Source organism: Bidens hawaiensis, unplaced genomic scaffold (assembly GCF_021521415.1).
Source record: "Bidens hawaiensis isolate Kalapana, Puna unplaced genomic scaffold, B.hawaiensis_p1.1 tig00009162_1, whole genome shotgun sequence".
NCBI classification, from domain to species: domain Eukaryota; kingdom Viridiplantae; phylum Streptophyta; class Magnoliopsida; order Asterales; family Asteraceae; genus Bidens; species Bidens hawaiensis.
The window spans coordinates 102152-246330 of NW_027491676.1; the positions used below are offsets into that span (position 1 = coordinate 102152).

The 144179-nt window shown below is 36.2% G+C and overlaps 3 protein-coding genes, 1 non-coding gene and 1 pseudogene across 6 annotated transcripts; 2 read left to right on the forward strand and 3 right to left on the reverse strand.

Moving 5' to 3' along the window:
* Positions 1-30733: 30733 nt before the first annotated feature.
* Positions 30734-102046, forward strand: LOC143531460 (tRNA ligase 1-like). Of its 3 annotated transcripts, none has more exons than XR_013135025.1 (5): positions 30734-30799; positions 30882-30935; positions 31068-31144; positions 31244-31315; positions 31416-31596. XR_013135025.1 is itself a non-coding variant. In XM_077026753.1 (4 exons), the coding sequence occupies exons 1-4, from the start codon at positions 30863-30865 to the stop codon at positions 31497-31499; spliced, it is 306 nt and encodes a 101-aa protein (XP_076882868.1). In that variant the 5' UTR covers positions 30740-30862; the 3' UTR covers positions 31500-31597. The 3 variants fall into 3 exon arrangements, 1 of the variants encoding a protein (XP_076882868.1); XR_013135024.1 differs by adding an exon at positions 101839-102046 and having other exon boundaries at positions 30740-30935; positions 31416-31562; XM_077026753.1 differs by having other exon boundaries at positions 30740-30935; positions 31416-31597.
* Positions 102047-105700: 3654 nt separating this feature from the next.
* Positions 105701-106108, forward strand: LOC143531457 (histone H2B.6-like). The gene has a single exon (XM_077026749.1). It carries the CDS (start codon positions 105701-105703, stop codon positions 106106-106108), a length of 408 nt encoding a protein of 135 aa, XP_076882864.1.
* Positions 106109-110434: 4326 nt separating this feature from the next.
* LOC143531458 (uncharacterized) lies at positions 110435-111707 on the reverse strand. Its single transcript, XM_077026751.1, has 3 exons — positions 111156-111707; positions 110537-110792; positions 110435-110439 (listed from the first exon to the last, which is right to left on the reverse strand). The coding sequence occupies exons 1-3, from the start codon at positions 111705-111707 to the stop codon at positions 110435-110437; spliced, it is 813 nt and encodes a 270-aa protein (XP_076882866.1).
* Positions 111708-124543: 12836 nt separating this feature from the next.
* On the reverse strand, positions 124544-124671 carry LOC143531463 (U5 spliceosomal RNA; annotated as a pseudogene).
* An 11262-nt stretch (positions 124672-135933) lies between these two features.
* On the reverse strand, positions 135934-136052 carry LOC143531462 (U5 spliceosomal RNA). The gene has a single exon (XR_013135027.1). It is a non-coding gene; the product is annotated as a U5 spliceosomal RNA (small nuclear RNA).
* Between the last annotated feature and the right edge of the window lie 8127 nt (positions 136053-144179).

The following is a 144179-nucleotide window of genomic DNA, read 5'->3' on the forward strand; positions in this document are numbered from 1 at the left end:
CGGTTTAACAGCAGTTGAATCATGATAAACAACAACCTGCTTACCCGAGTCATCACCACCACTAGTACCTACACCTGCACCTGTAGATGAATCGTGAGCTTGTTTCGTCTCACCACCATCACCAGACTCATCAGGGTCTTCATCGTCATTCTTGAGTCTTTTCAGTGCATCATCCTTACACGTTAATTGTAGAATAAGTTCCTCCTACTCTTTTAATTTCACCCCCTGAGACATAACAATCTCACGTAGTGCTTTAGTTTCTTTCTGGCAGAAAGAGACATATCCCATTAGTCTCTTTTGATTTTCCATGAGACGTTCCTGATTCAGGCGGTCAGCAGACATCTGATTTTCATACAATGAAGGAGATTCAACATGTCTGTCTGATCGTTCGGTGGCATAGCATAGAAAGATGGATGAACAGGCTGGATTAGTCCCTGAGGCCTTGTAATTCCCATAAATGAGACATCACTAGGTGGAGGAGGCCTCATGGACGGTGTTGGAAGAGCAGTGGAAGGTGTAGCAAAGGCATTGGTATTTTAGCTAATGCCATATGTGGAATCATACCAAGCCGCTGATGAGGAACCATCGTTGTTGTCAATGTAAGCGCCAGAGTGCTAGTAGTAGGTGGCACTACCGGGCGTTGAGACATGGTTTGACGAGGCGGTGGAACACCAATAATTACACCAGCTCTAGCTGATACTCGTCTCTTTGCTGGATCTTCAGCAGCTGGTGCTTTACCCTTTCGTTTCCATTCACGTTGAGTTGCAATTATGGCAGCTAACGCGACATTAACTGCAGCTTGTTGCTCTTGAAGAGCTGCATCACCATCACCACCACTAACCCCTTATCCACCATCATTACCATCATCATCGTTACCACCTTCTCCTCCCTCATGCTCAGAATCCGAGTCATCGTGGATCCAGCATTCATTGGGAGGACATACATAATTAGGGTTAATAATATGACCAATCATCCGTTTGTCCCGTGCCCTCTCCTTACGATAGATCGTCATTCTATGCACCGTGTCATCCTTCATGTGTTCTAAGTCAAGAACATCTTCCACTAACGTTCGATCAATCACCAAGTTTGGTATAAGGTCTTGAATTATCAACTGTAGAAATTAGGGATACATCAAGAACTTCTTTTCTGAGCCGTTTGCTGAACATGTTCTTTCAAATAACCGAAAACCATTTCTGAGTAGTTGAATGGTTTATTGAGAATAAGGGCCACAAATGCCTAATAATGCTCAGAAAAACAGTAGGTCGGGCAGTTATAGCATAATGTATCACCGAACGTCGTAAAAATGCCAAAATATCCCCAAACATAGCTACGTCAGCAACATCTGAATCAACATAAGCACATATGTTGTGCTTCTTGTCATATGATAGCAACTGGACTATTTCTTGTTCTTGAGGTTGTTCTTGATCTTGGGATTGTTTTTGTTCTTGAGGAGCAACGGGTGGATCTTGATCCATTTGATCGGCCATTAGACCGGATAAATATAAACAAATATAAGTAATGTGAAGGTTTAATATAGAATAAGCACATATATATCTATCAAGAGATGGTGTATTTAATTATAGATGTCGTGTGTAATCGATATATCGACGCGTTTAGAGTTTTAGAATATTTTATTAATTATAAATATTTAATGTAATTAATTAAATAATTAATATTAAATTGTCATTCGTTAACAAAACATTCTAATTCGTTAAAAGCATAACGAATTGATTGATTCGCTATCAAGTAAATAATTTAACGAAAGAGACTTAGCGAATTAACTTGTAGTTCGAGTCAAATTGACGAATCTTAGGTTGATTCGTTAAAATACCTTATTCGCTAATCTAGTTCGTGTAAGTTACTTAACGAATTAGACACGAGGAGTTTCAATTCGCTAAGTATAACGAATGGCCATAAAATTGGCTTAATCTTTGACTCTTCTAGTCAAAGTCAAAATTAAATATGAACACTGAAAGTCAACATGCTGAATCCAGGTTCGATTATCCCATTATAATTGATGAATAACCGAATCGACATTCGTAACGATCTCGGAAACACAATACGAATCAAATGGTGTTGATTTGGAGTTCAATCAATATGAAATAAGTTAGGTTAATAGGGGTTTTAACAAAGCATACACACCCTAAACCATAAACAATCAATTAACCCTGCAAACAATAATCAAACACTGATTAAAGTCCACCAAGGATCTCGGAATCACATTCCGATCATAATGAAACCAAAATAAACTACATTAACACAGTATGACTGCGATGATATAGATTTTATCAAGCCGTAAAACCCTTATAACAAAAACCATAATTAGCCTAGCAAAGCTGTAGCATTTTTGATGAAAATCACAAAGAAGTGACCATCTATACTTTAGCAACCCACTGATATACTTAAAAGATCAAATTTCGAAGGTCGAAAAATTATGAAAAATTTGAGCAGAGTAACGTTAAGAGTAAGGAAGGAGATGAATAGTATAGGATAGCTCGTTTCACTCCTGTCCTTTATACACAGTCCTTACACGTTTCCCAAAGCACAAATCAGATCTAATTCGTTTGAATTTTGAACCAACGAATCAGCTAACTCATTATTTAACTTAGCGAATGAGGCTTGATTCGTGTCTTGATTCGTTAAATATGCATAACGTTAGAAGTGCGTCGTTACAGAGTGCGGAAGTGAATTAGGTGAACGAACTAGAGTATGGGTTCGTTAAACACACCTAATTCGTTATCCATAATTAACGAATTAGACATTACTTTATTGTTATATTTTAGAAAAATGAATTTTAAATTAAATTAAATAAATCAAATATATAAATAAAAGAAATATAAATAAATTAAATTTATTATATAAATAACTTACTAGAATTACCGAGGACCGTTATCTCGATAATCGAATAACTTAAACTTTTTACGTTCATTTAAAAACATAATTTAAAATACTCCTTAAATAATATGTAAAAATAAATATAAAATATTTTTGGTATTTTGTAAAAAAATAAAGAATATTTACTGAAATATCCGAAATAGAAAATAAACAATCTTTTTATGTTTTTCTATGATTTTTCAAAAGCAGTAAATATTTTTGTGTTTTTGTTGAGTTTGAGCAGAGAATCATATTGACCAAAATGCCCTTCCATCACAGTTTTATATTTCAGCAATATTGTGACTGGCGTTAAGTCGGTCATTGATATTGTTGTCCACTTAAATCTTATAACAAGCCTTTAAGCATTTTTGTGATATGATTTTAAGGTTCAATTAGCGCACAGAATATCAGAAACTATTAGCCCCTAATCTCGGTTCTAGCTTAATTTGATTTTTGTCAAATCACCCCAACTTGACTTAAACCATTATAATGTTGATCAAAATTTTGAATACCAATTGAGAATTTTATAAATTTTGAGCAATGCATCAAGTTTCCTTTACTGTGAGTGAGTATGCACGAGTCCATCTGTCGGCTTACATACATTGTATCCCCTGGGATCCGTTTCTTATTGGTATTGAGACGCACGCAAGGGAGGAACAATTGTTTGACTAACATCAGATTTGATCAAGTCAGTAATTTGGATTGTACAATGTACAGCAGTGATCAAGTTTAATGACTTTCGGTTTGCTCTAAAAGCGAGTGAAACATTCATGCATATGATTACCTAGATGATTAAGCCGCATAAAGACTCACAGTGTCTAGAATCCTAACGCTTGTTATTTGCTTTATTATATTTTTGGGTGATCAACAATTGTAAGGCTTGAGTATGACCGGTTATTACATTTCTGCCATCCTCACCGAGATTTTTTCTAGAGACTAACACCTCTTTCAATTTGGTTTTTCTTAAGGTTTATATCACTTACTTTACTCTAACAGCTTGTTTAAGATCTATCAGTGCACCAATGATTAAGCACTCAGTCTTTTAAGCTTATTCCTTTCTGGATTTGGGGTCAAATCATCAATGTACTATCATATTCTCTTTTTGCTTCAAAAACTCAAAATTTTGAGGAGCATAAGCAAAATTTAATCGCCCCAATTAATTTAAGTTCATAAATTAATGGCTATCATGTCGTTCTACAAGTAGATAACAGGACCAAGACATGCAAGCATGCTTCACGAACTTAAATAACTGACATAATTTTCAGCTAAAAAAGAAGTAGAAAGCTTAACGAACACCCCAAATACTTTTCATTATCAGGTAAATGGCTCTCCTGAAGATTTACAAGAAATTATCAGGACCAAACATATACAAGTATATGTCTTTCAAATAGAAGTAAATGACATAATTTTCAACAAACGTAAGCAAAAATCTTTTTGGTTTTCCCCTTTACAAACTAAAACCCAATCTTTTTGTCTTTTCAGATTCTTCTTTATAAACAGGAAATTCACATTCTTTTTGACTTTTTCAAAATTTTCTGTACAAACTGAAAACACAATCTTTTTGTCTTTTCAAATTTTTAAGATGTTTTTGGTTTTTTTTTTCAAATTAAATTCAAGAATTTAAGAAAGATCACAGTATTTTTGACTTTTTTCAAAATTTTCTAATGTTTTTGGGTTTTATCTATACAAACGAAACGCACAATATTTTTGTATTTTCTAAGTTTCACCCCCTAAAACCTAAAAATAAAATAAAATGATAAACCAAAATTAACAGAAAAGACACATAATTACCCTTGTTTCAGGATATCAGCAAGCGTCTTCAATCCATTTAAACCAAACAAAAATTGAAAACGCGTTTTATCAAAGGCTTTGGTAAGTAGATCATCTTTTTGAAAATCAGTATGTACTTTCTCAAGGTCAATTAATTTCTTTTCATAACAATCCTGTATGAAAGGATATCGAATTTCGATATGTTTCGTTTTAGAATGTTGTACGGGATTTTTGATGATACTAATAGCAGCAGAGTTATCAATCAGTATGGGAGTAGTAAGAAACTTCAAACCGTAGTCGCGAAAATGTTGTTGTATCCACAAAACCTGGGAACCGCAACTCGAGGATGCAACATACTCAGTCTCGGCGGTTGAAGTGAAGACCATTGTCTGCTTCTTACATTTCCAGGAAACAAGCCGGCTTCCTAAGAATTGACATCCCGATGTGGTAGACTTGAAATTAATCTTACATACTCCATAGTCTGAGTCGGAATAAGCGGTAAGATTAAAAGTATCGTCTTTGGGGTACCATAACCCGATGTCAGGATTTCCCCTAAGATATTGCAGAATACGCTTGACCGCTGCCAGGTGAGTCACTCGAGGACTAGCTTAGTACCTAGCACATAAACAAACAGCAAACATTATGTCGGGTCGAGAAGCAGTTAGATACATTAAAGTACCAATTATCGCACGATAGAGGGTAGGATCAACGGTGTCCTCCAATTCATCCGGTGATAAATTGTGACCCACTGGAAGAGGAGTAGAAGGGATTTTTCTGGCAGTAATCTTGAATCGGCTCAAGACATCGTTCACATACTTCGTCTGATGAATGAAAATTCCTTTGTCAGACTGATGAACTTGCAACCCTAAAAAGAAATTCATCTCTCCCATCAAACCCATCTCGAAGTTGGTTTGCATTGATTTCTTGAAGTCCTTACACAACGTGTCGTTTGTTGACCCAAAGATTATGTCATCAACATAAATCTGAACGAGGAGAAGGTCATCACCAATATTCTTATAAAACAAAGTGCAGTCAACAGTTCCATGTTTGAAACCATTATCCGTCAGATGATCGGTGAGCATGCCATACCAAGCTCTCGGGCTTGATGTAGACCATATAATGCCTTGTTTAATTGGTAAACACGGTCAACATAATCAGGATCTTCAAAACCTGGAGGCTGTAAAACGAACACTTTCTCATGAAGTTCACCATTGAGAAAAGCACTCTTGACATCTATTTGATATAATTTAATGTTCTTGTAAGCAGCATATGCCAGAAAGATTCGAATCGACTCTAATCTTGGAACTGGAGCATATACTTCAGTGTAATCAACACCCTCTTGCCGATGAAAACCTTGCACCACTAACCGTGCCTTGTTTCTCACAATTAACCCACGGTCATCTTTCTTACATTTATATACCCACTTAGTCAGAATCGCCTTCTTGACTCGAGTAGGTTTGTCGATAAGATCCCAAACACCCAAACATGCAAATTGCTGTAATTCTTCTTGCATGACTTCTACCCAAGAAGGATCATGAAGTGCCACACGAGTGTAAGTCAACATAAGCACATAATACATTATTATCACCAGATGAAGCAACTTGATGACGTGTTTGAACTCCCACATCAAGTTCTCCAATAATGTTTTCTTGTGGATGGTAATTATGAATCTTAAGGGTAGGATTCTCAGAAACAACAACATTTTCAAATAAATTAGTGTAATGTTCACTCAATTCATGAGATGAAACATCACTATCAAGTTCAATAACTTGATCCATAACTGTATTGTCATCAGATGAAGTAGAAGCATTATCAAAATGAATAGGAGACTAATTATCAGGTTCTTCTGTTGGAGCATCGATTGGCACTTCAACATCATTAGAACTTGCAAACCTTAGAATTTCCAAGTTTTCTTCAAAATAAGCACGAAGTAAATCTTCATCTTGATGATCGGTTGTTGGAGTAAATTAATTAAGTAAGTCATCATAGTCAAACATCCAATCGGGACCTTTTCCTTGAGGAAGAGTAGTGTACTTTTGACAGTCCACATGGTACCATTCCTCAACACAACTAGACGTAAAATTAAATACATGTTTCTTAGGAGAAGCATAACCCATGAAATACCCTTCAATGGCTTTATCATCAAATTTTCCTACATCCCTTTTCAACATCGTACAAGGATACCCAAATGGCTCCAAGTACTTTAAATTAGGTTTACGATTATTCAACAACTCATAACTTGTCTTCTTGAGTCTCTTAACCGTTAGAACTCGATTGAGTGTATAACAAGCAGTATTCACCGCCTCATTCCAAAACTGGGTAGGAAGCTTTGAATCAGCGAGCATCGTTCTAGCAACTTCAATCAATGTTCTATTCTTTCTTTCAGCTACACCGTTCTATTGTGGTACATACGGAGCACTGTATTCTCGATGAATTCCTTTTTGTAAACAAAAGAAATCCAATACAATATTTTTAAATTCAGTACCATTGTCACTTCGAATTCTCCTCACTTTCTATTTATATAGTCATTCGATCTTAGTGATTAAATTTTGAACGAGAACCGGTGTTTGATCTTTTGAACTGATAAACAAAACCCATGATTATCGTGAATAATCATCAGTAACTACCAGGCAATAACAATCCCCCGAAATACTTGCATGATTCACTGGACTGAACAAATCCATATGAAGTTGCTCAAGTGGAGTATTAATGGAATTTAATAACTTAGATGGGTGCAACTTTTTCTTCTGTTTGCCCTTCTTGCAAGCAACACAGTGATCAGATAATTTAAAATTCTTTAACAACACACCCTCAACTAGATCATTTGCTATCAGGTAGTTCATCTTTCGAACATGTATGTGACCCATTCGACGATGCCATAGAATAGAGTCTTTCTCGGTAGCTTTCGAGACAAAACATGTTTCGATCGATGTTGATACTTTAGAACTCATATTCAAGACATAAATATCATTTGATCAAGGTGATCGCATGACAACCATGTCCTTGGGAATCACATAACCTGGTTTTAAAATCAGACACTCTTTATCTGTAAATACTGTAGTGTATTGCTTATCACAAATTTGCGACACACTCAATAAATTATGATCCACTTTATCACAATAATTAACCTTCTCAAATGTAATATGCCCATTCGAAACATCACCTTCTTGTGTAATACCCCCAGAATTCCTAGAAAATGCCACATAACCCCCTTGAATATTTCTTACATTTGTTAAGAGGTCGAGATTTCCAGTAATATGACGTGAACATCCACTATCCATAATCCAGTTTTTACCAGAAATGGTCTTGCATGTACCCTACACACAAACGAAAATTAGTTCAAAAAGGCAGCCCAGGCCTCAGTATTGCGAACCTTTTGGTTTTCTTGAGAAAAGTTAAACTTTGTTGCATTCAATTATTGTTCAGCAACTTGAGAATAAGTTACAGGTTTCATAGACTTTCGTCTTAGATACGTAGCTTGAACTACATTTGAATTAACACGTTTGCATAACGGTTCTGATGGAATAAACTTAAGTTTAACAGAACCATGAGTTTCATTCACATGAATAACTTTTCGAGGATGCACATTAGAGAACCTAATATGAGTATCATCAGCATACGACACAGGTCGTTTTAGAATCTCCTTTACCAATGGAACCGGTTTGGAATGGTCCTTGATAAAAGGATGAAGATTTTTATAATTCTTCTGGCCATAATTTCTCACTACATGACATTGTTGACCAGAAAGGAAACAACTTCGCATGTCAACATGATGATGTTGAGAATTTGTCGGAACATGTGACACAGTTGATGGATGATGATTCACATTTTTGGTCATGCTCTTAGCAAAATCATCAGATAATTCCGATTTCTTTTTCAAGTAGAAATCTAAATTAGAACAGTTTGAAAAACTTTTCAACGTATCTGTCCCAGTTGACTTCACAAATTGAACTGTCTTAGCTTGTTTTAAAACTTGCTTTGCTTTAGTCAATGGATCAGATGGAGCTGATGTTTTCGCTTGAGCATATCGACGTTCAAGATCTTGAATCTTGGAAGTTTCATTTTGAAAAACACTTTCAATAAGTTCTGGTTTAATGATACTAATTGGAATGTCTTTCTCTGTGAACATCATGTCTATCCCCTTTAACTTAAATACTCTACCAGTAGATGGCTTGGAAACTGTTGGATTTATGAAACGTAACAAATCCTCATCAGAAATTTTGGGTTTTTCTGGTTTCTTAGCCCTTACCGGTTTAACATTGACATGAGTATCTTGTTTCACCTTGGTTATGTGCGAACCACACACAACCTCCTCAAATTCATGAGGTTCACAAAGTATGTGATTTGAACTTCGAATGTTCTTGTTCTTGTGTATGATTTCAGGTTCGAACACATCCTCAATGATAACTTTGTCGACATTTTCAACATAAACTTTGTTGCTTTGAACATGAGATTTTTGAGGAGCAAATTGGGTTTTAACAGTTTCAGATTTAATGAGTTTAGGATTTTCTGAAATCACAGGTTCTTTCACAATTACCTCTTCTTCCATTTTAGTAAAAGGATTAATTTTATAATCATTGTGACACGGTGGAGGAATTTCAACAAAACCTATACCTTTCTTTGAATCCTTTTGTTTTCCAGAAACTTCAATAATTTCATTCAACAGAAAAGAAGAGTTTCGAAATTTACCCAATTTGTTCTTCAACTCAAGAACCTCATTCTCAAGTTCGGTTATTTTTGAACAATGTTTCAAGATTTCTTGAAACTTTTGGTCTTTAATTGTCATTTTCACAGATAACTCAGTTTTGAGATAATGGCTACTTGTCGATAATGTTTCAATCTTCTCACGAGATCTCATTTGAGATTCGAGAGATTGTCGATAAGTATCTTTTAGTGAAGCAATTTCTCTGACTAAATTATCATTATGATTCTTTAAAGATTCTAACTTAGGTTTGTTAGATTCACATTCAACACACGTCACTTTAACTGATGATGTAGCAGAAATAGAATGACTAACCTCATTGATCTTAGCCATGCATGCAAAGACAGTTGTAGGCTTGTCACAAGAGTCATCAGAATCAGATCCAGAATCATTATCAGAAGACAACTCACTTCCACTAGCATCTTGAAAATCATGAGTCAGCCCAAGCAAAGCCAAATTAGCTTGATTATCATTACACAGTAGTCGTTGTGACCAATCATTTCCATCTGCTAACATTGCTTGTGACCCAGAACTTGATGGTTTCTTCTCAGCATCATTACCTCGTGGTGTTGAAGAATTTTTACTTTGACCACGAGGACCAGTATACTCCTTTTTCGGTTTGTCACATTCTTTTGCAAAATGTCCGAATTCTTGACAATTGTAACATTTCACCTTTAACTTGTCAAATCCCAATTTCTTGTTCAAGGCAGGAAGGTCTTTTCCAGTCCTTTGCACAAATCTTTTCACCTTATGAACAATCATTGCCATGTTCCACTTTAAATCCATGATTTCTAAGTCGCCTGGATCAATCTGATCATAATCTTCATCAATCAGATCACTAGTGGCAATCTTGCTACTCACCAAATTTTCTTAGAAGTCATGAAAGCTGATAGAAAGGCAAACTTTTGTTCAGCTTCTTTCATGTTGACATTCGGAGGTGATAAGTATTGATTTGTAGTGGATGAACTTCCCGAACCAGCAGAAACATTAGGTGATCCAGAGTTACCAGCAGTATAAAAACATGCTCTAGGATCACTATAGATGGTTGTTTCATTTTCTTTTGCATTCTGTGTAAGAAATGCAGTAATCAGTGAAATGGTTGAGCTTAGAGGCATGCTACCACCATAGAAAGCAGGATCTTGACTTTCCTTGGATGATTTTTGACACTTGAGGTCATATTTACGAGCTTCAATCTTTTGTAAAAACTCACTTGCAGTCAAGTCTTCATTGAAATAACTGTTTTCTTTTATTACCATTAGAAAATAGAGTACGAACTTGGTAGTGCACTCTTAATAGTATCAATCTTATAAATCTCAGAAATTTCCAACTTCATTTTATCCATCTCTGCAATCAAGTGATTAAATCTTGTCGTCATTTCTTCAACTGTCTCACCTTTGAGTAGGTTAAAGTTTCTGAATTGAAACTTAAGCATAACCTTTTTACTTTCAGCAGTGTTTCCCATACTTCTCATTCGGATATGTTGAAACAAAGAGGCACAAATTTTTATACTACCCACTTGATGAAAGATGTTCTCAGGTAAAGCCATGGTTAGAGTAGAATAAGGTTTTGTCTATATCTCTAATGCTTTCTTCTCTTCCTGTGAGTATTGAGAAATAGCTTTAGGTCTGAAGCCTATGGTCTCATCTCCAATCATTGGTACAGTATAAACTTCATCTAAGCAATATGAGCAGTCATGGTGAACTGATCCAAGATGAACACGAAACCGAGTTTCCCACTTGGTAAAGTCACTAAACTTCATCAACCTTGGACATTTCTAATGTGAACCTATCTCGGTATCAAGTTGCAACATTTGTTGCATTAACATATTCTGTGAGGCTAGTGCATACATACCAGCCATTTTGACAAGTTTCAAAAATTCAAGGGTTAATTTTGAAAAATAAGAATAACGAATGGTAAACAGTGAATGTAATGAACTGTAAACAGTTTTAGCGAACTGTGAACGGTGATCAACGAATTAACCTTAACGAAGTTGAGGTTTATCAGGTAACGAATCAGAATTGAAATTTAACGAATTAAGCTACGAATCTGATGGTTAACGAATCTGATGGTCAACGAATGAGTCCAACTAACGAATTGACTAATCGAATCACTAAGTACAAGCTTAGCAAATTAGAGAGTTTTCTGTAACGAATCACTAAGAGAAACTTAACGAGATGACGAACTAGCTACAGTTGATAGCGAATCAACCTATAGCGAATCAGGTTGTTACAACCGTTTGTAACAAACTCTGACACCGAATTCCACGTGGCAAAGGTTGTTATAACACAATTTCCAAGGTAGACGCGTATCACACAAATCAGTTGACATGAATCAAATGATGAAACGAACTGGTTGACGAATCACTTAGAATTTATAACGAATTGACTAGATCAGTTAACGAATCAACGTGAATAAGATGATGAATCAACGTGAATATGATAACGAATCATAATCATATTCAAATCTTCAAATCTTCAAAGAAGATTTCCAGATTTTCTGGAAATGATGAACACCAAACCCATAAATTAGATTTGTAATACACATTCAATTCTTAACTAAATCATACAAATCAATTACCACAATACTCGTCAATCAAACGCGATTACACTCGTATCAATCCCGTAATCCAATTCACCAACAACCATAACCAATTTAACCACAAATCAGTCCCCTGTTCTTGGTCAATTCCAAATACAAACAAAAACACAATCCAAACAAAATCAAAACCTCAATTCCAATTAGCAATACCTCAACAACCTCAAATCCAGTCCAATTCTTCCAAACTTAACCCAATTCAATCTCAATTCGATCAAAATCAAACCGAATCATAAAATTAACATAAAATAACAATTAACCGTCTATAATAACGAATTAACTATCAAATTCAAGAGCAAAAGAGCACCGAAAGCTCTGATACCACTTGTTTCAACTTCACTGTTAACTATTACTAACACAGATCTCATATCTGAGTTGTATATAAATTAACCTATATAAGGATCTAGTTCATTATCGCCATTGATCTATAGTCAATCCTTCTGTATATCTATACGTATTAGTTGTATGTATGTGTTTGATAATATTAATATGTATATGAAGATTGAGAGAGTATTTGGGCAGAGGTTCGTTAATTAACTCAAAACTTAACATTAAAATGTGAACAGTGTTCACTATAAATAGACGATGGAGTTAGTTCGTTAACATCCCCTAACGAACTAATCTCCAATTCGTTACATACATTAAACAAACAATTAACTTAACGAACCACCCCTGATTCGTTAGACATCCTTAACGAATCAGGAGGGAAATTACTTAAGTCTTTGTTCGCTAAACATCCTTAGCGAACTAGACATTACATTAACGAACTTCAAGATAGATTAATTGTTTATTACATTAAACAAAAAAGACAAATACGTTAATAATAAATACAAAGACTCGAGACGCAAAACCGTGCACTAACAAATACGCTTGACCGCTGCCAGGTGAGTCACTCGGTGACTAGATTGGTACCTAGAACATAAACAAACAGCAAACATTATGTCAGGTCGAGAAGCAGTTAGATACATTAAAGAACCAATCATAGCCCGATAAAGGGTCGGATCAACGGTATCCTCCAATTCATCCGGTGATAAATTGTGACCCGTAGGAAGAGGAGTAGAAGGGATTTTTCCGGCAGTAATCTTGAATTGGCTATAGACGTCGTTTACAAACTTTGTCTGATGAATGAAAATTCCTTTGTCAGACTGATGAACCTGCAACCCTAAAAAGAAATTCATCTCTCCCATTGAACTCATCTCGAACTAGGTTTTGCAATGATTTCTCGAACTTCTTACACAACGTGTCGTTTGTTGACCCAAAGATTATGTCATCAACATAAATTTGAAAGAGGAGAAGATCGTCACCAATATTTTTATAAAACAAAGTGCAGTCAACAGTTCCACGTTTGAAACCATTATCCGTCAGATGGTCGGCGAGCGTGCCATACCAAGCTCTCGGGGCTTGATGTAGACCATATAATGCCTTGTTTAATCGGTAAACACCATCAGGATAATCAGGGTCTTCGAAACCTAGAGGCTGTAAAACAAACACTTCCTCATGAAGTTCACCATTGAGAAAAGCGTTTTTGACATCCATTTGATATACTTTAATGTTCTTTTAAGCAGCATATGCCAGAAAGATTCGAATCGACTCTAATCTTGCAACTGGAGCATATACTTCAACGTAATCAATACCCTCTTGCTGATGAAAACCTTGCACCACTAAACGTGCCTTGATTCTCACAATTACCCCATGATCGTCTTTCTTACACTTATATACCCACTTAGTCGGAATCTCCTTCTTGACTCTAGCAGGTTTGTCGATAAGATCCCAAACACCCAAACGTGCAAATTGCTGTAATTTTTCTTGCATGGCTTCTACCCAAGAAGGATCTTGAAGTGCCACACGTGGAGTCGTTGGCTCAACTTGGGATAGAAAACAAGTGAATTTAGCAAGATTTACAATCCCAGACGAGTGTAAATCAGCATAAGCACATAAGACATTATTTTCACCCGATGAAGCAACTTGATGACGTGTTTGAACTCCCACATCAAGTTCTCCAATAATGTTTTCTTGTGGATGGTAATTATGAATCCTGAGAGTAGGATTCTCAGAAACAGAACATTTTCAAATAAATTTGTGTAATGTTCATCCAATTCATGAGATGAAACATTACTATCAAGTTCAATAACTTGATCTACAACTGTATTATCATCAGATGAAGTAGAAGCGTTATCAAAAGGAACAGGAGACACATTTCAGGTTCTTCTGTTGGAACAGAGATTGGAACTCCAACATCATTAGAACTTGCAAACCTTGGAATTTCCAAGTGTTCTTCAAAATAAGCACGAACTAAATCTTCATCTGGATGATCGGTCGTTGGAGTAAATGAATTAAATAAGCCATCATAGTCAAACATCCAGTCGGGACCTTTTCCTTGAGAAGGAGTAGTATACTTTTGACAGTCCACATGGTACCACTCTTCAACACAACCAGACGTAAAATTAAATACTCGTTTCTTAGGAGAAGCATAACCCTAGAAATACCCTTCAATGGCTTTCTCATCAAGCTTTCCTACATCCTTTTTCAACATCGTACAAGGACACCCAAATGGTTCGAAGTACTTTAAATTAGTTTTACGATTATTCAACAGCTCATAACTTGTCTTCTTGAGTCTTTTAACACTTAGAACTCGATTGAGTGTATAACAAGCAATATTCACCGCCTCATTCCAAAACTGGATAGGAAGCTTTGAATCAGTGAGCATCGTTCTAGAAGCTTCAATCAAAGTTCTGTTCTTTCATTCAGCTACACCATTTTGTTGTGGTACGTATGGGGCACTGTATTCTCGATGAATTCCCTTTTGTAAACAAAAGAAATCCAATATAGTATTTTTAAATTCAGTACCATTGTCACTTCGAATTCTCCTCACTTTCTGTTTGTATAGTGATTCGATCTTAGTGATTAAGTTTTGAACGAGAACTAGTGTTTGATCTTTTGAACTCATAAACAAGACCCATGAGTATCGTGAATAATCATCAGTAACTACTAGGCAATACCAATCTCCAGAAATACTCGCACGATTCACTGGACCGAATAAATCCATATGAAGTCGCTCAAGTGGAGTATCAATGGAATTTAATAACTTAGATGGGTGTGATTTCTTCTTCTGTTTACTCTTCTTGCAAGCAACACAGTGATCAGATAACTTAAAATTCTTTAAAGACACACCATCTACTAGGTCATTTGCCATCAGGTAGTTCATCTTTCGAACATGTATGTGACCCATTCGACAATGCCATAGAATAGAGTCTTTCTCGGTTGCTTTTGAGACAAAACATGTTTCGATTGATGTTGATACTTTAGAACTCATATTCAAGACATACATATCATTTGATCGGGGTGATCGCATGACAACCATGTCCTCTGGAATTATATAACCCGGTTTTAAAATCAGACACTCTTTATCTGTAAATACTGTAGTGTATTTCTTATCACAGATTTCGGACACACTCAATAAATTATGGTCCACTTTATCACAATAGTTAACCTTCTCAAATGTAATATGCCCATTCGAAACATCACCTTCTTGTGTAATCATACCCCCATAATTCCCAGCAAATGCCACATAACCCCCTTGAATATTTCTTACATATTTTAAGAGGTCGAGATTTCTAGTAATATAACGAGAACATCCACTATCCATAATCCAGTTTTCACCAGAAATGGTCTTGGATGTACCCTACACACAAACGAAAATGATTAGTTCAAAAGGCAGCCCAGGCCTCAGTCTTGGGCACCTTTTGGTTTTCTTGAGAAAGTTAAACTTAGTTGAATTCCATTGTAGTTCAGCAACTTGAGAATAAGTTACAGGTGTTTAGACTTTCGTCTTAGATACGCAGTTTGAACTACATTTGAATTAACATTTTTGCATAGCGGTTCGGTTGGAATAAACTTTGGTTTAACGGAACCATGAGTTTCATTCACATGAACAACTTTTTGAGGACGTACATTAGAGAACATAATATGAGTATCATCAGCATATGACACAGGTCGTTTCAGAATCTCCTTTACCAAAGGAACCGGTTTGGAATGGTCCTTGATAAAAGGATGAAGATTCTGATAGTTCTTCTAGCCACAATTTCTCACTACATGACCTTGTTGCCCGTAAAGGAAACAACTTCGCATGTCAACATGATGATGTTGAGAATTAGTCGGAACATGTGACACAGATGATGGATGATGATTCATATTTTTGGTCATGCTCTTAGAAAAATCATCAGATAATTCAGATTTCTTTTTCAAGTAGAAATCTAAATTAGAACAGTTTGAAAAACTTTTCAACGTATCTGTCCCAGTTGACTTCACAAATTGAACTGTCTTAGCTTGTTTTAAAACTTGCTTTGCTTTATTCAATGGATCAGATGGAGCTGATGTTTTTGCTTGAGCATATCGACGTTCAAGATCTTGAATCTTGGAAGTTTCATTTTGAAATACACTTTCAGTAAGTTCTGGTTTAATGATACTTATTGGAATGTCTTTCTCAGTGAACATCGTGTCTATCCCCTTTAACTTAAATACTCTACCAGTAGATGGCTTGGAAAATGTTGGATTTATGAAACGCAACAAATCCTCATAACCTTGGTTGTGTGAGAACCATACACAGCCTCCTCAAATTCATGAGGTTCACAAAGTATGTGATTTGAACTTGGAATGTTCTTGTTCTTGTGTATAATTTCAGGTTCGAAAACATCCTCAATGATAACTTTGTCAACATTTTCAACAAAAACTTTGTTGCTTTGAACATGAGATTTTTGAGGACCAAATTGGGTTTTAACAGTCTCAGATTTAATGAGTTTAGGATTTTCTAAAATCACAAGTTCTTTCACAATTACCTCTACTTCTTTTTTTGCAAAAGGATTAATTTTATAATCATCGTGAAACGGTGGAGGAATTTCAACAAAACCTATACATTTCTTTGAATTCTTTTGTTTTCCAGAAACTTCAATAATTTCATTCAACAGAAAAGAAGAGTTTCGAAATTTACCCAATTTGTTCTTCAACTCAAGAACCTCATTCTCAAGTTCGGTTATTTTTGAATGATGTTTCAAGATTTCTTGAAACTTTTGGTCATTAATTGTCATTTTAACAGATAACTTAGCTTTGAGATCATGGCTACTTGTCGAAAATGCTTCAATCTTCTCACGAGATCTCATTTGAGATTCAAGAGATTGTCAATAAGTATCTTTTAGTGAAGCAATTTCTCTGACTAAATTATCATTATGATTCTTTAAAGATTCTAACTTATGTTTGTTAGATTCACATTCAACACGCGTTACTTTAATTGATGATGTAGCAGAAATAGATTGACTAACCTCATTGATCTTAGCCATGCATGCAAAGACAGTTGTAGGCTTGTCACAAGAGTCATCAGAATCAGATCCAGAATCATTATTAGAAGAAAACTCACTTCCAATAGCATCTTGAAAATCATGAGTCAGCCCAAGCAAAGCCAAATTAGCTTGATTATCATTACACAGTAGTCGTTGTGACCAATCATTTCCATCAGCTAACATTGCTTGTGATCCAGAACTTGACGGTTTATTCTCAGCATCATTATCTCGTGGTATTGAAGAATTTTGATTTTGACCCCGAGGACCAATATACTCCTTTTTCGGTTTGTCACATTCTTTTGCAAAATGCCCGAATTCTTGACAATTGTAACATTTCACTTTTAACTTGTCAAATCCCAATTTCTTGTTCAAGGCAGGAAGATCTTTTCCGGTCCTTTGCATAAATCTTTTCACCTTCCGAACAATCATTGCCATGTTCCACTTTAAATCCATGATTTCTAAGTCGTCTGGATCAATCTGATCATAATCTTCATCAGTCAGATCACTAGTGGCAATCTTGCTACTAACCAAGTTTTCATAAGAAGTCATGAAGGCTGATAGAAAAGCAAACTTTTGTTCATCTTCTTTCATGTTGACATTCGGAGGTGATAAGTATTGATTTGTAGTGGATGAACTTCCCGATCCAGCAGAAACATTTGGTGATCCGGAGTTACCAGCAGTATAAAAACATGCTCTAGGATCTTGACTTTCCTTTTCTCTTGCATTCTGTGTAAGAAATGCAGTAAACGGTGAAATGGTTGAACTTAGAGGCATGCTACCACCATAGAAAGAAGGATCTTGACTTTCCTTGAATGATTTTTGACACTTGAGTTCATATTCACGAGCTTCAATCTAAAAACTCACTTGTAGTCAAGTCTTCATTGAAATAACTGTTTTCTTTTAATACCATTAGGAAAGTAGAGTACAAACTTGGTAGTGCACTCTTAATAGTATCAATCTTATCAATCTTAGAAATTTCCAATTTCATTTTATCCATCTCTGCAATCAACTGATTAAATCTTGTCGTCATTTCTTCAATCGCCTCACCTTTGAGTAGGTTAAAGTTTCTGAATTGAAACTTAAGCATAACCTTTTTGCTTTCAGTAGTGTTTCCCATACCTCTCATTCGGATATGTTGAAACAAAGAGGCACAAATATTTATACTACACAATTGATGAAAGATGTTCTCAGGTAAAGCCATGGTTAGAGTAGAATAAGCTTTTGTCTCTATCTCTAATGCTTTCTTCTCTTCTTGTCAGTATTGAGAGATAGCTTTAGGTCTGAAGCCTATGGTTTCATATCCATTCATTGGAACAGTATAAACTTCATCTAAGCAATATGAGCAGTCATGGTGAACTGATCCTAGATGAGCACGAAACCGAGGTTCCCACTTGGTAAAGTCACTGAACTTCATCAAACGTGGAAATTTCGAATGCAAACCAATCTCGGTATCCAATTGTAAGATTTGTTGCATCAACATGTTTTGTGAAGCTAATGCATACATACGAGCCATTTTTGACAAGTTTTGAACTTCAAGGGTTAATTTTGAAAAATAAGATTAACGAATGGTAAACAGTAGAGGTAACAAACTGTAAACAGTTGTAGCGAACTGTGAACAGTGATCAACGACTTAAACCTTAACGAAGTTGAGGTTTATCAGGTAACGAATCAGAATTGATGTTTAACGAATTAAGCAACGAATCTGATGGTCAATAAATGAGTCAAACTAACGAATTGACTAAGCGAATCACTAAGTACAAGCTTAGCGAATTAGAAAATTTTCTGTAACGAATCACCAAGAGATACTTAACGAATTAGATAACGAACAAGCTACAGTTGATAACGAATCAACTTATAGCGAATCAGGTTTTTACAACGGTTTGTAACAAACTCTGACACCGAATGCCACGTGGCAAAGGTTTTTATAGCACAGTTTCAAAGGTAAACACGTGTCACACGAATCTATGAACACGAATCAGATAGATTAGCGAACTGGTTAAACGAATCAACTATAACTTATAGCGCATTGGTGAAATATGTTAACGAATCAAGTTGAATGGGTTAACGAATTAAGCTGAATGGGTTAACGGATCAAGCTTAAATTGACAAATCAAACTTGAATCTTCATATCTACAAATCTTCAAATGACCATTTCCAGAAATCTGGAATTTGAAGAACATGAACCTAGAAACATGAATTTGTAATACAAGCTCAATATTCAACCAAATCACTCAAATAAGCTACCATAATACTCGCACACCAATCGCGAATCCACTCCTATCAATCCTGTAACACAATTACACTTAACACATATCCAATTTGACCAAAAACAATCCTCTGTTTCTCGGCCAAACCCAGATCCAAACCAAACAATCCAAACACAGTCCAAACCTCAATTCCAATCAACCACAGCTCACAATAACCTTACCAAACCTAAATCGAATCCAGTTCAATCCATAACCAGTCCAATTTACACTCAATTGATCTAAATCAAACCGGAAATGCAATTATACCACAATAACAAATATACGTCTATAATAACGAATTAACTATCAAATTCAAGAGCAAAAGAGCACCGAAAGCTCTGATACCACTTGTTTGATCTCAGTTAACTCAGATCTGAATTGTATATAAATTAACTCCTAATACGGATCTAGTTCATGATTGCCATTGATCTATAGTTAATACTATATCTATATCTATAAGTATTGATTGTATGTATGTTAATATTATCAGTATGAAGATTGAGAGAGATTGGGCAGAGGTTCGTTAATTAAATCTCAAAACTTAACATTAATGTGTGAACAGTGTTCACTATAAATAGACGATGGAGTTAGTTCGTTAACATCCCCTAACGAACTAACATCCAATTCGTTACATACATTAAATAGACAATAACTTAACGAAACACCCCCTGATACGTTAAACATCTTTAACGAATCAGGATGGAATTAACTTAGATCTAGTTCGCTAAACATCCTTTGCGAACTAGACTATAACATTAACGAATTACACAGATATATTAATTTTTTATTACATTAAACAAAATGACAAATACGTTAACGATAAATACAAAGACTCAAGACGCAAAACCGTGTACTGATAACCAGATTATCCAACAGATTACTCAACTGAGGTTGTTACTGAAGTTGCAGTTATCATGGGTTATGAAGGATCATATCCTTCAGCTATCAGGAAACTTTTCCATCCATACTGGAGGTTCCTGATTCACACGTTCTTTACATATGTTTCTGGACGTAAAGAGGGATCAGACGAGATTAGCCACATTCAGATGTCGTATGTGGTTGCTCTGATCATGAACAAGAACTATAATTACTCTAAGTTTGTGTTCGTGAGATAATGAGAAACTTGAAGGGGAAGAAGAAGGAGATGTTTCTCATATACCTGAGGTTTCTACAGATGATCTTTGACTCACATTATCCTGATCTTGTCAATTCTGTAGAAACACTTGATCTGAAAGCCATGGGACCCTATGCCTTTGGGTTAATGAAGCAGTCCAGGAAATATCAAAGGTTGTGTACAAAGGCCTTTACCCATTGGTCAAGTTCGGAAGATTTGCTGAGACTGAGCCTATACCAGCCAGTGCTCAAGTTGCTGATGAGCATGTGATACCTGCTCAGAGGTTCACTACTGCGTTTAAAACCATTTCAGACGATGATCAACCGGAAAGTTCTCCAGTACTACACATGGAGATAGAATACCAAGAGCAAGAAACTGTATATATTGCTGATCAATTGGAAGATTTTGAGAAATTCAAAGACCAGCTCCAGTTGACTGCATTCAAACCTCCTCAATCAGTCGTTGTGACACAAGATGAAGAGACTCCTAAAGAACAAGCCGCCGATCTTATTCTTCGAAAGCGAAGAAAGAAATATCCAAGACCCGGCGCGCTGGTTACTGAAACTACAACAACCAGCCAACCACCAGTACGTGAGTCGAAAACTACTGAGACTCACGTTGATACAAGATCGCCCACTGCTGAGCCTTAGACTCAAGAACAGATTTTCGATGATATTGCTCAAGAGTTTTTCAGGTTGATGTTCCATTCATTGACGAGCCATCGGGATCTGCTAACCCGATTGGTCAGTCAAGTTCAAGTGTTGCTAAGAAGATTGCTCATATTCTTGATATGCAAGATAAATTTACGCAGGATAAGGGCAAAGGAATTACACTTGATGCTGAACCTGTGGATATACAAGCCTTGCAACGTCGAGTCTATGAACTCGAACAAGATTCAGTTGTGAAGGATGTGCGTATTCAAGAACTTGAAGCCAGCAACACAGATAAAGATTCAAAGATCAAAGAGCTTCAGTCTAATATGGGTGGTCTTACTGCTATGTACCTGGACCTCCAACAGAAACTCATTCAAAAGTTTAGAGATGAATTTAAAAGCAGTGAAGACGTTGCATCAAAGACACCCGTTGTTGATCAAGGTGGAAGTTCCAGTGGACGCACTACTACAAATATTGATGCATCTGAACCATTGGAACAGTACTTCTCAACACCTTCAAGAACCATCGAGAAATCTGAAAGACTTCAAAAGAAGATACTTATTATGAAGAATTCCAACCAGAACGTTGAATCTTCTAACCATCCGGATAAGTTTATTCTAAATTTACAACAAGGTTTTTCTGAGAAATATGGTGATAGGTCCGGGATCATGTCGTGCGGATTCGATGTTGATAAGAATATGTGGTGGGTGAAACGAAAGTCTGGGAGTACCGAGTACTACAAGAAAATGAAGGATTTTGGATCCTAGACAAACGTAGATCTCAACGACAAGATAGCTATCAATGCTCCGTTCCACAATCCAAACATGACAAAAGAGCTACAAAATTCTAGAACTTCTTAAAGAGACAATTCGATCATGGATTCCCAAATATGACTATTGCTGAGTCATTTTTGAAGAAAGCTAAGGGTGTTCAGGATCCAAAGACTGGAAAGATAATGATGAATGTGATGTGGCCCGCTACCAACAAGGCAACTCATATTCCTCTATCCAATTCGATTCCATAAGTATAATTTGATGAGATGAAATTATGGACATACAACAGTGAAACTTCTACTGTTGTTGTTCGTCTAAGAAAAGGGCAATATCATTTTTTTGAGCCGCGCGATCTACTGAAGTTTCATGAGCGCGACATCAAGACCTTGAGCAACTTTCAGATTGTTGCCGAACCACTATTTTAGGATGCTGCCAAAGAATATACAAAGTTGGTGGCATCGATAATCAGATTGATTTTAAGGTATGGAGGATATAAAAGGGCTGATGCAAATATTCTTGAGCATGATTAAGATACAAACCAAGGAGGAGATTGTTAGGCCTATTTTGGTTGGTTTGTACTTTGGTTTATGTTTGTTTTGTACATGTATGTAAACCGAGATCCTTGTGATCTCGGTGTGTTTTCGGCTTGTGTTGGGCTTGGTGTAGTCCCTATATATAGTCATATTGTATGTAGGGTTTGGTTTGCCGATCATAAGTATTGTTGAATGAGTTGTTTGTGTAACCAAGTGCTTAACCACCTGACGTTAATATACGTGTGTTTTGAAGCATCCCGTGTGTTCTTTAATTTGCTTAATTGTTTGCCTTGAATCATCTTGTGTTATAATTCGCAATAAAATCAAGATGCTGATATCACATTGGAAGATCCGTTCAAAGGACTTACACAAATGTATTAAACGTGTTAACTATATATTTACCATTAGATTTTCGTTAAAAATTCCCAAATACATATTTATTTAAATATTATTATGATAATTATTTATTTAAACGTCTGTATTAGATTATTTAATATATTACAAGTTATATTTATTTATGTACACATTTATATAATTACATTATATTTATTTAAACATTTACTTATTTAAATATTTATATAATTATATATGTATCTCATATTTTATTTATAAATTGTACATTATATCAAGTATAACTAATGGTATTTTATAAATAATAAAGTTAATAATATTATAAATAAATGGTGAATAATAATATTGTTTTTGAAATAACAATAACAGTAGAGATCAATCGTTCAATCAATAACATACTAATCACAAATATAACTCAAACCACATCGAACTCCTAAATTCATTATACGTGTTATATCATTTATAATTAACTTATAATATTATATATTATTTAACTAGGAATCATTGACGGTGAATGTCGAAGGGTTTAACATTCTCACATCCTCACTTGTATTTGGTGCATCTAACCAGGAGAGTAATCGCTCCCCTATTTTACTTGTTTTCAAACGTTTTGGGGACTTATGTGTACCTATTAATTACTTAGATATTTTATCATATACTCATTAGCAAACTATGATCTTTGTGTGTGTATCAATTTAATGACTATCTGCTATTAGTTAACATGTTTATTTGTTGATTTTATCGCATTCGGAGAGGTCCATCATAATCACGTTATAGTATGATCCTACGACCTTCGTAGTGGCCAAAGCCCGATTCGCTTGGCAATGGTTTCACCGACACTCACTATTTTCTCAATGGTTGGTTATTTATACTCACAGATATCATTTCGCTATTATATATATATATATATATATATATATATATATATATATATATAAATATAGGGAAAGTATAAGAAGAAAACCTATTCCAGTTGAGAAAACCCTGGAAACTCAAATGAGTGGTTGTGGTGTTTCCATGTGTCACTGTTCACCACATTCTTGTTCACCACATTCTTGTCAACCCTTTCCCAAGTTATGTTCTCATTCAATATAGCCGACCACATGTTCACCACATTCTTGTCAACCCTTTCCTCATAGTTCAAACTCCTAATCACCTCCACATCCGCTTTCAGTCGTAGAGAATAGTATTTTCCTACATGTTTATAATTTTTTTCAATACTTACGTTTTTACAAGTTATAAAGAACACAATAAAAAAACCCATTTTCTATAATTCGTTAACATTGGAGTTATTAAAACCGACATCACTATTTTGTAGTAACTTACCAATTTGTTTCTTCATTGTTTCTGTCTTCACCCATCAAGTACTCCCATATTCTATTTTCCAAATTCGTTGTCGTTCTTTCAATATCCAACGACCCACTCATTGTTGTAATTTTTTCAGCTTTCCCTCCAACCACCCCTGTGTTCACTGTCGACTTCTTTTTCTCGATTTCTGAAACAACTCCCCTTGTATCTAATTCCCTTTCCATTGGCTCAACTACATATAGCACACCCTGTCAACAATATATAACGTATGTTTTCCTAAAAAATAACATATGAAAATGACTTTTGTAACTTTTTTTATAACAGCTTTTTTAATACCTCTCCTTTGTTCATCTTTCACTGGTTGGTGCGATGAGCTTCCTACGTTAACATTTTTCTTTATTGCTGTGCCTACCACACACATATACAACACCAAAATTAGGTTGTTTTAATACTTTTTCAATTTCCAGTTGACAGTTAAACGAAATTTGAAACATATGGACTTTGTCTTTAATACTTTTTGTTTCTTCCTGTGATACTTTATTTGGCGACGGTGTTTGGACATCCATAATTTTCTTTGTTTTTTTTGGTGTGTCTACGACATTTGAAACAAGTAGTTACTATCACAGTTTACAATTACTCATTACTACAATATATTTTTCAATACCTGTCTAGTCATCCTCTTTTTCTCTTTAAGCCGAATAATTCTCCGAATAATCAGTTTTGTTACTCTTTTTTGGTGTTGCTGCAAGACATAATGAAGACGTCAAATATGTTTGAAATATCGTTTTAATTTACACTTTTTACAAAATCACTAACTAACAAATAATCATAATTTATTACCAATCTGTGAAACCCCTAGACTGAATGAAGGTGCATCGGCTCCAAAATATTCATTTTCTGCAACATTCAAAAACATTAAAAGAAACTTGAAATCATAATTTATTACAAATATGTATTTTTTGTGCTTTACCTAATGTCTTTGGTTTACGGGCGGCTTCCGTTTTTGATCTTCCTTCGTTAGCCCGTTGTCGTTCTTCAGTTTCAACTTCCGGCAACGTAACATCACCATCCCTAGCACTCTCATCTCTTGTTTTCCCATCCTGATTGGCTTCCAAATCTTCGACTTCCACGTTGTCCACATCATTTTTTCCACCTGTCATGATTTTTTAAAAAGTACACAACGTCAATTACTCCTTCATTTATGTATTGTGAAGCTACAATTTTTTTTCTTTAACACAAATGACAACTTACTTTCATCTTCCGATATCTCAAAGATATTCATGTCGTCTCTGTTTTCATCTTAACTCAAACCAATTTCTTTGTTTTCTTCATCAACCTCTACGTCATCTTTGGTGTTTTTGTCTTCCAATTCTGCCACATCATCAATCTTGCCTCCTATCTCATCCTCTCCCATGTCATCCTCTTCGCTTTCCTTATCATCTCCCTTTTTTTCTTCTGCAATAAAATGATTTGACAAAGACTATATATATCAGATCACATATGTTATATGCTAATCTTTTTTTTCAGTGTATTTTTTTGTTTTCACAAACCTCCACCGCTAACATTATCTTCTTCTTGGTCGTTGTCTAAGCTTACTTCTGTTGCGTCTCCTGTATTTCCCTCTTCTTGGACATCTGATTCCTCCTCATAATACTCTTTTTTAATTCAAATGTTTTAAAAACAATATTAATATTGATTTTGTAAGAAAATAAATTAATGTTGTTATATCTTACCTTCACAATTTAGGTCATCCAAAACAATATTAATTAACTTACCAGTTTCATCTTCGTCACCATTTGTTCCATACACTACCTTTAACGTTAACGCACTTCTGTAACGGCTGCGTAGTTTTTCAAATTCCTCAGACTCTAGGTTCTTTTTTTCTAGCTTTCTTATCACTTTATCCATTTGTTTCTTTGCACTCTCAAACTCTTCAAGATATTCCTCTGCTTCATTCAACTTAGCCTTTGTTACAAGGATAATAGAATACAAGTTAACATACTTTTTTATTTTTACAAATAACATATGTTTTAAATTTGTATCTTCTCACCTAAAAAACTTCATCTTCGTCACCTTTATCCTCCTTGACCCATTTCTTTATTTTCTTTTTCTACCAAACTCCGAATCCTCCTGCTAACCTTTCTTTTCTATCTCTTGATATAAGCAATTCCTTACTCCAAAACTTGATTGGGTTTGTATTCTCATCTGAACAAACTTTTTTGAAGTCCATGCTTTCAACATATAAAATTTGTAAACAAAAAACTAACAAGTTACTAACTTCTACCATTTAATGTGTTTAGACTTTCAAACATTATTAAATTAACCAACAAATTACTTTTAAAAGTGTAAGTGGCCCGCAAAAGTATTTTCTTACATTACATCTTTCACATCCAAGATTACATGTTTTCAAGCATTCGATAATGTAAGAACCCCAATCAATTTTCTTGAAATCCGTTTTACTAGTTATGTAGTTCAACACTTCCTCTCTACAGCTTCCTTGGGTTTTACAATCCCCCATGATGCACAAGAATAAAATTAAAAAGTAAAGACAGAACATGAATGTATCTTTGTCCTCAGCTCCCCTTATTTTTGCCACAATTTCTGTTGGCGCAACATGTGGTCCACGATATCTCTCTCTCCATTCTGCCACACTGTTGGTATATTCTTCATGATATTTTAGATTCTCAATTTTCTCACCCTCACATGGTATTCCAAACAATCTCCTTATTGCCTTTTTGGCTACCTTAATACTCCCTGTCTCAACCTCAATTGTCATTTTTTCTGGATCGAACCTGTCCACAACGAAATGTTCTAACTTGGCCGGTATCCCGTCAACATTAAAGTGCAGCATTCTCCCAAAACCCATTTTCTTTACTCCTTTCCTTTGATTCTTTCTTAACTCCTTTATGCACATGCATAATTGAGACAGTGATGACCTTGTTCTTATTATGTGCCACTTTTGCTTCTTCTCATCATCCGTCGTTTCTACCCTCTCTTTTTAGTTTCCCCAAAAACTTTTGCCTTTACCACTGGATCTTGTCACCTATTTTTTAATTAAGTTTAATTAATTTAAACAAACATGGCCTACACTTCACAAACTTTTTTTTGTTTGATATCCAACAACACATACCTGTTTCCTCCCCCATCTGAGTACCCCCCCCCTGTGAATTTGTTTCTTCATACCCTGTTAGTATTAACAAGTTCATTAATTTATTTTTCAAATTCTGACAAATGCTTACTAACACTTTGTTCAACTACACTTGCTACAAGTTACCTATTTTTTTTTCTTCACCACCTTGCGTTGCCTCTTTGTGTCAATCTCCTGGCTGTCTGAATATGTTGTATTAGCAACAAATTTAGTATCAAATGTATTCTAAACAAAATTTAATGAGTTTTAATTCTACTACAGCAGATCTTTATATGTCTTTTCTGCCCCCAAAACCTTTTTGTTTCGTTAATGCTATTATTTGTTAAACAAAAAATATATCATCAATTTACATTGTAATTATCAAAAATATATGTTTTAACGTATGTTTTAGTTCATAAATAACATATGTTTTAACTTTATTCTATGAAAACTATTTTATTTTCACCCTCATCAACTTTATTCTATCAAAACATTTTATACTAGACAAGATCTTTTTTTTTACCTGAAAGCCTATTTTTCTTCAACTTCCGTTTCCCACCTCTCTTAGTATTGGTTCTTGGATGATTCATCTCTTCGAATCCTTGTTCTTCACTTCCTGCTAAATCTGCTCCAAACAAATACTCCATATTTTATTTACTTCACATATCACATAAAATAAAGGTTTACTCATACCTGATTCTGAATCTTCTTCCCATTGTTTTTGTTTATGCCCCTTCCAATTTTTTGGTGTAGTATCCTCTTCGTACTCACTCCCATCAGAATCTGTTCATGCAATAATAGATTTATATTCTATATTTTTTAAATGGTCTCTAATAACAAAAAACATGAATATCAATATTAATCTTATACATGCTACTTTTTTAACTTAAAAGTACATGTTTCTTTTTCTTCAGATTTTTTTTCTTCTGACTCTTCTTCTTGTCGGTTGACTCTGTGAAGATCGGATTTCTAATTGTGTTCCTAAACCGTTTTTTTGCAGTTTCTGATTTAATACAACAAAACAAGGTTAAACTATGATTTACCTAAACTGTAAGTACCCAAAAATAAATGTAACTTATTGTAACCTTAAATTTTTCATTTACCTTTTGTTCCCAGCTCAGCCCTGCCACATTCCCTCTTCTTTGAGCTCTTCATATATATTGGGTTACTTAATGTGTTTTCAACTTCTTTTTTTGTTTTTTTAGAGATACTTCTACTCCTTCTGTCAATAACAAAGTACTTCTTCTTGGAAGTGCTTTCTTTCATTTTCTACAAGTAATCCAAAAAAGTATTCAACACATGTGTTCGCTTCAAAACATTGAAGAAAATCAAAAGTATTTTTGCATTACCTGTGTGAGGCCAGTTTATACTCGACCCAAAAAACCCTAATAATTCTTTTACATACATTTTTATGTTGTTTTATTTTTCTGTTTAATCATTTTTAAACTGGTTACACATTCACATTTTCTAACTTATTAAAATGTTCAAAACCGTCATACTTTTAAATGTAAACCGCATTCTTAAATAGCTTTTTAGCATTAAAAATGTTTTAAAGTTATAAAAAATGTGTTTTCAAGTTAAAAACATTCATATTCACATATATGTAACTTACTTCATGTGTTTTCAAGTTAAAAATGTAAGTTATTAAAAATGTTCAAACATAAAGCTCATACTTTTAAACCTTAATGAAACCCATCTACGTTTTTTTTAACTTTAATATTCTTAAAATTGTAAAAACCCTAAAACTTAGATCGCTATATAAAGATAACCCCAAAATGTTAACAAACAGATGACCGGAAAATGTTCAAAACCAGATGACTAAATAGATCAACAGAAAATGTTAAAAACGTAATCCTAAGGTTGTTATTAACATCTGTTCAACAAAACGAAAGTAAGCGTACCGATAATTTAGTTGACGCCAACGGAATAGCCTGATATCTCTTAGTCCTCAATCGATTTCTTACTGTTCATCAGCTGTGGAAGACGAACGAGATGAAGCGGTGATGATAATTTGTGTTGGAATATGTGTTTCAAAATTTGAACGATTATTATTAGTGTAGTGAGATGAAGCAGCTGGTGATTGATTAGACATAAAGCAATTGTATGTGAAATGTCTTTATTATCCTTTTGCAATTATAATATGTTTTTTTAACATAAAAAATGTGTTGATAATTCACGTTTAATCTCAGCCATACATTAGGAGAACAATGGTTTGAGAGGGTTTAGATGGTTTTCTCAACTGGAGTGGGTTTTTATTTTAACTTTTCCATATATATATATATATATATAGACAAGATGTCAAAAATAAATTTCTTATACCTATCTATATTATATTATTAAGCATAAGTGATGGACACAATAGTCATTTCACAATTAAAGGCCAAGGATAAACATGACAATTCATAATAGGGTAGGAAAAGTAATTTGTCATTCCATTGTTTCGCCCTTCAAGCGTCTCGTAAAAGTTTACGAAGCGTCATATCTTGTGTATTTACTCTTGTACCATTTGTGCCTTTCCATTATGATCCAATATGTGTTAAGAATACATATATATATATATATAATATAGATAATAATAATATAATACATACATAGGGTTACCATTATTATTATTATTATTATTATTATTATTATTATTATTATTATTATTATATATCTACATACATACGTGTTTGCATATCCCCTTCTTCCCAAGGTTGGGGTTAGGGTTTATTTATTACAGACGAATAAGAAATGGCAGCTCCTGCTCAACCCTACCTCTTCGCTGCTCTGGCCACCGCACTGCCAGCTCCCGGTCACATCGAACCACTCAACAGACTTCTCAAGACCTATCTACCAGAGGCACTCAAAGGTTAAGTAATTAACCAGTTTGTTATTCTATAATAATTGTTACATTTATTATATAATAATAATACATGCATACGGGTTATGCACTGGATAAGCAATCGCAATACATTTATACTTATATTAATTAATGTTTATTATTATAACTTCCATCAAAAGTATTGAACAGTCATCAAGGAGTAATAACCCTCTAATGACTCGTAATTGAATGTTATTCAATGCCCAAATCAATTGACATGATGAGCCACCTGCTATAAGTATGACCCATGCTTGCAGCTGTGAGTTCCATCCCTCCAACCATAGCACCACGAAATCAAATACGGAAATGCTATGCTTCAATATGTTTTGCTTGGTCAGAATCTTGTGCTTTCTCACCTACGCGAAACGTAGTCCAGAAAATCAGGCTTTGATAGGATGTGCTACCGCTGGTGATTTAGTTCAAACAAAATATTTTTTGGCCATTGATTATGGAGTTGGAGACAAGGAAAGTCTCCTTGAGACTGAGAAGACCCTACAACCTTCTAGCCCAACTCCCAGTTCCATTTAGAACCAAAGGTCTCCTCGTATTCTTTCCAGGTATGATGTGTATGACTATAAATTTGGTATGCATGTATTTGCATGTATTCTCACTAATTTGAGATGCACATATTATTTTTAGGAATACCTGGTTGTGCTAAATCTTCACCAGTGCCAATTGTGCCCGCCTCCGAAGGTTTATGTAAATCCTTTATGCATTTTATGAATTATATTTTTCCCCACAAATACCATTTATTGTTGTTAAGGGGTTAATCGATAAATTAGGATTTAAATTTACCATGCTATTTTTGTTGTGGTTAACATGCAGGAATTGAATCAAATCCGTTCTCTCTTGATGCATTATCAATTATCATGTGTCGTGTACTTAATCGAGTTGATCATCATGTACGTTTGTTTTTATTCAGTTTGTATGCGACTGTAGTTTTCTTCCCACTTACGCTTTGTATTTAAATACATGTCTCACTATTTAATGTGTATCTGAAGGGAAGTGTTGATAAGTCATCACCACATGTTGGATACGTGTTGCTAATGTTCTATCACGTGTATGACGAGGAGGTACAACATTTCTGAGCATTATGCTTTTTTTGTAAATGCTTAAATTAGATTGTTGTTTTGCCTTTTTGTAATTGTCTTTATGTGTTTTCATAAAATTTAGATTAAAGTCCAACAAAGGAACATATTCAAAAGAATGGGTTTCATGGGAAAAACAAATGCGCAATGTCTTGTCGAGAAATGCTGATTATTGGACATCTATTCAGGAAAAGCTAGAGCCATGGTTACAACATCCGACTTGACCTGTTAGATATATAACTTAGCTTAAATCAAGATGGCAATGATGTAACGACCTAATAACATGGCTCGGGTGGTGGCTATAACTCAAAAAAGTATACACTAGATATGTCAGATAGGAGCCCAGGGAAACACTTATGTGGAAACTAGAAAAAGAAGCCATTGTTTAAGAAATAATTCCTATCCATGGCATTGATATATGTCTATTTATACATCTCGAAACCCTTGTAAAGTTTTGTTCATTTAATGTTTCGAGTTTGTTTTAGTTCGTGTTTTGGTTTATCTTTTATTATTTTAGGTTTTGAGTCAAGTTTATTATATGTTTACATGTTTTTAATCGTTTAGTGTCATGCATGTAAAACTTAATTCTTTCTATCTTTTCATGCGAAGTTTATGCTCGTTTTGCTCATCATTTGTTACATGATTACTTCACTTATGAGTTTTGATTTATTTTCATGTAGATGATGGTTTTAAAGTCAAGGAAAAGAAGGTCTAGAAGGTTCTAAGCGTTACTTGAGAGTCAAGGAAGAGATCTAACATGAACAAGCAATAAATAACAACAAAATTCTGTAACCCCTACCTGGAGGGCACCATGCCGCGCGAAGGCATACACAAGAAGAGGCCGCACGGCGCCTAGGCCTTCTGGTCAGCCAAAAATTGCAAGCCCAATCCCGATTTTCGTTATTTAAACACCTTTTTGCAAACCTAGCCGAAGGGGGACTCTTTGGCAGCCAATTTTGGAGAGAAAACAAAGGTTTTGAAGGTGATTTGAAGCTAGGAACCAAGGAGGATCGAGAGTCCTTTCATCCGGGTGATCAAGGATCAATTGCAAAGGGTTTTATCGCTCTGACTTTCGTTCCTTGTTCATTATTTGTCATGTCTTTCCTCTTTGTTTTTAATACTTGTTTAGGATTGTTTTTAATAATGATTCTAGGCTAGACTCCATGTCTACCTAGGTTTGATGAACATGTGTTGACTTGATTCTTGCTTTGGACATATGTTTTGATTATGGTTTTGTTAATTTAATAGTAAAAGACTTGGTTTTGTTTTCATGATGCGTATAAGTATTTATTATCTTGGTTGATTATTAACTATTGCTTCACATAAATCTTTTATCTTTTGATTGTGTTCCTTAGATTTTGGGTTTATGTTTAAATCATTACTTGGTGTTTTGATTATTGTGATTGAATGGGCCCATTAGATCATAGAAGCTTGTTGATAGTTGGTTAAGGTTTTGAATGTTTTAATAAATTCCAATTACTGTAAGGTGAGGAGTTATTTATGTGTCTTGGTCAATTGCATGCTAGGATAGATAGTGACAATATTCATGCTTATTGTGTTGATCCATGTTCATGATGTCATGTTAGCTTGTCAAGTTATCTAGGGTTTAGTGTTTCGTGAGATTGCTTGCTTTAGATACTATTAATTAACCTAATTGATGACTGTAAGGAATAATACTGATTGCTTAATAATATAATAATTGTTCTTTGGGAGTACGTTTGATTTGGTCAAGGGTCCTTAGGGTTTGTTAGATGAATATGTTTAGAAATCAGTTTCCATAATCATGTTATTTGTCCATTGCTTTATGATTGTTGATGCATGAGATTCTTACCTAGGTAGATTCCTTCTCTTAATGGTTTCAATCTTGTGTTTAATTGCTTGTTTCTCGTTTGCTTGTTTATTTATTTTCTTAGTTTAATATTAGTTTAAAAACCCCCTTAAAACATTAATAATAAATAGTTGTGTCGTAAGTCGAGTCTAATTAGCTAATTAACGTAATTTATAGAGTCCTGTGGGTTCGATATTTCATACTTACTTAGCTTTAGTACAATTAATCGGTACACTTGCCGATGTTTTGCATAGTTGAGTCTTAAGTCTAGTTTTTATTACTTGGTTAATTTAGTTAATATTTATTGACTGTTACTAACACATCAAGTTTTTGGCGCCGTTGCCGGGGACTCTTGGCAATTGCGTTATTAGCTTTACTTGGACTGATCTGCTACATTCGTGCTATTTGTTTATTTTCGTTTGAGTCATAGGAGTCTAATTTTAGTTTTAGTTTAATTTTGTTTAATTTTAAGTTTTCGAGTCTACTCACTTGGTCTTTTGCGTTTTTCAGGTTTATGCCACATCTTCATTCGCAAGGACCACCACTAGCTGATCTTGAATTTTCTCCGTTGAAGTCTGATGCTAGTTCGTCACAAAAATCATCTCCGCACAGTTCACCAACAGAAAGCCCGAAAAGCCAATCAGAAGTTCAAATGGCCGACGATAGAACTATTGCTGCTTAAGCCTTCGATGGTTTAGCCGGAAACCAGTCATGCATCGTCGTTCCCACAATCAACAATCCCAACTCGTGGCAAATTCCGTCATACGTCATGAACAACATCGTTCAAACTAATCAGTTTCATGGGCGTGATGACGAGGATGCACCGGCTCACATTAACCGACTTTACCGCGTTTTGAAAACTTTTAATGTACAAGGTACTACTGAAGTTGCTATTTTCTTACATCTGTTTCCGTTTCACTTGCAGGTAAAATAGCTACTTGGCTTGACACTCTACCATCTGGCACGTTCACTACTTGGGAGGCGTTACATTCGGCTTTTATCAAGAAGTACTTCTCACCTGCTAAAGAGGCTATTCTTCGTGATCAAATTCATTCTTTTCACATGGAACCGGGGGGGAAATATTGTCATGCTTGGGAGCGTTTTCAGAACATGCTAGCCCGTTGTTCACAGAATGGTCTTACACCATGGGCTCTCGTGGAGAAATTTTACAATGGGCTGAACTATGAAACCCAAGTTCGGTTTGACACGGCCGCGGGAGAAAGTTTACTGGAAAAGAAGAATGTCCCCGAATGTAACGAGATGTTTGAGAGCTTTGCTAAATCTGATTATGCCAAAGAGCCACATCGCTGTAATTCCACTCCCGTTAGCAGTACATCCTCATCCGCTCGAGGTGTACACCAGGTTAATCTGGATACTAGTATGGCTGCTGCTTTGGAATCACTAGGGGTTTTCATCGGATCGGATAACGGATTATTCTGTTTATTCGGATCAGGTTATTCGGATTTTAAATTTTTGGACCTTATCCGAAATCCGATCCGATCCGATCCGAATTAGGAATATTCCTATCCGATCCGAATCTATCCGAATTCAATTCGATCGGATTCGGTTAATATCCGAATAATACGAAATTATCCGAATAATCCGAAATAAACCTAAAAAATTTTCGTATTTTTTTGCTCCTAACATTTAATTTTTTAGAATCACAATAAACATACAAACTGTCTAGTCTCTGATTTTCAGCTGGATCTTACTTAATCATGTCATAACTCACACAAATAAATGTGTCGACAAGGGAGTTATTGACGGGTTCCTATATTTAGAAACATATCTGTTTGTTAAAGGCGGAATCAATAACAAACATATGGTTGCTTAATCAGTATTCAATGGTAATCAACACCAACAAGGTTCACTCAAAAGATTTCCATTTATATAATATCAATCATACAAATTGGATAATCGATTTAGGGTTTCTTGAAGGTTTATCCATACTAAGACAGTCGTCACACACACAATATTCTTTTCTTAATAAATGTTTATGTCTGCCTTGTCCGTCTTGGGCGGCGTGCCCTAAAACATTCTATTTATAGGCCTGCCACCCTAGGACAGCTGTCATTCCTTCTAGAAACCCTAAATACAATGTACATATTCAAATTACATATTCAAAATAATCTAAGTGTAAAACAAGTCTTCCGGGTAGGCTTTGCATCAATCTTCATTCTCCGAGTAGGCTATGTACTCTGCCATCCTTCACAACTTGGTAACATAGAAGTGTGCCCGGGATCAGTTTCCTGGTAGACTTTACTTGAAGAGTATTTTACCAAGTAAAATACTCATCGGGTAGACTTCATTCTTCTTGACTTTGCCAGACTTTGCCCGACAAACCCTTACGAGCAACCTTGTTCTTCAATGGTCCATTTCAACTCTTTGCTATAAAATAACTTATTAGCAAAGTGTACTCGGGAGTACTGTTCCTTGCTTGAGTTGAACCTTGCCTGATTTTACTTAAAGATATTCATCTAAATCATCAAGCATACTCGGACCACGATTATTAATGAATACCTTGCCCGATCTTCCAAATACTTGGCTTCAAAGCTTGGTTAGCCAAAAGCTTACTCGGGAGTGAACTTTTCTTGGCTATGAAGAACATACTTGCTTGATAAAGTGAACCATGCCCGGATTTACATAAATTAGTGAACCTTGCCCGACAATGAACTAATTTGTAAACCCTACTCGGATATCCACTAAAAAAGACTTCTTGAAGATAACCTTGCCCGATAGACAAAATATCGTACCCGGCTAAGTAAAAGCTTGCTCGGAGGTCTAAGGTGTGATCGGATCCATACTTAGCGAATTCTGAGGAGGTCGAGAAGATTCCAATCTTCCGTATACTTCATTTTGGTCAAATATTTGACTCAACAATCTCCCCCTAGATTGGAACACCTCAGCTGACCCAAAACATTTCTAAGGTTACTTACACTTAGTCAAAATACACATCAAATTAAAAGTCAAATTACATATTCAAATAACAAAAACAAATTACATAATCAAAAGTTGTCCGAAGACATTACAAAGCAAACCCTATTCTATTTTTCTTGTCTCTTCCTTGCATTATGGGCAGCTTGTCTTCGATTTACTATTTCTGATGCAGCTTTCATTTTGAAGATATTAAGGATTTGGTAATGAGTATGACTTTCTGGTATAACCAAATCCCTTATATCCGTCAGATCTTCAACATGCAAATAGGTCAAGTCTTCATCTTCTTGATAATCCCCAGCACTTTCCATCCAAGTTTCTCAACAAATAATAGTCATTATTTTCTTTGTACTCTACTTCAGTTATAACTCCATTTATTTGTACTGTGTAGTTGGGGCGTATCATTCTTCTTCCTAAGCTTATGCACGTGTTAATATTTGACAATGGACTCATTCCAGTGATATTCATCATAAAGTCTCTTTCAGCAATGTCCATTCTTTTCAATTTTCTGTCCTCTTTGACCTGTGAAGTTGAATCATTCTCCAACTTCTCTTTTCTTTTAGGAACTTGAATCCCTTTTTAGCTTCGTCTCTCAAAAACTTTGACAGATCATTCATTTGCCTTCCAACCATCTTGTTTCTATTTCTGAAGTCATACAAATTAAGATTAGCCATCCTTTCAATTTGTTCTTCTGTGTATTCAAGAAAGTCACTTTTTACAACAATTTTTCTCAATTGCCTACTTTTCATAATCACCTTCAAGGACTCAGTAACAGAATCAAAGTAGATTTCTCTTGGAAGATCCACATCAGATTGTGGTCTTATTGTTCTTTGTTGTGCAGATCTACTTGATTCACCTCTTCCACCTTGTGGTTGTCTTCTTGAGACTGGAGGCCTAAAAGGAACAGACTTCTTTGGTTTTCCAGGCCTTAAGTTGAAGACTTTAATGTAGATTGCCTCTACCATTTCTGGTGGAAGGTTGGCAAGTTTAACAACATCTAGTCCTGCTAATTCTTTGAGATCAAGTAACATTTTTGGCATACCAGGTCTGTCTGACAATCCATCAGGTACAAATTTTCCATCTACTAAGCTTCTAGGGTTTTCTCATTCCCTTAGAGCTTTCTCCCACTCTGCCTTTTGAATATAGAAAAGGTTCTGTAAATCCTCCTTTTCCAAGACATTAAAGTCTGCTTCACTCATTCCCCTCTGATTGATCATTATGTTCCTTAGAATATTTATCATCTCTTCATTCTCCCAAGGAACAATGGGTTCATCTTCAGGTTCAGGCTTCACTTTTTGTGGGGTAGGAGTTTCAACTGATTTGACCTGTTCTTTTAGTTTCTCCCTCATGGTCTGAATTCTTCTTTTCTTTGTTGGGGTTCATTAGCTGGTTCAGACTATTTGGTAGAGCTCTTAGTTTGGACTCTCTTCAGTTTTTCTTTTCTTTTCAGTTTGTTTTACTGATCCAACACTGATTCTCTAGTTAGGTTCTCAACAATTTCAGGCTTCAAGCCTCTCCAGTAAGTAACCACACATACCTCCATACTTTTTCTTCAAAGCTTCAGTCTTTTCAAGTTTCTCAATTTCTCTTACACACTTTTCAATTACTTTTTCTCTTTCACTGTTATACAGATCTTGGAGTTGGTCAAAGTTAAAGTGAGACAGATCTTTCTCGGAATACTCGTGCCTTCTGAGGTATTCTCTAAACTTTTGACTCTCCCAGTTCTTCTCTTCCATCTTTTTCTTGAGGTCATCTCTATCCTTATCAAGTCTCTTTTGCAACTGATCATCATCAAGATCAGCCAAAGTGTCAAAACTTATGCCATATCTTCTCAACTTTACAACCAATGGATTTTTTTCTTTTTAGCTTCCCTCATACTCAACTCAATCTTTGCCCTCTGTTCATCACTCATTGTCACTTGTGGGGACACAAAATTTGTAGTTTTGACACTCTTTCCTTAATCATTCTCAGGGTCATCATCATAATCATGATCCTCAGACTCATCCTCTCCTTCAGTTAATTCATTCATAGCATCAATCTTTGGTTCATCAGAGGGTGGATGATCTGGTTCACTTCTGATTGGCACATAAACCTTGAACCCTTTCTCCTGGTTGCAAGGTCTGCAATGGGACTGCCCTGATTGGGCTTGAATCATCATCAGGAGTTCATACAAAATATTTATTTTTCACATCCCATTTGCTCTTCTTAGCAAATCTTTCATGCTCAGTCTGCTCAGATGCCCTCTTTCTTCTCATATAGATCTTAGCAAACCTATTGACTTTCTCAGCAAATTCTTCATGAAGTTTTGAAAGTCTTTCTCTTTTCTGGTGAAGTGTTTCTGGTTTTTGAGGTTGAGTCACATTCACCCTTTCAGACCAGCTGTCAGTTGGGTGCTTCTTCAAATCTTCTTTCACTTGCTCAGCCAATTTTTTTGGCAGCCATTGAAGCAATGGACTCACCAATTTCTTCTTCAATAATCAGACCATTATTCAGATTGGTTGGTTCAGCAGTTTCTGATTGTTGACTTTGAGATTGAAACTTGCTAACCACCATAGCTAAAGATTTTTCAGCTTCCTATTGCTCTTTCAACTTAATCAAGGCTTCAACTACTTCTTGATCAGCCACATCATCAATGATTTCTTTTGCAAGTTTGGCTTGTTTGATCAAGGCTTACTGTTCTGCCATTTCTTCAGGAGTCATGGATTGGGCTAGAATTTCCCTATCCCTTGTTTCTCTCAAAATGTTCTCTTGTTCTCTTAAGGCAGCATCAAGAGCAATGGCATCATCTGTAAACATGATGTTTTTCTCTTGATATGCCTTAGCTGGTTCTTCTTCAGTAACTTTTCCTTTGCCTTTATCCATTCTTCTAGGTACTTCTTCCTCATCTTCATCAGACTGTCTATAATCATCAATTTCTTTTTCAAGTGCTTCTACCTCAGGATCATACTCTGCCCTCTTGGAGCTTTCTGGTTGTTCAGTTTGAGTGATGGGCTCCTCAGCAGCAGTATTCCCTTCATTTAACACTGCAGTCTCAACTCAAGTTTGAATGTCAGTTAAGACATCAGTAGCTATATCAGTAGCAGCTACATTCTCCTCAACATTTATCTTTTCAACCCTATCCTCTGTCTCAACATTCTCTTCATTTATCTTTTCAACCCTATCCTCTGTCTCAACATTCTCTTCATCCCTTTCCACATTTACTATTTCATTATTGTAATCATAGTCCTGTTCTCCAACATCTAATCTATCACCTTCATACTCCTCATCTTCAATCCTCCTCTCCTCACTACTCTCCTCTTCATCATCATAATCAATCATAATCAACTTCAAACTGTCTGCAGTCTCTACAACTGTTACAGTTTCAGTTTCAACATTTCTATCATAGACAGTTGGCAAACTTTCATTCTCCCCCTGTTTTGGGGCAGCTGAGGTCTTCTCAACCTCCTGCTCCAGGGATTTGATTCTCAATTCAGCTCGTACCAACTTCTCAATCAACATAACATTCTCCTCTGTCACCTCCTCATTTCTTCTCTTCAGTTCAGCATTTTCTTTTAACAGTGTCAACAAGTCAGTGTCAGTGGGTGGTGTTGTAGGTGGTGATGTAGTGAAATGTTCATATTCAGGCTTTTCTTGGTTTGTGGTGTAGGTTTGAAATGTGGACAGTTGTGGTGATTGTGTATGAGGTAGGCTTGAAATGAATGGATCATTATGAATTGGGCTATGTGTTGGTATTGTTTGTTGTGTTGGGGATGTATGTGTTGATGTTTCAGGTTGGCTTATGGTTAGGGTTTGGGGTGGGGATTGAGTAGTTTGGTATGGTGGAGTTTGTGGTGGTGAAGGTATAATGGGTTGGTCAATGTGTGGTGGTGATTGTGGTGGTGTTGAAATAATAGGTTGTTCTTGTTGCTCTGGTTGCTCCCCATGATTGTATGCATCAACAATCATGGCTCCTACAGCCCCTCCTTCATCTCCATCAAAATCATCATCAGAACCATTATCATCACCTTCCTCTAAGCTCAACTTAGGCACAGGCATCACCTCCAGGTTAAGATCCAACAAACATGGTAAAATTTCAAATGGAATTTCAGAGTCAAATCTATTGGCAGCACCTGTATTCTTAATTCTCTTGTAAGTGTCGGGATTTTGCAGTAGGTGTGTTATGCCAACAGTCGGTAGATCTTGTAATTCACTGTTAAAAGATTATCTGTAGAAACCTTAGGTACTGCATAAATCTATCTACCTCAGCCTTCTTCAAATTTGAAATTAATCCCTCAAAGATCATCTTTGAGAAATTAAATGGTAGATCATAGATAATTCCAACAGTGGCATTAGCTAGATCACGACTCATAAAAGTCCATGATCCTTTTCGTGGAGCAAATCCTTGTATCACATGATGTATTAAAAATCTGTACAACATAGGGAACATTCCCTTTTGAAATTGTCCATCATGTATTGTCCCCTGATAGCCCATCGTTTCTTCAAATATTCTCATCAGGTGATCAGTATTGAAATTTATCGGATTATGGTCATCATCATTCAACCGTAAGCATCTTCTAATCATTCTTTTAGTTATCTGTATATCTTGTCTTGCCACAGTTGCTTCGATTCTTTTTCCATTGATATCTTCAACTAGTTCTGCAGATCTCCAGAAATCCAGTGAATGATTTCTGTAGATGATTGGACTTTCAGTGAAAGCAAAGCTGACATTTGATCTAGCCATCCAAGTAATCATTCTCTCCATTGGCTCGTTTTCAGGTGTGACTTGTAAAAGTGCACACATATTGTGCTTCTTCTCGAAGAAGTATTTAGGTTGTTCTTCTTCTGCCATATCTGAACATCACAATCAAACATATTCAAAGTGAAATTAGTCATAAAGTTTTGTACTTTAAGTAATTTCAAGGTATAAAAATGAAGAATAAAGAGAGAAATTTCATTAAGAACCTGTTCTTCGACAAATTTATAACCTAAACACATAAACAGAGTAATAGTAATCAAATACATAATCAAAACCCATTTTAGTCTAATCGTAATCGGAAAACACATTATTAATGCTTACCGAGTTAGAATTAGAGGGCTAATTCAAGTTAGGGTTTGGATAAAAGTTGAATGCGATAAGTCGGTTAGGTTTCTTTGCGAGTAAGCAATTGTAGTAGAATGAGAGAGCGGGAAAAGTAATGTTGAAAATTTTGCCTAACTCCCACTTATATACCTTTTGAAAGTGGGTTTTAAATGCTTTTTGTCATTTTGTGAATTATTAGCTGTCAAACAGTAACATTATCCACTTGATATATTAAAAACAATATTTATCTTTTAAGTTAATAAAAACCTTACTCGGAAAGTTTAATATATCCAAAGTCTACTCGATATACATCCACTTACAAAGCTTACCCGGTCAAACCTTGCTTGGTAAGTTTTCATTACTGAATTTACAAAGTTTTCCCGAATACTTCCATTTATAAATCTTGCTTGGTCAAGTTAATTAATTCAAAGTTAAGACATAATGAAGAAAGCTTACCCGAAATACTATATTTCTTGAGAACTTAATCACAAGGCAAATAATCAAGTATAAACATCAAATAAACATCCTTACTAGGAATCAATCAAGACACCCGTATAAATTTCTCAAATTTAAATTAAAACGCTTAATCTAGCATAAACCCTATCAGAATAAGAAACATATTCAATCAAGCATATTAAAAACATATTCAATTAAGTATACTTGGAAGCATAGTGTGCCCGAGCAATCTTTCATAAGAATAGTGTGCCCGATCAACCTTCTAATGCAAAGTATACCCGAATAACCTTCATATAGTACAAAGTGTGCCCGGAGAAGGATTTCTAGCAGACATTGTACTCGGAAAGTCAAGTTTTGAAATTACCAAGTGTATTGAGGGAACAAAAGTGTACCCGAAATATAAAGTGTGCCCGGAAAACAAAGTTTGCCCGAAAACACTTGTAATTTCAAAGAAATCATAAACAAAAATATCACAGAGCATGCCAGATATGAAATTAAAATACATTAACATCTAAGTGTGCTATAGTTTTAAAATTTCAGATAGCTTGCTCGAATATCCTAAGTTAGCAATAAGCTTGCTAGGATACACACATTCAATCATCAGGTATGCCCTTACCCGAGGGATTTCAACATATCAAACCATACCCGAAAATGACAAACTTAAATAAAAGTATCTAAGTGTGCCCGGAAAGGTTAGAAGACCTTTCCTTATAACATATTTACACAAATCACAAAGCTTACTCGGTGTACTAATCCTAAGTTCACAGAGTTTGCTAACAATCAGCATATAGAATGCAAAGCTTGCCCGAAAGAATAATTTCTTGTTAAAAGCTAGCTATAATACATAATCATTTCAAGACTTCAAGCTTGCTCGGGAAATGAGTACACCAATGTACTCTACCCGGAAAGTGTAAACACTTCAAAGCATGCCCGAAAATCATAAACTTAGCAAAAATAACTAAGCTTGCCCGGAAAGGTTATAAAGCATCAAACCTTACCCGAAAATAAATATTCAAACATATTCAACTGTTTTATGCCCGGAAAGGTTTTAAAACATCAAACCTTACCCGAACTAACATATTCAACCTATTAAAGGCAAAATGCAACTCTTTTTGACTTAAACCACTTGTCAGATTATATTTTTCATTAAAGTACATAGTTTAAGAGCAAATGGTACATTTAGAGATCAAATTTCAGTTATTTTTCTCATCAAAACAGTTTCTTCCATTTTCTGAATAGATCTCAAGGATGGGATCATATTGACTAAGTAGATTTCTCAATACTTCATTCTCAGCATTATTATGACAACATAGATAGGTTAACAGCAGGTCTAGACTTAGCATGTTTTTCATCTCTTTGGTGATATGATTAAAGTTCATTTAGTAGCATAATGCATTAATGGTCAACACTGTGCTATGATGCCTCATATCTCTTCTCAAATCTTATCTGGCTTTCCCCAGATCACCCCAATTTGACTCCAACCTCCTGTATTTGGTTAAAAATTGTTTTTGTATGACAAAACTTATTGTATTTTTGTATTTTTGAGATTCTAACATATATAGAGGTTGAACGTTGGACTTATAGTTAAATAACAGGCCTTTCATTAAAGATGAGACTGATTTTGTAAACATCTTTGTAGTTCTAGTTGTAACCCTCTTGTTTGATAAAATATTTAAAACACTTATCAACTTTTGGTTGATTTATTCATACTTCCCCTTGTTTTTGATATTTTCTCAAATTTTCTTAAATCATGGTCTATGTCATATTTAAAGATGCTTCATTTTTTTGGTTGACCAAATAACAATAGGCTCGTGTATGACTGGGTAATCACTTTTCTGCCTATCATTCGGAGAGATTTATCTTGAGACATGCAAAGACAACTGTGTATCTCCACATAAAGATCAACATATTCATTATGTTTATATCACCTTAGATTTTACATCATCATGGGAAAGCAACCATACATGTCAATGACTATACTAAGGTCTTTTTTAGCCTATAATATCCATATGATTGGCTAAGTAGTCAATGTACTATCATTTCCCAATATCTCTTAATTGGCAGGTAAATGGCTCTCCTGTTTGACCACAAGTGTTCAATAGGACCAAACATACATGTGAATATATGTCCTTTCAAATTCAGAGCTATTGACATAGTTTTAAGTGAAGGAATAAGAAACAAGTCATTATTGCCCCAAATGCATTCAGTTTTCAGGTCAATGGATATCCTTTCAATCAATAGAGATTTAAGGACCAAACATACACAAGTGCATGTCCTTCCAACTGGGCAAATGACATAATTTTCAGCAAAAACAACTACTTGAGACTTCTCAATAAAAATCCTTCTTTTGAGCTTCTATAAAGCTTGAACTGAATAATCTTATCATATCTCAACACCATTAATCAACTTGCTCATGATTTGACCAAAATAAAGTATTTATGCAAAATTCATTAGAAAACTTCATTTTATCACTTAATTTTGACATAAAACTCATTTGACACAAACAGTTGTAACATATTCAAATCTCAATCAAACATAACATTATCAAGATAAGTAGACAGTACTAGCATTCAAGGTCTAACCTATCTTAACAATATCATATGATCAGATAAAGCACATATTCAAGCAATTAAGCAATGATATCAGATAAGCTTACTCTAACAAGCAAATCATAACAAGAACACTTATCCTAACATCACAAATGCACATCAACTGATAAACATGCAAACATATCAATCAAATTAATCATGTCAAATTTTGCACACATACACAGTTAAAGCACATAATAGTTAACATATTCAGTAGTATACTCAAGTAACATAATTAAACAACATAATCAAGCATATTCACAAAACATTCAATATGTGTAATCTCTGACAAAATAATCAGTTAGCCCAGAGAGACACACAACTAGGCACACATCCTTAATCAGGTTTCATCAGAGTTGATCATTCTCAGGGCTTTCAGAAGAAAGTTAAATCTGGTTCTATCAAGTGGTTTGGTGAATAGGTCAGCCAAATTGTTACTTGTATCAACTCTTTGCATTTCAATCAAACCTTTTTCACTGCAGTCTCTTATGAAATGATGTCTGATTTCAATGTGCTTAGTTTTAGAATGTTGAACTGGATTCTTAACAGTAAAATATGCAGCAGTATTGTCAATAAGAATAGGGGTGTTCAAGAAATTCAAACCATAGTCCAGCATCTGACTTTGAATCCATAGAACTTGTGCACAGCAGGCAGATGTAGCAACATATTCAGCTTCTGCAGTGGAGATTGAAACAGTAGTCAGCTTTTTGCATTGCCATGACACTAGCCTTTCACCCAAAAATTGACATCCCCCTGAGGTTGACTTTCTGCTCATGTTACAGCCATCATAATCACTGTCTGTATATGCAGTTAGATCAAAAGATTTGTTCTTTGGGTACCAAATTCCTAAGTCTGGTCTTCCCTTCAAATATCTGAATATTTTTTTAACAGCATTCATGTGGGAGACTTTTGGACTTGATTGGAATCTTGCACAGACATATACAGCAAACATGATATCAGGTCTTGTAGCAGTCAGATACATCAGAGATCCAATTTTGGCTCTATATTCATGTTCATCAACAGGCTCCCCCTTTTCATCTGCAATCATCTTTTCTTTGGTGTCCATTGCAGTTGAAGCAGTCTTGTACTCATGACAGTTGAACATGTTCAAAATGTCCTGCACATATTTAGTTTGGTGAATGAAGATCCCTTCAGCTTTCTGTTGAACTTGCAATCCAAAAAAGAAGTTCATTTCTCCCATAGAACTCATGTTGTATTTGGACTTCATTACCCCTTCAAACTCCATGCACTGTTGGGTCAAGAGTTTGACCCAAATGAGGAGATTTGACCTAAATGAAGAATATTGAAGATTGGAATCTTCTCAACCTCCTCAGAAACTGCTAAGTATTGAATCCGGGTACACCTTGGACCTTCGAGTAAGCTTTTACTTAGCCGAGTACGAGATTTTTCCTTCCGGGCACGGTTTACTTCAAATAATCTTCTTAAGTGGATATCCGAGCAATGTATGCTTTTTGGTGATTTCCGAGTAAGGTTCATCTATTTGGCATATCCGAGTAAGGTTCACTTTGTCAAGCAGGGTTGTTCTTCAAGACCAAGTATTTTACTCTTCCGAGTAAGGTATGGTCAACCAAGTCCAAGAAGCCAAGCAATTGGAAGACCGGGCAAGGTATTCTTTGATAATTATGGTCCGAGTATACTTGATGAGTTGATGGAATATCTCTAAGTTATATCGAGTAAGGTTCTGCTCGAGTAAGGTATGTACTCCCGAGTACGCCTTATCAATAAGTTATTCAACTAACAAAGAGCCGAACAGGATCATAGAAGAACAAGGTTGCTCGTAAGGATCTGTCGAGCAAAGTTTGATAAGTCCAAGAAGATTGAAGTCTACTCGGTGAATATTTTACTTGGTAAAATATTCTCTAAGTAAAGTCTACCCGGAAACTGATTCCGAGTACACTTCTATGTTTACCAAGTCTGAAGGAAGGCCGAGTACGCTGCGTACTCGGAGACTGAAGTTTAATGAAAAGCCTACTCGGAAGACTTGTTTTACACTTAGTATAATTTTTGAATATGTAAATTGAATATGTACTATCGGATAGGGTTTCTAGAAGGAATGACAGCCTGTCCTAGGTTGGCAGGCCTATAAATAGAATAATTAGGGCACGCCGCCAAAGACAAGACACACACGACAGACGAGATATACGAGTGAGAGAGAGGATAAGACCGACACATTAATTAAGAGAATATTTTGTGTGTGACGGCTGTCCTAGGATTCCTCCTAAACCCTAATCGATTATCCTTTTGTATGATTAACGTTATATAAATGGAAATCTTTTGAGTGAATCCTTCGTGTGTCTTCGTATTTTGAATATTTATTGCAACCGTATGTTTGTTATTGATTCCCCCTTTAACAAACGGTCATCTTTCTAAACTTAGTAACCCGTCATTAACTCGCTTGTCGACACGATTAATTTTGTGTGAGTTATGACATGATTGATTAAGATCCGATTCGAAACGACCTGACAAGTGGTATCAGAGCCTGTTGTTGCTATTTTTAGAAAGATTGTTGCTGATTAAGTTTTGAAGAAGAATGACGTAAGCAGAGCACTGTTCGATTGATTTGTGACGTCAGAAGCTCTGTTCTTCATTTTTTCTTCCAGATCTACAAGTTTTAGGTGTTTTCTTTGCCTTATTTCACTTAAAGCTTTAATTTTTATTGTTGAATCTTGTTCTATTCATATCAGACACCTCTGATCTAAGAATTTATTCTCAGATCTGATTATTTTACTCTATTTTTGATAAAAGCTTAACTTTTGTTTTAAGAAAATGTCTGGATATGAGGAACAAGAGGTGTCTACTAATAAGATACCTAGATTGTATGGTCAGGAGAACTTTACCAAGTGGAAAGTGCTTTTTGAGGCTGCTGTTTGTTATAATGATGTGGATATGTGGAATTCTATCAAGAATGGACCACAAGCTGCTGTTGAAGAAGGTGCTAATGCAAATGCTATTGCTGCTGTTAGAGAGAGAATGAGAAAGGTTGATGACAGGGCATTGGCTATGCTCAAACTAGGTCTGTCTTGGGAAATCCTCACAAAGGTTGCACATCATCAAAGTGCTAAGGCAATGTATGATGCAATCCTTGTTGGTGCATTTTGTGACCGTCGCTATGCAATTCTGACCAGCGGAACGCCACAGGCGAAGTTAGCACAACTTCGCCTTAGGCGAAGTTAGAACAACTTCGCCAACGGCGAAGTTGTAACAACTTCTGCCTTAGGCGAAGTTATCACAACTTCGCCTTAGGCGAAGTTAGCACAACTTCGCCTACTGAAGCCCAGGCCCGTGAATGTTTTGTCTATATATAGTTGTGTCTTGTTTAGTTTTAGATATCCAGTAATTTTAGAGAGTTGTGTGTTGAGAGAGAACAAACCTAGTGAGAGTCGTGTGAGACGACCCGAGGTAGAGCTCACCTCGGGTCAGTCGTGTTTTCTGTTTTTGTTACGGTATGTAACGTGATTATTTTATATATGAATCTGCAGATTTGTTTATCCCGTTCTAGTATTTGTTTGTGTACTTGATCGTGTACGTGTTTGTGTTATTCGGATGTACACCAATAAACGAGTCTAGGAGGATTCCGCACTCCTAGACCTCGTGCGGATCTCGTATCGATCGGCGACGCCCCGGGGGGACTTACAAGTGGTATCAGAGCCTTAGGCTCTTACGCTATGGTTCGAGATCTGCGTTTTGGTGTTTCTGGCACGTTTCTGTGCGTTTCTGGCCGAACAGTTCTTCAGGCGAAGTTAATTGTTCATCAGGCGAAGTTGCTGTTCATCAGGCGAAGTTGCCGTCACTGTTCGTAGGGTTTCAGCGAAGATATAAGGAGAAGCGAAGTTATGAACAGGCGAAGTTGACTTTAGGCGAAGTTGACTTCTCGGCGAAGTTATAGCCAGGCGAAGTTATGGCCAGGCGATGTTAACTTTAGGCGAAGTTAACGAAGAAAAAAAAAAAAAAAAGAGTATTTTGGAGTTTTCGTCTGTATGGCCAGGTGTACACGATTATTGTGAGACCGAAGATGTTGTTCCATCAACGGGTGATCTTGTTATCTTTTGGTCTTACGTGTGAACAAATACGTGTCAACTCTGATTTGGAGTTGAGGTTGTGAATGGGATATTGTTTGAAACTGGATATTGACACATATTCGGGTGTTTGTGGGAAAGGAAATTGTTGTTGTTCGTGGTGACCAACCGAAGAAAGTCAAATTGAACTGAAGGTTTTTCGTCATTACTGGATTGCGGTCAGAGCATATTATTTATGTTATTTTCAAGGCGTTCGAGAATTGGATCCTGAAACGTGATGCATATTTATTAGAGTGAAGATTCTGGAACAAGTTGGATTTAACCGGGAATTAAAGTGTTTATGTTCCTGATCGTTATCCCTGGTGATTGAAGATGCTTCAGATTAATTAATGGTCGTGTGTTAGATTCTGTCAGGGTGGTTTTGTGATGAAATTGATCACTTGATGTTGAGTAGTTGAAGATTAAAACCTTATCATATGCCGACGAGTTGGTGAAGTTGTGGAGGAAGCCCAACTTCACGTGTTGGTGAAGTCAAATGGACTCACATGATTGGTTGAGATGATCTATTGGCACGGGGATGCATGCATTACAAAGACCTCAATCGTTATAGTCGGAGAAGCTTACACTGAAGGGGAGATCTGATATGGAAGACGCTGGGTGATTGGTAGATTTGTGAAGCTACAGGACAGTTTCAGACACGGCTGGTTGACTGCAAACAGAAGATCATCAGTTAAGAGGGAGTCTGTTGGTGCATATTTTGTAACAGATGATCTTTCGTGTTTGTTAGAATTGAGAGCAACGGTCAAAGGGGAGACTGTTGGTGCATTTTGTGACCGTCGCTATGCAATTCTGACCAGCGGAACGCCACAGGCGAAGTTAGCACAACTTCGCCTTAGGCGAAGTTAGAACAACTTCGCCAACGGCGAAGTTGTAACAACTTCTGCCTTAGGCGAAGTTATCACAACTTCGCCTTAGGCGAAGTTAGCACAACTTCGCCTACTGAAGCCCAGGCCCGTGAATGTTTTGTCTATATATAGTTGTGTCTTGTTTAGTTTTAGATATCCAGTAATTTTAGAGAGTTGTGTGTTGAGAGAGAACAAACCTAGTGAGAGTCGTGTGAGACAACCCGAGGTAGAGCTCACCTCGGGTCAGTCGTGTTTTCTGTTTTTGTTACGGTATGTAACGTGATTATTTTATATATGAATCTGCAGATTTGTTTATCCCGTTCTAGTATTTGTTTGTGTACTTGATCGTGTACGTGTTTGTGTTATTCGGCTGTACACCAATAAACGAGTCTAGGAGGATTCCGCACTCCTAGACCTCGTGCGGATCTCGTATCGATCGGCGACGCCCCAGGGGGACTTACAATCCTTGAGATGTATGAAGGGAATACTGAATTGAAGAACATTAAGAAGCAAAGACTGAAGCAACAGTTAGAAAGATTCAAGTATAGAGATGGTGAAAGGTTGAAGTCAATACTAGAACGTTTTCTGAGTATTGTGAATGAGTTGAGAACAACTGACTATGTAATGACTGACTTTGATTTAAATACAAAGTTGCTCAACTCAATGCCAAAAGAATGGTATACTGCTTGCAAATTCATCCTTCAAAAGCAAAATTTCAATGAATTGAAATTGGATGATGTAGTATGTTTTCTTCAAGCTGCTGAACTTGAAATGATTGAGAATGAAATGATCAAGGAAGATAAACCAAGTTTCAATGTGTCAAATGCTTTAATTGCTCCAATGGGGAATCTTACAACAAAGAATCAACAACAAATTCCCATCATTGAAGAACCAAGTGATCACAACAATGAGACTGCTAGGTCATTTATTGGAGGTGGTTCAAGCAGTCAAGGTGGTCAACAGAGGTTTAATGTTCAATTAATTGATGATGATTCAGCCTCTGTGGGAAATGGAAATGCTCAAAGTGCTGGTGCAGGGCATGCTCAAGGGAGTGAGGCACAAGCCCTGATGTCTATGTTCACTGAGTCCTACAATGCATTTGTGGCCAAAAACATGATTCACACAAGTGTAGTGCAGGATGATTTGGAACAAATAGATGCTGATGACCTTGAAGACATGGATCTCAAATGGCAAGCTGCAATGTTGGCATTAGGAAGCAAGAGACTGTACAACAGAACTGGTAGGTCACTAGTTTCTGGTCCAAATGAGAAAATAGGATTTGATAAGTCCAAGGCTATCTGCTACAACTGTCAACAGCCTGGACACTTTGCAAGAGAGTGCAATTTGCCAAGGAACTTTCAAGTCAATCAGTTCCAACAGCCTAGAAACCATCAACAATACCAGCAGAATGTGAATAGAAACAACAACCAGCAGAACTTCAACAATAACCAAGGATTCAATCCCAACAACAACAACTTCCATCCAAACAACAACTTCAATCCCAATTTTAATAACCACTATCAGCCTCAGATGAACAACCAGCAGGGAATGAATCAGAATCAAGTATATCAAATGAACAACAATCAGAATCAAGCTGTTCAAATCCCTGCAACTCACAACATTCCAGCAAACCAAAATCAACCAAGAAATCAAGGCAATGTGGCAGTAACTACTCAGCATGAGGGAAGCTTTGACTGGAGTAACCATGAGGAAGATATAGCAAATGATATCAGAAGAGCTAATGTGGCATTCATGGCCATAGACTCTGCATCTTCATCTAAGGTGCATTCTGATCCTAATGCTGATTTACCTAAACTTGTCAATGAATTAAAAGAAAAGATTGGTAAACTGGAAAGTGAGTGTTTTAAGAAGCAAAGCATTATCAATGCTTATGAGGCAAGTGAGATTGTTAGTGAGGAAAGAATGAAAAGTTTGGAAGAGGATTGTATGAATAGCTATAGAGCTCAGACAAGATTCACAACAGAAATTAGTGGGTTGAAGAAGATGGTGATTGATGAAAAGGTGCTGAATACAAAGCTGCAAACTGAAAATGAATTCCTAAAGAACTTAGTTTCAACTGGAAACATTTGTGGAATTCTAAATAAAGTAAAAGAAGATGAAAAGTACAAGGCTGTTCCACCACCATTCAACAACAACTTTATGCCTAAAGTTGACAAAGAAAAGAGAAGTGCTTATCTACAACACATCAAAGATGTGTTTCAAGACAAAGAAGATGTTGCAGATTTGTACAAAAATGTTGAGGTGAGTGAAGATGGTGAATTTGTTATGAAGAAAGAAATGAAAGAGGAAAAATCAATTGGAGTTCAAGTCTCTGAAGATGATCTTGATTCAGATGAGTTGGATCAAGATGATCTGAGTGATTTGAGTGATCAAATTACTAAGGAGGAAATTTAAGCTGCTGAAAAAGGAAGAAAATATAGAAAACCTGAATCTGTTGATCAACTTCCAAAGTATCCTCCAGTTACACATAAAATGAAAAGAATGAATGAGCAAATTAAGAGAGAACATGTTTCTTTTGACATTGGTGAAAAGAAGAATGTGAGTTACAATGCTGTCAGACCTCCAAGCAAAAAGTTTTTGGAGAAGTTAGAAAAGAACAAGAAAAAGAATGTAAATAAGGAAGAAATGGATATAGAATATATTGCTCCTATTTATCCTATCTTTTCAAGTGTTGAAGACTTTGATGTGGGAGAGGTAGAAACTGCTGAGGAGTATGAAAGAAGGAAGTCAAGATATAGAGAGAATGAAGATGATCAACCACTGGACTTGAAAAGGGTTGTCTTTGTTAAAGGTAATGTGGAAAGAAGTGACATCAGAATGGCTGAGTTTGTTCCATTCTCAATTGATTTTGACAATCTGAAAAACAAAAAGACAATTGGTGTAAAAGATCCCAAACCAAGTGAAAGATTCAGGAAACCACAAGAACATGAGATGTTCAAAAGAAAGGTGTGGTGTAGAAAGTGTGATGAATATGGACACCATACTGATTCATGTAATGAGAGAATCAAGTTTCAGCCATTTCATGTCCCAAATGGAACAAAGTTTGGTCAAGACTTTGTTTTGTACAAAGAGAAGTATGCAATGTACTTGGGAAAGGGAAATGTGAATAGAATAGAGAAAAGAGTTGAAGTGAAGGCTGAGACAAAGAAGAAGATGCATATGACTGAAGTGTGAGAAGAAGTAAATCACCTCAGAAGCAAAATCAGGTGATAAGGGAAATCCAGTCATTGAAATTTAACAAAAATACTCATTCAGTTAAATCTGATGAGTCACAAGAATAATCAGGCAGTGAGAAATCAAAAAGAAAAATTGTTTATCAAAGAAAGAAACAAGCTGTACTCATTGGTGATGAAAAGTTCTTGTTAAAACATGGATATGAACCACAAGGTTTCACATGGAAACCTAGAACTGAAGCTAAAGTTGAAGCTGTGACTGATGTAAGAGACTTCTCATAATCTAAGGACTATGTCTTACAAGAAAAGAGAACTGCCTCAGTTGAGCTTGACAATTTAGCTTCACTTGTCAAGACACCAAGAGAGTGTGGTTATGAAACTGACCATTCAGACAACTTGGAGATCACTCATGAAGATCCTGAACCTACTACACTCACTTCCCAGGCTGCCACTGAAATTGACACTGATAAGTTGCAAGTTGAAGAAGCTTGCATCTCATCACTGAACTAATCAAATTTCTCTTTGTGCAGGAACAGGCCACTCCATTGAATGATATATGGTATATGGATAGTGGTTGTTCTAGGCACATGACCTGTGACAAGAGGTCACTTGTGAATTATGTAGAGAAATATGAGGGTCCAGTTGCCTTTGGGAGTGATGAAAATGGAGGAAAGATTGTGGGTAAAGGGATATTGACAAATGGGAAGGTGTCTTTTGACAATGTCTTTCATGTTGAGGGACTACAATACAATTTGTTGAGTATATCTCAAATGTGTGATAAGGGTTACAAAGTCAGTTTTGATGATTCTCATTGTTTCATCTTAAAACCTGAGTTTGTGATCCCACCTGACATGATTATGATGATGGCACCAAGAAATGGCAACTTGTATGAGCTGAATATGAAAGATGCTATTTCAAGAGGTGGTGCATGTTTTGTGTCCAAAGCCACTGAAAAATGAATCTAAATTGTGGCATAGGAAGTTGTGTCATGTGAACTTAAAGAATATGAATAGACTGGTCAAGGGTGAACATGTGATTGGTTTACCTACAAGAGAATTTAAGTCAGATGATCATTGTGACTCATGTCTGAAGGGAAAACAACACAAGTCTACTCATAAGACAAAGCTCATCAACTCAATTGATCAACCACTTGAGTTACTTCACATGGATCTTTTTGGTCCTGTGAGTGTACCAAGTATTGGAAAGAAAAGATACTGTTTGGTGATCATTGATGACTATTCAAGATATACTTGGGTTTATTTCCTAAGTACCAAAGATGAGACTGCTGAGTTGATTAAAGGTTGTGTCACAATGATTGAAAACAAGCTGAATAAGAAAGTGAAGATGCTGAGAAGTGACAATGGTACTGAGTTCAAGAATGGAGTTATGGAAGAATTTTGTGCTATGAAAGGAAACTTCAACAATTTTTAGCTCCAAGAACTCCTGAACAAAATGGTGTTGCAGAAAGGAGAAACAGAACACTAATAGAAGCTGCAAGAACCATGTTGGCTGATGCTAACTTACCTGTCACATTCTGGGCTGAAGCAATCAACACTGCTTGTTATGTTCAGAACAGAGTGCTTGTGAACAAAAGGCATGATAAAACTCCATATGAGATTTTCAACAATAGAAAGCCTTACATCAAGTTCTTCAAGCCCTTTGGTTGCAAATGTTTCTTATTGAACACTAGAGACTATTTGAACAAGTTTCAAACTAAGTCACTAGACTGTTTCTTTGTTGGATATTCTACTCACTCAAAGGCTTACAGAGTTTATGTGAAAGATCACATGAGTGTGATAGAGTCATCTGACATCATTTTTAATGAGAATCAATTCAATATAGTCAGTGGTGCAACATGGCTGTTTGATCATGAAAAGTTAATCAAGTCATTCAAGATTTATTCTGAAGACTTTGATGAAACATTCTACAAGACCAGTGTACTTGAAGAAAATAAGAAGAAAGAATTGGACTTGGAAGAATTGTGGAAGATCAGGAAATGACAAGTCAAGATAGTACTGATGTACAAAATGATCATGTTCATAATGGGAGTGACACAGGCAACAAAACAAATGATGAAGAAGCTGCAACAACAGCAAGATTTCAAGACTTATTTCAAAGTTTGAATCTGGGAAACAATGGTGCATCCACTTCAAGACAAACCAATGATGAAGCACCAGAGTTTCATGATGCAGAAGCTGATTTGATCATTGAAGAACCTGAATCAATGAAACAAATCTTGACATAAATTTGTCTACAAATATGATAATACAAACTCCTACTGTTGAAAAGAATCATCCTGCTAGAAATATCATTGGTGACCTGCATGAAAGAGTAACAAGGAGTCATTCTGAGATAGCTAACATATGTCTGTACTCTTGCTTTCTATCCCAATTTGAACCAAAGAATATTGCTCAAGCTTTAAAAGACAATAGTTGGGTAGAGGCAATGCAAGAGGAATTGGCCTAGTTTAGAGATTTACATGTATGGGATCTTGTAGACAAGCCACATGACAGATATGCAATAGGAACCAAATGGGTGTTCAGAAACAAAAGGGATGAAAGGGGTTTGGTGATTAAGAACAAAGCTAGACTTGTAGCACTGGGATGTCTTCAAAAGGAAGGGATAGACTTTGAGGAAGTGTTTGCACCAGTTGCAAGACTGGAAGCCATAAGATTTTCTTTGCCTATGCTGCCTCAAAGAACATTAAAGTATTCCAGCTTGATGTCAAATCTGCATTCCTTAATGGAAAGATTGATGAAGAAGTGTATGTGACTCAACCACCAGGTTTTGAGGATCCCATGTATCCAAACAGGGTGTATAAGCTAAACAAATCCCTTTATGGTTTACATCAGGCTCCTAGAGCTTGGTATGATGAGTTATCAACTCATTTACTTGAAAATGGCTTCACAAAGGGAGCCATAGACAAGACACTCTTCTACAAAAGACAAGGGTCAGATTTGCTGCTTGTACAAGTCTATGTTGATGATATCATCTTTGGATCTACAAATGAAAATATGTGTTTGGAGTTTGAAGAGGTGATGAAGTCCAAGTACAGCATGAGTTCCATGGGTGAAATGAATTTCTTTCTGGGACTACAAGTTCAACAAAAGGATGAAGGAATCTTCATTCACCAAGCTAAGTATGTGCAGGACATTCTGAATAAGTTCAACTGTCATGATTACAAGGCTGCCTCAACTCCAATGGACACCAAAGAAAAGATGATAGCTGATGAAAAGGGGGAGTCAGTTGATGAACATGAATACAGAGCCAAGATTGAATCACTGATGTATCTGACTGCAACAAGACCAAATATCATGTTTGTTGTGTGTGTATGTGCTAGGTTCCAATCAAATCCAAAAGTCTCCCACATGAATGCTGTGAAAATAATATTTAGATATTTGAAGGGAAGACCAGACTTAGGGATTTGGTATCCAAAGAAGCAATCCTTTGATCTGATTGCATATACAGACAGTAATTATGATGGATGTAATATGAGTAGAAAGTCAACATCAGGAGGATGCCAGTTTTTGGGTGAAAGGCTAGTGTCATGGCAATGCAAGAAACAGACCACAGTGTCAATCTCCACTGCAGAAGCTGAATATGTTGCTGCATCTGCCTGCTGTGCACAAGTTCTCTGGATTCAGAATCAGATGCTGGACTATGGTTTGAACTTTCTAAACACCCCTATTCTGATTGATAATACTGCTGCATATTTTACTGTTTAGAATCCTGTGCAACATTCTAAGACTAAGCATATTGAAATCAGACATCACTTCATCAGAGATTGTAGTGAAAAAGGTTTGATTGAAATGCAAAGAGTTGATACAAGTGATAATCTGGCTGACCTATTCACCAAACCACTTGATAGAACCAGGTTCAACTTTCTTTTGAAAGCCCTGGGGATGATCAACTCTGATGAAATCTGATTAAGGATGTGTGCTTAGTTGTGTACCTCTATGTTCTACATGAATATTTTATAAGAGGTTACACAAGTGGAATATGTTGCTGAATATGTTGTTGAATATGTTGCTGAATATGTTGCTGATTATCTTGCTGATTATGTTGTTGAATATGTTGCTGAATATGTTGTTGAATATGTTGTTCAATATGTTTTGATTATGTCACTGTTTTGATGTTAACTGATAGGTGGTTAAGTAACTATTTGTGCAATTTGGTTGAATTTGATGATAATACTTGACTATCTTGTTAACTAATCTGATGTTATGATAAGTAATTTGATCTGTTTAGGTGAGATTAATTGCTTATATAATGTCATGAGTAATCACACGTTTATGATTACTTGAATATGATCTTAATCTGATCTTCTGAAGTTGTTAAGGTAGAATAGACATTGAATGAGCTTACAGTCTGTTTTTCTTAATGATGATAGAATGATTAAGATTTGAGTATGTGATGCAACTGATTATGTCAAAATGTGTTTTATGTCAAAATTATGTGATTCAATGAAATTTATAATGAATCTTGCATAAATACTATATTTTGGTCAAAACATGAGCAAGTTGATTAGTGGTGTGGAGATATGATAAGATTATTCAGTTCAAGCTTTTAAGAAGCTTAAAAGAAGGATTGTTAAAGGGAAAGGTCTCAAACAGTTGTTTTTGCTGAAAATTATGTCATTTGCCCAGTTGGAAGGACATGCACTTGTGTATGTTTGGTCCTTAAATCTCTATAGATTCAAAGGATAGCCGTTGACCAGAAAACTGAATGCATTTGGGGCAATCATGACTTGTTTCTTATTCCTTCACTTAAAACTATGTCAATAACTCTGACTTTAAAAGGACATATACTCACATATATGTTTGGTCCTGTTGACCACTTTTGGTCAATACAGGATAGCCATTAACCTGACAATGAAGAGGTATTGGGGTGATTGAATATTAAACTGTATTTTTGGGAAATGATAGTACATTGACTACTTAGCTGATCATATGGAATTAATAGGCTAAAAAGGCCTTAGTATAGTCATCAACATGTATGGTTACTTTCCCATGATGATGTAAAATTTAAGGTGATATAAACATAATGAATATGCTAATCTTTATGTGGAGATGCATAGTTGTTTTGCATGTCTCAAGATAGATCTCTCCGAATGATATGGCAGAAAAGTGATTACCCAGTCATACACAAGCCTGTTGTTATTTGGTCAACCAAAATGAAATGTTTTTTATATATGACAAAGAACATGCTTTAAGAAAATTTGAGAAAATATCAAAAAAAAAACAAGGGGAAGAATAAATAAATCAACCAAAAGTTGATAAATGTTTTAGATATTTTATCAAACAAGAGGGTTACAACAAGAACCACAAAGATGTTGACAAAAACTGTCTCATCTTGAATGAAAGGCCTGTTAAATAAAATATAAGTTCACTGTTCAACCTCTATATATGTTTGAAAATCAAAAATACAAAAAGATCCAATAAGTTCTGTCATACAAAAACAAATTTTGACCAAATACAGGAGATTGGAGTCAAATTGGGGTGATCTGGGGAAAGCCAAATAAGCTTTGAGAAGAGATATGAGGCATCAGGGCACTGTGTTGACCATTATTGCATTATGCTCAAATTGAATCTTAATCATATCACAAAAGAGATGTAAATCATGCTAAGTTTATACCTGCTGTTAACCTATCTAAGTTGTCATAATAATGCTGAGAGTGAAGTATTGAGAAAGCTACTTAGTCAATATGATCTCATTCCTGAGATCTTTTCAGTTTATCAAAGATATTGTTTTGAAGTGAAGTATAACTGAAATTTGATCTCTTAATGCACCATTTGCTCTTAAACTATGTTCTGAAATGATACATAACTTAGAAATGTCTTTGAAAAGTGGTTTAAGTCAAAAAGTGTTGCATTTTGCCTAAAACAGGCTGAATATGTAAGTTCGAGTAAGGTTTGATGATTTCTAATCCTCTCGAGCACAAACTGTTTGAATATGTATTTTCGGGTAAGGTTATTGAATTATAACCTTTCCGAGTACAAAACAGTTGATTATGTCTGAATATGTATGTTCGAGTAAGGTTTGATGATTTCTAACCTTCTCGAGCACAAACTGTTTGAATATGTATTTTCGGGTAAGGATATTGAAATATACCCTTTCCGAGTACAGAACAGTTGATTATGTGTGAATATGTTGTTTCGGGTAAGGTTTGACAACTTTCAACCTTTCCGAGTAAGCTTAGTCATTTTTGACTAACATTATTATTTTCGGGCATGCTTTGAAGTGTTTACAATGTTGCACTCACTTTCCAAGCAAGCTTGAAGTCTTGAGATGATTATGTGTTGAAATAGCTAACTGCTAACAGGAAATTCTTGTTTCGAGTAAGCTATGCATATTTTATGTTAGCTTCGAATAAGCTATGCATGTAATATGCTGATTGTGTTTTCAAGCAAACTTTGTGCACTTAAGTGAGTGTACCGAGTAAGCTTTGAGTGAATATGTTGTTAGGAAAGACTTGTTAATCTTTCCGGGCATGCTTAGATGTTACTGTTTAAGTTTGTCACTTTTCGGGTATGGTTTGATATGACAAGTTCCCTCGAACAAGGGCATACCTGATGATTGAATGTGTTTATCCTAGCAAGCTTAGTGCTAACTTAGGATTTTCGAGCAAGCTCTATGAAATTTTAGACTATAGCACACTTAAATGTTTATGTGTTTAATTTCATTCCGAGCATGATCTGTGATATATGTGTTTATGATTTCTTTGAAATTACAAGTGTTTTCGGGCAAACTTTGTTTTCCGAGCACACTTTATATTTCGGGTACACTTGTGTTCCTTTAATATACTTGGTAATTTTCAAAACCCAACTTTTCGAGTACACTGTCTGCTAGAATTTGGTTTCGAGCACACTTTGTATTATATGAAAGTTACTCGAGTATACTTGGCACAAGATTGTTGTCCGAGCACACTTTACATTTGAAAGAGTGCTCGAGCACAATCTTCATACAAGCATACTTGAATGAATGCATTGATTGAATATGTGAGTAAGTATGATTTAATTGTTTAGACTCATACTTGAATGAATACGTTGTTTGAATATGTTAGTGATTATGATTTTTAGGGTTCATGCTAGATAAGTTTTAATTTGAATTTGAGAAATTTTTGGGAGGATCTTAATTGATTCTTAGTAAGAATGTTTATTTGATAACTATATTTGATTATTTGTCTTGTGATTTATTTCTCAAGAAATCAAGTATTTCGGGTAAGCTTTCTTTATTATGTCTTAACTTTAAATTAATTTTCTTGATCGAGCATGGTTTAAAAAGAGAAGTATTCGGGCAAACTTTATATTCAAAATGAAAATCTTTTCGAGTAAAGTTTGACCGAGTAAGGTTTGTTAGTGGAAGAAAATCGAGTAGACTATGGATAAATTAATTTTTCGAGTAAGGTCTTATGATTTTAAATGAGATTAAATGTTTTTAATATATCTAGTGGATAACGTTACTGGTTGACAGCTAGTAATTCACAAGAAGACAAAAATCATTTAAAACCCACTTTCAAAATGTATAAAAGAGGGACTTAGGCAAATTTCTTCTACATTATTTCCCTCTATCTCCCTCCTTCCACTGCAACTCTCTCTTACTAAGAAAAATAACCGACTTATCGAATTCAAGATTAATCCAAACCCTAATTTTTATCAGCCACTAATTTCCGACTCGGTAAGCATAAAATTTTATGTTTTCCGATCACGATTAGATTGTTATTGTGACTTGATTATGTATTCGAGTACTAACACTCTGTTTATGTGTTTAGGTTATTAATTTGTCGAAGAACAGGTTCTTGAAGATTTCTTTCTTTCTTCTTCATTTTTATAACTTGAAATTGTCTAAAGTATTAAACTTTATGTCTAACTTCACTTTGAATGTGTTTGTTTATGTATTACAGATATGGCAAACAACGAGCCAAAGTATGTTTTTGAGCCAAAGCACAACATGTGCGCGTTACTGCAAGTGACACCAGAGAATGAACCGATGGCTCTAATGATATCATGGATGGCGCGGTCAAGCATCAATTTTGCACTCACTGAAAGCCCGATTATCTACAGAAATCACTCCTTGGATTTCTGGAGATCAGCAGAATTGATCGAAGACGGTAATGAAAAACGAATCGAGGCAACCGTGGCCAGACAAGAGATTCAGATTACTGAAAGGATGATCAGAAGGTGTTTAAGACTGAATGACGATGATCACAATCACATCAGCTTCGATACAAAGCATCCATTGAAGATTTTCAAAGAAACAATGGGGTATCAAGGAAATGTCCATGAGGGACAGTTTCAGAAGGGTTTATTTCCGATGCTGTACAGATTTCTGATTCACCACATTATTCATGGATTTTGCTCCGAGAAAGGGATCATGGACTCTGATGAGCCTTGATCTAGCAAATGCCACTGTTGGTACAATTTTTGATCTGCCATTTAATTTTTCCAAGATGATTTTTGATGGGCTAGTGGGGAATCTAAAGAAACCGGAAAGAAAAAGATTTTTACAGTACCCGAGATTCCTGCAGATCATATTCAATAGCACACTACAAGATTTACCAACAATTGGAACCACCCATAAACTGCAAGATCCCGATGCATACAAGAGAATAAAGAATCCTGGTGTCTCCAACAATTTTGATGCAAGTATTCCATTTGAAATTCTGCCATGGTTATTAAACCATGATTTGGCTGTTATGCCTGTGCCTGAGCTGAGCTCAGAGGAGGAAGAAGGGAGTGATGATGAGAGTGCTGGAGGAGACTCTGATGATGATGTTGATGGAAATGATGGGGGAGATTGTCTGGATATGGAGATTATGGCACCAGTACAGGGGGAGCAACATGAAGAACTTGAACAACCTATCCCTACACTACCACAATCACCACCACATACCTCACCACATCAAACACCACCTCAATCTTTCAACCTAGACCAACCAGAAACCTCCACACAACACACACAATCCCCATCCATCACTGAACAACCCACTTATGAACCATTCCCTACAACCCCACCCTCAAGCCAACAAGAAAACACACTTCAAAGAAATATTGAACTAATGTTGGAGAATGATGAGCTGAAGAGGAGAGTTGAGGAGGTTAGGGATGAAAATGTTGAGTTGAGTAGAAAGAATGAAGAGCTAACAAATGAAAATGAAATGTTGTTAAAAAGGTTAGCAGAAGCTGAACTGATGATTCAAACACTGATGCAGGAGGTTGAGAAGACCTCAGCTGCCCCAAAACAGGGGGAGAATATAAATGATGATGTTGTGGGTATGAGTGATGTTGAAAGTGCTGAAAATATTGATGGTTTGATGAGGATCATGAATGAATATGATGAAAGTGATGAATCTGTAATGAATGTGAATGATGATGTTGAGAATGTGCTGACAGAAGAGTTGACTGAGATTGTAAATGAAGAAATGAGTGTGGAGAATGTGAATGTGAATGCTGCTACTGAGGAACTAGAACACACTGAGCCAATTGATGATCAAGAAGCTAGTTCCAAGAGGGTAGAGCATGACTCTGAATTGGAAGACTTATTTAGAGATATTGATGAGTTTGAAAGTGATGAACAAGAGGATGAAGAACAGGTGATGAGAAGAAAAGAAAAGGGTAAAGAGATAGCCACAGATGAAGAACCTGTTGTATATGTTGAGAAGGATGTATCCTTTGTTGATACTGCTGCTGCTGCTGCTGCTCTTGCTGAGAGAGAAAGACTTATTAAAGAATCAATGGAAAGGGAAGCAATTGCCCATTCCTTGACTGAAGAAGAGTTGGCACAGCAGGACCTATTGATCAATGAAGCCAATGTAGCAAAAGAAATATTTCAAGATGTGGCAGATCAAGAGGTTATTGAAATTCTGGTGAATATGAACAAAACTCAAGAGTTTGATGACTCTTTGAGAAAGGTGGTTAACAAGTTTCAGGAGCAACAAGAGCAGACTGCTGAACCATCAACCAATCTTAACACTGACATAATTATACCTGAAGAGATTGGGGAGTCAATTACATCTACGGCTGCAAAGAAATGGGCAGAACAGGTTAAGGCGGATATGAAAAAGAACCCTGCTAGTAACTGGGGAGAAAGAAGATATGAAAAGACCTATCAAAGAAGAAAGAAATCTGCTGAACAGACTGATGATGAACCAATCAGGGTAATCCCCTTGAAAACACTGAAACCAGGAGAAAAATTACCAGGGGTCCCTGATGTTGATGTCCCTGAGGTTGAGGTTCATGATGTTGATATTACTGAACCAGAGCATCCTGCCTCTGATGAACCAAAGATAGATGTCATGAATGATCTATCAGATGATGGGGAGGATGACTCTGAGAAGTCTGATGGAAAGGGTGATGATCACCCTGATCAAGGAGGTGAGAAAGTTGACACAAGCTCTACTGCTGAGACCCCTCAAGCTGAAATGACTTATATTCAAAGGGGCATAATTGAAATAAATGCAGAGGAAGTCCTAAAGAAGGTAGAGAAAAGAAAGAAAAACACTGAGCACTATAAAACTTTTTTGAAAGTCAGAGGCTATCCTGAAGCTGCTTTAGAAAACTACACTGCTGAACAAATTCAAGATCTCTATAACAGTGAGAAAGAGATAGTTGCAGAAAAGTTTGTGAAACAAGATGATAAGATTGAATTGGAAGAATTAAAGAAAAAGTATGATGGAATGTGTGGTTATCTGATTGAGAAAGGGATAAAGCCTGAGGTTGTGAGAAACTTGAGCAAAGAGGCAGTATTTGACCAATATTCCAAAATGAAAAAGAAAGAGATGAAAAGGGTCCAAACTGAGAGCTCAATTATGAAAGAAACTGATGGTGAGCCACCTGTGAAAAGAAAAAGAATCAGGACTATGAGGGAGAAAGAGAAGGAACTAGAGAAAATTGATGAAACTCCTATCCCTCAGCAAGAACAGCCTGAGCCTGAGTCTGATGAAGAGAAGTTCTTGCCATGGGAGAATGAGGAAATGATAAACATCCTCAGGAACATAATGATACATCAAAGAGGCATGACTGAAGCTGATTTCAATGCCCTGGAAAAGGTTGATCTGAAAGACTTATTTTATATCCAGAAGGCAGAATGGGAAAAGGCCTTAAATGAGGGTGAAAACCCTAGGTATTATGCAGATGGCAGGCTTGTACCAGCCAGATCAGCAAATACAGTGGGAATGGCAAAGATGTTGAATGAGCTTCACAAGCATGGGGTGAATGTGAGAGAGCTTGAAAATTTACCAACTGAAATGGTGGAGGCCACATACAGAAAATTCTTTAATTTGGGTCCTGAAAAGCCAAGAAAGTCCATTCCTATTAGACCTCCATTTCATCAGAGATTCCCTAGAGGAAAAGGTCATGGTGGAAGAGGTGAGTCAAGTAGCTCTGCACAACAAAGATCATATGGACCACAGTCTGATGTGGATCCACCAGGAGAGCTTTACTATGACTCAGTTACTGATTCTTTGAAAGTCATAATGGAAAGTAGGCAGTTACAGGAGATTGTTGTAAGAAGTGACTTCAGAGAATACAAAGAAGAACAACTAAGAAGAATGGAGTCACTTCACTTATATGATTTCAGGGACAGAGACATATCAGCAGGAAGACAAATGAATGACTTATCTAAGTATCTGCAAGAACAGGCTGCTGATGGATTCAAATTTTTGAAAGAAAAGAGAAGTTGGAGACTGATCCAACTTCACAAGTCAAAGAGGTCAGAAAAACTGAAGAAAATGGACAGGGCTGAACTGAACTACCAGATGAGAGTCCGAGATCAAAATCCTCTGTCCAACATGGAGACTTGTATAAGCTTGGGAAGAAGGATGAGAAGGCCAAATTACACAGTGCAGAAAAACGGTGTCATTACAAAAGTTGAATACAAAGAAGACACTGACCACTATGTGCTGAGGAATTCAGATGGGAAGGCCTTGGCAACAATCAAGAAGGATGCAGATCTGACATGCCTACATAATGATGATCTTGCTGATATAAGAGACTTGGTGATACAAGGACACACTCACTACCAAGTGCTCAATATATTCAAAGAAAGGGCAGCATCTGTGATCCAGCTGAGAAGACAAGCAGCCTACAATGAGAGGAAAAGACAAATGAGATAGAATAGGCTTTGCTTTGTAATGTCTTCGGACAAACCTTTGATTATGTAATTTTTACTTATGTAATTCAATTATGAAATTTGATGTGTATTTTGCTAAGTGTAAGTAACCATAGAATGTTTTGGGTCAGCTGAGGTGTTCCAATCTAGGGGGAGATTGTTGGGTCAAGAGTTTGACCCAAATGAGGAGATTTGACCTAAATGAAGAATATTGAAGATTGGAATCTTCTCAACCTCCTCAGAAACTGCTAAGTATTGAATCTGGGTACACCTTGGACCTTCGAGTAAGCTTTTACTTAGCCGAGTACGAGATTTTGCCTTCCGGGCACGGTTTACTTCAAATAATCTTCTTAAGTGGATATCCGAGCAAGGTATGCTTTTTGGTGATTTCCGAGTAAGGTTCATCTATTTGGCATATCCGAGTAAGGTTCACTTTTTCAAGCAGGGTTGTTCTTCAAGACCAAGTATTTTACTCTTCCGAGTAAGGTATGGTCAACCAAGTCCAAGAAGCCAAGCAATTGGAAGACCGGGCAAGGTATTCTTTAATAATTATGGTCCGAGTATACTTGATGAGTTGATGGAATATCTCTAAGTTATATCGAGTAAGGTTCTGCTCGAGTAAGGTATGTACTCCCGAGTACGCCTTATCAATAAGTTATTCAACTAACAAAGAGCCGAACAGGATCATAGAAGAACAAGGTTGCTCGTAAGGATCTGTCGAGCAAAATTTGATAAGTCCAAGAAGATTGAAGTCTAATCGGTGAATATTTTACTTGGTAAAATATTCTCTAAGTAAAGTCTACCCGGTAACTGATTCCGAGTACACTTCTATGTTTACCAAGTCTGAAGGAAGGCCGAGTACGCTGCGTACTCGAAGACTGAAGTTTAATGAAAAGCCTACTCGGAAGACTTGTTTTACACTTAGTATAATTTTTGAATATGTAAATTGAATATGTACTACGGATAGGGTTTCTAGAAGGAATGACAACCTGTCCTAGGTTGGCAGGCCTATAAATAGAATAATTAGGGCACGCCGCCAAAGACAAGACACACACGACAGACGAGATATACGAGTGAGAGAGAGGATAAGACAGACACATTAATTAAGAGAATATTTTGTGTGTGACGGCTGTCCTAGGATTCCTCCTAAACCCTAATCGATTATCCTTTTGTATGATTAACGTTATATAAATGGAAATCTTTTGAGTGAATCCTTCGTGTGTCTTCGTATTTTGAATATTTATTGCAACCGTGTGTTTGTTATTGATTCCGCCTTTAACAAACGGTCATCTTTCTAAACTTAGTAACCCGTCATTAACTCGCTTGTCGACACGATTAATTTTGTGTGAGTTATGACATGATTGATTAAGATCCGATTAGAAACGACCTGACATGCACATTTGCTCATTTGTAGATCCAAAGATGATATCATCCACATACACTTGTAACAGAAGTAAGTCTGATCCCTTTCTTTTGTAGAAGAATTTCTTGTCAATGGCTCCTCTTTTAAAACCATTTTCAAGAAGATGGTTTGACAGCTCATCATACCATGCTCTAGGAGCCTGATGCAGTTCATATAGGGCTTTGTTTAACTTATACACCCTGTTTGGATACATTGGATCGTCAAAACCTGGAGGTTAAGCTACATACACCTCTTCATCAATCTTTTCATTTAGGAATGCAGACTTAACATCAAGCTGGAACACTTTAATGTTCGTTGAGGCAGCATATGCAAGAAAGATCCTGATAGCTTCAAGTCTTGCAACAGGTGCAAAGACTTCCTCAAAGTCTATTCCTTCTTCTTGAATGCATCCCAGTGCCACAAGTCTTGTTTTATTCTTAATCACCAAACCCCTCTCATCCCTTTTGTTTCTAAAAACCCATTTTGTTCCAATTGCATATGTGTCTATCGGCATATCAACAAGATCCCATACATGTAGGTCTCTGAACTGTGCCAGTTCCTCTTGCATTGCTTCCACCCAACTATTGTCTTTTAATGCTTGAGCAATATTCTTTGGCTCTATTTGGGATAGAAAATAAGAGTAAAGACAGATATTTGCAATTTCAGAATGACTTCTTGTTACTCTTTCATGTAAATCTCCAATGATGTTTTCTGAAGGATGATTCTTTTCCACATAAGGAGTTTGAACAATCATATCTGTAGACACATTTGTGTCCAGATTTGACTCATTGAGATCTGGTTCTTCAATGATCAAATCAGTCTCTACATCATGAAATTCTGGTGCTTCATCATTATGTTGTTCTGAAGTAGATGCACAATTGTTCTCTAAGTTCAATCTTTGAAATAGATCTTGAAATCTTGCAGTAGATGCAGCTACTTCATCACTTTCTTGGTTGGTTGTGTCTCCTTCATTCTGAACTTGATCATTCTGTACATCTTGATTGTCTTGATTGTTCTCAGAGTGATCATGCTCAGGAATGTGATGGTTTTCTTGATTATTCTCTTGATCTTGCACAACAACATCACATGAGAAATTCTTCACAAAAGTGTATTCCTTTTCTTTTCTAGCAACCTTCTTCCGTAATTCATCCAAGTCCAATGTTTTCTTCTTCTTTTCTTCAATTACACTGGTCTTGTAGAATGAGTCATCAAAGTCTTCAGGATAAATCTTGAAAGACCTTATTAACTTCTCATGATCAAACAGCCATGCTGCTCCATCAACTATATTGAATTGATTCTAATTAAATATGATGTCAGATGATTCTATAACACTCAAATGGTCTTTCACATATACTCTGTATGCTTTTGAGTGTGTAGAATATCCAACAAAGAAACAATCCAGAGATTTTGTTTGAAACTTTTTCAAATAATCCCTTGTATTCAGAAGAAAACATTTGCATCCAAAGGGCTTGAAAAACTTGATGTAAGGCTTTCTATTGTTGAATATTTCATAAGGAGTTTTGTTGTGCCTTTTGTTGAAAAGTACCATGTTCTGAACATAGCAGGCTGTATTTATGGCTTCAGCCCAAAAAGTGACTGGTAAATTAGCATCTGCTAACATGGTTCTTGCAGCTTCAATTAGTGTTCTGTTTCTTCTTTCTGCAACACCATTCTGTTCAGGAGTTCTAGGAGCTGAGAATTGTTGGATGATTCCTTTTGCTGCACAAAACTCTTGCATAACTCCATTTTTGAACTCAGTTCCATTGTCACTTTTCATCATTTTAACTTTCTTATTCAATTTGTTCTCAATCATGGTTACACAACCATGAATCAACTCTGCAGTCTCATCCTTGGTACTTAGGAAATAAACCCAAGTATATCTTGAATAATCATCAATGATCACTAGACAATATCTTTTCTTAACTATACTTGGCACACTCACAGGACCAAAGAGATCCATGTGAAGTAATTCAAGTACTTGATCAATTGAGTTGATGAGCTTTGGCTTATGAGTGGATTTGTGTTGCTTTCCTTTCTAACATGAACTATAGTGATCTTCCAATTTGAATTCTCTTGTGGGTAAGCCAATGGCATGCTCACCTTTCACAAGTCTGTTCATGTTTTTCAGGTTCACATGACACATTTTCCTATGCCACAATTTTGATTCATTTTCAGTGGCTTGGAAACAAAACATGCACCTCCTCTTGAAACAACTTCTTTCATGTTCAATTCATACAAGTTGCCATTTCTTGGTGCCATCATCATAATCATTTCAGGTGGAATCACAAACTCAGGTTTTAAAATGAAACAGTGTGAATCATCAAAACTGACTTTGTATCCCTTATCACACATTTGTGATATGCTCAGTAGATTATTGTGACATTCATGACAAAACGGGGTACACTATATTCATTACGTATCAAGTAAACGATAAATCGGTTAATTCGTAGTGTTTAAACGAGTAACCGACTGATACTAACTATGACCCGTATACATACTGAGGGGTCATATACGAGTTATATATATGTTTTAGAGGCTAACATATTGATATTTAGGCCTCGGTACGTTTAAAACTCTTTAAACGAAAAAGGTTTCGTTTATCGATACGCTATAAGCTTAAACGCAATCGTTAATATCAAAACAAGCATTGTAGCATCCGTTAAGCCGAAAAAGATTTATAAAACACTTATATGACATGTTCTAAGCCATCCGTGAAAATATTTTGGAATTTTACAACGAGTCAGTACGTTTTTCTTATTTTACAAAAATAAGCTGAAAAACACTCGTTTTTACGTTATTTCTCACACCCGAATTAATTTTCTTGCGAAAAACCGGACCCGAACTAAATTTAAAATGGGCTTTTCATGTTTGGGCTTGTATGCATAATTTAATGGGCCAAAACAGCCCATTAAGGAGCCCTTCATAGTTCCGATCGGCTAGAAAATTATACACCACACACCTTTTTATAACTTTCATCCTAAGCTATCTTATTCATTATAACATACAAATATTTCAAGTCCAGCAGCTCCAGCCCCTGTTCTCTCAACCTTCTTTCAAAAACCCTAAGGTAAGATTCAATTCTAACAAGTTTTAACAAAGTTTGATCCATATGATTAACATATAAACATGTTTTAATTAGTGTTAAACATGTTTAACCATCCAAAAACCCTAAAAATCAAGTAAAATTATGTTTTGATGTTAAACATGTTTACAAACCTGGAACATATACTTTTTTGGTCAAAAACATGGATTAGAACATGAATACAACGTTTTTACGGTTAGAAAGTTCGGTTTGAACCCAAAACCGAAACCCTAATTATCAAGGCTGTTACATGGATGATTTATGCTTGGTTTGATGTTATATGATATGTAGATATACTGAGTTTGCAACCCGAGACCCGGAAAGTCGTTTAAGCTAGCAAAATTCATCGAAAACCGACAAGGTAAACCCGTAATACTCGTTTAGGGGCTGTTTAGTATTAGGTTGTGACGTGCTTGTTGTTAGCTTGTGAAAATTTGCAGGGACATTAGGGATCATATAAATGAGTGCCTGTTCAAATTTGGTAATTTTTCGATAAACGGAGAATATTTGGTGAATTTATTCCCGTTTATGGGCGTTTATTTGGGAAAAATAGCAAAACATATTGAAAAATTATGAAACTTGGCTTTGGAGTTTGATATGGGATGGTAAGATCACTGGTAAAGTTTGGGAATCATTGGAATTGTCTAAGTATGGTTTGTGCAGCCATGGTTGAACCGAGTTTTAACAGCCGAAAAACGCACAAAAAGGCATTTTGTCAAAAGAGTTAGGTTCTGGAAATTTTGCAGGGGCTATGTAGTCACATTGAGACCATTGTTAAAAATTATTGGATTTTTCGGAGGTCGTTTGATATAAACGGGCCATTTATTACATGATTATAACCTATTAAATGAATTTTTATAAATAAATAAATAATCATAAAATTTTTGGAAATATTTTTATAAAATTCTCCATGTCTTAATGTATTTTTACAAAAATTTACATAATTTATATGTAATTACATAATTAGTTATGATTTATTAAAGATTTAAATTATAATTGTTTTAACGAAACCGGCAGTTTTGTGTTTAACGGACTGACTGGTATGTCAAAATGTCAAAAGTGGTCAACTATCATATTTTTGAATGATATTGATAAAAACGAACTTTTTACGAGAATTCCGGACAATTCGGGTGGATTGTACGCGTCTTGTATAATCAAACCCGTATGAAAACGGAAACGAACCCTGCGATCAAACCAGACACCAAAACCTTAAAATTCTTTCATAAATCAAATCATTTTATCAATCAATATATTTACTTAAGTTTGTGTGATCTTACCTAATCCCGAAACGTATAAACGATCAACTGAGCTAGGCTCGGAAAACGGTGAAACTGAGCCAAATCCAGTTTTAAACATTTCATAGTATACAACGTCACAATCTAAGACTATAGTCATGTTCTGGGCCTAACAGCTATACCCAGATTATCTATACAGCCCGACTTAGCTTGAACACTGTACTAGTATTAACGATACGATACCGTTTATAGGAATCAGGCTATAAACGAGACATCTGACTATCTGACACGTAATTTCTGTGCGAACTACGATAAGGTGAGTTTCACGACCCCCACTTTCTAAACTGTGTTACGAACTTTTGGGGTGAAAAGCATGTTTACATAAACTGTTATACTTGAAAACGTGTGATGATGTGGATTATCTAAGTACTAACACTTGACAAGTCCCCACAAACACAAGTGATTAACTTCGTGCCGGTGGCGTGTGGATAGTACTATCGGTTTGACAAACCCAACTGTGACAGAGCCGGTGGGGTAAGCCGGAACATATGTAAAAACCAGTTGCACATTGTCATTATATATTTACATACTGCTATGTGGTGTTAGACATAGTACATACATGGGGCAAATTGGCTGTTAAATGCCAACAGGAGTGCATGGGCAGGAGAGGCCATGCAGTATAGCTCGTTTCGGTTTCACTTGTGGCTTAGTATAATACATCATACACAGACATACATACATTCACACTGTAAACTTTACGAACTCGTGAACTGATTTCATTGATACTCGTGAAACTTGAAACTCACCAACTAGACGTAGTTGACCCGTTTTAACATGCTTTTCAGGTAAAGCAAAAGTGGAATGATTTGCTTACATGCTTGGTGTTAGGAAGAAAGTTGAATATCTGTGAATAGACGCAGATGTAATACTATATAAGAAGCTCGTAAACCGGTTATGTGTTTTTCACATCTAGTTGTAAACTTAGTACCAACCCATGTATTATGATGTAAATTAGTTATGAATTTCCTTATAAACAATGTTGTTGATACCAGTGTTATCTGTTACATTCCCGTATTACGCTTCCGCAACTACCTAGTCGGGGTGTGACAGAAGTTGGTATCAGAGCCATTGGTTATAAAGAATTAGGATGTCCCTTAGGATACCCTAAGATAACCGTAGGCTCGATTAACTCTGGGAATAAAATAATATTAAATAATATACACGAAAGATTCTTGTGATGAACGCGAATGGACAAGTGGGTTATTATGGTCCGGAACGTAATAACAGACTTGTTTGTACGAGGAAATTCGAGAAGAAGTCGATAAACAATTGAATAGGTAAAAACAGCAACATACATGTATAAAATATAATAATAAATAAATACTTGTGTATATAAATGATTATTTGTGCTTATGTATATAATACCTACATGTATTTTACTAAGATTAATATAGAAGGATATTATTCTTATCACTAACCATTGTGCTGGAAAATGTCAAGATCTACTGATCGTGTACCTAATACTCTACCAACAAGGCCTGAAGAGGAAGAGGAGGATCCGGAGGAAGAACCGGAGGAGATACAAGAAGGTGCAGATGTGGTAATTCCTTATGAGGTACCCCCAAACCAACCCGACTTATCGGGTTATCGTTGTGACACCTACCCCCCTAGGGAATCCCCTAGGAATGTAGTAGAACAGGGAGCTACTAGTGCTTATCGTTCACCTGTTAGAGCACCCAGATCCCCTACTCCACCTGTACAGCATACAGCAGTACCCCCACCCACTATTAGAAACCGTCAGACTCCTCGCATTTCAGTGCGTCTACCTGAGCACATTTCTCTTCCACCTCGATCTACGTACCATAGGGGAGAAACATCGCCTGTCCGGGTAACAGAGATACCTATTCCTACTTGGGGTTTACCCGCCCGGGTACCCGAGCCACCTCGTTATTCTGATTCAGCATGGTTTGGTTTAGCAACTGATCAGCTCTTAGAACACTCACATACGATAAATAGCCTAAACCAGCATAGACACGATATGTATGATCACATGAGGTATATGCAGCAGGAAATCAGAATTGTACAAAGATCCAGTGCTGACAGCCACGGGCGTCAGGATCGAGCGATGATACTACTGGGGGCGTGTTTAGCGGTTAATGCGGCCCTAGTGGCTGCTGTTGTTTGGTTGTGGTTCCATGTTACAAAGAATGGATAGGACCTAGTAGTCTGGTCTTATGTATATAGTCTTTTGATATCCCAAGTAGCATTTTGTACAGCGTGTTGGGCTGACTTGGGAGTTGTTTGTGGTTTTGTACTATCTCAGGCACTGGCCCTTATCGGGTTAAGTCTACATGTCACTTGGTGACAAATTTTGATACGCATATACAAGTGCTGGCCTATACCAGGTTAAGCCTATGCGCTAATTTTGGATGCATATGTACAGTAATGATTATAATTAATACAAACGTGTTTTCTTTGGCATAGTTATGTGTTGTGAAAGTGTGATATCGTAAAGTTGTGCTAGTCATGGTGAAACGATATTGATTATTTTATAGAATGGCCCCGAAGAAAACAAACACTTTGTCTGAGGCGGAAGTGGCCGCAATGATTGCTCGTCAACTACAAGCAGTGATACCAACAATTGTAGCCCAAGTCACTGCAGGCATACGTGCTAACAATACTGTTAATCAACCTACGAGCACCACCATGGCCACTGTTAATACATCTCCGCCGGACACTAATGTAGCCCCGGGTGTTACTACCCCGGTGAATACTGATACTGTCATAAATAATAATAACACTCTCCCAATTATGAATGTCACTGGGAACCCAGAACCTGTTGTGCACCCTGATAATATCCCGAACCCGAACCTTGTACCGGTTGTTAACACAACTAATAATAATAATAACCGAGAACCCCCGCGTCAGGAGTACTCATACAAACAATTTCCATTATATAAATCGATTGAGTTTAAGGGTATTGAAGGACCTGGTGGACTGGTCGAATGGATAGAAGACACCAAATTAGAAATTAATATCAGTAAGTGTCCACCGAACCGCGTGGTCAAATTTGTTACCAGTATGTTTCTAGACCAAGCGCTGATGTGGTGGAACACGGTAGTCCAAATAAGGGGACAAGATGCCATTAATCGTATGTCATGGGCTGAATTAAAAACCCTCATGTTAGAACAATTTTGCCCAAGAGATGAGATCCTGAAATTAGAACACGAACTTTGGAATTTGGAAATGAGAGGCACTGATCATCGAAGTTACATAAATCGTTTCGTTGAATTGACTCGTTTGGTACCATGGTCAATTATTCCGGAATCCAAGCGCATTGAGCGTTATATTTGGGAACTAACCCCAGCTGTGAGAAGTATAGTCTGTTCCGCAGCCCACCCAACTTTAGAGAGTGCCGTGTTACAAGCCAGCATCGTTACTTTTGACCTTACAAGAAATGGTGTATTAAGAGGTCCAGGAGAATCATCCAGTTTAAAACGAACTAGTTATACCTCTAGAACACAAGTGAAATCTCAGAATAAACGAATATGCCCTACAACTCAGGACTATGCTATAACCAGTTTCGACATGAAACATGATACATACAAGGGGTCATTTCCGAAGTGTGGAAAGTGTAATTTTCATCATACTGGAAATTGTCAAACGATCATATGTCAGAGAAGCGGAAATATTGGGCATAATACCCCAAGTGGTAGAACAATAATGAATACTTCAAATCGACAGTTTCAAACAACCCAACCCCATCGTTCACAAACATCTAGTCACCAACCAATCCGACAACAATCTAATCAGCAAACTCCATCTACAATGAACCCTCGTACATGTTATAAATGTGGCAGTACGGGACATTTTCGGAGATACTGCCCCAATTTGAACCCGAGTACAGTGAGTAGACAGAACCAAGCACAAGCATCAACCTCCAATGCAGCTAAGGGACGTGCGTTTGTATTAGGACCGGGTGAAGCGCGTCATGATCCGAATGTGGTGACAGGTACATTCTTAGTTTCGGGTCAGTATGCTTCAGTTTTGTTTGACACGGGTGCCGATAGAAGTTTCGTATCTGTTAATTTCTTACCTTTAGAAAATATGTCGGTTAGTGAACTAACAAAACCATATACTATAGAACTCGCTAACGGTAAGTCTATACTTGTTAACCGAATAGTCCGAGACTGTTCCCTTATCCTAAACGACCACCCGTTCCTTATTGATTTACTCCCAGTGGAATTGGGAAGTTTCGATGTTATAGTCGGTATGGACTGGCTATCTAAGTATAAAGTTGAAATTGTCTGTAAGGATAAGACCGTTAGAATACCTCTTCCGAATGATGAGGCTATAATTGTTCAAGGTGAGAAATCTGGTACGGTACTGCCTCTCATATCTCAACTTAAGGCATTGAGATATTTACGCCAAGGTTGTACTTTATACTTGGCGAGCGTAACAGTTAAGGAACCCGAGGAAAAACGAATGGAAGACATCCCAGTGGTACACGAGTATTCAGATGTATTCCCCGAAGAGTTGCCTGGTTTACCACCGACCCGACAAGTAGAATTCCGTATTGACTTGATACCGGGAGCAGCACCCATTGCTAAGGCACCTTATAGACTTGCGCCTTCTGAAATGCAAGAACTGTCTAACCAGTTACAAGAGTTACTGGACAGGGGTTTTATTCGCCCTAGTTACTCACCGTGGGGAGCACCAGTGTTGTTTGTAAAGAAGAAGGATGGGAGTTTTCGAATGTGTATTGATTATCGGGAATTGAATAAAGTGACTATAAAGAATAGATACCCCTTACCTCGAATTGATGACTTGTTTGATCAGCTCCAAGGTGCGAAGTAATTTTTCAAAAATTGATCTTAGATCTGGTTATCATCAAGTGAGAATTCAGGAAGAAGACGTACCAAAAACAGCCTTCCGAACTCGGTATGGTCACTATGAATTTTTGGTTATGTCGTTTGGGTTGACAAATGCACCTGCAGTGTTTATGGACCTTATGAACCGAGGTTGCAAACCTTACCTTGACAAGTTTGTGATAGTGTTTATCGATGATATTTTAATATATTCGAGAAGTAAGGAGGAACACGAACAACAATTGCGGGAAATCTTAAAATTATTGAGGCAAGAAAAGTTATACGCAAAGTTGTCCAAATGTGAGTTTTGGCTACAAGAGGTACAGTTTTTGGGACACATTGTGAACCATCAAGGGATCCAAGTAGACCCAAGTAAAATTGAGGCCATTAAGAATTGGCAAGTGCCTAAGTCACCAAGAGAAATTCGTCAATTCTTAGGACTAGCCGGGTATTATAGAAGATTCATTGAAAACTTTTCAAGTATTGCACAACCTATAACCCTCCTAACTCAAAAAGATCGAGCATATAAATGGGGAGAAGAACAAGAAATAGCCTTCCAAATGTTAAAACAGAAGTTATGTGAGGCTCCAATATTAAGCCTTCCAGAAGGAACTGATGAATTGGTGGTATATTGTGACGCATCTCGTAAAGGTTTAGGATGCGTACTGATGCAAAGAAAGAAAGTAATAGCATATGCTTCCCGACAATTAAAAGTACATGAAAAGAATTATACGACCCATGATTTGGAATTGGGAGCAGTTATCTTTGCATTGAAGATTTGGAGACATTACTTGTATGGCACTAAATGTACCATCTATACTGATCATAAAAGCTTACAACACATATTTGATCAGAAAGAGCTAAACATGAGACAAAAGAGATGGGTAGAACTGTTAAATGATTATGATTGTGAGATTAAATACCATCCGGGTAAGGCTAACGTAGTAGCTGATGCTTTAAGCCGAAAAGACAGAATCAGACCATTACGGGTACGAGCACTCGGAATGATTGTTCAAAGTAGCCTAACCGAACAAGTTCGCGTTGCACAAGATGAGGCCTTGAAGGCAGATCAGCTAGAAAAAGAAGAACTACATGAAAATGAAAGGAATTTTGAGAAGAAAACCGATGAAGTATATTATTACAAAAACCGGGTCTGGATTCCAACACTTCATAAACTCCGAAAGATGATACTTGATGAAACACACAAATCCAAATATTCTATTCATCCAGGTGCTGATAAGATGTATAAGGATGTCAAAGAATTTTACTGGTGGCCTGGTATGAAAAAGGATATAGCCGTGTATGTAAGTAAATGTGCAACATGTGCAAGGGTAAAGGCGGAATATCAAAAACCTTCGGGAATGTTACAACAACCCGAAATCCCACAATGGAAATGGGAACAAATTACCATGGACTTTGTGACACACCTTCCTAAAACCTCCAGAGGACACAACGCAATTTGGGTAATTGTGGACCGGTTAACCAAATCCGCACACTTTATTCCCATCCGTAACAACTACACCACCGAAAAACTCGCTCAAATTTACATCGATGAAATAGTATCTCGACACGGAGTACCTCTTTCGATCATTTCCGATCGAAACAGTCACTTTACTTCACATTTCTAGCAAGCAGTACAAGAAGCCTTGGGAACCCGAATCGACTTAAGTACAGCTTACCATCCTCAAACCGATGGTCAATCTGAACGAACCATCCAAACCTTAGAAAATTTACTTCATGCTTGTGTACTGGACTTCAAAGGGAATTGGGATCAACACCTCCCGCTCATTGAATTCTCTTACAATAACAGTTATCACAGTAGTATACAAGCAGCACCTTATGAAGCTCTATACGGGCGAAAATGTAGATCACCACTATGTTGGACAGAAGTGGGTGATACTCAAATTTCAAGATCCGATTTAATTCAGGAAACCACCGATAAGATTCACCAAGTTAAACAAAAATTGAAAGCTGCCCGTGACCGACAAAAGAGTTATGCCGATGTTCGCAGAAAACCGTTATCTTTTGAAATAGGTGATAAGGTATTTTTAAAAGTATCGCCATGGAAAGGTGTTATAAGATTTGGAAAGACTGGTAAACTAGCCCCGAGATACATCGGACCTTTTGAGATTGTTGCAAAAATTGGTCCCGTAGCTTATCGATTAAAACTATCCTTAGAACCGAGCACTATTCACGACGTGTTTCATGTATCGAATCTAAAAAAGTGTTTGACTGATGAAACGACAATAGTACCACTGGAAGATGTTCAGATCAACGAAAAACTCAACTTCGTAGAGGAACCGGTAGAAATTGTAGACGGGAAAACCAAAAAGTTACGACACAACAAAATTTCATTGGTAAAAGTTCGGTGAAATTCAAAACAAGGACCCGAATATACTTGGGAACGAAAGGACGAATTCCGAAAGAAATACCCACACCTGTTCCCTAGAAAACCGATAACACATTAAATTTCGGGGACGAAATTTCTTAACGGGGGGGGAATGTGACATTCATGACAAAACGGGGTACACTATATTCATTACGTATCAAGTAAACGATAAATCGGTTAATTCGTAGTGTTTAAACGAGTAACCGACTGATACTAACTATGACCCGTATACATACTGAGGGGTCATATACGAGTTATATATATGTTTTAGAGGCTAACATATTGATATTTAGGCCTCGGTACGTTTAAAACTCTTTAAACGAAAAAGGTTTCGTTTATCGATACGCTATAAGCTTAAACGCAATCGTTAATATCAAAACAAGCATTGTAGCATCCGTTAAGCCGAAAAAGATTTATAAAACACTTATATGACATGTTCTAAGCCATCCGTGAAAATATTTTGGAATTTTACAACGAGTCAGTACGTTTTTCTTATTTTACAAAAATAAGCTGAAAAACACTCGTTTTTACGTTATTTCTCACACCCGAATTAATTTTCTTGCGAAAAACCGGACCCGAACTAAATTTAAAATGGGCTTTTCATGTTTGGGCTTGTATGCATAATTTAATGGGCCAAAACAGCCCATTAAGGAGCCCTTCATAGTTCCGATCGGCTAGAAAATTATACACCACACACCTTTTTATAACTTTCATCCTAAGCTATCTTATTCATTATAACATACAAATATTTCAAGTCCAGCAGCTCCAGCCCCTGTTCTCTCAACCTTCTTTCAAAAACCCTAAGGTAAGATTCAATTCTAACAAGTTTTAACAAAGTTTGATCCATATGATTAACATATAAACATGTTTTAATTAGTGTTAAACATGTTTAACCATCCAAAAACCCTAAAAATCAAGTAAAATTATGTTTTGATGTTAAACATGTTTACAAACCTGGAACATATACTTTTTTGGTCAAAAACATGGATTAGAACATGAATACAACGTTTTTACGGTTAGAAAGTTCGGTTTGAACCCAAAACCGAAACCCTAATTATCAAGGCTGTTACATGGATGATTTATGCTTGGTTTGATGTTATATGATATGTAGATATACTGAGTTTGCAACCCGAGACCCGGAAAGTCGTTTAAGCTAGCAAAATTCATCGAAAACCGACAAGGTAAACCCGTAATACTCGTTTAGGGGCTGTTTAGTATTAGGTTGTGACGTGCTTGTTGTTAGCTTGTGAAAATTTGCAGGGACATTAGGGATCATATAAATGAGTGCCTGTTCAAATTTGGTAATTTTTCGATAAACGGAGAATATTTGGTGAATTTATTCCCGTTTATGGGCGTTTATTTGGGAAAAATAGCAAAACATATTGAAAAATTATGAAACTTGGCTTTGGAGTTTGATATGGGATGGTAAGATCACTGGTAAAGTTTGGGAATCATTGGAATTGTCTAAGTATGGTTTGTGCAGCCATGGTTGAACCGAGTTTTAACAGCCGAAAAACGCACAAAAAGGCATTTTGTCAAAAGAGTTAGGTTCTGGAAATTTTGCAGGGGCTATGTAGTCACATTGAGACCATTGTTAAAAATTATTGGGTTTTTCGGAGGTCGTTTGATATAAACGGGCCATTTATTACATGATTATAACCTATTAAATGAATTTTTATAAATAAATAAATAATCATAAAATTTTTGGAAATATTTTTATAAAATTCTCCATGTCTTAATGTATTTTTACAAAAATTTACATAATTTATATGTAATTACATAATTAGTTATGATTTATTAAAGATTTAAATTATAATTGTTTTAACGAAACCGGCAGTTTTGTGTTTAACGGACTGACTGGTATGTCAAAATGTCAAAAGTGGTCAACTATCATATTTTTGAATGATATTGATAAAAACGAACTTTTTACGAGAATTCCGGACAATTCGGGTGGATTGTACGCTTCTTGTATAATCAAACCCGTATGAAAACGGAAACGAACCCTGCGATCAAACCAGACACCAAAACCTTAAAATTCTTTCATAAATCAAATCATTTTATCAATCAATATATTTACTTAAGTTTGTGTGATCTTACCTAATCCCGAAACGTATAAACGATCAACTGAGCTAGGCTCGGAAAACGGTGAAACTGAGCCAAATCCAGTTTTAAACATTTCATAGTATACAACGTCACAATCTAAGACTATAGTCATGTTCTGGGCCTAACAGCTATACCCAGATTATCTATACAGCCCGACTTAGCTTGAACACTGTACTAGTATTAACGATACGATACCGTTTATAGGAATCAGGCTATAAACGAGACATCTGACTATCTGACACGTAATTTCTGTGCGAACTACGATAAGGTGAGTTTCACGACCCCCACTTTCTAAACTGTGTTACGAACTTTTGGGGTGAAAAGCATGTTTACATAAACTGTTATACTTGAAAACGTGTGATGATGTGGATTATCTAAGTACTAACACTTGACAAGTCCCCACAAACACAAGTGATTAACTTCGTGCCGGTGGCGTGTGGATAGTACTATCGGTTTGACAAACCCAACTGTGACAGAGCCGGTGGGGTAAGCCGGAACATATGTAAAAACCAGTTGCACATTGTCATTATATATTTACATACTGCTATGTGGTGTTAGACATAGTACATACATGGGGCAAATTGGCTGTTAAATGCCAACAGGAGTGCATGGGCAGGAGAGGCCATGCAGTATAGCTCGTTTCGGTTTCACTTGTGGCTTAGTATAATACATCATACACAGACATACATACATTCACACTGTAAACTTTACGAACTCGTGAACTGATTTCATTGATACTCGTGAAACTTGAAACTCACCAACTAGACGTAGTTGACCCGTTTTAACATGCTTTTCAGGTAAAGCAAAAGTGGAATGATTTGCTTACATGCTTGGTGTTAGGAAGAAAGTTGAATAGCTGTGAATAGACGCAGATGTAATACTATATAAGAAGCTCGTAAACCGGTTATGTGTTTTTCACATCTAGTTGTAAACTTAGTACCAACCCATGTATTATGATGTAAATTAGTTATGAATTTCCTTATAAACAATGTTGTTGATACCAGTGTTGTCTGTTACATTCCCGTATTACGCTTCCGCAACTACCTAGTCGGGGTGTGACAATTATACTGAAGACCTTCAACATGAAACACATTGTCAAATGAAACTTTTCCATTTGTTAAGATTCCTTTCCCTACAATCTTTCCACCATTTTCATCACTACCAAAGGCTACAGGACCTTCAAACTTTTCTTCATAATTGACAAGAGACCTCTTGTCACAAGTCATGTGCCTAGAACAACCACTATCCATGTACCATATGTCATTCAGAGGAGTGGACTGTTCCTGCACATAAGAAAAAGTTTGATTAGTTGAGTGATGAAGTGCAAGCCTTATCAACTTGCAGTTCATCGGATTCAGTTTCAGACACAGCTTGGGAAGTGAGTGTTGTTGGGTCAGGATCTTCATGGGTGACTTCTAAGTTGTCTGAATTGTCTGTTTCATACCACACTCTCTTGGAGTTTTAACCAGTGAGGTTGAGTTTTGGTATTCTGCTAAATCATTGGCATGCTCCTTTATCACATAGTCTTTCTTCTCAGAGTAGTCTCTTACATCAGCAACTGTCTCAACTTTGGTTTCAGTCTTAGGTTTCCAAAGGAATCCTTCAGGTTCAAATCCATGTTTCATCAGATACTTTTCATCACCAGTAAGTTCTGTTGGCTTCTTTCTAGGATATGCATCTTTTCTTCTTATCTTCACACTGCTTGATGATCCTTGAGAACTATTAGATTTGACAGATTGAGTATCCTTTTTGGTGATTATTCTCAAGTGTTGAGAGCCTTTTCTAACATTTTTCACATGTTTCACAGGAGATTTACTCCTTTTAACATGCTTATCCACATGTTTCTTGGCTTTCATTGACTGCTTTTTTCTCTCATTCTTCAGAACTCCTCTTCACAAATCTTTCCCATACCCAAGTATTTTTCATACTTCATTTTGTATGCTGCAAAGTCTTGTCCATGCCTTGTTTCATCTGGGACATGAAAAGGTTTGAATTTGAGTCTTTCATTACAAGAGTCTGTATGTGTAACGATTCCGACGAAACCCGGTATACCCTAACCGGTAGACAATAGTTACGTCATATTTAATGCCGGGTACATGAATTACCATAGTAATTATACGAGAATACATGGTTCACTGTATTGATTGTACGTAAATATATAATTCATCGTATTGAAAATGCGATTAATCGATCGATAGTTATTGAAACCCGAACGAATCGAGGGTTCAATTATAGACGTATCTATAATATTTAGTGATTTTACGAAGCATTAATGCTTCGGGATAAGTAAAGTACGGCACAGAAAAAGAATTTCGATTTAATGGTACGTCGGTGCGTTAAACGAAACCTTTAATACCAAACCGAGCAAGAGACAATCGATCAAGCCGAAAAAGATGCGCAGTTATTAATAACATGGTGTTTTAAGTTAATGGAAGTCATGGTTTAAGTTTCTTAAAGTGGTTTTAAAGAATTAGGATGTATTTAAAAGACACCTAAAATATAACCAGTAGCTCAAGTATTATAGGACCTGAATATCAACTAATAAGTTATAGTGACGAGGTCTGGATGAACTTGGATGGACAAGTGAGTTATTATGGTCCGGAACATAATAACAGACTTGTCCGCACGAGAGAATTCAGGGGAAGTCACGGGGAACATTAATAGGTAAAAATGGCAACATATGTGTAAAGTATATAATATTATTTATGCGTGCTAATGTGTATATATATATGTGTGTGCATATCTTGTGGGTACGTGTATTGAGAAATAAGACCCGGATAAGGAACCAGGGGATGAAATAATAAAAAGTACCGAGGATGCTGAAATTTCTAGAGCATCGGTTGATGATAAGCCTGACTTATCGGGCCATAGTTATGATAGTACCAAGTTAGATCTCCCGTTTGACATTAACCAGAAATATCTAGTAACCGTCACTCCCAACCAAAATTGATAAATCCCTTACCCTACCAACACCGGTACCGTATATCCTAATAACCCCCTATGTTCACCCGAACCGCCGACCCTCACGTACGGATGGACCTGTACCTGAACCTATTCTTATTCCATTAAGGAAAATAAATAAATAAATAAATAAAATAAAATAAAATAAAATAAATAATAATAATAATAATAAATTTGATAATAAATGAGCAGATAAAAATAATATATAGAAGTATATATGTGGATTTCTCACTCACAAACATATGAGACAGACCACCTCCAGATCGAGAATTACCGATTTTAGCGAACCTAGAACGCCTGAGGACATTGACTGAGCAAGTGATAGAGTTTCCCATAATAGTAATTGATAATATTTGAAGGCAACCCATGTTGCGCGATTACCTTGAACCTTGCAACTCCCTATGTTAACCTTACATCTGTTAGATGCCTATACCCGTGTATACTCGAATAGAATGATTACCCATACACAAAGAGGTGTTGGAATCATTATAGCATAGTTGGTTGTTCGTTCGTAGGTGGTATACCGTGTATACCGGATATACAAATAGACATGGATATTATAACTCCGTGGTACGTAATCGTTTGGTGCTCACAGTGAGCATGTATCGGCTATGCTGACATGCAGAAGGATATTGAAATCAAGCATATTAAATATTAATCTTTGTTGAGAAAGACCTATATGTCAGTTGGTGACAAGGGTTATGAAACATATTTAAAAGTTAACCGATGTCAGGTTAAGTCCATATGTTATTATATTTGTGGGACATATATACTAGATACTGGTATGTGTAATATGTATGATAATATTTGGTGTGTATGTGTACCTGCTGTTGTGATTGAGCTGGTAACGAGTTATACGGTGAGATTAGTATTGATTACTGCGTACGGGATGGGTACGGCAGAATGACATAAAAAGAGTAACTCCAATGATGGAGATTGATATGATTCAGTTGATTGCTCAAAGATAGCAGATGATGATACCGAATGTCATATCACAGATCACTGCTAGTGTTGATGCAAATGTGATCGCAGAATTATAGATCGAGCAATCACATGAATATGAATATTTCCATTCTTAGTGGTATTACTAAGAGTGATAATGTCCCATCGAATACTATTATGACTACAAGTATTAGTTATAAACTAAACATGAATAGTAGTCGTAATGAATTAGATCCGGTATGAAGGATATGTTTGTTGGTTGTGTTAAGGAAATAATTAATGTTTACTGATGGTAAAGGGAGGAATAGATTAGCGAGTGGATAGAAAAGATCGAAATGGTTAAGGATATTGGCAAGAGTCTAGAACATTGTGTAGTGAAATACGCTACGGATATGTTGGTAGATTATGTTGTATCGTGAGGGAACACGATGGTACAAAATTATAGTTAGAAAATTATTACTCAGATGATATGGTCGGAATTTAAAATTCTTGGGCTAGAACACTTTTATTCAAGTAATTAAGTTCAGAGATTGGAAACTGAGCTATGGAAGATAGAAATATTGTGTGCTGATCACTCAGAACGCGCTAATCGTTTGAAGGAATTGCCATGTCTGGTAACATGGCTAATTACTTCTGAAACTAAGCGAAGTGAGCGCTATATTGGGGACTAACTCCATTGATAAGGAGTATAGTCAATCCTGTAAAATATACAACCTTTGGAAGGGTTGTGTCACAAGCCAGCATTGATATATTTGACTCTATGGGAAGCGGACTGGAAGGACGTTAGGTGAGACGTCGAGTGTTAAAGAAAAGAAATGATAAAGGTATAGGGCAAGATGGGCTTTTGAATAAGTAGGTATGTCCTACAACCCAGAATTATACTAAGACTAGTTCTGGTGTGAAAACATGAACCGCATGAAGGGTCCTTCCCTAAATGTGGAAAATATGGTTATCGGTAGGAAGAAGAATGTCGAGTGATAGTAGGCCACAGGTGTGGTAAAGATGGACGTAATGCCCCAATTGTAGAACCAATTGAAGCCATGTGAACCGGCAACCCCAACCCATTCGTGTACAACCACTCCGAACCTAACAACTTCAATAACAATCCATCCAAAGAAACCAAATTATACCAAACAGTTGTACTTGCTATGAATGTGGCAGTACAGAACGTTTCGAGAGAAATTGCCCAAAGTTGAACCAAGGTGTCGTTGGAAGACGAACCTCATGGCAAGCATCAACCTCTGATCAAGCAAGGAGCCGTGCTTTTGTGAGTAATTCGAATAAAGCACGTCATGATCCAAAGGTGGTGTTAAGTATGTTGTAGTTTTAAATCAATAGGCTTCAGTGATATTTTTACGGTCGTCGATAGAAGTTAGTTCCTGTTAACCTCCTATCATTTGGAAAGATACCGATTAGTGAAACTATAGAACCCTATACTGTAGAGTCGCTAACGGTAAACCCCTAATGGTTAACTAAATTGTTCGGAATTGTCCTATTATTCTGAACGATTAACCTTTCCTTATTGACCTACGACCAGTAAAGTTAGGAAGTTTTGACGTAATAGTTAACATGGATTGGCTAACTCAACATGAAGCTGAAATCAAATGTGAAAAGAAGATGATTAGAAGCTCTCCTTCGGACGATGAAGCTATTAGATACAGAGAAAAGTGTACGGTATTATGTTACCACTCTAATCTCATCTTGAGATGTTATAATATTTACGACAAGAAGACGTGGTGTATTTAACAAACGCGATTGCTAAAGTATTTAAAAGAAAACATATAGAAGATATCTCGATGGTACGCGAATTTCCACAAGTTTTCCCAGAAGAACTTCCTGGATTACCGCCAACCCGACAGGTCGAATTCAGAATCGATTTAATGTCTCAAGCTGGTCCTGTTGCTAAAGCACCCCACCGACTTGCATCGTCCGAGATGCAAGAATTATCCAATCAGTTACAAGAATTGTTGGATAAAGGGTTCATACGACCTAGTTGGTCACCATGGGGTGCACCAGTGATATTTGGGAAATGAAGGACGGAAGTGTTAGGATATGTATTGATTAGGGAGAATTGAATAAAGTGACGATCAAGAATAGGTATTCACTTCTTCGAAGTAAATGATCTGTTTAACCAACTGCAAAGGGCGATTTATATTTAGAAAATTGGTCTTAAATATAGTTATCACCAAATGAAAAATCCAAGAGGAGGACGTTGCAACAACAGCGTTTCGGACTCGCTACGGCCATTATGAATTCTTAGTTATGCCTTTCGGGCTAACAAATGCGCCGGCAGCATTCATGGAACTCATGAACCGAGTCTGTAAACTTTATTTAGACAAATTTATCATAACATTCATTGATGATATTTTGATATATTCGCAACGTAAAGAAGAGCACGAACGACGGTTAAGGAAAATTGTGGAAGTGTTAAAGCAAGAGGAGTTGTACGCGAAGTTTTTGAAATGTGATTTTGAATACCGAAAGCATAATTCCTTGGGCATGTTGTAAAGCATCAAGGAATACACGCTGATCCGAGTAAGATAGAAACCATTAAAATTGGCAGTCACCCAATGCGCCAAAGGAAATGCGCCAATTTTTAGGACTAGCCGGAGACTATCAGCGGTTTATTAAAGAATTTTTAGCATTACCCAACTCATAATCCTTTGTGCGACGCAAATGTACAAATTTTATAGATGATAAGAGACCGCAGTCTCATATTCATCGAAGATGGGTCGAGTTGTTAAGCGATTATGACTGTGACATCCGTTATCACCCCGGCAAGGCTAACGTCGTAGCCGATGCCTTGAGTAGGAAAGATCGGGTTAAGCCATTGCGAGTGCGAGCGCTGGGGATGATAGTCCAGTCGAACCTTTCGGACCTGATTCGAGTCGCTCAACGTGAGGCGTTGAAAGAGGAACAATTGGAAAAGGAGGGACTTTACGGCAACGAGAAGAATTTCGAACAGCGTGTGGACGAAATTCTCTATTTCAAAAATTGGGTTTGGATCCCGACCCTCCATGACCTTCGTGAATTAATCATGGACGAAGCGCATAGATCGAAATATTCCATACATCCGGGATCGGATTAGACTATTGATGATACGAATATCTGAAAGGATTTTATTAATGGCCGAGTTTGGAGAAAGATATGGTTACGTATGTGGGTGAATATTTATGTTATGCAAGAGATAAGGCTGCATACCGAAAACCCTAGGGAACGCCACAACGACAGAAAATTCGCCAATGATAGTGGGAATAAATTACAATGGATTTCGGGACGCAAATTCCCAAGATATATCAAAGGCATGGTGTAAATTGGGTAATCGCGGATCGATTAATCAATCCTCGCATTTCATCCCAATCCATGACGATTACCACAACGAATTCTCGTCCAAATGCATGATGGTGAAATGGTATCTCGTCGTGGAGTACCATTTTCAATTATCTCGGATCAAAATAGTCATCCTACTTCCATTATTGGAAGGCGGGGAAGGAAGCATCGAGAGCTTGAAGCTTTCTATGGGTGAAGTAGTTATCACCAATTTGTTAAAGTGAAAATGGGCGTCAATCGAACCATAAGATTTGAATTGATTCGAGAAACAACCAATCGGATTTATAATATTTAAGATAAGTTGAAAGCAGCGCGAGATTGGCAAAGGATTTATGCCAACATTCAAAGGAAACCATTGTCATGGGAAAGAGGTGACAAGGCATTTTAAGGCATCACCTTAGAGAGGTGATATGAGGTTTGGCAAAACCAAAAATAGCTCCTTAATATATTGGACCTCATGAGACTATCGCCAGGATTGGTCATTTAGTTTGTCGATTAGAGTACTCCAGGGGCTAAGTATTATACATGATGTTTTGCCATGTATACGGATTGAAAAGTACCTAAGCGATGAGGCAACGAAAGTACTAGTAATGGAGGTACTCATAGAAGATATACTTGATATCATAAATAATTCCGTAGAGATAGTAGACGGGAAAACTAAACAGTTTGGACATACCAAGCGCTATTGATTAAGATTAAGTGGAATTCACAGCGAGGACCAGATTATACCTGGTAACGCGAGGGTGAATTCTGAAGGAAAAACCCCCCACCTTTCTCTCGGAAGGGGATAGTGGGCGTGTAAAATTTCGAGGACGAAATTTCTTAACGGGGGGAGAATGTAACAATTCCGAAGAAACTCGGTATATCCTAACCGGTAGACAATAGTTACGTCATATTTAATGTCGGGTACATGAATTACCATAGTTATTATACGAGAATACATGGTTCACTGTATTGATTGTACGTAAATATATAATTCATCGTATTGAAAAGGCGATTAATCGATCGATAGTTATTGAAACCCAAACGAATCGAGGGTTCAATTATAGACGATATCTATAATATTTAGTGATTTTACGAAGCATTAATGCTTCGGGATAAGTAAAGTACGGCACAGAAAAAGAATTTCGATTTAATGGTACGTCGGTGCGTTAAACGAAACCTTTAATACCAAACCGACCATGAGACAATCGATCAAGCCGAAAAAGATGCGCAGTTATTAATAACATGGTGTTTTAAGTTAATGGAAGTCATGGTTTAAGTTTCTTAAAGTGGTTTTATATAAATTTCATTTTTAAGCCGAAAACGACCGTTTTAGCCTCGTTTTAAGCCAAATTGAACATTTAATCGAAAAACGAACTGAACCAGATTATCCAAAACATTATCCGGATTACAGAAATCCAATTGTGTGGCTAGGATTGGAGAGGTGGGCCCCACCCCACCCCCCCTAAGAGTTCCGATCGGATGGGGATACATCCCCTAGCCCTTCATTTTCTTTTTCTCATCAAACACTCCAACATTATTCATCTCCTCTCAACTTCATGATCCAAAACCGAGATTTTGTAGCAAGAAAACAAGGTAAAGAATCGAGTTAATCACGTTTCCATCTTCGTTTCTTGAGTTTATTTGCAAGAAAATGAGGTTTCAAAGATGAAAACCGATTCTTGCATGATCAAGTGATGTATACGGGTTATACAAGGGATCTTGGTCCAAGAAAGGAGTTAAACGAACCAAAAACGAATTTTTACGGTTTAAACTTTAGTTTTGAAACAATAACCGAAACTATAGTGTAAGAGGCTTGATCGTGAGTGTAACTTGCTTGGTATTGTGGTATGTTGGTTGTAGGTTCTGTATTTAGTGGTAGATAAGGCGGAAAGACGATTTTGTAGCTTGTAGTGGCGGAAAACGAAAGGTATATTCGGTTTATGTTCGGTTTTGGAGTTCTTGGACAGATTGTTGATGGTTTAGAGTTAAGTCATGAAATTTTACAGAGGTGTTAAATACATGAAAATATGAGTTCTGTAAATTTTTGGTAATTTTTGGACAAAGGATGAATATTTGGTGAATTTAATGCTCGGTTTTGGCTAAAAATGGTGAAAAATAGTTAAATATCATGAACAGTTCTGGAAAATTGCAGATAAGCTTTTTATATCATTTAAAAGTCACACACAAAATTTTAGGTCAGTTGGAGAAGTCTAAGTAGGCTTTTCGGTTAAACGAGTTCTAGAGTTTTCTAGCTTGGTTTTAGTGAAAATGGCATGTAAAAAAAGATTTTGGTTCTATAAAAATTACAGGGGACTATGTGGATGGCAGGGGACATCCAGGAAAAATTTGGGATTTTTCTAAGGTCGTTTGGTATTTACGACATATTTAGTGTTTAAATGGTGTTTAAAAATAGATAAATGAATTTTAAATATAAAAATTAATTCTGGAAATATTTTTATAAATTTCCCCACTATCAAAATGTTATTTGTGCAAAATCTCAAGATCCGAGGATTAACGGATATTTATTTGGAATAAAAGTGAACTTTTATAATATAAAACGCGTAAACCAGCAAAGTTCGGGTAGACGAACTGACTGGTGTATAAAAACCCTAAAAATGAACTATTTTCCTATAATTGAGTGAAACAAGTAAAAATGAATCATCCGAAAATAATTTGGATGATTTGGGTAATTTTAAACGATTTAACAGTTTCCGGTGCACTAAAGGCGGAAACGGGTCCCGCGGCCAATCGGGGCGTCTAAACCGAGCTCTAAATTCACAACTTTAATTAAATTATCAGTCAACAACTATTTTCGGGTCGTGTGTGACCAAACTCATTTTTTTTTAAACGTAAAAACGGATAACCGTGCTAGGCACGCAAAACGGGAAAAACGACTAATAGTGATTTTGACTAGTGAACTCTAAACGATATCACAATCTGAGTCCGGAGAAGTGTTTCTGGGTTAACATTGCCCCCGGAACGGTTACAGTACTGGGTTAACAGTGTCCCTAGATGTACCGGTTAACACGGTTAAAGTTATATTAATAATGAGTGTATAGTAACGATCGTAGGGATCGTATTACAGATTGGACGTGTTAACTGATAATGATTGTTGTTACCTGCTTGGATGTGCTAAGGTGAGTTTCACGAGCCCCTTTTTCTAAATTGTTTTTAAATATTTTCTCGGGGCGGAAGCATGTTACTAATGAAATGTTTAAGTACATACTGAACGCATGGATTTGCGTAGAATTATATATATTTTATTGTACGGGAATCGTACGGAAATGTACTAAGATGGTAATTGTCTGAGTTGCTAACATTCTAAGGCCCCGGAACACGAATGATTAACTGAAAGCCGGTAGAGTGTGGATAGTACTATTGGTCTGACAAACCCAACTGGTCCGGCATGGATTTGCTGATGTTTCCCAGCCAGTTGCACATGTCTATTTTGTTGTTATATATATTTTGCTATGTAATGTTAGACATAGCGGTTTGGGGCAGGTTCGTGGGCGGAGTATGCCACGGGGTTGTATGTGGATAGTCAGAGGTTTCACTTGTGGGCTCAGCATAATTACATTGATAATATTATATTATGATATGGATTTATCATGGTTTACTCAAATTGTGAAACTCACCAACTATTCGTAGTTGACCCGTTTTCTTACATGCTTTTCAGGTACAATTAAGATGAAGTGATTGCTTACGTGCTAAGTGCTTGATGTGTGTAAGATTTGCGTGCAGGATGTTTTGATACGTTAGATTAAATAGAATTATGTATCGTATTGTATGATGTGTGTATCACCTAGACGGTAACGAAATATGAGATAATGTAATTTGAAGTATATTAATGTATTCAGTTTTCTTTATAAACAATGTGGTTGATATCAGAGGTGTCTGTTGCGCCCCGTTTACGTTTCCACTGCGGTTACGGGGTGTTACAGTATGATGACCATACTCATCACACTTTTTGCACCAAACCTTTCCTTTATATTTCTCATGTTCCTTTTCTTTCTTGAATCTTTCACTTGATCTTGGTTCTTTGACTCCAATGGTCTTCTTGTTCTTTAGACTATCAAAGTTGATTAAGAAAGGGACAAATTCCTCAATCTTGATGTCTTGTCTTTCAGTCTTGCTCTTTATAAACACAATTTATTCCATATTCAGTGCTTCTTCATCCTGATTTTCTCTAAATCTTGATTGTCTCTTCTCATATTCTTCCATAGTTTCCACTTCTCCAATATCAAGAACTACATGATTAGAGAAAATAGGATAAACAGGGATAAAGTTTTCAACATTCACATCTTCTTTCACCTTTTTCTTGTTAATCTGCTTTATCTTTTCCAATACTTCTTGGCTTGGAGGCCTTACAGCATTGTAATTTACCTTCTTTCTTTCACAAATGTCAAAAGAGACATGTTCTCTCTTTGTTCTTTCATTCTGTTTCTTCATTCTTGATGTGACAGGTGGATACTTTGGAAGTTTGTCAATGGATTATGGCTTCTTGAATCTTCTTCCTCTTTCAGCAGCTTTAATTTCCTCTTCAGTGATTTGATCGCTTAAATCACTCAAGTCATCTTGATTCAAATCAATTGACTCAAGGTCATCTTCAGAGACTTGAACTCCAATTGATTTTTCTTCTTTCAACTCTTTCTTCACAACAAACTCTCCTTCTTCACTTACCCCAGCATTCTTGTACAAATCCACAAGTTCTTCTTTGTCTTGAAAGACATATTTGAATTGTTGTAGATATGCATTTCTTTTCTCTTTATCAACTTTTGGCATAAAGTTGTTGTTGAAAGGTGGTGGTACTGCTTTGTACTTGTGTTCTTCCTTAACTTGGTTTAGAATTTCACAAATATTTCCAGTGGAGACCAAGTTCTTCAAGAATTCATTATCAGCATGCAGTTTTGTGTTCAGCACCTTCTCTTCTATAATCATTTTCTTCAACCCATCAATTTCAGTTGTGAATCTTTTCTGAGCTCTGTAACTGTTTACATAGTTTTCTTCCAAACTTTTCATTCTCTCTTCACTCACTAGTTCACTTGCCTCATATGCATAGATGATACTTTGTTTCTTAAAACACTCACTTACCAGCTTGCCTACTTTCATTTTTAGTTCATTGATAACTTTAGTTAAATCAATAGTAGGATCAGAATGTACCTGAGATGATGATCCAGTTTCTTTCTCAAATATGGCCATGAATGCCACATTTTCCTTCTTGATATCATCTGCAATATCTTCTTCATGATTGCTCCAATCAAAGTTACCCTCATGTTGTGTTGTTACAGCAACATTTCCTTGATTTCTGATCTGGTTTTGGTTGGCTGGAACAGTGTTGTTTTGAACATTTTGAAGGTTTTGGTTGTTGTTTCTCTGAAAACCTTGATTCTAAGGCACTCCTTGATCATGATTGTTCATTTGAGGTTGGAAGTTGTTGAAGTTGGGATTATAGTTGGGATTGTTGTTGAAGTTGTTGTTGAAGTTGTTGGTGTTGGGTCTCTGCTGATATTGAGGTTATTGTTGATATTGAGGCTGCTGATTTCTTGGTTGGTTCTGAAATTGGTTTACTTGGAAATTTCTTGGCATATTGCATTCTCTTGCAAAATGACCAGGCTATTGGCAATTATAGCAAAAGGCCTTTGACTTGTCAAAACCAATTCTTTCATTTGGACCTGATAGGAGTGACCTACCAGTCCTGTTGTAAAGCCTCTTGCTTCTAAGAGCCAACATAGCTGCTTGCCACTTCAAATCCATGTCCTCCAAATCATCTGCATCTATCTACTCAAGATCATCTTGTACTACACTAGTGTGAATTATGTTCTTTGCAACAAATGCATTATATGACTCTGTAAACATAGAGAGCAAGGCCTGTGTTTCATTGCCTTGACTGTTTCCACCACTAGAGTGAGGTAAATTCCCGCTTGCCATTGAGGTAGAATCAGTGTCATCAATCAGTTGCATATTGAACCTCTGCTGATTTCCTTGATTACTAGTGCTACCACCAATGAAAGACTTTGGAGTATCAGCATTGTGCTCAACTGCTTCCTCAATGATAGGAATCTGCTGTTGATTCTTGGTAATCAAATTACTCATAGGTGCAATCAATGCATTTGAAACATTGAAGCAGGGTCTTTCCTCCTTAATCATCTCATTCTCTATCATCTCTATTTCTAAAGCTTGAAGAAAGCACACTACATCATCCAATTTCAAGTCATTGAAGTTGTGCTTTTGAAGGACGAATTTGCAGGCAGTGTACCATTCTTTTGGCATAGAGTTGAGCAGCTTGGTATTAAGTTCAAAGTCAGTCATGACATAGTCAGTGGTTCTTAGATCATTCACTATCCCCAAAAACCTTTCAAGGATGGACTTCAACCTTTCTCCATCTTAATACTTAAATCTTTCTAGCTGCTGCTTCAATCTTTGCTTCTTGATGTTTTTGAGCTCAACATTTCCCTCAAACATTTCAAGTATTGCGTCATACATTGTCTTAGCATTGGGATTATGTGCAACCGTGGTAAGTATTTCCCAAGACAGACCTAGCTTCGACATAGCTAAAGCCTTGTCATCTACTTTCCTCATCCTTTCTCTCACAGCAGAAGTTGTTGCCAGATTTGCACCTTCTTCAGCAGTGGCTTGTGGACCATTCCTGATGGAGTTCAACATATCAACATCATTGTAGCAAATGGCTGCTTCAAACAAGACCTTCCATTTTGTGAAATTTCATGTCCATACAGTCTAGGAATTTTTTGGGGAAAACTTCTTGTTCTTCGTAACCAGACATTTTAAGAAATCAAAAGTAGTTTCTTTGTAAAAACAGAGTTCGAAAATAATCAGATATGAAAACTGATTGTTCAGATCTGAGGTGTCTGATGCGATAAGAACAATATTTATATATAAATATTGAAACTTTAATCAAAACAAGTAATAGAAAACACCGGTAGATTGTAGATCTGGAAGAAAAATGAGGAACAGTGCTGCTGATGTCACTTTTAAATGTAACAGTGGCCTGCTTACGTAATTCTTCTTCAAATCTTCAATCAGCAACAATCTTTCCAAAATAGCAATAACAAGCTCTGATACCACTTGTCTGGTCCCTGATTTTCAGCTGGATCTTACTTAATCATGTCATAACTCACACAAATAGATGTGTCGACAAGGGAGTTAATGACGGGTTGCTATATTTAGAAAGATATCCATTTGTTAAAGGGGGAATCAATAACAAACATACGGTTGCTTAATCAGTATTCAATGGTAATAAACACCAACAAGGTTCACTCAAAAGATTTCTATTTATATAATATCAATCATACAAATTGGATAATCAATTTAGGGTTTCTTGAAGGTTTATCCGTACTAAGACATCCGTCACACACACAATATTCTTTTCTTAATAAATGTGTCTGTTTGCCTTGTCCGTCATGGCGGCGTGCCCTAAAACATTCTATTTATAGGCCTGCCACCCTAGGACAACTGTCATTCCTTCTAGAAACCCTAAATACAACGTACATATTCAAATTAGATATTCAAAATAACCTAAGTGTAAATCAAGTCTTCCGGGTAGGCTTTGCATCAATCTTAATTCTCCGAGTAGGCTATGTACTCTGCCATCCTTCATAACTTGGTAACATAGAAGTGTGCTCGGGATCAGTTTCCGGGTAGACTTTACTTGAAGAGTATTTTACCAAGTAAAATACTAACCGGGTAGACTTCAGTCTTCTTGACTTTGCCAGACTTTGCCCGACAAACCCTTATGAGCAACCTTGTTCTTCAATGGTCCATTTCAACTCTTTGCTATAAAATAACTTATTAGCAAAGTGTACTCGGGAGTACTGTTCCTTGCTTGAGCTGAACCTTGCCTGATTTTACTTAAAGATATTCATCTAAATCATCAAGCATACTCAACCTACGATTATTAATAAATACCTTGCCCGGTCTTCCAAATACTTGGCTTCAGAGCTTGGTTAGCCAAAAGCTTAATCGGGAGTGAACTTTGCTTGGCTATGAAGAACAGACTTGCTTGATAAAGTGAACCATGCCCAGATTTACATAAATTAGTGAACCTTGCCCGGCAATAAAATAATTTGCAAACCCTTCTCGGATATCCACTAAAGAAGACTTCTTGAAGATAACCTTGTCCGATAGACAAAATATCGTACCCGGCTAAGTAAAAGCTTGCTCGGAGGTCTAATTGTGCCCGGATCTATACTTAGCGAATTCTGAGGAGGTTGAGAAGATTCCAATCTTCCATATACTTCATTTTGGTCAAATCTTTGACTCAACACAAACCGAAAAATACGAATTACTCTTAATACAAATTTAAAGTTTAAACTTCAAATAATAGTCTAATAAATATACCAAACCGGAAAATACCACTGAAATATGTTTTTATTCGGATTAAACGAATATCCGAATAATTCGAACAATCTGAATTTTTTCAAATTCCATATCCGAATTTGTTATTCGAATATTTGGATTGATCCGATCCGAATATCCGAATAAGAATTCGGATCGGTTTATTTGGGTTTCGGTTTAGATTCGGATTTCGGTTTTTTTCAGATTTCGGATTTCTTTAACACCCCTAGGAATCACTAACTATAGAGGTTAAGGAGCTGAAGGCTAAGGTGGATAGGTGTGAGTTTTGTAGGGGTGGACATGGCACGTTGGAGTGCCAAGTGATGAATCAACATGTCAATTTTTTTGTTGGTCAGAATAGGTTTCCCAACAATTATCAGAGTTGGAACACTTATAAGAACCCGAACCAGAACAATGCTAATTGGCGTCCGTCGGGTGCACCACCCGGATTTCAAAATTCTTATGCTCCAGCACAATGTCAGTATTTTAATAATAACACCGATGGTACTAATGTTCAAAATAATGTGCATGATTCGAACGGTGGAATTGGGCGTTTGGAAGAGATGATGAAGCAAATCTTGGAGAGAGATCAAGTTACACAGAAAACGTTTGCCGAACATGATTTGCTCTTCAAGAATCCACAATCTTCTATTCTCGATATTCAAAGGATTGTTGGTGACATTGCTCGTCGTTTAGAAGAAAGGCCCACAGGTCAGTTTTCGGGTATTCCTCAAACTAATCCGGCTGCTCAATTGAAAGCCATCTCCACTCGTAGTGGTAGGGTTTTCGGTCCGGAGGTAGTTAGTAGAGAAATTGAGAAAGATGGGGACGATGAGTTGGTAGATAAGGAGATAGAGGTAGAAGCTCCGGGTAAGTCACAAGGTACAACACCAATTATAGAGCCGCAAGTTGAGAAAAACACCGAGAAGAAGCCGGTTGGAGTTCGGCCACCACCACACATCATTAACCCTGCTTATGTCTCATATCAGGCCGGTTTAAAGAATCAAAGGTACACAAAAGATTACGGGCATTTTCTCAACATATTTAGCCAATTGAATTTCAACCTCCCGTTCGTCGAAGTTCTTCAGCATATGCCTAAATATGCCAAATTTTTTAAAGAACTTCTTAAAAGAAAGGATGAGTTGGAGGAGCTTTCGACTGTACCACTTAATGGAGAGTGTTCTGCAGTAGTTCTCACTAAAGTACCGAAGAAATTACCCGACCCCGGTGTTTTTACCATTCATGTCTTTTCGGAAGTGATACGACGTGTCAAGCATTGGCCGATCTTGGAGCTAGTATAAACCTCATGTCATATTCTTTGTATGAAAAGCTAGACCTAGGAGAGCTCACCCCTACTCGTATGACGTTGTCTTTAGCCGATCGTTCCGTTAAGTATCCAAGGGGTGTCGTGGAGAATTTACTTGTTAAGGTTGATAATTTGGTTTTCTCCGTTGATTTTGTTGTTTTGGATATGAAGGCCGACGAAAGAGTTCCTATCATTTTGGGTCGTCCATTCTTACGTACCGCTAGAGCGGTCATTGATGTGTTTGAAGGTAAGATAACTCTTAGAGCCGGTGATGATAGTGCTACTTATTTGGTGAAGTCCATGAGACATCCGAGTGGTCAAGACGGTCTCATTGATCCATGCCACCCAGTTTACTAGATTGAATCATTATCTCGGGCATGGATCCACATATTGACAATTCCCGTTCGGTGAGTATTAGTGTGAAAAAGGAGCGAGAGGTTTCTAGTTCTCGGGTAATGGTTAAGTGTGTTGGAGAAAGAGGAGGTGGTAAGCGAAAGATTGAAAGGGTTCGTGGAGTTAGAAAGAAGAACACAAAGGTTGATGGATGGTCGGATCGTGATTCGGTATCTTTGAGGGCATCGGAGTTCTACCGAGGTGGAGGAAGCTCCACTCGGTCCGTCACGTGATTCTCATAGCATGGGTACTTGAGTGAAAACTCAAGTGTAGAGTTTGTATAATTTCTTTCCTTTTATTTTTATTTTCTTTTAGTCACTAACGTTAGTTTTTCTTAGTTTTTGTTTGCGTCGTCGAGTCGTTTCAAGGAATCATCACCATCATAGAGAGAGGAATTTACTAGAATTCAAGAGGTGCCATGTAAGTTTTACACGTCAAAATAACATAAAATGGCACAAAAAAGGAGTTGATGTTTTTCTAAAATTTTTCTAAGGCAAAAAAGATTGACAAAAACGTAAAAAACTTTCTTTCAAAACACCCCGTCGCGCGCGTGACGGGGGTATTCTTTTGTGGCCGCGCGACGCGAAGAAGAAAGAAAAAAAATTAACCTATAGCGATGCCTAGCGTCGCGCGACCAGAATTAGCCAAGGGGGCCGCGCGGCGCGGCTTGCTTTGCCAGCCACATCCGAAATTTTTTATTTTTTCATTATTTCACCATTTTACACCAATTTCACCAATTCCCTGTTTTATCATTCGGGTGTGATTCTTTGTTTTCAATTTTGTATTTCGAGTCATGTTTTTAAGTCTAGTTGTCGGAGTCTTGTTATAAGTCATCGAGTCGCTAAGGTAATTTTTGTAGTTCGTCTTTGTTTTGTGTTTTTAATTTTTGTTAGTTTGAAGATTTTTTGAGCTAGAGAGGCAATCCCCAAGGAAGAGTATATTGAAAAAGACAAGTGTGGGGATGGAGTTGCAGCTGAGCTGTATACTTTATATTTATTATTATTTGTTGCTAATTATTCATGTGTTATTTTTCGGTTGATGAAAGCACTTTAATTGCATAATATATATCATTATGATAAGATACATTTTTAGATATTATTTGTTGAATTTTTGCCGCTTACGTTCGTGAGAGAAGGAGTTACCATTTGTTGAGCGCCTTCGTAGTGGAGGGCATTCATGGAAGAAAACTTTGGCATCATATTTCATGCGTATATTACCAGCTAAGTCTTTTCCATTATTTAGCTTGTTAACTTCTTTTTTGCTTTTGTTTTTTCTTATTTTTAGGTTTTAGTTTTTTGTAGTCCGACTTTATTTTTAATTTTAATTTTAAGTCGTCATTATCCTTGCATTGAGGACAATGCAAAATTTAAGTGTGGGGATAGGATATTTGAGTCGTCCTTTAAATTGAGTTTATGTTTAAAAAAAATTGAAAAATGTTTAAAAAAATGTCCCTTGAATCTAGTTTTTTTGCGTTAAAGTGGGAGATGATGATATTTATCAGAAATTGGTTTTTCAAACTACTAATAATATGAGATAAATAAAATAAAACGCACTTAACTCGGGATGTGTCGGTAGGCTCAGCCTTGAAAATGAAAGTGCAATTTGATAAAAAAAAAGGGTCGGAAATCTCTTGTGGGTAAAGCGCTTTGTCCGAAGAAAATAAGTAATGAAAGGTCGGGCCATACTCAAGCCTCAATTCTTGGTATGAAAAAGTGAAAATATTATAAAGTTTAAAAAAATTTGAATACGTTATCATATGATGCTTGGGTAGGTTTAACGTTAGAGTATGCCGTGTAACCTGTGATATAAATCTAAACTGCTAGTTTTAGTGTTTTACACATCATTGGCGTATGGTTTTATAACCTTAAATCTTGTATTGATGGGATGCACCGGGTCCGGAGACCATGGGTCTGTATGCCGACTATTCATCTGGGTATTCACAATTCCAAAAGGGGTTGTGAATATTTAAAATAAAGCTAAAAAGGAGCAAACCCGCAGTTATCTGCCACATAAGTCTTTAAACATGATCACAAAAAGTACAAAATTACAAATACACTACAGACATGATCATCCACGCTATTAGCCATGAGGGGTCCCCTTGCTCGCGTCTCATTACCATTAAGAAACGGACCACAAGGGACACGCCAAATGTAAGCCCTACAGATGAAATTTTGCATACTCAACTATGGTAATGGTTCGGTGTATTGCTTGATAACGGGGGTATGTCATGTTGTGGGGAACACTAGCTATAAATTAATTGAACCTTAATCATATCTAATGGCTGCTTGGTAGACTTTGATGCTTAAGCTTAGGTGGATAAACAATACCCTTGATCGTCTTAACTATTCATGATAAAAAATAGAGCAACAAAAGTTTAAATCTGCTAATTTTGAGGTTTAAGTCAAGTTGCGGTGGTCTGGTCCGGTAAAAGCTGAAAATAAGCGGGTCTTAATTGCGTAAACCACTGAGTAATATTATTGTCAGATCTTATTTGTCCCGGTAAAGATTAAGGTATGGGTTTAAGTGGAAAACAATATCGGTGATCTTGGTTTTTGCGTTTTTCTAAGCTTTAAAAATTAACCTATATGTTTGTAAGATTGAATTTTCCGATTTTGAACCAACTGCATAAGACTTTTTCATGGACGAAAAAAGAGTAAGTGTGGGGATATTTGATATACGTCTATTTATACATCTCGAATCCCTTGTAAAGTTTTTTTTATTTAATGTTTCGAGTTTGTTTTAGTTCGTGTTTTGGTTATCTTTTATTATTTTAGGTTTTGAGTCAAGTTTATTATATGTTTTCATGTTTTTAATCGTTTAGTGTCTTGCATGTTAAACTTAATTCTTTCTATCTTTTCATGTGAAGTTTATGCTCGTTTTGCTTATCATTTGTTACATGATTACTTCACTTACGAGTTTTGATTTATTTTCATGTAGATGATGGTTTTGAAGTCAAGAAAAAGAAGGTCTAGAAGGTTCTAAGCGTTACTTGAGAGTCAAGGAAGAGATCTAACATGAACAAGCAATAAATAACAACAAAATTCCGAAAACCCTACCTGAAGGGCGTCGCGCCGCGCCAAGGCATGCCCAAAAAGGGGCCGCGCGGCGCCTAGTCCTTCTGGTCAACCAAAAGTTGCAATCCCAAGCCCGATTTTAATTATTTAAACATCTTTTTGCAAACCTAGCCGAAGGATGACTCTTTGGCAGTCGATTTTGGAGAGAAAACAAAGGTTTTGAAGGTGATTTGAAGCTAGGAACCAAGGAGGATCGAGAGTTCTTTCATCCGGGTGATCAAGGATCAATTGCAAAGGGTTTTATCGCTCTAACTTTCGTTCCTTGTTCATTATTTTTCATGTCTTTCCTCTTTGTTTTTAATACTTGTTAGGATTGTTTCTAATAATGATTCTAGGCTAGACTCCATGTCTACCTAGGTTTCATGAACATGTGTTGACTTGATTCTTACTTTGGACATATGTTTTGATTATGGTTTTGTTAATTTAATAGTAAAAGACATGGTTTTGTTTTCATGATGCGTATAAGTATTTATTATCTTGGTTGATTATTAACTATTGCTTCACATAAATCTTTTATCTTTTGATTGTGTTCTTTGGATTTAGGGTTTATGTTTAAATCATTACTTGGTGTTTTGATTATTGTGATTGAATAGGCTCATTAGATCATAAAAGCTTGTTGATAGTTGGTTAAGGTTTTGAATGTTTTGATAAAGCTGTAAGGTGAGGAGTTATTCATCTGTCTTGGTCAATTGCATGCTAGGATAGATAGTGACAATGTTCTTGCTTATTGTGTTGATCCATGTTCATGATGTCATGTTAGCTTGTCAAGTTATCTAGGTTTTAGTGTTTCGTGAGATTGCTTGCTTTAGATACTATTAATTAACCCTAATTGATGATTGTTCAATAATACTGATTGTTTAATAATCTAATAATTGTTTTTTGGGATTTCGTTTGATTCGGTCAAGGGTCTTTAGGGTTTGTTAGATGAATATGTTTAGAAATCAGTTTCCATAATCATGTTATTTGACCATTGCTTGATGATTGTTGATGCATGGGATTCTTACCTAGGTAGATTCCTTCTCTTATTGGTTTCAATCTTGTGTTTAATTTCTTGTTTCTCGTTTGCTTGTTTATTTATTTTCTTAGTTTAATATTAGTTTAAAAACCCCCTTAAAACATTAATAATAAATAGCCGTGTCGTAAGTCGAGTCTAATTAGCTAATTAACGTAATTTATAGATTTCTGTGGGTTCGATATTCCGGACTTACTTAGATTTAGTACAATTGATCGGTACACTTGCCGGTGTTTTTCTTAGTTGAGTCTTAAGTCTAGTTTTTATTACTTGTTTAATTTAGTTAATATTTATTGACTGTTACTAACACATCAGGCATACATACCCTATTTTTATAAATTAGACTTTTTTACTGTCAACATTCACCTTTCTTTATAAATTGTGTGCTGTAGGACCTTACAAATCAACCCCTTGATGACATTTATGATTACTGTGAAACCAATGTATAATAGTTTTGTTTTAAATAATTTGCATACTACATACAATTATATCAAGAATGATACTTTTTTTTGCCCATAGATTGCCACAGTTTTGCTTTCCTTAGAATGTATAAGTACTAGTTATTTTTCCTAGCTATGTTTGGGGATTCTCATGCAATCGGTTAATGTCAGTTATGAAACTTCCTTCATGTAGTTTTATTAATAACCACGATTAGCCTAAGTAGTTTGAACTTTAAACTAATTTATGCATTTCCATGTATATGCAACTGTCATAATAGGTCCCACGGGTGTACTCAACGTCTTTTGGACAAGAATTGCAACTTCTCACCGTCAAACTCACAAATCGGTATGTTTAGTCTATCTGGTAAACTCAGTAATTTAGTAAGAATGCATGGTTAAATGTATGCAATGTAGTTGCAATACGAATAAAATTAATTGTAGGTTGTGTGCAATATTGTGGTTTCTAATCTTGAACTTTTATGTGAAATTGCTATGCACTTTTAACTGTTAATAATTAGATGCAATATATGCAAAATTGCTATGCATTTAAATTACATGTTTTGTAATATGTTTCATAATTTGGAGCTTAGGTTACCAGCATGTAAACCGAATGTTTAGTTAATCTGATTAGTCAATGTGAACAATAGAAGTCAAGGTAAGTAATTTAGCAAATGCACAAATAATTGTTGACTCGCGTCGCCTCCGGTGGATTATTGATCTGCCCGGCCCATTACTGTCACGCCTGTGGCATGTGGAAATACAAACAAGAATCTGACGTTCAGTTTGCTATGTGTAGGTGTTGCCATAATAGAAGTCTAAAACGGTGCAATGCGTCGCTTCCAAGGGACCTGACATGATCGGTGTTCGGGCGGTCAAAGAAGAATTTGGTGCTCTCCGTAATACCATATCGTTGCTCCAATACATAAACATCAATATCGGCAAATGACACACCCACCCCACCCTACCCACGTGCAACTGAAACCTACACGATAGGTAACTTTTGATGGGAAAACCCATTTGTTATTCTACTTCTACTACATGTTTGTCTCTTTTATTGAACATGTAATTAGCTACCAACTAACATGCCGACTATCAACTTGCAGGTCATTGCTCACCGCACACAACAAACATTGAACCCCAAAAGTTCCATCAGCTCTCACGTCAATTTTTGTTTTTTTCCTTAGATATCTTTCGCTCTCCAATGCATATTGTATCAGGATTATTTGGATTACGTATTCTCCCAGACAATGGTGTTGAATACCCTTGGTTAAATTTGACGCTTTTGTGTTACTTTAGACTTGAAATTCTATGTTATGATTATACTTGTTTCTTACTTATATTTATGATCGGCAGTTGCATCTCCATAAAATAGCTTGGTTAAACCTTGCGACGAGCGCCGAAAATTTCAGTCATTTTACCTAGATGGCCCTTGATATCAGGATTCATTCTTTTCAAACATATGCATATACACACATTACACTTACATTTTGATTTCATTTGTTGCATTCGTTGTTTGCTTTTGAACCCTGCCATCTAATAATAGTTATTATTATTAAATTTTTGCTAATTAGCGCAGTCTAACCGGGAGCACACAAATATGAAATTTTGTATATAGGCCTCATCTACTTATATGATTCTAACAACTCATACACTGACATGTACAATGGGCCCAAATTTTTGAATGAATATATAAACAAACTTACATTACGTAAACGAAGGTATAAATAAATACATGTAAACGTATAAATAAATAAATAAATATGTACGAACATAAGTGAGTGTAAACGAGCATACATGAACGTACGTTCAGATATGTGTTCATGTTTGTTCGTTTAACTAAATGAAATTCTTGCCGAATAGTTCACAAACGGGTTTGTTTTCATTATCTTTTTTAAACAGCTTGCCGATTTTTAGACACTTTTGGGCAATTTTTTACAAAAATCTTACCGGCTAATATGCCAAGACCCCAATTTTTTTGAAACACTAATTAATAACAAATAATAATTAAATAATTAACTACTTTGTTGGACTTGATTTTTAATTTATTAAATCAGGTGTGAAATAAAAAGAATGAAAATTTAAAAAGTTTTGGTTTTTTGATTAAGTAAAAAGGTTCAATAAATTAAAGAGCTTATGAGTTTTTAATAAGAAAAGAATGTTGACTTGCAGTTAGATAACTAAATATGATTTTAATAAATAACATTTATATTTATTTTAAAATGGACCCTAGCAACCCATCGTCTTAATGGTTGTGCAATCCAACATGAAATTTCTGAGAAAAAGATGGCCGGCTAAGCTTCATTTTAAAACATAGCTAAATTCAGTTTGTTGAAATCGTTTCGAGACATCTAAGAGAAAGCCAAGATTCATTTCTTTTTAAATATTCATAAACTCTTCGATTTTTTAATCTTTTTCCTTAATTTGAACTGTTTTAAGTATGATATCATACATTTCAATTTATTTGGTGTTATCGATATTAATTTTTTGGTGTGAATACAACACATTTGATCATTCAACCTCTTTTTATGTAGTATTTTTTTTGTTGCATGATCTTTCTTTACCCAATTTCACTCATATAACTTGTAGCAGACCACTCCAAAACTGATAAATTGGTTTCTTATCCTACTTAGATATGCCGGTTCAAGGCTCCATGAAATCCTCTCACCTCGTGCTTACGATGTCTCCAGACGTAGTTGTTCTTGAGATACTCACAAGACTACCGGCAAAATTCGTTGGCCGGTTTAAGGTTGTATGCATTGAATGGCACGACTTACTATCAACCCGAAATTTCGGAAAGCTCCATTCATATCGATCACTTCTTCCGAGTAACCAAAAGACACTTGTCATCCTTCGCCTCATTGGAACTGTTCATCCAATTGACTTCACAACCGGTGAATACGGCCTAGGTAAACCCATCACATGCCCATTCTCCCCGGATATTACATGCATATCCATCCTCTCACACATGGATGGCCTCTTATGTATTTGGGTACATGATACACATGAATTGTTCTTGTGGAATCCAACCACTACTGCCTACAAGACATTATCAAACTCTACTGACCGAAGCATAGTTGTAGACTCCACAGATACAGTTGCATTGTTCAAGGACCATTTGAACGACTACAAAGTCATGCATGTGATCCAAAAATCAAATACCTTCGAAGCCCATGTATATTCCCGTTTACTAACATCTTGGACGGAATTACCATTCCCAGCAAAAGTAGAGTACCTAGACCGCAAATTCTGTTGGTCCATCGGGACTCAATGTGATACGACCATGTAGTACACAATTACCAAACCCATGATAGAAGGTAAAAATGTCATCATTGCATTCGATGCCTTCTCTGGGCATGTGACAAAGCTACAGTTCACAGCAGTCCAAACAACTGGTGTTCTCGAAACCAACATGTTTACTATTCAAGATGATCTTTACATGATTGTTACAAATGGCCTATAGAATCGGAAGCTCCAGTTATAGATCCTAAGACAAGACCATTGGATAAATCTCTTCACCCCTCCTCCCATACCTCCTATACCAGAGCGTTTATGATGCTCAATCACACACTACATGACAAATGGGAAGTGGTTTCTCATGAGTAACTCACAGACACTTAATAAAAAAGATACTGATATGAGACCCCTTCAATACTTCCACAGTGTCAACTCACTTGATGGTGGTGTAGGTGCCATGTACTTGGAAACCATTGTTGCACCAGCTATATGATGTCACTTTCTTCCCATGTTTAATGTACGCCAAGTGGTTTATGTTAAGATTGAAAACAAAGCATGTATGAATTGTGAGGTCACTTATGTTGCATTATTTGCACGTTATATATTATTATTCTTTCATTTGCCTTCTCACCTCATATATATTGCTTTGGATGGATTTTCAACCTCATATATTTCTAACATTGTTAAACATGATTTGATTAATGGCACATCAACACTATATGAGATTGAGGTCATCACCAACCCGTTACGATGCATTCAATCCTGTATGTTGCTTAATAATCACTAAACTCATAAACCTACTTCCTTAACAAATATTTCACAAAACACGATACATCCAATATACATGCATAGCTAAATATTTTAGTATGCACCCCACATAAAAGAATCCAACAAACCATATGCACATGTGGCAACACGTTCTCACCGATAATCCTTTACGCAACACACCAGACACTTCAAACCAATACGAGGGGATAAATTACTCAAACCCGCACTTTTGCTAGGGCACTTTTGCTAGTTTTAGGTAATATATAAGTTAAATATATAAGTTACCACCGTCAAATCATTCCCACCAATCAAAACCCATCTCTTGTTCATATATAAACAACCCAATTTTCCCTTAAAATCACTTGTCACAAAACAAACTCCAACAATGGCACCAAAGGCACAGAAGAAACCCGTGGCGGATCAGAAGAACAAGAAGAAGAAGAGCAAGAAGTCGGTGGAGCCGTACGGGATCTACATATTCAAGACTTTGAAGCTGCTTGATCCTAATATTGGGATAGCGTGTGCCACTATCAAGATCATTAACTTTTATGTGAATCATATCTTAGATAAGCTTATGAAGGAGGCTTCAAGACTCGATACTATCGCTGCTTTGAGGTTGGTGCTTCCAGGTAGATTGGCTGACGATGCCATATCTGAAAGTAACAAGGCGGTGAAGAAGTTTAATGAGAATACGAACTGTTATGATTATGTTCAGTTACCAAGCTGTTCTTACAATTTTGGTTTTTGTCTAAGATTAGTCTTACATTTATTTGGATGGTGTCATCAGTCATGAGTAAAATTGGAATGATATATTATTATTAGTATTATTACTACTACTACTATTATTATTATTATTATTATTATTATTATTATTATTATTATTATTATTATTATTATTATGTTGGTTGCATAGTAATGTTTGTATAAAAGACATTTTGAGTTGTAGTGTATAAAAGACATTTGGTAGTGATGGCATTTGCTGGTCGGAATTAGGGGTATGTATAGGTCGGTTTGGCGTGGTTGTGGGCCAAACCCATTACCATAACCGACCTGTTATGACGGTTACGGTTAATTTGTTTTGATGGTTATAGGCTTATAACGAGTTAGTTATGGGTCGGTTAACCATGAATGATTGTTAAACAACATATAACCGTTTTGATTACTTTCAGCTTATAATGCCAAAAGAAAAAATTTAAAAGAAGAAGTAAATTAATCATTGCTCGTTGTTCCACATTTCACACTTATTATATGTTGGAAAACTTGTATTATAAATTCCAGAAAATCAAACTAAAATAAACGAAACAATCAACACAGTAACCGGGCTTGTGTTTAACACAATTCCATTAAACAGATTCTCGGTCTGTTCCCAGGGTACTCCGGTTCGAAACAGAATCGGTGCTCTGCCGGACTCGCACACTTGCCTGAAACGAAGTCGGAAATAATAACGTTGCTGCAATAGGAAGAAGATGGAGTGTGTTGTGAATTTTGGTGTGTCTACAAATGAAGACTGGTCCTGTTTATATAGCCATACAATTACACTAAGCAATCAATATTTGTTAATGACCATTAAATAATAATAATATCAAATAATGGCCATTAGTGCAGATTATAAAACTGCAAATCATAATCATTCTCTTAATGATTATTAATTATATTGACTAGACCAGTTTTGAATTTCAAAAATAAATTCAAAAAATCATCTCACGCGGGCTCGGGTTTTTGGAGTTGCATTCGTGTCCGCGGGACGTGCGGGCACGCACGAGTTCGATGAATTTCTAGTCCAGAAACCCAAATTTGCACCCCCCCCCCTCCTTGCGCGCGCGTAGAACTTGTGGTAAAAACATGTCACAAAGAATTCAAATGGGTGTAAGGATTCCACCTTATAAACCATTCATCATTTTGTTCCCAAACCGATGTGGGACAAACCATTACCACTTCCTTCATTCACACTTAAAACTTCCAACAATCCCCCACATGAATGGAGGTCGAAACAAAAACATTATTCCGATTAGATTTCAACAGTTGAATCTTGCATACAATAGGTAGGTGTTATCCTTTGAACGTTTTCTTATGAAGCATACTTAGCCCACTGGCTCTGAGTAGACATTGATGTCTTTGAACTCGTTTGTCGTTTGTGTATACGACAATATACTTCACACAAGACTCTCCCTGAAAAAGTCAAGTCCTCATAGTTATGTTCGTTATGGTCATGAACATGCGCCTGGTTCTGCAAGAGCTATTAAGTATTGTGCCCAACAACACCCTTCGAAGCGACCCCACTTCTCTCTCACATAGGTGATTCACCATGTATCACTCCCTTGGTCGAATCATTAAAAGCCATATGCTTAGCCTCACACTTGTCACTTTTAGGAATGGACTAGGAAGGTTACCTTGCCACGTGGTAAACTCCTTCTTAAAATTGTAGGGTTATCCCCCCCCCCCTCCCACCCATAGTGACCGCACTAATTCATACAAGTAGGTTTTCCTATTGAAATCAACTCTTTGGATCTTCAGTCTGTTGAGTTAGGTTTCCTTCGCATGAACTTTAATTTTTCAAGGGCTTCAGTCCCATTCCCATGGACGACTTCTGAACTAACTCTCTACTTAGGCCTTTTGTTAGCGGATCTGCAATATTATCCTTTGACTTCACGTAGTCAACAGTGATAATTCCAGTAGATATTAGTTGTCGTACCGTATTATGTCTACGTCTAATAAGTCTATTCTTACCATTATACATTGTGCTATGAGCTCTGCCAATTGCCGATTGGCTAACACAATGTATACAGATGGCCGATGCCGGCTTAGGCCATCTTGGTATATCCTCAACAAATTGACGTAACCATTCTGCCTCTTCGCCCGCTTTATCTAGGGAGATGAATTCTGATTCCATCGTGGATCTAGCTATAACCGTGTGTTTAGACGATTTCCACGATATAGCAGCACCTCCAAGTGTGAATACATACCCACTTGTTGCTCTGGAATCATTCGTGTCAGATATCCAATTTGCATTACAATGTCCTTCGACAACTGCAGGATATCTGTTATAATGTAACCCGTATTCTCTAGTGTATCTTAGGTACCGAAGCAACCGAATCACACAGTTCCAATGACTTGAACTTGGGTTGCTTGTGTATCTACTTAGCTTGCTCACAGCATATGCTAAGTCGGGTCTAGTGCAACTCATAAGATACATCAAACTGCCAATAATTCTTGAGTATTCCAACTGGTTAACGGGTTCACCTCTATTCTTAGCTATATGTTGAATCGTGTCAGTTTAAGTTCTAGCTACATTAGAGTCATTTGCATTAAACTTATCAAGAATTTTGCTCACGTAATGGGATTGACTTAAAACAAGTCCATCTTGGGTTGTGTGATTTTAACTCCCAAAATCACATCCGCAAAACCCATGTCCTTCATGTCAAATCTTGCTTTTAGCATGTTCTTTGTGGACGTTACGTTTTTGTCATCACTTCCAACAATGATCATATCATCTACGTATAAACACAAAATGACATATCCATCGGATGTGTCTTTCACATATACACATTTGTCACATTCATTGATTTTGAACCTAGCATCAAGCATGACATGATCAAACTTTTTGCGCCATTGTTTAGGAGCTTGTTTCAATCCATACAAGGATTTCACAAGTTTACATACTTTCTTTTCTTGCCCAACGGCTATGAAGCCTTCGGGTTGTTCCATGTAAATCTCTTCCTCTAGATTTCCATTCAAGAAAGCCGTTTTTACATCCATTTGGTGAACTTCCAAGTTTCTAATGGCGGAAATGGTAAGCACCAACCTTATAGATGTTATTCGCGTAACCGGCGAATATGTATCAAAGTAATCTAAACCTTCTCGTTGTTTATATCCTTTGATCACCAACCTTGCCTTATACTTATTGATGGTGCCATCAGGTTTCATCTTCTTCTTGAAGATCCATTGATATCCTAGTGGTTTACACCCTTGAGGAAGATCCACTAGTTCCCACGTATGATTTTGTAAGATAGAATTTATCTCACATTTGATGGCCTCCCTCCATTGAAGTCCTTCAGCGGAATTCACCGCTTGTTGATGCGTTTGAGGTTCCTCTTCTACCATGTAGGTAAGGAAATCAGGGCCGAAGGATTTTTCAGTCCTTTGCCGTTTACTTTTCCTGATTTCAACCTCCTCTGTGTCAGATTGTTCCCGAGGTTCATCTCCAGTACTTTCGTTTTGAATACTTTCCTCAACCGGTCTAGAATAGCTCGGTTTTCCTTTATCCAAACATGGGAACTTATATTCAAACCATGATGCATCCTTTGATTCAATTATAATGCCATTGTTTATTCCGGGATTCTTGGAATCATGCACAAGAAATCGATATGCACCACCAGGAAGGGTATATCCTATAAATACACAATCCACGGTTTTGGGTCCTATTAGTAGGCGTTTTGGTGGAGTCACCACTACCTTGGCTAGGCACCCCCACACTCACAAGTATATGGTGGTTTAATTCTCGTCCATAACTCATATGGAGTTAAATCTTTCTTCTTATTCGGTATCATGTTTAAGACATAATTAGCCAATAAGATTGCTTCCCCCCACATGTCCGGGCTTACCCCAGAACTTATCATCATGGCATTCATCATTTCTTTCAAGGTTCGGTTCTTACGTTCCGCTATGCCATTTGATTGAGGGGAGTAAGGAGGTGTGACTTCATGTATGATTCCTTCTTTTTCACACAAGTCAATAAAAGGTGAAACATATTCACCTCCTCGGTCACTCCTTACTCTTTTAATTTTTTGATTTAGTTGATTGTCAACTTCGGCTTTAAATAAGATAAACTTATCATTAGCCTCGTCCTTACTCTTAAGTAAGTAAACATAGCAATATCTTGTACTATCATCAATGAACGTTATAAAGTACTTGTTCCCACCACGAGTAGGAATTGCTTTTAGATTACACACATCGGTGTGAATCATCTCGAGGGGTTCGGTAAATCGTTCAATCTTTTTGAAAGACGATCTCGTTTGTTTTGCTTCGACGCAAGTTTCACATTTATTATTTGAGTCGATATCGAATGTTGGTATGCATTTAAGTTTAATCAAACGTCGAATGGAATTAAAATTAACATGGCCTAGTCTACCATGCCAAACATTAGAATACTCAAGCATATAAGCAAAACTAGTAGCATTCTCATTCATATTGTTAAACACTGTTACATTCAACTTGAACATACCATTAAGGGCATAGCCCTTACCAACAACATACACACCATTTTTGGTCAACATGACCTTATCACATTCAATTACCATTTTGAACCCAAACTTGTTCAACTGCCACCCCGACACAAGATTCTTACGAATTTCGGGAACATACAACACATTTGACAAAGTAAGTTCCTTTCCCGAAGTCAACTTCAAAACCACATTCCCCTCACCTTTGTCTTCGGCCGTAGCGGAGTTTCCCATAAACACCTTTTCTCCATTAGTCACCTCTTTGAAAGTGCTAAAGAGACTTTTGTCAAAGCACACATGACGGGTAGCCCCCGTATCGACCCACCAATCTTTGTTATTTTGCCCAACCAAGTTAACTTCGGTGACCATAATCGAGAGGTTCGTGGCCACCGCAACAAGGTTCTCAACCTCACGAACCATGTTAACTTGTCGAGCATTTTCTTTCTTTGGAAGCTTGCATTCATTGGCCCTATGGCCTTGCTTCCCACAATTATAACAAGTTCCTTGGAACTTCTTTTTCTTCTCAACTCCCCCCTTAGGACCAAGGTTGAAGCTTTTCCCATGATTTTTCTTTCCACCATTTTTACCTTTTGAAGATTGGCCATGTTCAACAACATTGACCTTTGTTGTTCCGGGACCGTCAATTCTTTTAAGAGAAATTTTATTATCTTCTTTAATACGAAGACGAACAACAAGATCTTCAATGGTCATCTCCTTTCGCTTATGCTTGAGATAGTTCTTGAAATCGACCCAACTTGGTGGTAGCTTTTCAATAATACAAGCAACTTGGAATGTCTCACTAAGAGACATCCCTTCCGCATGAATATCATGAAGAATAACTTGTAAATCTTGGACTTGACTCATAACAGTTTTTGAGTCTATCATTTTAAAGTCCAGGAACTTTGCCACCACGAATTTCTTAGTACCGGCATCTTCGGTTTTGTATTTTTGATCCAACGACTCCCATAATTCTTTGGCAGTCTTGGCCTTACAATACACATTATAAAGCGCATCAACCATGCCATTCAAGACATAATTCCGGCACAAAAAATCCGAATGATTCCAAGCCTGAACCGTGCTCACCGACAGCGCATCTGTTGCCCCTTCATCAACATGAGGAACGGTTTCAGTCAAGAACCTCACGAGGTTTAAAGTGGTCAAATAAAAGAACATCTTTTGTTGCTACTGTTTGAAATTCACACCGGTGAACTTCTCCGGTTTCTCAGCATGAGACGTGACTACACTAGGCAGCGGAGCAACCAAACCGGTTGTGACAGCAACAGCGGTAGTCACGATGGCAGAAACAGCAGCGCTCATGGGTTGGGATTCCATTCTGAAATGAAAAATACAAGAATAATAAGTAATCTGTTTAAGTTTGTTGGAAAACTTGTATTATAAATTCCAGAAAATCAAACTAAAATAAACGAAACAATCAACACAGTAATCGGGCTTGTGTTTAACACAATTCCCTTAAACAGATTCTCGGTCTATTCCCAGGCTCCGGTTCTAAACAGAATCGGTGCTCTGCTGGACTCGCACACTTGCCTGAAACGAAGTTGGAAATAATAACGTTGCTGCAATAGGAAGAAGATGAAGTGTGTTGTGAATTTTGGTGTGTCTACAAATGAAGACTGATCTTGTTTATATAGCCATACAATTACACTAAGCAACCAATATTTGTTAATGACCATTAAATAATAATAATATCAAATAATGGCCATTAGTGCAGATTATAAAACTGCAAATCATAATCATTCTCTTAATGATTATTAATTATATTGACTACGCACGAGTTCGATGAATTTCTAGTCTAGAAACCCAAATATGCACCCCCCCCCCCCTGCGCACGCGTAGAACTTGTGGTAAAACTTGTCACAAAGAATTCAAATGGGTGTAAGGATTCCACCTTATAAACCATTCATCATTTTATTCCCAAACCGATGTGGGACAAACCATTACCACTTCCTTCATTCACACTTAAAACTTCCAAAATTATACTCATTGTATCACTTGGATATCTATTTATAACATGCCCTTCAACATGACAAACTAGAGAGTATTACAAACAAAATTTGGAAATTAATTCTGAATGATCATTTGACATACTATAACAGAAATTTTGGTAACTTTCATGATTTAATCTGATAAAGGTTGAACAAACCAAAAAAACTATATAATCCATATTATTAATACAAAAGTTTCAAACCCCTATTTCTCACTTCAAAGTTAAATAAATGAAGCGGTTCGGTTATAGTGGGTTTAGAATTATCTTTAACCAAAACTGACCTGTTTTGGCGGTTTTCAAAAAAACATTAAACCGACTCTGGTTGGTTATGGTTTGGCTAACGGTAATGGCAGTTAATTTGCTCACCTTTAATCGGAACCTATTTATTGAACTAGTTGGTATTTGTTAACTGGTTAGTACCGCCTGGTTCGTGTGTAAACTTAGTTAGACTTGTAAACGAAACAAACATGAACACATAATGTGGTTTGTTTGTTTAAATTATAGGGTTAAAATGATGAAACATGGTTTTGTTGTTCTTAATTCATTCGTTAAGAGAAAATTATTCTATTCGTGTAATTGTTCACTGCTGAGCTAAAACCAATTAAAAGTAAATGAACAACAGTGTTTGGCTTTAAAAAGTTAATTAAATTAGAATAAATTGTAATGGACATAAAAAATTATTTAAAAAGTTATTATTTAAATTAAATAATAATAACATATAATATTTGGATAAAAAATTAAAAGTTGAAAGCTATACCAAAATAATTAAAAGGTATGTAACTGCAAACTATGGAGGTGACATCTCGATAACTTTTGTTACTTTTTTTTTTGAACAACAGCATTTCAATCAACCAAGCCAAACACCCCCTACTACCGAGAAGCCAAACAGTTTTTTTTTATCCTTGAATCCGAAGGCTCGACCAAGCAGATGAGGGAATGCAACAACTATTACTAAGTTTTGCTATTAATCTATCCTTCTGTATAGTGTATAGTGTATATCTTTTATTTTTGAATCCACAGATAGCATACAAAGGTCTGTTAATTCTCTTTTACTCATATATAACCATTACAATCGCGGTGAGATTAGAGACTATAACGCAACAAGAGTTGTCCTGCAAATTTAAATAAATGTTACTTGGTTCCAAGCACATGTTTTTGGTTTGTTCAAGGTTCAAAACCTTAACCAAATCACTGTCTTTATTTATAAAACACTAGGACAGTGGAGTGATTGCTAACTATGTCGAAAGAGTAATGTTTCACAAGTTGTGACTGAGAACTGAAGAGGCAGCAGACTTAGTTGTTTGAGGGGATCCCAGATCGATCGTTGGACAGAAAAAACAGGATTGCCTCTAAGATTTCGTTTATGTTTAATCACTAATCTCTTTTACATCTAATAATTGTTTATTGATGATCAATGTATGAAACTTATTGCGGTTTGTTCTCTCAAATTCTCAAGATGCCACTAATTGGCCTCTGTAATATTCCCTAAATCGATCTGTCCAGTTCTTTAACCTAAAAGGCCGAAACACATTATTCTTGGCAAAGAACCAAAAGCGTATATTTTCCTCAAATCAGCAACCAAAAAACAACAAAATATAGAACTTGAGATTGTTTGGTAACTTCAGAAGGCTGCAAATTTCTTTGTTAAGTTCAATGCAAATAGATTACTAGGGAATAGCAAAACCACTTATCGCTTAAAGCAAAAACAGATTTAAAACATCTCCCAAGATATATTATTTGGCACTAAAAAGTAACTTAAGATGCAAAATAAAATTTGCAGCAAAAATCATCAAGCATTCAAACCTGCTTAAACAAGATCTTGTAAAAAGATAGTCGTTGGTATCAGTGTTTGACTGTGTTTAAGCTTTCAAATCATGATGTTAAAATTAGCCGTTTGTGAGGATAATTAAATTTTCAATTCACTTTGAAAGAAAAATAGACGTTGGCTACCAATGTTTGAATTTGACGATATGAAGATTAACGTTTTAAATCTAATTTTAAAAAATAGCCGTTGGCTTCCAATGTTTGACCATAACATTATGAAATTAATTTTTCTGAACCCAACCAAGAAATATAGCCGTTGGATATCGTTCTTCGACAGCGACTTTTTGATAATTAATTTCAAATCCTATCGTAGAAAAAAAGCCGTTGGCTGGCTACACTATGACGTTAGGACAATTAAAATTTCAAATAGTTTAAAAAATATAGCCGTTGGCTACCAACTTTTGGATACAACATTATTATGAATAAAATTCAAATGACATCTAAATTAAATTCCATTTTACTATTTCAGATATTTTGCCATCTTTAAATACGGTTGTACTAGATGTGTTCAATCGCATTTAGAACAACAAGACTCACCATTGCCTCATACTACTACTGCCCCCCCCCCCCCCCAACCCACACACACAACCACCACCACTCTAAACACAATCATTGAAAAAGTGATAGTTACCGATTTACACAACGACGAGCGCCTACTCCTCCACTTGCCTTTGCAGTCATCGCCCATCCTACGAGTCCACCATTGGCCTGTTACTGCTACTCACTAAATTTGTAAGGCCCCGTTCCCGGTAGCGCTACTTTAGCGTCGGATTTACTCATAAACACAGTTCTACAAATCAGAGTTTATTAAAACTTTGCGCGGAATATAAAACATCAATCGTTTATTACAAAACATTCAATCTTTCCTTTAAAACCATAACATAAAACATCATATTTAAAACATCGTTTCTTCCATCTTCAGATGCCATCCGTTCAATCCATGCCATGTGCCGTCCTCATGCTAACTCTATAATCAGCTCACCTGCGTGCATACTAAAAGTCAGCTACGCTGAGTGAGTTCTAGTTAATCAAGCAACTTACCATACAACCACTACATGCATTTATATACGTGTCCGAAGACACCTAGCCATCTATCTATCTTGCTCACCTTACCACTTAACCACTTAACTTCCCCTAACTACTTAGCCACTTGTTTACGAAAGCACATAGAGGCTTACCCTCCCACGTACTTACGTTATGCCACTTATTTAACGAAGTCACGTAGAGGCTTTTCCTCCCACGTACTATCGTCATGCCACTTAATAATGAAGGCACGTATAGGCTTACCCTATCACGCACTCACGTTATGCCACTTTAATAACGAAGGAACGTATAGGCTTACCTTACCATGTACTATCGTCATGCCACTAACACCCTTAATAGACCCCTTACCGCTTCTATCACACTCTACTTCTACTTGTCTACAACACACTTCCTATCAGTTTAACATTTACATAATAAGCAAGTCACACCATAAAATTCACACACTTATAATCACCTGGCAATCATTCTCCTTGACGATACGTGCAATATCCGAAGATCGTTCACGCACCGACAAGCATTATATAATAGCTAACTTATATATATCATCTATAGCATACACTTACCACTTAAGGTAAGTGTATTCACACTTCACGTCGAGTATGCACACAACCCCGAAAACATAACAAGGAAAAGGGGTTAGAAACTCACTTGAACTCGGTTACTTCTTCTGCTATTGGTTATTCCTCCTTGAGCTGTGCGCGACTAACTGTTTAATAATTGCAAATATTAAATACTACTCTAGCCACTCTCAATGCTACTTAATTAGTCTTACCCATCTAAGCCGGTTTTACTTCATTGAATCATTACCCGGTTAGTTAATCGTTACTCATTAACCTTTAAAGGAATACTTCATAAATTATCAAAGTCCAAGGGATATTATGTAATTATCTCATTCTTTCACAAGTCCAGGGGCCACTTCTGTAATTATTTCAAAGTCTAATTCATTACAAAATCCTCCTTCATTCGCTATAACGAATTGCCTAGTTCGCTATCTCAAATATAACTAATTGAGTCTGATTCGCTAACTGATTCGTTACCTTATCTTCTTCTGATTCGTTACTTGAACATAACGAACTGGTAGCTAATTTGTTACCTTGACAGAACAAATGGGCATTTAACGAATTAAGGGCTGATTCGTTATCAAGTCACACGAATGAGTCCCATTCGTTATGACCGCGTAACGAATCACCTAACCTTAACGAATCATCAACAGTGCTTATCCAGACTTTGACTCAAGGGTCAAAGTCAAAATCGTCAAGAACACCCACAGTCAACAGAACTTAGATTTGCAATTAAATCTTTGTTTCTTAACGAAACGTCATGATTTTGGTATCAATGGAATCGTCTGACCAGCGCCTACAAACCCCAATCATCAAATCGGCCAAACATTTACAGTTAAAGGGTGCGATTTTTGCATCTACATACGGATTTCTTCATACTAAAAATTAACCTATCAAACTGTAATCAATTTCAGTAAGTTTAGCTTTGTTGGATTCGTTTTTACCCTACTAACACAAATCTATGATTTCTAGACTAAATCCGAACCTTAACGAACAAGTTCTCGATATAAACGTACAGTAAACGAGTCGAACTACGAACACGAGCTGGTCTTTGATGTTGCTTTGGTTCGTCACGACGATCTAGCACCAACAAGCTCGGGTTCTCGTCTTCGGATCTTGGCTCGGGTTATAGGATAATGTTTGTGTGTGTTTTCCAAGGTGTAGACTATGGTGTAGAGATAAAAATGGAAATGATTAGGGTTTAAGGGGTATTTATACTCCCTTAAGCCCATGGACCTAAGTCTCATCTTTCCTTTTTGGTCCATCTTTACTTCCATCACACCAAGCCCGTTACCCCCTTTATCATTATTATTATTATTAAATATTATTCTAGAATTTTCGGGATGTTACAAAATTGTAAGTTTCTATCCTGTTTTACATGAAACTTTGATTGTGATGAACCAGTTCTCACTTACTGTATGCATATCGATGGTGTTAAAATGTAAATATACAAAGCACAAAGGTTTGTCTAAATCAAAGGTTTTTTTAAGAATCTTCAAGGACGCTGGGTTATTTTCCAATTCACATTAGAAAAAAAAAACTAAATAAAATCAACAATTCTTGTAAAATTTACTACTCTTTTTAGCATTTAAATGATAAAAATAACTCCTTACAACGATGAATGTAGTTTTACTGAATCAAATTAATTACCAGCCACTTTTTTTTTAATCTTCTTTCTTGGATATATACACCATTATTTAAATCATTATAAGATGTTGCAGCAAATCAAAAAAAAGGAAAAAGAAGAATCTAAAATGTGTTAGATGAAATGTTGATGGAGCATGTCACACGCTCTTGGCTGCAACCGGTGATATCTCAAAAGGTGAGAGGCTATACTACAACTATAACAGTTATGAGCATGAATACCCAACTCATTATTTCGTTTCCTTTTTTTTGTATATATAGATCTCGAGCAAAGCAATGGGCATAATGAACTCGTTTGTTAACGATATTTTTTAGAAGCTGGCGCGGGAGAGTTGGAGGCTTGCTAGGTACAATAACAAGCCGACTGTTACGTCGAGGGAGATTTAGACTGATGTGAGGCTTGTGCTTAGGGTGAGTTGGTCAAACATGCGGTTTCTGAGGGTACAAAGGGGATTACGAAGTTTATGAGTGGTTAGAGAATGTTGCGCAGGTGTTTTAGATGTAAAATATTTCAGTTATGAAATTAGTTGTTGAGTTATATGAATCTAATTTTTTCTCATTATTCTGATTTTACCATAAATTATAATAATAAAAGAGTTTCTTATATAAAAATATGTTTTAAGTTAGATTATAGATGGCATACAAAGGTATGTTAATTCTCCTTTACTTAGATATAACTGTTACCATCACGGTAAGATTAGAGACTATAACGCAACAAGATTTGTCCTGCAAATTTAAATAAATGTTACTTGGTTCCAAGCACATGTTTTTGGTTTGGCGAAGGTTCAAAGCCTTAACCAAATCATTGTCTTTATTTATAAAACACTCGGGAAGTGAAGTGATTGATTAACTCAGTAGATCATGACTCATCCATTGATTCAACCAACAATCAAGAACATAACAAGAAGAAGAATAACAAGAGATGAAACCCGAAACACAAACTTTATTGATCAAACAAGACACGATACAGATGTTTATATCGACCATCTATTTATAGTTTGCCTCATGGAATTTAATTAACCATCTCTGGCGGTTATATAACTACCTTTGCGGTTATATAACTACCTAGTTATATAACTAACTTAAAACCGCCCATAATTGGCTAATATTTACATAAAGACCCCTAACTTACAAATGTTGCATAAAGCACCCCAAACTCTACTTTATACTAATTACAAAACTGAATCACAACATTTGTATCAAACTTGATCAGACAATTAAGGCCAACATTCACGCCCCTTAACTGTTGATCAAAGTTTGAGTCTTCTTCACTTGGTCTTGATCTGTCTTGTCATGTATTTTCTTGCATCCTAATGGTTTTTGTAAATTGCCTTCCTTCCTTTAAATCACTTATCGTTTTCCTTGCAAATGCCATGTGCAACCCTCGACAAAAACGCTTTCTTATCGGATTCCTTTTAGCCTTATTTTTAACTTCGGTTACCCTGTTTAGATTGCATATAGAAATACTACCCACCATTGATTAACAACCGAACGCCACTAAGTCACCCCAAACCATTAAATTCTTGTGTTCCCAATACCTTTGGATTCAAAACAACCCTTTGGACGCCATCTGCATGATTAGGAAAAAACATTGAGTTTCCAACCACCATAAGTGACGGTCTATTTCCCAAACCATAATCCAAACACAAATTTCTTATAAACTAGTGCCGTTGCATACCGGTACCACTAGACTTTCTGGCCGTCACAGATTTGATCAATTGCCTACTCTAATATGGTTTCTGATTTGTGTTTTACTCACCTCCGTTGTCAAAAGGAACCATAAAGCCACTGCTTTTTTCTTATGCCGAAAAAGACCACAGCCGCCACCGCAAGTTGAACCCCGACTCGTTGAGACTTGAAACCATAGTCACCGAAATCGCCCAACAAGCCGCGTATTTCGTATTGGAACGTTTTGTTACCAAACAAAATCGCAAGCGATCCAAAACGCCATGAAATCATGACTTGTTCAGACCAGTTTGTCGTTCCAAATCGATGGTGAAAATGATTTCAACTGATTGGTTCATCGTTCTAGCTAAATCAATGGAGAAATCATTTCAGTTGTCTGTCAAGTCCCGGATCGATAATAGAACACACGAATTAAACGAATAACTCTCGTTTATATTAATCAGAAAATATAGCTCAAAAAACTGATTACAAACCCTCAAACCCTAACTCGGTTTGACTCTTGATGAACCCTAACTCGGTTACACCAAACTCACCTCTCTCTAATGTCTAACCATAACTTGGTTTATATAGACTAACCCTAACTTGTTAGCCAAGACATTACCAAATATAATAAAACCTAAATCTTGGGTTGGGCCTTACACTTGGCCAAACAACAATTGACCCAACAGTCTAGCCATCAATATTGCCGATTAATTTTATCGATTCAATAATTTTGGGCTGCAAATTAGGAAACTACTCAATTCCCATTTCCAATAATTACTGGGTTTCCAAAATCCAAAGAGATTAAGTTAATTTGGGCAATTTATATTTTACAATTCATGTTTATATTATGTTATGGTAATTTAAACTTGGTAATTTTGTTTAAAATTCAGAAAATCAAACCGAAGTCTATGGTACATCGTACTCGAGCGTATGGGTTCGGACCAAAATGAACCTACACCCTACAAACCGAATACGTCTGCACCATTGAATTGCGTTCCCGTACCGAAGCGAACCACAATCTATGTGACTATGCTTGAATCCATAAATCGCAGCCATCCTCTTCTTCTTTTATAAACTCGTTTCTCCCAAACACCAAAAACTCATTTGATGTTCGAAACTCACAGCAAACCATTTCTGATATCGCCACTCGATTTTGGTTCCTCTTTCCATGAATCCTAGTAACCACCACAAATTCTTGATTGAAGATTGAATACAATGATGTTGAGCTTTTGAACTTTCTTAATATTTCCCAAACTTAACTTTCCGGTAACCGAACTTTTCTCTTGAACCCTAGTGACTTCTCACCCATGTCATAGGCAACACCCTTTCCCTTCCTCGCGATCTCATCCATTGTCATACCCCGTTCACTCTTGAAGGAATCATTGTAACCATCAACAGTGGTTGAACACCCCTCGGCCTACCGCCAAACCTTGGCCACGCCGATCTCTCAACACCACCGGACTTCACACCATGGGAAACTTCATATTGATTAGAAAACCATGTGGCTCTGTTACCAATGTAGGACCTAGAAGATCACGATTCAACCAACAATCAAGAAGATAACAAGAAGAAGAATAAGTGATGAAACCCAAAACACAAACTTTATTGATCGAACAAGACACAATATAAATGTTTACATCAAGCATCTATTTATAGTTTTTCTCATGGCTGTTAATTAACCACCCTTGGGGGTTATATAACTACCTGATAGTTATATAACTAACTTATAACCGCCAAATATTTACATCAAGACCCCCAACTTACAAATGTTGCATAAAGCACCTGAAATAATACTTTATGTTAATTACAAATTTGAACCACAACATTTGGTTTAGAACTTTGATTTTTAAATGAAGTTGTTTTATTGCCCTTAAGATGTTGGTTATGTTTAATCACTTGTCTCTTTTACATATAATAATTGTTTATTGATGATCAATGTATGAAACTTATTGTGGTTTGTTATCTCAAAATGCCACTAATGGGTCTCTGTTATATCCCCTAAGCCGATCTATCCAATTCTGTAACCTAAAAGGATGAAAGACATTATTCTTGGCAAAGAAACAAAAGCATATACTTGCCCTGTATCAGGAACCACAAACACAAACAAAATATAGAACTTGGGACTGTTTGGTAACTTCAGATTGCTGCAAATTTCTTGGTTAAGTTCAATGCATACATCTCACGCTAAAAAATAGCAAAACCACTTATTGCTTAAAGCAAAATAGATTATAAGAGATCTCCCATGATATATCATTTGACACTGAAAATTAACTTAAAATGCAAAATAACATTTGCAAGCCTGCTTAAACCATCATGAGACTCAATGTAGCAATATAGTCGTTGGCTAACTGTAACGTTATAATGATCAAACTTTCAAACCTTATAAAAAATAGTCGTTGGTATCAGTGATTGACTACTGTGACGCTAGTGTTTAAATTATCAAATCTTGATGTTAAAAATTGGCCTTTTATATGATGATTATATTTTCAAATTACTTTGAAAGAAAAATAGTCGTTGGCTACCGATGTTTGAATTCGATGATATGATCACTAAAGTCTTAAATCTATTTTTAAAAACAAATGTTTGACTATAACATTTTCGAAATTAATTTTTTTAACTCCAATTGAGAAATATAGTCATTGGATATCTTTTTTCGATAGTGACTTTATGATAATTAATTTCAAATCGTATTGTAGAAAAAAGCCGTTGCCTGGCTACACTGTGACGTTTGAACAATTTAAATTTTAAATAATGTTCAAAAAATATAGCCGTTGGCTACCAACATTCGGATATGACATTTTCATGAATAAAATTCAAATCTAAATTGACATCTGAATTAAATACCATTAAACAATTTCAGCTATTTTGTCATCTTTAAATACCGTTGTACTAGACGTGATCAATTGCAGTTAGAGAGAACAAGAGGATCATTGTTGCCTCATAATATTCAACCACCCCCCCCCCCTCTCCCAAAAAAGACACATCATTAAAAAGGAGATGGTTACTAATTTAGACAATGCCGGGTGCCTGCTTCTCCGCTATACAGCCAGTCAACCACATAACCACACGACACCATCACTCGCCTATGCAGTCACTGTCCACCCTACAAATCCACCATTGGCCCGTCACTGCTGCTCACTGCCACTCCTCCACTAATTGTAAGTTTCTATTCCCTTTTGCATGAAACTTTGATTCTAATGAACCAATTCTCGCTTAGTGTATGCATATCGATGTTGGTAAAATGTAAATTACAAAACACAACGGTTTGTCTGAATCCATGATTTTTCTAAGAATCTTCTCAAGCACGTTTGGTTATTTTCCAATTTAGATTAGGAAAAAGAACTAAATAAAATCAATCGTTCTTGTAAACTTTACTACTCTTTTTAGCATTTAAATGATAAAATTAGCCCTTGCAATGATGAATGTAGTTTGACTGATTCAAATTGCCAGTAACTATGTTTTTTTAAATTTGAACCTTCTTTCTTAGATATATACACCGTTATATATATATCATTATAAGACTTTGCAGCAAATCAAAGAAGAAAAGAATCTAAAATGTGTTAGATGCAATGCTGATGGAGCATGCCAGACGCTCTTGGCTGCTACTGGTGATATCACAAAAGGTGAGAAGTTGTACTTTGATTATAACATTTATGATCACGAATACCCGACTCATTATTTTGTTTAGTTTCTTTGTGTGTATATAGATTTCATTTTGATAAACAACAAAATGAAATCTCTACATATATAAAGAAACTAAACAAAATTTTGAGTTGGGTATACATGTACATAACTGTTATAATCAAAATACGACTTCTGACCTTTTGTGATAAAACGAGTAGCAGCCAAAGGTTCTGACATGCCCCATCAACATTGCATCTAACACATTTTAAATTTTTCTTCTTCTTTGATTTGTTGGAAAATATTATAAGGATTTAGCTAACGATCGAGTAAAGAAGATTCAAAATTGAAAAAAAACAAGTGTCTGGTTGTTTGATTTAATCAAACCTTATTCATCATTGCAAGGGATTGTTTATATCATTAAAATGCAAAAAAAAAAGAGCACTCACTTTTACAAAAAGAAAACGGTTGATTTGTTTAGTTTTTTTTTTTAATCTGAATGGAAAAATAATAAAACATATTGTGAAGTTTCTTCGGAAAATTACTAATTTATACAAACCGTGGTGTTTTCTATCTTTGCATTTCACAACATCGGTAGGTGTGCATACACTAAGTAAGATTTGTTCCATTACAAACAAAGTTTCATGCATAAGGGAACAGAACTTACAAGTTAGTGGAGGAGCCGGAGTGATAGTGAGTAGCAGATATGGACCAGTGGTGGACTTGTGGGGCGGGCGGTGACTGCAGAGGCAAGTGGCGGTGCGGTGCATTTCAGGGGTGGACTCGTTGTGCAGTTGAGGGCATGCATTGCTTGTATGTAAAGGGGTTTGATCACCTCATCCAAATCAGCTTTATCTGCCTTTATTCTAAATATAGTTCTGTCACTCTTTCTGGCTTTACAGCCTCCTAGTGAGTTGTATCCTTTTGTGTATTTATGTAAATGTTTTTCGTACTTAGTTTATTTTTGATGTGTGTGTAGTATTTAAGTTAGAAAATTTCATGATGTAGAAACATATATGTAGTTGTTGTGTTAACAAAACTAGTTTAAATTTTAAAAAATTTAAGTAGTTTAGAGAGTTTCTGTTTTTATTGCATATGTAAGTTAAGGGTCATGTAAACTGTTAAACAAGTTTTAGAGGATATGTGTTTTTATTACTAGTTTTTCTAAGTTACCTTTTTTATAGGATCACTTTTGTAGTAGTAATTTATTAAAATAAACGATCAAATAAGTTATAAGTTTAATTACTTTCTAAAAAATGTTAAATATTTTCTGTTAAAATATATGCTTAACTATAATTTTCATTTATATTTTTATTTATCATTTACCAAGTATTAAAAACACAAAAAAGATGAACCCAACTTGTTTCAAGTAAAAAAAAACATAATAATAATAATACCAATACATGATTACAATTCAATATGATGCTTTTCTTGACAAAAATGTATGATAGTTTCTTGCTAGCAGAGGGGGTCATAGCTTGTAATGCAGCTCAAGTTTCATTTTTAGATACTTTAAGCAAAACAAGTTTCTTGCTAATTAAATTTAACCATCTAGTTTTCTTGAAATATTTGTAACTTCGTATATGATTTACATAGAATTATTTAGTTAGATAGTTACCTAAAATAAGATCTAGGCATGAACAGAGTTTATCAGAAAAAAGCTTTAACTTAAGATGTTGGTTGGAGCCCTTCAATAATAGAAGGGTCGAGCACACGGTATTCTTTAGTAAAAGGCGAAAGAATAGTTCGCTTTGTGCTCACTGCGTGGCTGCATGCCTTTCAACAACGCTACCTGCTTGCATTAAATACTTAATTGCACTGCTTTGCTTTTCTCTAAACAGCGGATGTGGGATGGTTGGACTCCACATATCCGTATTATTTAAAAGGTTTAATATTATATTTCCTTCTCAGTTAAATTCATATTTGTAACTTCTGTTGGACGTTATAATTTACATAATCTCTGTCCTTAAAAAAGTGTAATGGCAGACCTTCCTTTGGTGTGTTATTTTGTAAGCATTTATGCAAACAAAATTTATACAAACTTCAACCGAAATAACTAGAATATGGAACCAAAAAATCAGTTAATAAGAAGGGTCTCCCCATAAATTTGTTCTGGCGATTATTTGCTAAAACCCGACTTAGATGTTTGATTCATCATTTTTTATCATCGTCATTAAGATCTTACAATGTATATGAGAAAAATTGTGTATGTCAATTAGGTATAGTGTTACATAGTTCTTAATTACTTTCAACTGCTCTATTCTCTGATAGAGCAGAGAATAGGTATAGTGTTACATAGTGTTACAATGTATATGAGAAAAATTGTGTATGTCAATTAGGTATAGTGTTACATAGTGTTACATAGTTCTTAATTACTTTCAACTGTTACATAGTTCTTAATTATTTGGATGGTGTTCGACTTAGATGTTAATTAGGTTTGTTCCTAAACTGGTTGAACAAAAACCAAGAAGTTCATATTCTCTTATAACATTTTAGTATGCTTAGATATTAAAGTAGTGAAATTAACCTCGTATAAGTCATATGTACAATTGTGAAGAAGGAGGAGGAGGAGAAGAAGAAGGGATATTCCATCCTTGAGAAGCTTGTGAAGGAGTCTTCGAGATTCGTTAGGAAGCGGAATATCACATATAGGGATATTCAGGTTGCTTTGAGGTTGGTGCTTCCGAGTGAATTGGTTGACCGTGCCGTATCTGAAGGTACCAAGGCGGTGAAGGAGTTTCATGAGAATACGTTATGTTATGATTTACAATCTATAGTTCAGTTATCAAGTTAGTTGTTGGGCTCTTATAGTTATGGCTTTTGTCTGAGATTAGTCTTACATTTGGATGGCTTTTGACTTTGAGTAACATTGGATTCATGATATGTGAGACATTATATTATTTGTTTGTTTGTTGCATTATAATGTTATTATAAGACCCTAACATTTTCAGTTGTTGTGTATTAAAGACAGACATTTGGTAGAGACGACATTAGCTGGTTGGAACCTATGTATTGAACCACTTGGTATTTGTTAACCGGTTAGTACCTCCGAGTTTGTGTAAACTTACTTAGGCGTGTAAATGAAACAAACATGAATGGAGAATGCTGTTCATTTTTTAACTTTTATGGTTAAATTGACGGAACGTGCATGGATTTCATGTTTGTGTTCATTCGTTAAGAAAATAAATGTATTTGTGTTAATTTATGTTTATTCGTTAACAATATAAACAAACAGTTTGTGAATGTAAACGGACACATAATTGTTCATTGATGAGTTAAATTAGAATAAATTGTAATGGACATAAAAAATTACAAGTTAAAAGTTATACCAAATAGTTAAAAAGTATGTCAACTGTACGGTGACATATCGAACTTTCTGTTACTTTTTTTTTCTGTTGAGCAGCAGCATTTCAATCGACCAAGCCAAACACCCGTACTACCAAGAAGTCAAACAGTTTTTTCATCCTTGAATCCGAAGGCTCGACCAAATAGATGAGTGAATGCAACAACTATTAAAAAGTTTTGCTATAAATCTACTTTTCTGTATATCTTTTATTCTTGAATCCAGATGACAATGGCATATATACAAAGGTCTGTTGATTCTCTTTTACTTAGATATAGCTGTTACAATCGTAGAGACATTAGAGACTTTGACGCAACAAGATTTGTCATGCATTTAATTAGATGCTTCTTGATTCCAAGCACATGGTTTTGGTTTGGCCAAGGTTCAAACTTCAAAACCACAACCAAATCACTGTCCTTATTTATAAAACACTAGGACAGTGGAGTGATTGATAACTATATCGACAAATAATGTTTCACGAGTTAGTTTAGAACTTTGGGTTTTAAATGAAGTTGTTTTATTGCCCCTACGATTTTGTTTATGTTTAATCACTTGTCTCTTTTACATCTAATAATTGTTTATTGATGATCAATGTGTGAAACTTATTGTGGTTTGTTATCTATCTCAAAATGCCACTAATAGGCCTCTGTTGTTGGGTCAATTGTTGTTTGGCCCAAATGTAAAGCCTAACCCAATAATTAGGTTTTATTATAGATGATAATGTCTTGGCTAACAAGTTAGGGTTAGTCTATATAAACCGAGTTATGGTTAGACATTAGACGTGGTGGAGTTGGTGTAACCGAGTTAGGGTTCATCAAGAGTCAAACCGAGTTAGGGTTTGAGGGTTTGTAATCAGTTTTTTGAGTTATATTTTCTGATTAATAAACAAGAGTTATTTGTTTAGTTTGTGTGTTGATTATCGATACGGGACTTGAATTGGTATCAGAGCCAAGTTCAAGTAATCGATATTCGGTCGGCGACGATCGATGGCTTGAGAAGGAGTTATCAATCGGCACATATCGGAACCAAGTTGGGTTTCCAATCGGGGTGTTGCAGATTAAATCGAACAAAGAGTGTTTGGTTTTGGTTTTCCAAAGGATAAGAGTGTTCCAAGGCCAAAAGTTTTTTTTTATCGAAAATTGCTTCCGTGGTTTTATTGTTTTGTGATTTAAGAATTACAAAATTGCCACAAAAGTCATAGGCTTAAAATTTGGTACATCAGGTGTTGAAAATTGGATTAGTTTTTGTGGATAATAGAAAGTTGTAAAAGGTGTCACAAAAGTCAACAAGTGCTTAGGAGGAGAACATTGAATTATCGATGGAAGCAAGTAAAGGGGGTATATTGTTTTGGTTATTCGAAAGAAAAAAAAAGGTCAGAAGTTAGTTTGTTTTTTCCTTCTTGGTTGAGTTCTTGTTTGGTTAAACAAGTTGGTTTAAACACTTTTGTTGGATATATTTATTTGGATTGAATAAGAAGGTTCAATTCAGAGTGTATATTTTATTGGGTTAAAAGAGTTAGGTTTTAACCAAGGTTTGTCTTTGTTCCAACGAAGTGGAGCTAGTGGGTTTGACACCGTCAATGACAGGTGACAAAGAAGATCCGGTAATCCAACCCAAAGCGAGTGGGGATATCGTTGCATGTTCCAAAGTTGAATGGAACTAATTACATCACATGGGCGATTGTGGTGGAAGCGATCTTGGATGATCAAGAGTTATGGGAAGTTGTTCAACCGAATGAGGGTGCGGTTATTGATGCGAAGAAGAATAAAACGGCAAGAGCATTTTTGTTTCAAGTAATAGAAAGTGATATTCTTCTTCAGATTTCTCAATACAAGAATGCTCGGGATATATGGACGGCTTTAAAGGCACGATATGTTGGGGCCGAGCGAGTTCAAAAGGCTCGACTACTAACGTTGAAAAGTGAATTTCAGAAACTCAAGATGGCAGAAAACGAGACTGTTAACGAGTTTGCAGGAAAAATAACAGGTATGGTTTCAAAGGCAACGGGTATAGGTCACGTGTTCGAGCAAGATGTATTGGTGAAAAAGTGACTTGACGCGGTTCCAGACAAATACTTCAACTTGGTAGCCTCAATCGAGCAAACGGTTGATCTCGATAGTATGAGGTTTGAAGATGCTGTTGGAAGACTTAAGGCGTTTGAGGAACGTCTACGAGAGAGGGAACGTGTTTCAAATTCACAAAGTCAATTACTTTTCAATCGGTCGGAAAGTAATTACAAAGCCAAGTCGTATGATCAGTCCGGTAGCCGAGGTAAGGGTTGCCCGAGTTCACAGGGACGTGGAATATACCGTGAAACCGGAGGTCAAGATCGAGATGATGAAGATCAAGATGGTTGTGACAACCGATATGGTCAACATCGTGGGTGGTATACGGGTCAAAGAAGATCGAAGGATCATCAATGGAGAAGGATGGATATATCACAGGTTCAGTGTTACCGTTGTGATGAGTTCGGTCACTTTGCGTCTACGTGTCCGGAACATATGAAGAAAAAAGAAGAATCTAATTTGAACAAAATTGATGATTTTGATCCAAGTTTATTTATGATTAAAGGTGATCAGAAAATGGTTTTTCTGAATGAAGATGGTGTGATTCCAAAGCGTTTCGAAACCGAGCCGATGGAGAAAGATGTTTGGTATCTCGACAACGGAGCATCGAATCACATGACGGGTAATAAATCTTATTTTTATGAATTGAATGAACAAGTCACGGGAACTGTGAAATTCGGAGATGAATTTTGTATTGATATTCGAGGAAAGGGGTCGGTCTTAATTGAAAGAAAAATGGGGGAGCAACATTTGTTGACCGATGTCTACTACATTCCGAGCCTGTAGTGCAATATCATAAGTCTTGGTCAAGAAACGGAAGGTGGATGCGAGATTCACATGAAACATGATTTGCTAACCATTAAAGATGATACAAGTAAGCTTTCGATGAAGGTGACAAGGACCAAGAATCGATTGTCCAAGATTTGCCTCAAGATAATAAGTCCCGGTAAACGAGGTATCACTAGAATGAAGAATTTTGCAGGTACTGAAAGAAGACAAGCCGATTACGAGTCAGATACCAATCAAAGATCCAAGTTTCAAAGTTCAAAGTCCAAAGAAGAATGTTCAAGAAACTAAACGTGTGGTCAAGAAAGTGATTCAAGCCCAAGGGAAGGCGTGTGATGATCAAACGAAGCAAGTGTTTCTTCTAGCCAAGTGGAGCCGAAAAACATTGCAAGAAATCATGAAAAGCATCGGGAGAATCAAGAGAATGATGAAAAGCGTGAAGTTGAAGACCCGCCAATTTCGAGTAGGAAATTAGGGGGTGAGTCGGGTGACTCGGGTGCAACAATTGCGGGGGTGATTGTTGGGTCAATTTTTGTTTAGTCCAAGTGTAAGGCCCAATGTAACACCCCGGCTAAAGCGGAATACGCCCGAGTGTAACGTACAGATTGCCCAAAACACATGTGACACTATTAAGTGACAATATTATCATTAATTGATTTAAACATCTAGTACACAAGTTTGTAACAAGAGATACAAGGAAAATACAAGAACAATTAACAACTTGTCCATTTATTAATATAACCTAAGTTCTAGTGTCTTCTCCGTTTCATCCTCTAATAATTGTACCTGTAACATATATATATAATAAAGTTAACTAAATGAATAGTTGGTGAGTTCACACAAGCTTGATATACGTACATAAAAATCATACAATTCCATGAACAGGTGTAAATGAGCAAGTAATGTCCTTTCCAACTAGGATTGTGCACCAGCGTACTCAGATAATGAGGCCCTTTTCCACTCATAACAACAAATGTATTGAGCGCAAAGGGGGGCGTATGATCATACTATCTTGAAGTAATCCATGAGCAAGTAATTTGTAGCAAGTAACAAGTAATTGTAGTTTGTAAATAATGAATAAACGAAATTGAATTGTTGATAGGATATATATGCTACCCCCAAAATAGTTAAAAAGGGTAAAAGGGGGTGTGAGAAATTCACCTTGAAGTTGAAGATAAACTTGAATAAAACCAAAAGCGCGTAATTGAAACCGAACCAATTGAACCTCACGAACTAGAATTAAAAGTACAAAAATTGAATATTAACTAACGGGAGTATAAGAGTTAAAATAATTTTGTTTTAGGGATTAGGCATTTATTTCTATTGTATCTTTTATAGCAATTGGTATTATAGTATTTAAAGATGTAACGGTAATTTAACGATTTTATTTATTTTAATATCATTTAGATAAAATGAGAATTATAATATTTGTTGAACACGGATTTTAACGGTTTATTAATATAAATTTGAGAATTTTAATAATAATATATTATTATTCGGGTTACACGAAACTTTAATGAACACAAAAGTCGGTTTTTTTAGGTGAAAAGTGATGTATATAATTTATAACTTATTGTATTTAACATAAAATGATATTATTTATAATGATTTTTAATATATGTATTTGATTTATAAGAAAATAAAAGAAATGTTTAAAAATGAAATACCAAAAATATGTATGTTCTGGCCAGGTTTGAACCCGGATCCTTCCGTCTACACTTACCTGAACCAACCATTTGGACCTGTTTGTTCGTTTGTATGCATAGCAGAAATAGAGAAATATAAATATTAACATTCCACTCATCTTCTTCCCCAATTAACCCTAGGTTTCAATTCGCTAAATTCGTTCTTTGTTTGGTCAATATTTGTTAGGGGTTTTGTTAGTAGGATTGAAATAATTCAAAACCATGTATTAATTACCTGTAGCAACGTCGGATTGATGGTGAACGACGGCATGGCCGGAACGCACTTTGACGAACAATTTATGAGGTTTAGAGAGTGTTTCAGGTTAAAAATATTGTTGGTACAACTTTAGTTGATGATTGATGTTCTATTTATACTACTAATTTGAACGATTAATGATTAATTCGCGTTATTAAAATTTGATTATTGTCCGATCGGTTGCGTGATTAAATGGTGTTTAATAGGTAGTTAATGACGAAATAACTCACGTAATAAAGTTTATAATTAGTGGAGACGTCGTTTGGGTGCATTTACGGATCGAAACGAAGCTTAAATCATTGTTTTACGTGTCGCCGGAATAATTCGCCGTCGCCGGAACGGTTCCGCCGGAAAAACGTGATAAAGAAATGGGGTGGGGCTGCTGCAACGTTGTATTATTATTATTATTATTATTATTATTATTATTATTAATTTAAATATAATTTACATATTCAGCCCCTATACTTTCATTTTATATTAAAACTGAATTTCAAGAATATTTACAAATTGAACCTTGTACTATTCAATGTTATATATGTGTAATGAAATGTTTTGGATTATTTTTATATTATACCCTACTAGTTTGGGACTCGTTTAAGTAAGCATGTTAGAACTTGAAGTTCAGTTATTGAACAATACGAAATAGATAAACAACGAATAACGACTATAACGCATCGTAAATATTATTAAATAAACAATAATTATATATATAATAAAATAATTATACGAATACATCGAAACATCAAAATGAGTCGGTTGACGAACACAAAACGAAACTTGAAATATACATTTATATTTATACATATATTCATAAATAAAACCGAAAATTTGAAACGGGTCGGAGTTTCGGGTTTGAAAAGTAACGAATGTTACACCCAACCCAATAATTAGGTTTTATTATATATGATAATGCCTTGGCTAAAAAGTTAGGGTTAGTCTATATAAACCTAGTTATGATTAGACATTAGACGTGGTGGAGTTGGTGTAACCGAGTTAGGTTCATCAAGAGTCAAACCGAGTTAGGGTTTGAGGGTTTGTAATCAGTTTTTTGAGTTATATTTTCTGATTAATAGACAAGAGTTATTTGCTTAGTTTGTGTGTTGATTATCGATACGGGACTTGATCTGTTATATCCCCTAAACTGATCTATCCGGTTCTTTAGCCTAAAAGCCGAAACACATTAATCTTGGCAAAGAAACAAAAGCATATATACTTGCCCCAAATCAGCAACCACAAACACATGAGGCTGCAAATTTCTTGGTTAAGTTCAATGCAGATATCTCATACTAAAAAATAGCAAAACCACTTATTACTCAAAGCAAAAACAAATTATAAGAAATATCCCATGATATATCATTTGACACTAAAAATTAACTTATAATGCAAAATAACATTTGCAAGCCTGCTTAAACCATCATGAGACTCATTGTAGCAATATAGTCGTCGGCTAACTATAACGTTATCATGATTAGATTTTTATATCTTATAAAAAAATAGTCGTTGCTATAAGTGTTTGACTATGACAGTAGAGTGTTTAAGTTTTCAAATCCTGATGTTAAAAATTAGCCGTTTATTATGATGATTATATTTTCAAATCACTTTTATAGAAAAATAGCCGTTGGCTACCAATGTTTGAATTCGACGATATGATGATTAAAATCTTAAATCTATTTTTAAAAAATAGTTGTTGGCTACCGGTGCTAATTAATTTTTTTAGTCCAATTGACAAATATAGCCATCGGATATCGTTCTTCGACGGTGACTTTATGATAATTAATTTCAAATCCTATTGTAGAAAACAAAAAAGTCGTTGTCTGGCTTCACTATGGCGTTAGAACAATTAAAATTTCAAATAGTGCTTAAAAATATAGCCGTTGGCTACCAACGTTCGGATTTGACATTATTTATGAATAAATTCAAATTGACATATGAATTATATACCGTTAAACAATTTCAGCTATTTTGACATATTTAAATACCGTTGTACCAGACGTGATCAACTGCAGTTAGAAACAACAAGAGGATCACCGTTGCCTCATACTATTCAACCCCCCCTCCCCAAAAAAAACACACATCATTGAAAAGGCGATAGTTGCTAATTTAGACGATGCCGAGTGCCTGCTCCTCCGCTATACAGCCAGTCGACCACATAACCACACCACCACTTGCTTATGCAGTCACCGCCCACTCTACAAATCCACCATTGGCCCGTCACTGCTGCTCACTGACACTGAAACACCGACTCCTCCACCAATTGTAAGTTTCTATTCCCTTTTTGCATGAAACTTAGATTGTGATGAACCAATTCACGCTTAGCGTATGCATATCAATGTTGTTAAAATGTAAATTACAAAACACAACGGTTTGTCTGAAAATCAATGATTTTTCTAAGAATCTTCTCAAGCATGTTGGGTTATTTTCCAATTCAGATTAGGAAAAGAAAAACTAAATAAAATCAATCGTTCTTGTAAACTTTACTACTCTTTTTAGCATTTAAATGATAAAATTAGCCCCTTGCAATGATGAATGTAGTTTGACTGATTCAAATTGCCGGTCACTATTTTTTTTTAATTTGAACCTTCTTTATTAGATATATACACCGTTATATAAATCATTATAAGACTTTGCAGCAAATCAAAGAAGAAGAAGAAGAAGAATCTAAAATGTGTTAGATGCAGTGTTGATGGAGCATGTCAGACGCTCTTGGCTGCTACTAGTGATATCACAAAAGGTGAGAAGTTGTACTTTGATTATAACATTTATGATCATGAATACCCGACTCGTTATTTTGTTTAGTTTCTTTGTGTGTATATAGATTTCATTTTGATAAACAACAAAATGAAATCTATACATATATAAAGAAACTACACAAAATTTTTTAGTTGGGTATTCATGTACATAACTGTTATAATCAAAATATAACTTCTGACCTTTTGTGATAAAACGAGTAGCAGCCAAAGGTTCTGACATGCCCCATCAACATTGCATCTAACACATTTTAAATTTTTCTTCTTCTTTGATTTGTTGGAAAATATTATAAGGATTTAGCTAACGATCGAGTAAAGAAGATTCAAAATTGAAAAAAATGAGTGTCTGGTTTTTTGATTTAATCAAGCCTTATTCATCATTGCAAGGGACTGTTTTATCATTAAAATGCAAAAAAAGAGCACTCACTTTTACAAAAAGAAAACGGTTGATTTGTTTAGTTTTTTTTAATCTAAATGAAAAAATAATAAAACATGTTGTGAAGTTTCTTCGGAAAATTACTGATTTATACAAACCGTGGTGTTTTCTATATTTGCATTTCACAACATCGGTAGGTATGCATACACTAAGTAAGATTTGTTCCATCACAAACAAAGATTCATGCATAAGGGAATAGAACATACGAGTTAGTGGAGGAGCCGGTATGACAGTAAGTAGCAGAAATGGACCAGTGGTGGACTTGTGGGGCGGGCGGTGACTGCAGAGGCAAGTGGCGGTGCGGTGCGGTTCAGGGGTGGACTCGTTGTGCAGTTGAGGGCATGCATTGCTTGTATGTAAAGTTGTTTGATCACCTCATCCAAATGAGTTTTATCTGCCTTTATTCTAAACATAATTTTGGCATTCTTTCTGGTTTTACCGCTTCCTAGTGAGTTGTATCATCTTGTGTATTTATGTATATGTTTTAGGTATTTAGTTTCTTTTTTATGTATGTGTAGTATTTAAGTTTTTAAATTTTATGATGCAGAAACATATATGTAGTTGCTGTGTTAACAAAACTGGTTTAAATTTTAAAAATATAACTAGTTTAGAGAGTTTTCTGTTTTTATTGCATATGTAAGTCAAGGGTCATGTAAACTATTAAACAAGTTATAGAGGATATGTGTTTTTATTAGTAGTTTTTCTAAGTTACCTTTTTATAGGATCAATTTTGTAGTAGAAATTTATTAAAATAAACAATCAAGTAAGTTATAAGTTTAATTACTTTCTAAAAAATGTTAATTACTTTCTGTTAAAAGATATGTTTAATTATAATATTAATTTATATTTTATTTATCATTTACAAAGTATTAAAAACACCAAAAAAGATGGACCCAACTTGTTTCAAGTCAAAAAACAATATAATAATAATAATAATAATAATAATAATAATAATAATAATAATAAATGAATTAAAAAAAAAACAATTCCATATGATGCTTTTCTTGACATAAATATATGACATGGTGAAAGATCACAGTTTCTTGGAGTAGAGAAAAGCTTTGCCATGCAGATCAGTACTAATGTAAGTTTCATCTTTGAATGCTTTAAGCAAAACAGCTTTCTTGCTAATTGAATTTAATCATCTAGCTAGTTTTCTTGAATTATTTGTAACTTTGTATATGATTTACATAGAATCACTTATTTAGACATCATCATCATCGTACTCAGTATATCCCACCAATAGCAAAACTATGGTAGGGTCTGAGGAGGGTAAGATGTAGACAGCCTTACCTCTACCCTATAAGGATAGAGAGGCTGCTTTCGGTGAGACCCCCGGCTCGATAGTAGTTTTGCATCAAGCCTTGGACATAAGGCACATAGCACTCAATCATCGGGACACCAGCTGATCGGTGCATGTACCCTTGTCTTTCGGCTATCAACGCCACTACATGATGCCTGATTAACCGTCCGTCACTTTTAACGTTATTTTCACGAGATTAGTAAAATAACGTCAAAATTAGTGCAATTTCACTTTTGCCCACCCGAGGGTTCACACATATATACTTATTTAGACAGTTACCTAAATTAAGATCTAGGCGTGAACAGAGTTCATCAGAAAAGAGCTTTAACTTAATATGATGGTTGAAGTCATTCAACAAGGCATGGAGAGAGTTTATCAGAAAAAGAAGCTTTAACTTAAGTTGTTGGTTGGAGACTTCAATAATAGAAGGGTCTCTCCAAAAATAAGTGTATACCACTTTAAGCAACGAGCACACGGTATTCTTTAGTAAAAGGCGAAAGAATAATTCGCTTTGTGCTCACTGCATGGCTGCATGCCTTTCAACAGCCCTACCTGCTTGCATTAAATACTCAATTGCACTGCTTTGCTTTTCTCTAAACAGCCGATGTGGGATGGTTGGACTCCACATATCGGTATTATTTAAAAGGTTTCATCCGGGGTCACGTTTGCTGGGGGGGATACATTGAGAGCATTGATAGATAAACATCCTGTGGTGGACCCCCCGACCATGCCCTCCGTCGTGCCATCGGAACCAGCCTTGCAGGTGGACGGTGATTGTGTGCTGGAATGTATTAAAACCTTCCCGAAAGGTACATCTTGTGGGAGAGATGGTTTGCGGGCCCAACATATTTTAGACGCTTTCTGTGGCCAGCGTTCTCCGACCGCCTCCGGGCTCTTAAAAGCCATCACTGATGTTGTCAACTTGTGGCTTGGGGGGCTTTGTCCAAAAGTTCTAGCGGAGTTCATTGCTTCGGCACTGTTGACCCCCCTGTTGAAGCCTGACAATGGAATTAGACCCATCGCAGTGGGGGGCATTTGGAGAAGATTGGTGTCGAAAGTCGCTATGCGTAAAATAGGGAAAAATGCGGCTGCTTATCTAGGGGATTTCCAATTCGGGGTTGGGATCCCTAATGGGGCAGAAGCGGTATTGCATAGTGCTAACAGATTTTTGAGCGCGTTTCATTCTGACGGGTCCATGGCTATGCTCACTGTTGATTTTTCTAACGCCTTCAACGAGGTGGATCGGACGACCCTTCTCAGAGAAGTTAGCTGCATATGTCCATCCATATTCCCATGGGTCCAGTTTTTATATGCCCGCCCCGCCCATTTATATGTGGGGGATACTCATATTGGGGCTTTTACTGGGGTGCAGCAAGGGGACCCCCTTGGCCCTTTTCTTTTTGCGTTGGTCCTTCATCCGCTCATCCTTAGGGTGCAGGGGACCTGTTCCTTGCCCTTCCATGCATGGTATTTAGACGATGGCACTATCATTGGTAAGGCTGAGGAGGTCGCTAGAGCGTTGGGCATTATTCGCTCAGAGGGGGTGTCTCTAGGGCTTAGGCTTAATATTCGAAAAACGGAGATTTTTTGGCCATCATGTGATGAATCGAAGAAAGTGTCGGGTTTATTTTCTGCAGAGATTAGCAGGCCTGTGACGGGAGTTAAACTCCTAGGGGGAGCGGTTAGTCGGGATGCAGGGTTTATTCGGTCTTTAGCAACTAAAAGAGCTTTAAGGACGGTTGAACTTATGAAACGCCTGCCGGACCTGAAGGACCCCCAAAGTGAGCTCCTTTTTTTGCGCTCGTGCATGGGGGTTGCTAAGTTAGTGTTTGGGCTTCGGACCTGTCAACCTGAACATGTCAAAGAGGCTGTGTCCATCTTTGATGCGGGCCTGCGGGGGGCAGTTGACGATATTGTTGTGTGTGGAGGACCGCATTTTGGGGACATCCAGTGAAGGTTGGCTTCCTTCCCTATGCGGTGTGGAGGCTTAGGAATTTTCTCGGCTGAGGATGTCTCCGCATATGCCTTTGTGGCTTCCAGGTCTTAGTCTTGGAAATTGCAAGACCACATCCTGCAAAACGCTGGTGTTATGGGGGTATATCCTGACTACTCTTTGCACTTGGTAATATTGGAACAACTCTCCCGGACCTTGATATAGGCGGTTTTACTAATAAGGAGACCGCCCCCAAGAAACCTCAACAAACCTTGGCGAGTGCTCTTTATGGTAAACACGTACATGATTTGGAGGAGCGATTCGATATGACCCCGAGACATAAGGCAGTTTTAGCTTGTCTCAAGGGGGCTCATGCCCAGGATTTTTTGACTGTTGTGCCCATTGAAGGTCTTGGGCAACGGATGTCGGCAGTTGAATATAGAGCCATCCTTAAATACCGGCTTATGATTCCTCTTTTTCTTCCAGATGAAGCATGCCCCATTTGTAAAAAAACTTGTTTGGATAGATTTGGTGAGCATGCCCTCCACTGTAAGGAATTGCCGGGATTCAAGTATCGTCATGACTGGGTTAGAGATGTCCTATGAGATGTACTTAGACGTGCCGGGATCTCAGCTAAGAAAGAGGCACCTGTTAACTTTTTGACTGATCCGCGAGAGGGTAGATCTACCATGCGTCCTGCTGATGTTCTTGTGTTTGGTTGGGCAGGGGGTAAGCATGTGTGTGTTGACCTCACTGGAGTGTCCCCATTGGTGGGGCTGAGAGACAGTGGCTTCGTTCCGGGACCGGCGGTTTTGAAAGCGGAATCTAGGAAGGTTGCTAAGCATGAGACAGCGTGTTTGGAGAATCAACACGTGTTCATTCAATTTGCCTTCGACACTTTTGGATCCCTAGCTCCCGAGGCGGTTCGTTTCTTGGAGTGAGTGCAGAAGGTGGTCCACAGTGACTCGCAGAGCCCGAGGAACCAAAGATTTATATTTAGTAGAATAGACTTTGCGATTCAAAAGGGGATAGCGGCGCAGCTTGTTGCTCGCTTACTCATTATTCAGATGTAGTTCGGTTTGTGTTATATATAAAAGATATTTATATTTTAATAAAAAAAACATTTTAATTAGCAAAAAAAAAATATTATATTTTCTACTCAATTAAATTCATATTTGTAACTTCTGTTGGACGTTATAATTTACATAATCTTTGTCCTTAAAAGTGAACTGGTAGACCTACCTTTGAATGTTATTCTGTAAGCATATGAAACTATAAAATTAGTTAATAATAAGAAGGGCCTCTCTAAATATTTGTTCTGGTTATTATTTGCTAAAACCCGACTTAAAAGTTTGATTTCCCATTTTTTATCATCGTCTTTAGATCTTACAATGTATATGAGAAATTTTGTGTACGTCCATTAGGTATTGGATCCCAACCTTGGCCTTGAGATCTCGCTTGTGCACATTTTGGGTTGGTTTGATTACTGCTGTGAACAAACCGTCCATATAACTAATGGACGCTCTATTAGTTAAGCGAAAAAACACAAACAAATGCCACTTTCGTTTAATGGTGTTCACAAACGTTTAGTTATATGTCCGTTTGTTTTAGTCCGTTCATTAAAATTTCTAATAATTTTGAAACTTTTACATTTTATTTATTTTAAAAAAAAACTTATTCGCAGGTACGTCAATTGCCAACTATGAAGGTTACATACTCACATACCGATTATTTAACTTCTTGTTGGTTAATATATTAAATATAATTTTGAAAGTACTAGAAAATTAGTGTAACTATCAATAGGTTCATAAAATTATATTAGAAAGTATGTGTCTTTAAAATATTTAAACATTTGAATATAGTTTAGGCAATTTTAATAGTAATTAAACTAGCTTTTTGAACATTTTTTTATAACTAATTATTTTATATTCTGTTATTACTTATTAATAGATTACATTCCTTGCTTGCCAACTTAATATTGACTTCCTTATCAACTTAATATTAACTAACATATCTTTCTCTTTTTTTATTATTGTGTTGTAATGTGTATAAACTATTGAAGAAGCAAACTAGAGTTATACTTGGTTTACTTGACCCCACACAACACATACTTGGTCTCCAAGTTCTATTTTCCCAAACAACTTGGTCTTCAACCCACCTTTTAAACTATCAATCTTTTATAGTTGTTTTATTTGACCCCATAAAACATGCTTACGTTAAAAGGTTGTTATATATCAATGCTCATTTTGCTTAAACGGCCGAGACGAGTTGAAAACGCAGTGGTGGTTATGCACCGGTGAGAATTTAAAGTAGTCATCGGTTAAGAACTTTGTAGGACTTTATGGACAACGCAGTCGTTATCATGATCTTCTGATGTTGATGAGCGAACGACCAATGTTTGCTCTTCTGGCCAGTTTCCACTTATTGTCTTAAGGATTTCTAAACTAACTGACCAAATTTTATCAAAACTAACCATGAAACCATATTGATGACTGGTTTGTGTGGTTTTAACCAGAATCATGAACACCCTAGTTGCACCTTTTTGAGGACACAGACAAGGATAGGACTTCAGTAAAACGTATGGTTAAGGGTAAGGACTTTTAGAGAAAGTGTATATTTTTGCCTTAGCTTTGCATTATGAGCTTAGATTTTCTTATATTTCCATGTTAGCTCAAGAAATCGATATACTAAATCACATGTGTGTTCTTCAAATCGTGGTGTTGTTCTTGAATTCGTCGAACTCTAGGGTTGTAGATGACTAAACGGTATTGATTACGTCTAAATATATGATTATACGCTCACGTAATGTCTAAAAAGACATTTAGGACCCGTACGTAAGAGAAACGTGATAACGAAGTAACGACATAGTTGGATGCTGTTTGAGGAGGGGGGGCATGATTGGCTATGATGACTAAATTGACAAAATTTCAAACTTTTGGACTGAAGTGGCAAAAGTATCAAACCATAGGGACGAAAATGACCATTAACTCAAATAAATAGAAAAAAGGCAAAAATACCCTTAAACTAACAGCATAGTTGGATTCCGTTAGACGGGTGGGACGTAATTGGCTAATGTTTAAAACTATGAGGACTAAATTGACAAAATTTTAAGTTTTGACCTGAAGTGGTAAAAGTAGCAAACCACATGGACGAAAATGACAATTAACTCTGTCCTAAATTAGAACTATGACGCAATGGCTATGATTGGGCTAAGTGGCGAAACACCATTAGGCCATGTCAATGTTTTTTTAGTTTTGGTACCGTCACTAACGTAATGAAAACTGACCGAATTCATTTCGACTCACCGTCTCAACACCCGAGACTGACAATGCTCGGGTTTTACCAACGCCCGGGTTTGCCGACTCATTTCCGTAACACCCGCGATCGACATTGCTCGGACGGGTTTCACCAACGCCCGGGTTTTGCCGATAGAATAAATATCGTTTTACATATTTTATTTTTTTATATGATAATCTTTTTATATGTTAATTTGATGAATTTATTTTTTGGGTTTTATCAACGTTGTTCATACCGTAATGAATGTAGCCAATACCGACTGAATTCTCGTTAACTCGTCGCTGAGACTGCAGGTTTTAACGTACAAATTTTCCATCGTTGCTGTTACGAACTTTTTAATATGTTAGTTATTTTGTTATAAGTTATGAGTGTGTCGCTAATGTATCCGCATTGACATATTATTTTTTTAATATTTTATTCGTATTTAACGAACTTAACTCATACCAACCGTATCCACATCATGCATTGCCGTAACACGATAGAGACATAAATGTCACACCCCGACCAAAGGCGGCGGAACATCCGGGGTGCAACGGATTTCCCAAGAACACAAGACACTATTAAAGTGACAATATTTAATCAACTCATTAATTTCATTCAATCATCAAAGTAACACATATTATTCATACAAATAAACACCAATATATAAGAAATAGATATTGTTCATTCTTCTAATAACCTAGCGGTATCAAAATAGAATGACGTCTTCGAACTCCAACTCAAGTAATAATCAAACCTGTAACAATGCATAAAATAATATTTCTCAACACGTATGTTGGTGAGCAATTTCATAGTATGAGTATATATAATATGAGTGAAATCCACAAACGTATATGATTATAAATTAAAGAAACAATCGTGGTATATAAAACATATGTTAATGAGGATCCTTTCTAATCGGTAACAACCGACATACTTGGATAATGAGGCCCTATTCTACTAGCACAAGGCTAAGTAGTTAGGGGAGCGTATGATCATACTTAATGAGGCTCAACAACAACATAAAAATAAACACTCGTGAACGTAAAGCATATGAGACATATAACACACAATGGAGCAAGTATTCTTAGTATCATACACCTTAAAGTTTGTGGTTTGAGAAATGAGTATAATAAATCATTCTTGTTTTGTATATTATGCATTTTACCCCTAAAATATAAAAGTGAAAACGGGGGATGAAATGTACTCACGTTAACTAATTAACTTGAAAGATTATTCGTGAATAATCAGAGATCGGGTTAACGAGCAAGACATAGATTAAACGGGTTTTAAGTTAGTTGGTAGTCTTGGAAGGGTTTAAAGTAAAATATGTCAAGTAAAGTAAGTAAATGACGTTTATGGTTTAAAAATGTAAATAATTGAGAAATTAAAGACATGTTCTAAAAAGTAAGTTTAATCGAAACCGGGTCTTGGTATTTCATTCATAATTATTTCTCAACCTATGTTAAGTAACTTATGTGGGTTATAATGCACTATTGCAAGACCCTTGGGTATATGAACACCAAAACAAGGTTTTAATCGAGTGTTCGGATTTGTCAATTTGGGTCTAGATAATTAACTAAACTCAAAGTCAACTTTCCAAAATGTGTTGAGATAACTCAATAAAATCGAAAAGACTTAACCAAGTATGTAGTTCTATTATGAAGAACCTTAACGTCCGTTAAGCGAGTATTTGGTTACATCGGTCCAAACTTGTTATAAGATCAATTTGGATTCCGACACACCAAGTAAGTTGATAAAATACTTAAAATTAGTTTAAAATACATTCTTGAAGAAAAGATGAGTTTTGGTGGCCAAAAACACACATGTGTGTCTTAACCAAGTGAACTCGGTTTAGTTCGGTTTTGGTTCGGTCCTTGACTCGAAATGATACCGAGGATGGTTGCCACATACCCAAATACCATAGAACTATAAAAATGATTTTAGAAATTAAAATATTCAAATCTTACATAAACATGTTTATTTAACTATTTCAAACAAAACTAGTAACCAAAACTATTTAAAGCAAAACTAGTAAACAAGAGTCCGGTCTTGGTTCGGTCTTGATTCGGTTCTAATCTCGGGATAAGACCGAGACTAGTGACTTCATACTCAATACCATGGAACTCTTTAAACATGAATTAGAAACTAAACTACTTACAATATAAACAAGACTAGTGAAGCATTAAAGGAAAATAGTATAAACAAGACTAGTAAACAAGAATCCGGTCTTGGTTCAGCCTTAATTCGGTTCTCAACTCGGGATATAACCGAGATGAGTGACTTCATACCCAATACCATGGAACTCTTTAAACATGAATTAGAAAACTAAACTACTTACAATATAAACAAGACTAGTAAAGCATTAAAGGAAAATAGTATAAACAAGACTAGTAAACAAGAGTCCGGTCTTGGTTCGGTCTTAATTCGGTTCTCAACTCAGGATAAAACCGAGATGAGTGACTTCATACCCAATACCATGGAACTCTTTAAACATGAATTAGAAAACTAAACTACTTACAATATAAACAAGACTAGTAACGCATTAAAGGAAAATAGTATAAACAAGACTAGTAAACAAGAGTCCGGTCTTGGTTTGGTCTTAATTCGGTTCTCAACTCGGGATAAAACCGAGATGAGTGATTTCATACCCAATACCATGGAACTCTTTAAACATGAATTAGAAAACTAAACTACTTACAATATAAACAAGACTAGTAAAGCATTAAAGGAAAATAGTATAATCAAGGACTATAATGAGTCTTCCATGTAGCCTTGCCCTATAGCATATCACCTCCCGAAGAAGATGAAAGCCGAAGGAAACAAGGGGCGCATATTATATATATGTTGTACCACAAGATATGGATTAGTAAGTAACAAAACAAAATTAAAGAAGGTTGTTGTTAGATTATTATGAACCTTGAAGGTTTGAGATGGTGTTCTTAGTTTGAGAGAGAAAGAAGATGAATGAGCAAGAGATAATGAAAGGATAAGTTTTGTATATATAGGGTAGTAGTCAAAGTTGTTTTCTATTTTTAATATCAAGACTTGCAAGTGTTTAAAAAAAAAGTTTAAACAAGTCAAATAATACAAACAAGTAGTAAAATCCAAAAAGTAAGAGATGATTATGAAACATAAAAACCCATTATTTTATATTATTGAAAGATTCGGTTTACAAATCGGGCTGGGTTTTGATACAAATACAAATACAAAAAGGACCGAAAATGACGAATGTTACAATAAACATATTCCCCCTCAACGTAGCACACTAGATAAAACCTATATTTTGTCTAGTTATTAATAAAGGAAAATCACTAGACTAGTCCTTGACAAAATGGATTATAAAAATTGCTATGCAATTTGTTGAATTATCAATTGATGTGAAAAAACGGTCTATTAAAAACGTAACCTAACTTAGACAATCTAGTTTTAAATTTATAAAACTAGA

Bases quoted from the DNA above. Each gene is read 5' to 3' on its own strand.
- LOC143531457 (XM_077026749.1), top strand. From the start codon at position 105,701: ATGGCACCAAAGGCACAGAAGAAACCCGTGGCGGATCAGAAGAACAAG.
- LOC143531460 (XM_077026753.1), top strand. From the start codon at position 30,863: ATGCACATATTATTTTTAGGAATACCTGGTTGTGCTAAATCTTCACCA. The intron at 31,145-31,243 runs GTACGTTTGTTT...GTGTATCTGAAG, and splicing joins TTAATCGAGTTGATCATCAT to GGAAGTGTTGATAAGTCATC. The intron at 31,316-31,415 runs GTACAACATTTC...CATAAAATTTAG, and splicing joins ATCACGTGTATGACGAGGAG to ATTAAAGTCCAACAAAGGAA.
- LOC143531458 (XM_077026751.1), bottom strand. From the start codon at position 111,707: ATGTTCTTTTATTTGACCACTTTAAACCTCGTGAGGTTCTTGACTGAA. The intron at 110,793-111,155 runs GTCAATGTTGTT...ACTTTCAAAGAG, and splicing joins ACGGTCCCGGAACAACAAAG to GTGACTAATGGAGAAAAGGT.